This window comes from Vanessa tameamea, chromosome 22 (assembly GCF_037043105.1).
Source record: "Vanessa tameamea isolate UH-Manoa-2023 chromosome 22, ilVanTame1 primary haplotype, whole genome shotgun sequence".
Classification (NCBI taxonomy): domain Eukaryota; kingdom Metazoa; phylum Arthropoda; class Insecta; order Lepidoptera; family Nymphalidae; genus Vanessa; species Vanessa tameamea.
Window position 1 is genome coordinate 8,028,919 of NC_087330.1, and position 106,381 is coordinate 8,135,299.

Consider the following 106,381-nt stretch of genomic DNA (forward strand, 5'->3'; position numbering starts at 1 on the left):
TTGTAATAAAAATATTTGTATGTTAAATATGCCTCTCTTAAGCGCTCTCTGCTCGAGTGAGCAGTGACAGCGTGATTTGTAGTAAAAATGACGAAGCCACATATTTTTCACCTTCAAGCTACTTAAAACATAATGCTTATTAAATAAAAAGGATCTATATAAATGAATTATGACTCCGTTCAGAATTGGCTAATGGCACGTAACGAAAACCAAAATAAACAATCAATTTGATAACATATTCTTGTCTAAACGTGATACCGAACGCAAATTAAAACATTCAAAAATACGAGTATGTATTCATGGTAAACCAGAACACGTATTTAACAATTCCAACTCTAGATTGAGATTCATATTTTGTACATCAATTAATATATTTTTATTTTATTTTTCTCAACTGGTTTTAATCGCTGTGTTATATGAGCATGAGCAAATATGATTCATTTAAGAATAAATCTAAACAAAATGTCTCATTAGTAAATCAGTCATGCCATCAGTACGATAGCTAATAAATTCAATAAAAACCGTTAAAAAACACTCTGAAATATTAGAGAGCCATATGACATTTACTGTAATATTATATATTAATAGCGTAAGCCGATTTTTGTCCCAGTGATTATAGCTGCACATAAAAAATCGGTTATGGTCTCATTTTGAAGAGCTGCAGCCATTGACGTGCAGAAAATTATAAAGAATACTTCATTGCAATTTACTAAATTGTTACTTATTAACAAAGACTTAATTTTAGAGAGCGAAAAATAGTTACTGGCCGATTAGACCTACGGCTGTAAACGAAAAAAAATTAAAAACGTAAACAACATTAAACTAAATTCTTATCGACAAACTCCAATTCTAACTGAACTAATTATACTATTTGAACATTAGAAAAAAAACATTTAAATAAGCTTTTGTTGTCGTTACGGTTTTTGAAGCGGGCAACATTATCAAAATAATAAAACAATGGCGGGAAAATTAAGCGTCTCTTCTAGTTAGGCTGGAACCGGGAACATTGTTTTAACATTATCTTACATTACTGTATCGTTTTACATTCATTGCTTAACTGAACCAATAAAGAATAACTTTATTAATTCATTTTGAGAGTGATACATATAACTCATATGAATACACCGTACTATTAACAATTAATTAACAAATAATAATATCTTTCACTTTCATAATCTTTGCGCCGAATGTACATGAGTGACTTGCAGTTTACTATGAAATGAAATCAAAACAAAACCTGTCATAGATATCGAAATTCCTAAAAAAATATTTTGAATAAACGCGAAGTTCCGCGGGAGATCGACTTGTATTTATTGTTATGAAATTTTAAAGATACACCTATCAAATTTTCGTGTCACCCTACATCGTATTTCAATATTTGACGAGTGGGTTAGGAAGTGAGATCTCACAGAATCATAATATTATTGTTATTAGTAGTCTTATATTCGTAGTATACTAGTTATTGTTCGCTGCTTCGCTCACATTTTATGGCTGGTCGTCCGGTGTTGAGCACAAAACTTCCAAGCAGAATATATTATATACATATATAATTGTATTTGACTAACGCGACTTTGTATTTTAAACGTTGAAAAATAGTAGCTACTGAGATTATGCCGGTTCTTCTCGGTAGAATCTACATTTCTAACCGGTGGTAGCTTCACTTAATATAGTTTGTTAAATGACGATTCAAAAGTGCTTGTAAAAGCCTACTTGAATAAAGTATATTTTGATTTTGATTTCTTGCTTCCAAATTTTATTAAATTTAGTTCTGTCGTTTAGCCTTGAAAGATCAACAAGGAGACAGACCGACAGTATTTCTTTTGCATTAATAATATTAGTATATACTAGTCATATTAGGGCTGAACCACTTCGATTATTTATTTGCTATGGTTTCAATTCGAAATCAGACAAAGCTCTTTTAGTAACAGCCCTGAAAGAAAGCACGTAAATATTTTTTAATCTTGCATCTAATCTCATATCATTTTCATTGAACAGAGGAGTATGAACCTGTGCTGTGGACACATGTGCTTGTGCATATATCTTACGATGGTCTACACTGATTATGTTCGGCCGTCGCTGCCGTAATCCGTTAAGGAGGACATTATAAATATATCTGCTCTAGTCTCTGTAAAATTAATCTTATTACACAATAACGCTGACAATGTCCGCTATTGTCTTGTTATATTCTTGTATTTTTGTGTATCTCGTAATGAAGACCATTCCCTTGCAATTTAGTGCAATTTTGTTATATAACTATTTATCTGTTAAATAGAAACATTAAATTAAGTTAGTTAGGTATAACAGCAGACATCACGGTAGCATGGCAAAGCGAACCTGTACCGTTAGTTTTTAGTTGGTGTTCCGATTAATCTCATATACCTACTTCGTGTTAGTCGCGTTTATCCATCGAGAATAAGATATAGCCGCAGCACTCTTGGTAATTGTCGGTTAATATTTACAATATTGTTCTGTTTTTTTTTTTATGATATCGTTAGGCGGACGAGCAAATTGGCCACTTGATGGTAAGTGGTCACCACAGCCCATAGACAATGGCGTTGTAAGAAATATTAACCATTCCTTACATCACCAATGCGCCACCAACCTTGGGAACTGAGATGTTACGTCTCTTGTGCCTGTAGTTACACTGGCTCACCCACCCTTCAAACAATACTGAGTATTGCTGTTTGGCGGTAGAATATCTAATCAGTAAATAAATAAAGATGAGTGGATGATACCTACCCAGACGGGCTTGCACGAAGCCCTACTACCAAATTCTGTATAATGTAACAAGGGTATTTTAAATATAATTAATGTACAGATCTATTCCAAAGCAAATATAATCAAAATTATATTTTGATTGCTGTTTATAATCGTGTCACGCACACTTAAACATCTTGTAACCACTAACATCACTCCCACTAATGCAAGTAAATAGTTTGAAGTGGGAGGGAGCGCCTTCGTGAGTGAATAGACGTATAAGGTATTACTATATTTAATACCTCGATAAATAATTTCCTTGATTAGATCCGTTTGCGGGCTTTGTTAGGTCATCATTATTTAACCAACACAATTTATAGTACAAGGTATTGTACTAGAAATATTGTATTATTTGTTATTATGACAAACAGAGAATCTGTATTCAATTTTCTTTAGATCAGAGACTTTTGAGAGAGAGAGAGAATTCAGAGAGTTTTTTTTTTTAAATATTTTTATTCTTGTTAACTGTATTGGTTTCACTATATAACATATTGCTCATTACAATTATTCAAAAATAAATAAATATCAAAAGAAAATATTTCAAAAATAGTATATATTTTTTGTTTGTAATTATACATATTTTAGTTATATCAAATAAAGATAAAGAAATGAGTCACAAAATATTACCATCAGCTTATGTACTATAATTTCAGTTATAACAGGTTTTGCTAGGCAATAGGATATTAAAATGTTTTATTAATAGACTAACGGTAAAAAATCGAAAGTTTGTTTTGGTAATTTTCGTACAAAAATTAAATGCGTTTTTTGCGAACTATTATGACTTTTTGCAATGGTTTTTATGCGGTTACTTGAGTATTTCTGAAGTTTCGTTGACATATAAAATTTAACCGTTTAACAATAAAATAAATTGAATATGTTTAACCGTACTACTCGTATAATTTGATAAAATATTTTAGCGAGGTAACGTTTAAAACAACATCCAGCTTGGTAGTAAGGCTTTATCTAAGTTTGTTCAAGTAAATCCACTTATAATATTTTTTCCACTATAAATGTTCTAGTAGTTCTAGCTAGAGTGATCTTACATCCCAAAAACTCTTAGCAGCTGGACTAGCACACGCCTTTTTTTTTTTAATCTGTTCTCAAAACTCAAACCGGAAGTAACTATACCTAACTAGCGAATCAGATTCAAGAATAGAATTAATTAGAAAGAGAAAGATATATATTTCATGTTACTATTATACAATTAATTACGAACTGCTTAAGATTAGGAGAATTGAAACGAATCTTTTCACTCGTTTCGTTTCTAAAAAGACAGTACACTTAAAATATTTTATATCCCTTAAAGTATAGAACCATTTGGAAATTATTTCTTTACCACGATATAACAATTATATCAGAACTTGTAGTTTTGGTAAAATATTTCATTCAATCGACTTCTGATATTGTATACACTCACAATGGACCCATTGTGGTAGTAATTACAACGTAATTTCAATGAGGCTCTACAAACTAGAGACTATTGAACAAATGTAAATTAACCTATATTTTTTATAAAATTATTATATTCAGATCAAAACTTATCTTAGCACATTTTATGATCTAATCATAGCAATAATAAAAATGAATTCTTTAGGTTTGTAATTATTATTATTAATAATTATTACAAACATAAAAATAACAATAAACATAATAATATCTTGACTTAGCTCACGAGGTTGTCGACATGTGGGATGTGGATACAGCAGTTATTGTGCCGATAGTCGTTTCAGCGAATGGCCTAATGGCCAAGAGCCTCGACCAACACCTTAAGAGGCTCTCGTTAGGCAGCTGGGTCAAGGGCCTGATGCAGAAGGCAGTACTCCTCGGTACGGCGCGGTTTGTGAGGAAGTTCCTCTCTCTCTGGGGCCCTGACCACCGGTGGCTTGGACCCTGTTCCCGCCACTCGTTGGCCTCTGTATTTTATATTTTTAAATATATTTTATATATTTTGTATTTTATATTTAAAAATGTATTATACATGAGTGAGAATAAATAAAGATAATAATAATAATAATTACGTATTAATATTTAACAGGCTGGGAAGACCTGGGTGGTTTGATATTATTTTAACTATTACAAAACAAATTTTAAATCTTTATTCAATAAAGAAGCGTTGTTTTGTAATAATAAAAAATCTCCTCTGAAAAAATACCTCAATCTTCCAGCTAAAGGCACTCAGCGGCGATATTTTTTTTCAAATATATTATCATTTAGGTTTAAAGAATTTATTTCTCATAAAAACATAAAGTTCACTTAGAATGAGATACAATCAATATTCTATAATAGGATGTGACAATATTTATACCTCTTGAACGCTTAATGTTTGATGACCTCCGTAGTTGAGTAGGGTGTACACCGGTTTTCATGGGTACGCCACTCCGAGGTCCCGGGTTCGATTCCCGGCCGAGTCGATGTAGAAAAAGTTCATTAATTTTGCTTTAGCTACTTACATTGGGATCAGAGTAATGTATGTGATGTCCAATATTTATTTATTTATTTATTTAAAATATATATAAAAAAAAACATTTGTAAACAACGCTTCATTAAAACTTTGATTTAATTGTATATACGTATTCTTTTAATTTTGATTTAAAAATATTCATGCTGTCCGCACCTTTAATATGATTATTTAAGTTATTATATACAGCTGCACTCCCTCAAACAGTATGGTTTTTTTACCCGACTTTGTACGTACACTAGTTAGCCTCAATTTATCCCTATTTCTTTTTAAAAAAAGTATATATATATTTCTAATACATTCCGAGTGTTTCCAGAGACGATTGTATCATTCCCAAATTTATGAATGTGCAAGTCTTATAGACTTGGTTGTTAGGTTGATTGTAGGGTTGTTAATTTTTTGGAAAACCGACTTTCCCTCCATCGACGATAGACCTTAATAATAGTTTTTTCAAACTACTACTAGAACTACTAGAACTATAAACTAATTATTATAATTAATAATTGCTTAGCTCCAATGTTTTATTGGTATTTGAACTGGAATTTATCAATGCTTCTGTTCTTTTATTGACAGGCAAATATGACATAATGGTCAGTACTTAAGAGCCGAGATGGCCCAGTGGTTATAACGCGTACTTCTTAACTGATGATTGCGGGTTCAAACCTAGACAAGCACCACTGTAATCATGTGCTTAATTTGCGCTTATAATTCATCTCGTGCTCGGCGATGAAGGAAACCTGCATGTGTCTAATTTCAACGAAATTCTGCCACGTGTAATTCCACCAAAACGCATTGGAGCAGTGAGGTGGAATGCTTCTAACCTTCTCCTCAAAAGGAGAGGAGGCCTTAGCCGTGAAGTGTGAAATTACAGGCTCAGTAATTCACGTAGCTGTCAGTCTTTATGTCACAGGTTCGTATGATTATAGCATCAAGAACCATTAAATTAAGAATTAAATTGAATGATTATAGCACTAATTATACTTAAACAAGATGACTCAATAATACAAGACATAAATCTTCTATTGCGGGTTCTTTTAATTATTCTCATGCTCGGCGGTAAAAGAAAATATCGTGAGAAAATTTACATACAAATATACATGGTTCGAATGAAAATCTGCCGTATGAATATTCAACTCACTTCACTACTAAATCAAAAAAATAGTGTTCATTTTCTTGTCTTAGCTGGGCAGATTCCAAGTGAGATACATCACATAGATGACACATTTCTTGTGCCTGTACTTTCACTGGCTCAATGAAGGTCGGTAATGGAATCCTTCCATTAATAAGTAGTAAGTCCATTGAGCTTGTGTTTTAGTATCTGCTAGTTATCTCTACATAGTATAAAACAATGTCGCTTCCCGCTGTCTACTGTACTGTACGCTTAGATCTTTTAGAGCCCCCGCAGACCCCCGACTTTATTTATTTTTGACTGACTGACTTTATTATTAAGAACCGGATGTATAAGTCTGTAATTGTTGTTGTGGCGATGTGACTTATTCGATCAAAGTTAATATCGAAGATTCCGCAATAATTGATTGAGAATTGGGCGACGCCATTTTGCAAAACACTCGCCGCGGTCGACCATTCGCTGTCAAAGCTCGGAGCGAAGTGAACTAACGGCTTAGTCGGCCGACTGAAAAATCGTCGTGTGCGCGTGTGGTACGGAACCAATACTGATTATACAGTTTGCCGATAGTTTAGTTTAAATTGAATCGGGAAGCCATTCAAACTTGTTTATCGACCGATACCAAATCGTCGTAGTGTGCGCACTTGCTTACATCTGCATACTGATTAAGCAAACGACTAAACTATCGGCCGATAAGAAGTCGGAGGTCTGCGGGGGCTCTTAAGCTACACAACGGACTTTATCAAGTAGAAGGTTAACATGCATATTATAGTAGAGAGAAACGTCAACTTTCCAACAAAGAATAAGGACTTATCCTGTTACGTTTGTCCTTCAATCTAAAAGTTATATATAGAACCTCATTGTACATATGTGTAGCCGGGACGGGTAGCTAGTAAACTATCAATTATGAATGAAATATATTTTTTCCAAGAAAACATATGTTTGTGTCTTGACATTTAATATAAGAAGTTCACGCGGTTTTTAAGTCGAATTTATTTTATTTTAGAATTCAAATTTCGCCACAGTTTCACATATTAAGGATAGAAGGTTGTATTTGTATGTTTCTATGTACCCATATCATTAAAAAAAAGAGTATTTTAATTACAGTACTTAATAGTATAAATATTTTCTTTATTTTTAAAGTTGTATTTAATATTGCATTGATTAATGTACGATATTTATGAAAAAATGAATCAGATTCTCGATTTTATTACCTCTCCGATTTAGTAGCTTTATTTATCCCGACCGGGCAATTGGTTCGCCTAGTGGTAAGTGGTCACCACTGCCCATATACCTTGGAGTTGAAAGAAATATTAACCAGTAACCATTCCTTACATTGTCAATGCCACCAACCTTGGGATCTAAGATATTATGTCCCTTGTGCCGGTAGTTGCACTAGCTCACCCTTCCAACTGGAACACGACAATACTAAAACATTGTTAGTTGGTGATACCTACCCAGACGGATCTGCTCAAAGTCTTACCACCAAGTATAACTAGTTTAACGTTTAAATTATTTAGTACTTGTAGCGAGCTGCCCGGCTTCGCATGGGTGCTAATACTAAATATGCCACAGAATGTCTTTATACTTCACATACACTTCGCAGCTTTTTCAGTAAATTCAGGGTCATATTGATCTAGTTTAAGTTACTTAATTGGATAAGGATTAATGTCGTATTGCTGGAAATCGCTTCCTAAATAAGTCATCATTTCTCGTAAAAGGTGAAGGATAAAAAATGGTTATAGTGGTATATCCCTAAGAGATAGACATATAACATCGCAGACTTTTTGTAGAACTTTTTAATGTGCACAATTACATTATGTTGATCTATCTCGTAGGGGTCAGTCTGTCAGTTGCAATGTAAGCGCAAAAATGTGTTTATTTACGACATCACGTTAGAAACCTCTAAAATTATCAGTGTTTCTCTACTATATTATACATGTAAACCTTCCTCTTGAATCATTTTATCTCCTAAAAAAACCGCATCAAAATTTGCTGCGCTGTTTTAAAGATCAAAGCATACATAGGAACAGACAGACAGCAGGAAGCATTCTCTTATACTTACTATGTAACGATTCAATATCGAAGAGCTTTAAAGAGATTACATAAGGTTTATTTTGATATGGATTTAATGTGTAATGTCACAACTAACGAAATAAAACTCGTGTCCGTTTAATGCTATTTCGTAAATGACAGGGCTATTCTCGTCGGTATTGTTTAGAAATCGCTGAATTAGCGGAGAAGCGATAATTTGTAATGCTATTGAATAAGATGCTATCGTTCTAAACGGACTTACGAAATGTTGCTATCAATTTATCTAGCCTTAATTTTTATTGAGAAAATGTTGAATTTTTTTCGTTTGACATATTATTGTATTAAAAAAAAAATTCAGATCTTTTTTATGTGTAGTAAACCTAGTAATATTTGATGTTAAATGTCAGCATACCCTCATAGCCATTGACGTAATATTCTTTTTTTTCAGTTTCCAGAACGAGTAAATACAGGCACAAAGCTGTCTTAGCTTCCAAGGCTGTTGGCGCATTGGCAATGAAACTGATGGTGATTTTCCTACTGCGCCAATATCTATGGATATTGGCCTATTAGATCCATTTCCCAGTCTACTTACCTATTTTACCTACCTTAAGTAGGTAGGTTTTCAAATACAAAAAAAAGGTCACTAATGTTTCATAAAATTAAACTTACCGTTATCGTCTTAATATAACAGAAAATAACTTATCAAAATAATCACAACATGGGAATTTAAAATTCTCAAACTAAATCAACAATAATAATGATGGAATTTCGATAACTTCATAACCAAACTAAAGTTGCAGTAGTTTAAGTAATATTGAGAGTTGAAGACGATATTTACAGAAAAAATAAGAGAGTTTCAAACTAAAACCTCCAAAAAGCGCTGCACTACATAACACTGTATAAGTTTTATGTATATTGCCTTAGCAGTTTTATTCAGTAAGGCATAGATTTTTTTACTACAGGGTGTTATTTCGTTATTAAAATATCGAATATTTTAAAACTGGTACAATTTCAAACTAGTGAAAAAACTTTGCAGATGCATGTAACGACTCGAGGATTAGTTGAGGCTTTAAAGTAGGACACACAAACGCACACATAAAATAAAAAAGTAAATAAACTTTGAATAGTTCATTATAATCTTAATACTCCTTTTGGGTAGCGGTATATTAAACTCAACTTATGGTATATTACACTGGCGTAACTCTAAAGATCAGGTATATAAACTGTTTTAATTCTCTAAGATGAGATTCTTGCCAGTACTTCTCAGAAGAATAATTTATACATTTTCATACATACAGTAGCCATTATATGTAACTACTATTACAGTTTATATATCCTGTAACAAAGCATTTTAAAATGTGTATTTAAATAAAAAAATATGTTCAAACGAACGGAGTCAGTTTTATGAATTTACACATAACAATATTCTAATCAAATAGACACGGAATACATATGCAACTGCTGCATATACTTAAAGCAACAAATAGATCACAAATATTATCATAAAATCAAAATTAAAATTGTAATAACAATTAATTATAATTTCATAAATTAGGTCAAAGTTTATTGGTATACGATTATATTATTGATGAGATTCTAATTTTCATATTTATGACCGAAAAATATTTAAAAAAAAAAGATTTGCTGTTTAAAATGTCAATGTCGTTTTGAGATGCTCTTTGTTGAGTTTGATTTGCTTTTAACTACTTAGTATAAATTACGTTTGAGGCCATATATGATACGGCCAATTTCGAAAGTGCTGAAACGATTTCAATTCGTTGATCACCGAATAAATAATAAATATCTCTCTTGATACTCGGGAACTGCTCAGAGTTTTTGATTCTATGGGATGCTGAGAAGTTTCGTCCAGTTTTCGGGTATATTTTTTTGTTGTAAAATTGTACACATGTTTGTTTCCTTGGCCGAGTTCCAGAATAGAAACTTAAAACCAGTGGTAAACCATTTACGCCTTTCAGGAATGCCCCTGGATTGTCTGCACCTTGGAGCTTTGACATATTATTTAAATATTTTTTTTACATTAGCAGCTAATAAGAGAGATGCTAGGAGAGATGGCCATCTCTCCCTTTGAGGAGAAGGTTTGGAGCATATTCCACCACGCTGCTCCAATGCGGGTTGGTGGAATACACATGTGGCAGAATTTCGTTGAAATTAGACACATGCAGGTTTCCTCATGATGTGTTCTTTCACCGCCGGGCACGAGATGAATTATAAACACAAAATAAACACATGAAAATTCAGTGGTGCCTGCCTGGGTTTGAACCCGAAATCTTCGGTTACTGACTAACATTCAGAATTTTCTTAACAGAAAGATCACAAACATTTTTTGTTATTTTTAATTGAACCCAGTAATTCGGGATCTGTATCTTATGACGTAGCAACTAAACCATCGAGGCAGTCATCCTAAATAAAATAATTGTTATATATTTAACTAAAATATTGACCGTCCCAGGATTAACACGGGTGCAATTTATTATTAAAAAATATACATATAATTTATAACACAGCAGGAATAATGTTGTTTTCAACGAGTGAAAAAAAATTAGAACTGAATTAATACGTCCGAAGATTTACTCCTACATACAAACAATCAAACATTACCAATTCATAATATTAGTAAGGATAAGTTCTTTATATATTATTTCTGAGCGTTTTTTGCTAAAATCTTCTAAGTAGCTGATAATAACCAACTTACCCAAAGACCTTGGCCATTAAATCTTTGTTGTTATAAGTGATGTAAATTAACCGATATCCTATTTCTATTCGTGTATCATAATCTCAACTCGCATCAAACAACGAGTACGGTTAGAATGATACGTATGTCAAATTAGATAAATTAAATATCGAATTCCTTATCAATATGTCGGGAGTACATTGTAAAATCTACTGTAATTTTCATTATTATAATAATAACATTTAAAGTAAGTTTCGTTTGATTTGTTGACATAAATTTACTTTAAGTTTTAGAGTTGTATTCAGAGCTGTCTCAAACTATGCTGGGGCCCTTGGGCACACATGAATTTGGGGCCCTTTTGGTAGATATTTATTACCATGTACAAATAATTTGCTTATGGTCAGGCCTCAAGTATAGTTTCAAATAGACGTTGCGGTAATTTTTGTAAATTCGTAGGAATCTGATTGGTTGTACAATCTTATGGCTATTTTATAGTATATCTATTTATATAATGAAGAACACGTCTTTCTACTTTTAATAGCAACTGTCGTCAATAGCCTTTTTTGGTAAATACATATGTTAGTTATTTCTTACAAATTTATCACTTACGAAAATTTACATAGCAGTCAACGTGAGCACAAACGTGTGAAGGAAATTAGTGGTTCTTCGGGGCCCTCTCAGGATGGGGGCCCTGGGCACATGCCCCATGTGCCCTACGGTAAAGACGGTAATGTATGTATTAGACATTATCGTAATTTAAAAACATATAATTTTTTGAGGAATGGAGTTCTTTTACGCGGTTTACAGTCGAGTGAACGCAAATCGTCGCGTTCTGGGACAAAAGATAGAATATACTACTATATATATTAGCATTATACTACCCCCAGGCGTCCTTTCCCTCTTCTTTTTCTCTTTCAATTGTAAACGATTTTATATAACATTATATAAACTTCTTTTATTGTTTTAAGTCACATGGGATTCAAAAAATTAAAGCGAGGACCGTCGTTGACAAGGTATTATGGCCAACTGACCGGTATCACACAAAGTTCATCGTGTATCGATAACCTAAAATAGCTGATATAAAACCTCAAAAAACACAATTAAAATTATTTTTGTCATATTTTTTTTTTAATTCAATTATTATTAAATTTAGGCGGACTGGATCGCGATTTTGCCTTAACTAGGTATAATGTGGTTACATCCGCGATTAATTAATTATACAGTCTCATAGGTTAGTCATACTACATCTCAAACATAGAAAATACTGTAACATAAAATGTGAATAGGTATACTTTTTTTTGTCGACGGTGTGTTGAATGCCTCACGTCTAATACCGGAAACTTTCAATTAATATGAGATTCAATTAATTGAATACCTTCATGTATATTATATACTTATTAGGAGTTTTATTAAGTACACCAGATCAGGATGGATTTGGTGTTAAAATCTCATAGACTTTTGCACAGCGAGAAGTATCAATTATAGTTATATATTTTTGTTTTATATTCATCTTACCTTTCCTAATTTTAAGGTAATAAATAAAGTTTTATATATATTTTTTAACATTACATTAGCTCACACAACCCCTTCCGGGCGAATTTTTCTCCTTAAAGGTAAGCAGTTTTTAATCTAATTACTCCTATTTCTAACTCGTGCATTGTTACATTAAAAATTATTTTAATAATTTTAACTTTTTTTTTTTAATTATATAAAACGTCACAAAAGTGTCAATTCGCTAAAATCCGTGCCGTTAACCCATTTCCCACTTCCCTTATGTCGGTATTGCTAGCCCAATACATCATTTTGGCATTTTCTTTGAATTTAAATAATAAAATAAATTACATTTATTTTATCAGTGCAGTGAAATAATTATTACAATTATATTTTATTATCTAATTCGTTTGTTGTATTTGTTGGAAGTCATTTTGCATCGTTTCAGATTAATTTAATAGCTGTCATCCAATAAAGGGTTAGTATTTGTTTGAAAATGTCGGAAATTTATTATGACAAATTTATTTTGCCTTATAATTGGCTTTTATAATAAAATAATTATTCTATAATTATTTCTTTGATTTAAATATGGATATAATTCCCATTTAATTTTCGTGGTGACACTGGCCACACTCCCGCAATCTTTCAAAGTTTCAATAATTTTCGATTTCGTTCTTTTTGCATTTTTACATCTTCGGTTTAACACCGAATTCAAACTTCAAATTCGATATATTGAATATATCGGTGAGTTACCTTTATAGTTGAGTTTCTTAATTTGTGATTGATTATTACTTCAGTGCTTTAACAGCATATATCTTTTCAGAATGTATTTATAATGGAGTTTTAAAGTTTGATAAAAACTTTATACAACATATTTCTACCGACTTTAATAAATTGTAAGTCTTTAATTCTTGTTTTTGCTTAAATGCGTTGGTTTGCAATTCAGAAAGTCGTAGTCATGTTTAATTTGTGATTTACAGTGATTTTTGACCCATTTGAAAGTTTCTCAGGAGTTGAAATCGTCATTTAAAGTAAGCAGGACTTTGAACCTCCAAAAGGTAATTTACTGCTTACATCCCTCGTTAAAGGTATTTATCTCTTGGAAATAATCCTTGATTATTGAACCTGTATATTTCGTATTGCAGGAGGTTTTTTTTTACCCACCACATGGATTTGAATATTAAGTGTGGACGGCTGCAGTTTCCTGGTTGAGTGTGTCCAGATAGCTGCTGGTGCAACTCCAAGGATGGCATGCCTGTTCCCTTAGATATAAACAATATCCACGTGTAGCTGGAAATTTGGTGATTTAATTAATTATATTATATTACACTTTAATTTTTTATACAAACTGAGTTACACCGGCCTGGCGAACGGTGTACTAAATAATTAAATATACAATCTTTAAATCGTCAGTGGCGCCTAAATTTTAATATTTAATAAGATAAATTATAATGCATTAAATTTTCAAACATTCCTTTTATCCCAAGTGACCCACGCTGAGTCTAGCTGGCATATTTTTTTTAAATTATCTATAGTACAAAAGCTGTAACTAAACTTATTGTAAGATTTATAAATTTTGGTTTCTACAATTAAATAGTTATATAACAAAACAGTTTTCTTTAAATCCATACCCACATTAAAAAGGTAACAGCATCTATGACGAGAAATGAGCTATTAATAATTTTATTGACTCAAAATACTCTCGTATTCCTGATTGTACGTTAATTGTAATTCATGTTTTTCATATATTTTTATTAATAATATTCTAAATATCCCAGGGCCGCCATCTTTTTTTTAATGTGATTGTAAGAATTGTAACGAAACTAAACCGTTCTCACTTGTTCTCATTGTAGGTTAATTGTAACGTGATATTAATCATAAGCGAGATGAGATTCTTTGTTAATTAATTTATATTACTTCCTATTATAAAGGCCAAAAAGCGCCGACGCCGCGTATATGATTCGGCTTCATGTAATACTAACTAAAACTTCATGTTTCACAATGCCTCTTCAAAACATTGGACTACTACTGGAAACGACTTATCTGCTTAAATATTTACGAATTTTGATGGCGATCGGTTGAATCGTATAGAAGTTTATTTGTTCCTAGCACTCGAGCCCAAATAAAATGAATATTGAATATGTATTATGGGTTGAACTCAAACGGTAACGTAATCTATTAATGTTAGATTTATCCATTTATAAATATAAGTGTGCTTAAAATAAAACCATTCTAAATAATTATTAATTTTTTGTGATCTCAATATGTAATATATTATAATATAACAAACAATTATAATAATAATTAAATTAATGGTTATTTAATGAAAGCAGATTTTATTTCATATTTTAAAATTAACACCGATTTTTATATTTATATCGTAATTTAAATATAAAAACTTTTCGTTCATTCATGGTCAATATTAAAAAAAAATGCTATACCAAATTTAAAAAGATTAATGAACATAAGGACAAGGACGCTAATAATTCTCAAATAAAAAAAAAATTAAATGTCAAAACGTATTTCTAGGAAAGTAAAAGTTTCAGCCTATGACACATTGAGTACATTTAACTACTCTTTCGTAAACGGTCCGTCTCAATAACCAGTTCTCATCGCTACTTCGACCATTTTGTGATAAACATCTTATTATGTCATTACCATGAGAATTATTAAATCATCTTGAAACTTGTTTAAAAAAATATGTTACAATAGTGAACATATATAATATATGAACATATATATATATTAAGTATATTGTTTGGCTAAATGATCATTAAACAATTTGTGTAAAATAGTTTTTGTCCTAATGAGTTCTGTGTGGCAATTGTTTTAAGAACCAATGACAAAATTCAAACAGCATTGAAAGTTGGAAGATTTTGAACGATTTTAAAAATAAAACGTTTGAAATGCTGCTGGAAAATATGCAATAACATCGGACTATTGAACTCAATCTAAATGAAAGAAATATACACTAAGGGTACGGACGATGTGCCTGTCAATATATTAGTAGCTAAATGGTCGGCAGTACTAGTCATACGTAATCTCGGACCCTCCTTAAAATTTCTCTAAAATATTCTTCATGTTCAAATGTATTCCAATTGTCATGATGTTCATATTACAACAAATATGAAAATAGACGAATGTATTACACTATATCAAAGTAACAGCCAGTAAATTTCCCACTGTTGGGTTAAGGCTCTCTAAGTCTCCCTTTTGAGGAGAAGGTTTTTGAGCTTAATCCACCACGCTGCTCCAATGTGGGTTGGTATACATATGTATCTGAATATCTTTGAAATTAGACCCTTGCAGATTTCCTCGAAATGTTTCACTTCACCGCTGAACACGAGATTAATTATAAACACAAGCTTAGCATATGGGAATTTAGTATGGCTTGCGAAACCCGCAATCATCGGTTAAGATGCAAGCGTTCTAACAACTAGACGACCTTCGTGGTTGAGTAGTGTGTACACCGGTTTTAATGGGTATGCCGCTCCGAGGTACCTGGTTCGATTCCCGGCCCAGTCGATGTAGAAAAAGTTCATTAGTTTTCTATGTTGTCTTGGGTCTGGGTGTTTGTGGTACCGTCATTGCTCCTGATTTTCCATAAAACAAGTGCTTTAGCTACTTACATTGGGATCAGAGTAATGTATGTGATGTTATCCAACATTTATTTATTTATTAAAAAAAAAAAGTGGGTAATCTCGGCTCAATATGAGTATGATGATATGAATAAACAAACACTGTTTAGTTTTGGTGTATGTTTGTAAGAATTCAGACAGACGGAAATTCCTTACAATGTGTTTGATGTATCGCTAGCATGTGATATAGACTAAAGGTCGTGAAAATCTTAGTAGAGTCGAGTTCGAAGCTCTTTTTATTCGATTTATGTGTTATCTATATCAATGGGATATGATAAGGATCAAACACAAACTAAAAAAAAAATTAACACTTATGTACAAAAGGTTTTTATAAAATTAGTGAATTTATATTGATAGCACCTTGGGAGTTAAACTATTTCTTGCTGGCTATTTCTTTTTCATATTGAGTATATCTTAACAATCATAAATTGATAAAAAAACCCATTGATTGATATGACTCCTTGATTCACAGGTCAGGGTATTTTCATTTCCGATACGGTTGGGCTTAATTTGATAATAAGTATATTATAATAAGGTTAAGCTTTTAAATTAAATAAAGGAATTTGATTTGATTTATCTATTCTTTATTTATTTATTTATTTAGAACTACCAAAAAAAGATACAATAATTCGTGTACAGCAGTAATTTTTAGTAATACATTTCAATTGTTCTTTTACTTACAGGTAATTACAACATGCAATTTGTTATAGGTAATCATCGACTAACAGAGTTACATTAATAAAAATAATAGATATTAAATTGCGTAAAAAAACAAAAAAATCATGTTTACAAAATATAGGATTTTTCTTAATTTATGTAAAAATTAAAAATTTTTTTTTTAAAGGAGTAGATACTATCATGCAAGATGTCTAGTTCATTGATACTAGTCGATAAATCGTTATACGTCCTATGATTTTAATTTCTAATATTGCGACTAAATATAGTAACATAACCTATTAATGTCTCCCTGCTGGAGTAAGGTCTCTTCTCTTTTTAAGGAGAACATTTGAAACTTTTATATTCCACCACGCTGTCACCTTAACATCTGCCACGTGACATTTTCGTGAATGAACAGAAATTAAGAACATTAAAAGTCAGTAGCGTTTGCCTGGATTTGAACCCGAAATGATTAGTTAAGATTCAAGCGTTGTAACAAAATTAAAACTTTATACAATAATCATAGTTTAATACAGCTAAACCATCCAGCGGAATTTGTAGGTACCTTTTACCCTTGGTCATGCCATAACTTAGAAACGACTTAACTGAATTTATTCATTTATTTTTTATACTTTTTATTAATTTGTAGACGGTTCTTACGAAAAGAAAATTTTCAGAAAACTTATAATTTCTGATTCAATTGATGCAGAAGGTGTTCTTACGAAAGGTAAATTTTCAGTGAATAGTTAAGGGAAATGTTTAAATTGAGTGTTTAATTTAGCAGTTCATCGCGACAGATGTAGACACCAAAGATGAAAGATTTTTGTTAGTTTTAAGTTAAAGAGGAAATGCGATTCGTAAATTTGTATGAATTGGAATCGCCCTACGAAGTCTACTTACCTACCAACTTCAATAAAACATGAATACTATTACAATATCGTTGTGTATAATACAACTGTTTATTTTAACGTTTATAACTTTACAAACGATGTACAATAAATATTAATTGGTAAAATAGTTGTTAAAATTAATTAGTTATTTTCATGTTTTCACCATTACCTTTGGATATAAAAATCAAGGCCTACAATCTTGATACTGTTGGAATAAATAACCAAAATTAATAATTGTATTGTAGATTTAAAATGTATCCTTAATTAATATACGTTAGTTCGTTTCGTTGATTATACACTTACAATTTATTCAAATTATTTTTCGTTACGTAAAAATTCTTGATTTTTATATTAAAATTAGTAATACTAATAAAACTGTTGGTAGTTCACCTTTATTTTAATAAAAACTATTTTTATTATTATATTACAGATTAAATCGTTTTATAGGTGACGATTTAAATAGACAAATCATTTTTTTTTTACAATTTGTTTATATCAAAGTCAAGTGAGGCAGAGCGATTGACTAGGTTCGATTATAAAATATATATTTTATGATCGAATTAATCTTCAGTAAGTAGGGCATTTAGCATGCCTGTCGGAGTACCACCCATTCATTATGTATTCAACCACTAAGCACCAATACTTTACAAGGGTAAGGGAGCTGGTGTAACTCTAGGCACAAGGGACATAACATTTTACCTCCCAAGGTTGGTCTATTGTCGATCATAACCACATACCATAAATTAGCCCATAAGCCCGTCCAATAACCATTACTATAAAAAAAAAAACTATAAAGCATAGTTTAGTAACAGTTAGCATAGTTTAGTGAGCTTAATTAAAGAGAACTATTTTTATATTGATAGGGTCAATATAAAAATAGTTCTTTTAATTCTAGTTATTTTAATAAAATTATCATAGCATAACAATGTAATTAATATTTATATTAAAATAAGACGTTTTACATAAAAACAGAAGCTGATTCTTGATAATCTAATAATATAATTAAAATTTATTTGTAACATTTGAATATATCGGTCAATAATTATTAAATCAAGGTTCAATGACTGACATATTTAGCATAGCTTTGTATATTTGTAAACAAGAAGGTGATGTTATTCGATAATTAATTAATCGTCTATAATAAAAAATTTATTAAAATTGACTTCAGTTAACGAATTAAAAAATATTTATTTATATAAATCTGAACATACTATAATTAATCATTTATCACGAACCGAAATAAGGAATGGTTGGAATACTCTAAACTGCTAGACTGCCGCCAACACACAAACAACTAGTACCGTCTTCCGGTTTAAGGATTAATTGAGCAAGAGTACAGGCATAAGGGTTAAAATGATCTCCCTCTTAAAATAGTAGTTAAGTTATCAGGGTAACTTCTGAAAAATATTGACTGGATTTGAAATGTGTAGGACTGAACCTGACTAAGGACCTGCAGTCCTTTTTTTAATTTAATATTGATAGGCAGACTGGCAAACGGGTCACCTGATGGTATGTTACCCATATACACTGACACTGTAAAAATATGCACCATCCTTTACATCAATGCGCTATTAACCTTGGGGAATAAAATTTTATGTCCTTGTGCCTGTAGTTACACTGGCTCACTCATCATCCAAACCAGAACACAATAATACTAAGTATTGCTATATGTGAAGGAGGATAGGTAATGAGTGACGCGAATTAAAATACTAGAAAACACGGAAAACAAAAGAACAGAGTTACCGTGTATACATACCTTTACAATTCGCAATGTGATAATACACAGTTACGTTTTAGTTATTACTATGATAATTATAAGTCATGTGTTTAGTCTATGAAATATATTTAGGACACGGGGTTGGACTTAACACGTGTGTGAACACAATCTTTTGTTTGTATTGCACAATCAATCCTTTGTACCAATAATATAGAGTTAGGAACTTATGGATCAAAGGTTGTGGGTTCAAATTAGGTCAAGAAGGAAAAGTTCAAGGTGGAAATAAAATGCAACATTTCTATATGTAACGTTTTAAATGTTAAAAAGTTTCGTTTCTGTCGTAAGGGTAGAAGGGAGATTGTCTCTCGATATGTCACGTTTGGTTGACAGATGAAAATGAGACGAAAATATACGATAAAATAACTGTGAACCGCACTATTCGCTATTCTAAATTCAAATAACAAAGAACCGCGCTGTTTATTAGTGTAACGATCAAATTTAAGTTCGAATTCTAAATTCAAATTAATACCATACATATTTCTATAATATGTTTTTATTATTAATATTCATAATTTACAACAGCAGCTATATAATCTGTGCTGCGTTTTTATTAAAAAAAAAAAACTCCTCGGTTTCTTCTGGGTCTCTATGTTTTGATGCTTCTATTAAATATATTAAGAGGTTGTATCATAATCTATTTATTCTGTGAGCAAGTAGCTTTACATGATTTTATTAATATAAATCTACCAGTTAGGAATGAGGATGAGATGTTGATGCCCAGCATTTAACCATTTTTTAAATGAAATACATCGTAAACTATAAATCTTCATGATATGTCATGTTTGGAAATCAACGAATACGAAATTTAAATCACATACAGCGCAATAATAATATGTACATATATATTTACGTTTATTTAATAATTGAATAAATTTATTTTTAAAGATTTTACAAGCTTAAAATGTCGAAATAATATATATATATATATTTTAAGGTAATTATAATCGCTTCAAAAGTTTTAATATCGATTAGCTGAATTAATCTTTTTTTATGTTATTTATCAAAGTTTTAGTTACCAAAGCGAATCAAATATTATCATTGAATTTAACCATTTACCTATTACTAGATAAAATTTAACGACCTCAATATGAATTACATGATATTACTTTTATAATAATAAACATTTTCTAAATATTAGATAAATTCTTAAATATAGGTAGAATTAATATTGTAAAGTAAAAAAAATATTGGTTAATATAAATTTTACTGAAAAAAATTATCTTACCTATACTAATATTATAAATGTGAATGATTCTCTGTCCGTCTGTTGCACTTCCACGGCCAAACCACAGAATCAAATTCAATGAAGTTAGTTATGAAATAAACTTGACCGTCAAGGGCAACCATCCCCTTAAACGCGCTCAAAGCCTTCTAACTTCAGTTAATATATGTCCTATACATACTTAAGTATAATTCAACAGCATATTCGTAGTTTCATAACTTTAGTTTTGCCCTTTTATAATTAACGTGAGAAACTTAAAGGATGCTGACCGCCAGCTGAGTCTATTCCTTATATTTAAGAATATATTCGGATACGTGAACGTCACGACGTTTTACTTCACCGCCGAACGCGAGATGAATTGTTAATACGAATTTCAGATTCAGAATTCGCAGTATCACTATTTAGGAAACCATGCACTGCCTGAATCATCAAGTCTGTCTCTAACATTAGATTTAAGAAACTATTAGCAATACACATCCAATGGCTCGTTGGCGTAATTATTTTAATTGAGATTTATGAAGTTCTAACCTTTTATGGTTTCAAAATTAATCCAGATGAAAGAACTTTGAAATCGATTTCAAAAGCCCATGTAAAGTTTAAGCGTCTATTGTTTTTTTTTTATTTTGAAAGTAAAGGTGCGATACAATTCGGCCGAAATATTTGGATCTCGAAAATACAAATTAATTCGCAAATACGTTTACTCGGTGGTAGGACTTTTACAACCCATGCATGTTTCCACCAATCAGCAATACTTAGTATTATTGAGTTCCGATTTGAAAGGTGCAAGGGACTTCAAATCTTAGTGCCCAAAATTGGTGGCGCATTGGTGATGTAAGGAATGGTTAATATTTTTACAGCGCCATTGTCTATCATGGTAACTACTTACCACCATTTGACCATTTGCGTTTGCCTAAAAAAAAGCCTTTTCTGTCCACGCATATAGAAATAAAAACGAAAGAAGACCCATGGAACCACAACTTCAAAAATGTTATCTGGGACAGTTACATACTTATAGTCGGATATTTTGAAGAAAAAAACTGCCAGGATATCAGAAGCGGACAGATATACAATCATAACAAAATTGTTTAGATTATTTTATTGTATTCAGAGTATTGTATTCAGAGTTTGATCTAAACTATATAGTTTAGATCAAACTCTGAATACAATAATGTATATACATAGTCATACTTAAATCCTGTTATATATAACTTGACCTTAAATTTACTATAACTAATCAGAAGACACGCTTTTGCTTTCAATAATTTAATTAATATTCTATTGTTTCCAAAAAAAACTACAATAATATGTAAAAAAAAAAAAACAGTTCGATGGATTCCAAAAGGATCCCAATTGTTTAGCGATCAATGATGTCAGTGGTGTGAGGCTATATAAGAGCTTTCTCTAGCGATGCGCGCGAGTCTCCCGACTCAGCCGCAGAACGCACTCTGACCCCGGCGCACGCGCACAACGAGACGTAATATATTGAACTTGTGTTTGTGTGGTGTCGTGATTATTTTTCTTGTGTGCAGGGTGAGTTAAATTTTTTTTTTTTTTTTTTTAATATTGTATCTTTTATTACGATTATTTTTGATGTAAGTAATGATATTTTTGTTTAAAAAACTGTTTGATAATTTAAATATACATCGATTAAAAAATAGTTACAGTATTATTTGAGTTCTGACATATTCTTCATGTCGCAAAATTTAATTTCTACTTATATATTATATTAACTTACATATACTTAGTTTAACTTATAAGTTAAACTAAGATCTCACGTATATGCATTACTTAAACTTTCGATACTTAATGTAGTAACTTCAGGATTTACGTCGATATAAAATAAATTAACATATTGTAAATTTAATTACAATAGTTATAGCGTATTTAACTCATTAGTATTCAAGTAAAATAACAAGTTTTTCAAATAAAATTACACCGAAGATTTCCGTATTGGAAAAGACATCAACGCGATACTATCGTCGAGTTATCATTAAAATAAAATGATTATTTATATGAATACCGACTTAACGGGTAATATTAGTAGGTAATGTTAAAATTAATTAAATAATTTATTAATAAAATATATCTAAATATTTTTATAAAAAAAATCACGCAAAAACAATGTATACGAAATATATTAAAACAGTTATAAGATTACTATGAACTTAGAACATAAACTAGGACATTTGCGTTAAATGTTAAAGCTTTAGTCGTTTAGTATTCAACATATTGTAGAGTCGATGACAGTTAAAGGTTGAATAGTAGGATGCGCAAGCGCATGTAATGCTAGGGGCACACTATCGTAATACATAATGTTATAATAAAAGACAAAATTACAAACTAATTTGTGATATTATTATATAAAACAAAATTTTATTAATTTACAAAAATACTTATTATTATTCAATTTACACAACCGTCCTCCTTTTTTTATAAGAATAATTTATATATTTATATTTAAAAAATATAATAAATTAGTTCATTACATATATTATTTGTAAGTGTAAAAAAAAATTGATATATAATATAAAACGTATATAACAATAATGATTTATATCTCATCAATAAAAATAATCCTTATCTACATTTATAACATTCGTGTAGTTAAGTCCTTATATGGAAGCATTTGTTCAGTCATTATGTATAGATCTTATGCCAGCTGCATCGCTCATTGTCTCATTTAAGTTTTCCGATTCGATTTTATGTGATCGTAATAATGATATAATGTTTGTTTATTTCTATAACTGCAAATTATATTTCTATGCAATGAAAACATATTTAATTTAATATCTTGCTACTTTTTATAAGTAACTATTAGGAGGAAATAATTGACTTATATGGTACGGTCCGTCAACCTGCCTAACTTTTGAATATGTTTGAGTATCAAACACACAAACAATCTCATTTATTTAATTTAATAATAGAACCTTATTGCAAACCTTCTCGATCCATATAATGGTTGTAATAAAAAATAATTTACGAACTAATACATGGAAAATTAATATAAATAAATGTTCTACGCAGTAAATTATGTCAAATAATAAATTATAATGAGGTTATGTAATTAATTTTTATAAATTGTGAATTCGAGAACTGTTTATAATCCAATATGATATTTGCTTTGTCAATAAATAACAGTGAACATATTTTGACCCGCGCTGTGCCCTTTGAGACTCCAAACCCATTCTCTAAACATTCCATTGAATACTAATAACCCGTTTTTAGAAACTACTCGTAATTTAATTTACGAAAAATATTTTCGTAATCACAAAGATTTTCATTTAAATCTATCTTCAGTCTATTGTTTTGTTTTTAAATTTATGAGCAACATTTTCGAATTTCACACCAAATATAAGTTGACGTAATGCCTTCTGGGGGTTTATACGACATAGAATTTGTTCAATGCGAATTGACTAGAAATTATAAAAAAAAAATCTGAAGTAATAAAACACAAACCGTTAGACAAATATCAGATTTCGATGGAGATCAAATTAAAAGCAGCAATTTTTCACTGCGTCACTGCGTTTACGGGTAAACTAAAATAAAAGTCATCTACAGAAGAGATGATATTTGATTTATTATAGTTTAGTATGTCAACTAAATATCAGATCATTTCTTTTAAAAAATTTCACTTGAACATATCAAAATATGACGTGAAGTGAAAATACATAATTATGCAAATGAGTTTTGAATGCTTAGAAACACAATTTGCTTTAATTAGGCTAAAATATTTAAATAAATTTATTTTTGAATGTAATGTACCTCGTGATGTTACTATATTGCTTTCTTTGATTCCGTCAAGTGTTATTACAGTAGTTTTATCTTATTTGAGATACATATATTATAAGAATAAGTAAATGAAATAATTATTATAGATGTATGTATGGTAATCACTATTAATGTTACAACAATGTTACAACTAAACAATATTAATGTTGTTTACACCTTTAAAGACGTATCACTTTGTATGTTACCCTAGTCAGATATTAATTTTAAGTGCTTAGTGATATGTTGATGGTGTAACTTTTCCAATAAATAAATAAATAAAAATAAAAAAAAATTCACTGTATAGGATGTCACTGATCCCAGAGAATTTACGTTTATAATTAATTCATCTCGTGCAGCTAAGAAAATCTGTCACATAACATACGCTTCAAACATTTTCCTCCGATTGAGCGAAGGTCAGTTGTACTTTCTCCAGGGTAACTTTGACATACAAAAATATATGTCACTTATTATTATTATTAAAGATTGGTCGCAACAGACTTAACACCTAAGTCGCCAAATGTGATATATTTTCATTATTACTCGAAGTTATTTTAAGCTTTATATGCCATTATGTGGTATTGTGTCATTTACTAAAAATCGTAACATCACAATGATCTTATGAATTTGAATTGTATTGAATTCCACGATAAGTTTTTATTAGAGAAGTCGTAGTAAACATCTTTATATATCATACTAGTATTTTTTTAGTTGTGAGTCAACATCGCAAAATGTATGAAACATTTAAAAAATATATATTTAAAAAAAGAATCTGTTTAAAAATATCGAATCAATTCAGACTCCGCAAAACAATTTTATCAAATACAATAAATAGTTGTTTCGAGTTATTAATTTAATTTAATTTATTAATTGAATGTCATTGTTCATATGATCCAATAACAATTCTTAAGAGACTACGAAGGTTATGTTATAAGCAACAGTGAAAACAAGTTTATTTCACGGTGAATATCAATCACAAGCCTGCTATGAAGAGAGACCACCGTATAAGTGGTCAGCCCATTTACTTCTCATAGCAAATATTTTTTCATTCAAACGATTAATTTCATTTGGAATAAAATAATCTATTAATTCAATACGCACATTTAATATAACCTCGTGATTTGAATACTCTCACGAACAGTGTTCTAAATTATCAGCGGCGCCTTTATATTAATTTTAAATAAAATAAATTATTCTGATTTACATAAATTGTCGTTTCAAACGATATTTTATCCCAAGTGACCCACGCTGTGTCTAGTTGGCATATTTAAACTTACGGACACTTAAACAAATAGTATGGATTGATCCACAAATTATAATATATTGTAAAAGTATATATTTGTACCGTTTGCGTCTGAAACACTTCTCTCTCTCAGCCGAATGACGTCCACTGCTGGACATAGGCCTCCCCCAAAGATCGCCACAATGACCGGTCTCGAGCAGTCCGCAACCAGCGGCTTCCCGCGACCTTAAATAATGATAAACGTAAAACGTATAAAATCAATCATAATATTCATCGCAGGTGGCTACACAAAAATTACTATGTTACTAATAAAATAATTATATATATGGATTGTTAGAAAACATCAATATAAATGGTATATTTATGCAATGGTTGCGATCAACCAATTATATTAACCCATCTTTAAGGATTTAAGTGGTAATTCAATTAACGCAGTCACGTTAATGGTTTGTAGAGGTCAAAAGTTAGAAGCGAAAAGCCGACTTAGTAACCACTAGCAACACTTTAAAAATATTTTAACGACTTTGACATATAAAATCTTCATTGTGATAAGGTCGTATGTCTAATGTTATAATGGATCACTTATATATTAGTACATAAATAACAAATAACCCTGTCAAAATCAGTTGAGTAAAAAAAAATTGTTCGTGTTTAGTATGAGAATCTTTAAAACATACCCAATAAGGTCATTAATATAGTTTATACATCTACTAATATTATAAATGCGAAAGTAACGGTGTCTGTCTGTCTGTTTGTTCACGGGCAAACTACTAAACCAAAAATAAAATTTAGAATGAAGCAAGCTTGAACTCCGAGGAAGCATAAATACTACTTTTATGGGTAACACGCGAAGCGACGCGAGCGAAACCGCGGGCAACAACTATTATTTTATACCTAACAAACAAGTAAATATTGAGACATCTCATTATCATCCTCAGATCTCCTCAATGATACAGAAGTATCGATACGAAAAATAGGAGTAGGTTAAAATCGTTTTTATAGATTTGTATACGTGCCGACTTTGTTAATTACCAGTAAAGGTAATTATACTTAATATACGACCAATAAAACTCCTTCAAGGATTACCACTGGCACACCACAATCCGGCTGAGTGAAGAAGTTGACAATGTAAAAATAATAAAAGAGTTCAATTAAAATTAGTATAATCATCGAAAATTCTATTTTTTTTTTTGTGATAAATAAGAAAAACATGCAATCAAAAATAATGGAGATCCAAACAATCAAGAGAAAAATTAAGGCACGGTTAAAGTACATAAAAGTTTAGGATTTAAATTAAAAAAAAAAATTATACAGTTTGTCCCAAAATTCAACGAAAATTTATAACCAGGATAAATCCCATTTTTTGAGTACTCATAAAACAATAAAATATGTGTGTGATTATTTTAGATTTAGATTTTTTCGTACAGCCGTCAGTATCGTGAATTTGAATTCATTTCATCGAATTTCAAATCAGAATGAATGTAAAGGACACTTAAAAAATTTCATCTTTTGTAAACATCCTTTTTGCAGAAATACTTATATTGTGCTACATTTTAATGGATTTGCAAATATTCCTATTTTGGGACAACTGTATATATGTTTATAATGAAACAGTGTAATAATAAAAAATATATTCTATATAGGTATATACTTATAAAATAATGTAATATGTAACATTATAATGATTTGAATGCAACCTTGAAGACATCCAAAACTAGTAAACAGGAGAATATTATAAGAACATATAAATATTTAAATTAAGAATTAATGCATAGACTTCGCATAAAAATATAACCCAAATTAAGTTAGTTAGATTTATAAGAATATATATTTATGGTTTTGTCCACTGCATTAATGTCAGAGGTCGGACAGCGAAAGCGATGTTACGTGCGGGTTACGCAACCAGACATCGGTAACGTCTCACAATGCACAGACGGGTCACTGGGTGAAGCTGTCAGGTGACCGTTAGATGTGTATAATTCGTTAAAATTCATCTATAGATTTCAAATGGTTGCGTATTTGGTAAAAACTTCGTATGAATAACTATTTAATTTTTTCCGTACTAGTAAATGAGGAGACATTTGTTTTGTAACTGTAAAAAAAATATTAAACTAAAACATACAAACTTATATTAGAGGATGCAGTGCGTTTTGTATAATGTATTTATATTTGTAGCTTCGCTTCGCAGTTTCATCTGTTTCACCTGCTTAAAATTTATACTGATATTATATTACAATAAGATCTAGTTTTACTACAATCGTCTATCCTTCGACAAATACTAAGTACGAATATAAATAAATTTGGTTTGAAAAAGAAAATCGTTTGTTTAATTAAGTGTTATTAATAAAAAATCGTTAATAAAAACAAAATATATTTATTGGTTAAACAGATGGTTAATTGTTTACAGCTCTACTTATAAATGTGTAGGGGTTTGTGAAACAAATCTCTGTCTTCTTCTTTCTAATGTTAAAACTATGATGAAAGAAAGAGTAAAATAATTATTTAAAAGAACCCTACATCAACAACATTTATATATAACTCTGTACTATTCTATTATTCTATACACATTATGTAGAAGAAAACGCATCTTGATAAGGAACCGGCTTGAGTGTTTCTCGCCATCTCTTTTCAGCTTAGGGGTATTTTACTTGGTGGTAGGGCTTTGTGCAAGCCCGTCCGGGTATGTATCACCCCATCATCAGATATTCTACCGCTAAACAATAGTACTCATTATTGTTGTGTTCCGGTTTAAAGTGTCAGTGAGCCAGTGTAACTACAGTCACAAAGGACATAACATTTCCTAAGGTTGGTGGCGCATTGCGATGTAAGGAATGGTTAATATTTCTTCCAGCGCCATTGTCTATGGGCGGTGGTGACTATTGCCATCAGGTGGCCCATACGCTCGTCCGCCAATATATGCCATAAAAAAAATCCTGAACTGTCAATGATGACAATATCTAAGCAAGTATTTCTATATTAAATAAATATTTTGTTTTGATTTTCTTTATTAACTGAACTAGCTTCCGCTCATGGCTCCGTCCGTGACTTATTGAGAAATATGTTAAGTCAAATCTGTCCAGCCGTTCTAGCGTGATTGGATAACAATCATACAAAGTTTTCCATTTATAATTATAAAGATTCAATAGTAGTTATCGTAAAATAATGCTGCTTGTATTCTATTAGCGACTATTAAACGAACGGATATATAAACATTCATCTGGTCCAGGTACGAGTAAATGTCAAGTTCAGTAGGATTCAGTTTTTGTATCATTTTTAATTAACAGGTTTAGAGGTAAAGATGAGTAGTATTTTTTTTTTAATTTGAAACGTATCCTTGTCTATAAAATAACGTATTTACTGAAGGTTATGGATACTTCGATGAATAATAAAAATGTTATTTTAATATATTTGAAGTCGTATCATTATTAAAATAATATTCAATTGATTTACGCAGTAGAGTATTATTAATATACCACTAATAATTATCGTGGGCAGAATTCAGAATAACCATGTTCAAATAAATTATTTAAAAAAAATGTTTGACATATCAATTCTAATAAATTAAGTGAGCCTTTTGTCATTGGTATATACTGCCTGATATGAAGACTCCTTTTTCTACAATCCTTGTATAGTGCGACACAACCATATATAAAATATTTTATCCATTACTTTTACTCATATTTCAAACACAAACACAACAACACAAAGAGTTGATGTTGATTTATAGAAAAACTTTTGAACGAGTGTATGCTACACACACAGATACATTCGAAACATGACCTTAGTAGGTACCTTAGGTAATAAAGACTATTTGGTTAATTTTGATACAATCTATACGAATTTTAAAAATTGATAAAGTATCAAGAACATTTGTATAGAAATAGATAGTCTTGAACTTTGAAAATTATTACATAATAATATTTTATAGATATTCGGTTATGAAGTGTTACATCGTTGTAAGCATGAGTTTTATTACATAAGGAGTAGTCTTAACACTATCCTCAGACGTTACGTTCCATACTTTTTATTTGTAGAAAATATATCGTATTATTACTCGCCTATTAGATTCATAGTGTACAGACAAACATATTTCTAAAACCATAAAACCGAATGAATGTTTCAAACCTTTATTACGAAAGAATTTCGCTCATCACCAACAATTTACAGTGATTATATTCGTATTTAAAAGCAAAAAGACGAAACATAAACACTTCATTCAAACAGGCTTATAGGAAACACCTTTAAATTATATCATTATACAAACGAAAAACTGTCAATCGTTCGACTGTAGGTTCTACCGGAAAACCGAATATTAATTTGGACCGTGTTTTTTTTAACATATATAACACAGTTTTAATTTAAATCCTGTCCTAATATAATTTACTAAAAATTAAAGTACAGTTACTAAGAATAATAAGAATATTTATGAGCCACACTTAATAGCACAATTTATACAGGATATTTTGCATATAAAAGTGAACAATGTTAAAAAACTATATAGTGAACTAAAAATCTTTGATATAAAACAGGGCCATTATGTCCGTTTTCGTTACATATTTCCGTAATGCCGTAATACTATAGCGTGTAATTAGTCCCCCGAAAATATACACTGACCTGAGACATTGCGAATAATATATTTACTCATCGATAGTACAAAACAAATCGAATGTCTAGTGAGCGGCGTTGGGGAACTGTGCAAGTGGGTCGTCTTCCGTGAGAATTTACGGAACAATGTCTGATAACATCCAAAGTCGGTTAACTCTGTATTTCCAGAATGTTGAAAACATTTGTTTGAACCTTTTCGTTAGGTCACTCAATCTTACAATACAACATTTATTATATTATGTAATGTATAAATGTATAATAATAATATATACAGTTATTGGCCTGGTTATAATTTCTCTAACATATTCTCCATGTTCAAATGTAATCCAAGTATCAGGGCGATCGGTTGTACAGCATAAAAGTGTATGTACTATATATACGTGTTACAAGACATATATAAATAGGTGAATGACTTGAAGGTGTGAAAAATATATATTAACACGACATGCTTAACTTTCATCTCTGTCGAATGTCTAAAAACTCGAAGAGATATCATTATTACAGATGAAACAAATTATAAATCCAGCCTACTTAATAGTAATTATTTATAAAGCGAATGATATTTATAACGTAGGCGGAATTTTTAGTTTTATATATAAAACCTCAGCGTTAAAAAAAATTTAAAAGACGTAGTTATTTGTCATACAGACATATAAAGATAATAGAATAATCATTTAAATTTTTTTTTTAATATTTTAAATGAGGAAAATATAAAACTTATATAAGGAAGTGTATGGTTCTATTACATAAAAAAAAACTTGATAGATGGTTTACAGCTTTGAAGCCGGACTTTGGCAGATTAAAACTATATGATTCTTAAATTATTTAATTACATGTAACTTCTTCAATTATGCAAGTCTCGCTTACAAACTTATACGGTAGGGTTGGCGTTTTGAGATTTATTAACCGACGATTTATTTCTTATTTTATATAATATTTTATAAAAATCTGCCATTCTTACAGGTCAATTTTTCTATTAATAGATTCTTCGTTTTGTAAATTTTAATCGTATAAAAATCGAACATTTCGAAATCGACATCCCTACAAAACAATTGACATTTAAATAAATTTGACCAATCCATCACGCTGCAAAGCGCTCGCAAATTAGACGAGATAAGAAGTGTTATTTTTCACTCTAAATAACTGGAATGAAGCAACATCTATTATTTACAAATTAGAAATAATTCCCACGCTTATAAACTGACTGTTTACTGTGGTTCATTCAAAATAAGCTTTGTAAAAAGATTTTAAACTTTCGAATTTATCGAATGCAATTATAAAATTACGTTTTGTGAATGTGAATCTGCGTCTCATACTTAAATATATATACCTAATATTTTTATTATTGACATAAAAAAGTATATCATAGAACATAAGGCTTTGAAATTTTTAGCCCAGGCCTCATGCCTGCCTCATAAGCTAGCCACAAAAACGTGACACCAAGTTTTCCTCACAACCAGTAACAGTTACCACATACGACCCTGTATACTGATTACAGACTGATCTTTAACGAAAACACTATTTGTAATTGCATAATATCGCAGCATCCTTCAAATAGTTATTAAAATCCTATTAACTCACCGACAAAGCATTGTATATTAATATGTATTAGTGAAAGAATCACGAATAATTAGGTACCGGTCATATTTCACTGTCCATGTTATTACATATTGTAACAGATCTTAGTTTAGAGAGGCTGAAAGTGGCATCTAAACACATTTCAAACGATAAAATGAATGAATATACCTATTGACCTGAAATAATAATTAGTTCAACCTATTTTAGTCATTATTTCGTCTACTTTATCGTAATAATAATACTCTGAAAGTCACAAATTGAATTCCACGCATCAGTTTCGGGTACAGCTAGAATGTATAGTTTTTAAATACGGTTAATTTTTCAAAAATAATGTTATATTGCTTACAAATATTGAGTTCATTAAAAACAAAATATTATCAACAATATTGATTATTATTTTTAGGTGAATTAAAAAGTGACCGTGCAGTTTTATTATTTTTTAATTTATCAGCGTGTGTCACTTCTAATAGAGTATGTGTTCTACACAACTACGTAAGAAATTCCGGTCAAATGTCACCATTAAATTAAAAGTAATTACAGTACCTTTTGATTGTAATACATCGAAAAGGTATAATTTATTAAGGAATCGATATTGAGACTCGGTGACGAAATCGATTGCTCGATTATGTGTAATATCGAACTCGTCTTCACTTAAGCGACGGTAACCGTATGCCATTTATAGTTGGAATTTTTTAAACACCTGTCATCATAATGTTTGCCTTAACTTATAACGTGTCATATTTCACAACATTTAAGAACTTGAAATAATTATTTAACATATTTTTGGTAAAGCGAAATTACGCCCACGTATATAATTCGTAATTCGTATTTTGTAATACAATAAAACTATAAATATACATATATTGTTTACATATATAATTATCTTTTACCTATATCACCTAATTTTTGGGAAAAGGCAATTACTGAGTGTCATATAGATTGTTCTCGAATCTACATTACAAACCAAAACCAATACGAAAAGTACTTAAATCAAGTTAATATTGATTCAATTTGACTTTTTAAATATACTATAACAAATAATCAGTATTAGAAAATTTATTTATATTCAAATATAGAAATTAGTCAAAATAATGACGGTACTAATTCGAACTGACAATGCGTCAATAAACAACATTATCACAATTCGGTTGATCAATTGGAAATTTAATCGGTTGTCAATCGATAACATCAATTATATGCTTGTCCGTACATTCTCAACCATATTAATCATCAATGTTTTACTTGTCGAATTCAGTTAAATTACATCGTTTTGTCAATGTTTCGTACGAGTACTCGTCTCTGTTTTCATAATCGATTTCACAACTAATATACTAAAAAATAATCGTTTTGTTCTAAATTTGAAATATAATTTTTAGTATTTATTCTATTAGTGTTTAGGACTGTTTAAAACCACGTGCTATTTGTCATTTTCTCATAATAACTCTTCTATACCGATATTATAATGAGGTATAATTTGTTTGTTTGTATGTAGCGGATATCTCCTGAACAAATAGTTCAATTTGCAAAAAATGTTCACTGGTAGAAAACTTCATGATTCTTGAGGATTGTATGGTATAGGATTTAAATTAAATGAAATATTTAATACCAAACATGTAAACGATAAATGAATTAAATTATTTTATTATATTTGAATAATGTCGGTGTTTATTTCGTATGCTATGAAATCTTTATTTATTATACCATTAATCTATGTTTGATTTTTAAATGGAAGTTTTATTAAATTATGCAACAAATATATTATTTAAAATATATTTATATTTTTTTAGTAATGTAGTAATATTACAAATCCATAATATTCTTTTACTAATTTACTTATGTCAATGAAATGTTTAAAAATGACAAAATAAATTTTAATATTTGCATAATTATGGTTTAATGCTGAATGCCTCTTAACTGAAAAGCGTAAGCATGAAGGCTACTTGCCCTGGGCTGACGCTCGTAAAAACAAAGCCTTGGATGTCCAGGCAAAGAAGAAAACATAAAACGCAGCTACTAAATCCTGTAACAAAGCGATAAGAAAAGCTCGTTTTGACCACATTGGCCGTATAGGGGGAAGTTAGCTTCTTTTCCCTCAGGGAGCAAAGCTTTCTGGAGCCTCGCCAAGTCGGTTGAGAAAAACTTCTGTCGCTCTTCGTTGCCTCCTCTGCACAAACCTGACGGATCCCTGGCCCACAGCGCTCAGGAGAAGGCTAATTTATTTGCTAATCTCTTCGAAGAGTATTCTCGTCTGGACAGCAACGGTAAATGTCCACCTCAGTTACCTCCGTATGGCCCTAAAATGAGCGCCGTTAAAATCCACCAAAAAGAGGTACTTAAATGTTTGCTGAACCTGGATGTTAATAAGGACAGTGATCCTGATGCCATTCCAGCAGTGGTACTGAAGTGTTGCGCACCCGAGTTGTCTCCTGTTCTGACTTGTCTATACCAACTCTCTCTAGAAACTGGTAAAGTTCCGAGATCCTGGAAGCTTGCTAATGTTCAGCCTATTCCCTAAAAAGGAAGCCGTGCAGACCCAGCCAATTACAGACCTATCGCGATCACCTCTATAATCTGTAAGATTATGGATCGTATTTTAAATAATCGTCTCCTGACATATCTTGAAGCAAACGAGCTCCTTAGTGATAACCAATATGGTTTTCGCAGGGGACGCTCCACCGGAGATATGCTAATATATACCACCCACCTTTGGAGCGAGGCCTTGGAGGGTCACGGTGAAGCAATAGCCGTTTAATTAGACATCTGAAAGGCCTTTGACCGTCCCGTTCAACCCTTCCAAAACACAGGCGTGTCTTTTCTCCGCGAAAAAGAGTAGCTTCGATTTAACACCCACTTTCGAAAGTGTATCCTTACCGATTATTAATCATCTAGGGCTTCTAGGTATTACCATCACCTCTAACCTCAACTTTGGCCAACAAATTGAGTCTATGGCACAAGCGGCGTCCAAGAAATTATCAATTCTTTTAAAGGTTCGGCGGTACTTCAGCTCTGAACAGCTGCTTAATCTTTACACTGCCCAAGTTCGATCCCGCATGGAGCACTGCAGTCATCTCTTGGACGGTGCAACCAAATATCATCTGGAAGCTTTGGACTCAGTTGACCGAAGAGCCCGTAGGTTAATTAACAACGAAAAGCTCTCAAATAGCAGACTACACACCCTTGAGCATCGTCGTCGAGTTGCCAGCTTATCGGTTTTTTATAGGATACACTTCGGAGAGTGCTCGAAGGCTCTTTTCGAACTGGTTGAGCCATCTCCATTCCTTTATCGGACTACTAGGCGCAGGCAAAAGTTTCATCCATACGTTGTTGACAAACCCAAAATTCGAACTAAACGGTTTGACAGCTCGTTTTTGGTGAGAGTCGCCAAAGTTTGGAACGACCTGTCTTGGTCTATTTTTCCTGATGAGTTGAACTCTGGAGCCTTTAAGAGTAGAGTGAACAGGTTGCTTTTAGATGGGGGTGCACCACCTTCGTCTTCATCTACACTTTCCATCAGGTGACAGAATCTCATTAATATCGATGGTATCCATTTAAATTTACTCGAATACATTTATTTTACTCTAATCGATTCTATATATACGGAAGTTTAAATAGTAATTTTACTACTTTTTGGTCTTTACTATGTCTATCTGTCGCTCTTTTTCGGTTAAATCATTAGACCGAATTTGATGAAATTGTTTGTGAAGCTAGCTCGAAGTCGAAGAAAGGACATTGTTTATATTTTTATGGTTAACACTTGACGCCCAACCACAAAAAAAACGAGCGATACCGCGTACGAAAACTAGTACTAAATAAATATTAACATCGCTTCGTTTAAATCCCATAAGGAACGCAGTACATATATTTTATAAGTAATATATATATATACTGTTGTTATTCTACAGATTCTTATGTATTTCATACATTATTCAAGTATTTGTGCAGGCCACGAGCCAAGGAAGTCAGACGTTACGGCCGGTTACTGTTGCCACGAGACGTCAAAACAAACTAAGCGATTCGTCTCACACGTATCCGTTCAAAAGCGAAAGTGTCGTAACACACGTGTAGCTGTTTGTCCGCCCTCACTACACATATAAAAAAGATTTTCGATTTTCATTTCATTTTTTTCATTTATTTCATTTATTTTTTATTTGTATATAAATTAAAGGATCAACATTTTGGGTGATAGCCCTATGTATAGGTCACGTGTGAATTATTCGTGTCGCAATGTGTACCTATTTATAATTCATCTCGTGCAAAAAAAAAACATCAAATAAATACAAATCAATATATACTTTATTCAAGTCGGCTCTTACAAGCACTTTTGAATCGTCATTTAACAAACTATTTAATGTAAAGCTACCACCGGTTCGGAATGTAGATTCTACCGAGAAGAACCGGCAAGAAAGTCAGTAGTTACTCTTTTTCAATATCTAAAAATACAGTCATGTTAGTTAAATACAATTGTATTATGTATATATGTATGTTATGTCTCCTATGCCCTTATCCCATATGTATATATATTATAAGGGCAGGAGGATGATGATTAATAAATATTAAGCCGGGTTTTTAGTATTGCCTAACTAAAAAACTATATATTAGACTTATATCAATAGATGCAACGCGTTTCAAAGAAGGTTTTAATATAATACAATAAATGACTGACAACGCCTGCCGACGTTTCTGCTAGACAATATAGCGGTATTATTTTCAATGAGTGCCGCGGATGTGCTTATCATCCGCTAAATCAACGAAAACCTTTAAGATGTCTTACGTAAAACACGCCCACCCAAAGTTACTACGGATCACGTCACTAGATAAACATTAAATGTCAAACTCGATGTGTAAATATATAGTGAGGTGAACGTTGTAGTCGTGAGTGAAAATGTATATAATATCGTTGTTATATACGTAATGTGTATCTATATACCCCGTTGGTCCAGCGGTTAGATACTGGACTTTGAAATTGAGGGAACAGAGTTATTTCGAATAGGCCGAGCCAATAAGATATACAATATTGTTTTATATTTACTAAAGATAATTATATTATATACTCAAATTAATTGATTTAGCATGAACAGAAAAATACCAAGTACTAAAAGATTGTTATTTAAATTTTTAAACGCATATCGGTCTAATCAACGGTAATATATTTTATTTGTGAGTTATTTTTGTAAAATATTTTGAGAATATTAATTCGTAGTTTAATAATAAGTTTTTTATAAAATGTTTAAAAAATATGTTCCTGATATGTAACGATAAAGAGTCGATAAACAAACGAACAACGTATCAAGGGGCAGTTAAGTGTTGCCAAATAATAATCCACCGATGGACTTAATATCACACTAAACAGTATACGGATCTTAGTAAAGTATCCATTGTGAATTTGCGAATAAAGCGGTCATATAATTTCTTCCGTCTCATCCATGTTTCCTTTCACCGCTGATCACGATTTTAATTATGAATAGAAACGCAAATTGTCAATCATATAATATTCTATATTATATATATATCTAGGTTGCTATATATCTATCTTTATCTATAGATAAGCTTTTGTTTCAAAATGGTTTCAACACATTACTAAGTAAAGCATCATGTGTGTGAGGCACACATAATTGTTGAATAATAAAATAAAAGTATGTATATACGAGTTCGAAATACTAAATTGAACTATATATTATACATAATTATATACTAAAAATTATTTACATACTTTTATATATATTAATTTACTTACGATTGCCAAATTGTTTTACGAAAATAAAATGAGAAATTCCTTAACGTACAATAACAGTGTTCTCCCCATCGTTCTTAGGTACCCAATTTATATGTTAAGGCGGTGAAAATTTAAGCCTCCATGTAGGCTTTCAGATTGCCCACTTAAGCTAAATAGCAGATCTATTTATGACGTTTCACTTTTTTAACTTAAAATTGTCTTTTGTTGTTAGCAATTTATGTCCAAATAAAGATTTATAATGAATACTATAAAAGTAATCTTCAATGTAACTAAACGTAACTTATAATGAACTTTAAAGTTCGTAAGGTAACTTTGATGACGTCATCAAGAATAGACGAAGAGTTGAAACTTACTCGTACGTCTTTAAATAAAAGCGTAAATAAGGATAAAAAAAGCAATTAAAACACCATCATATAAAATCAATCAAATGATATTACTTCATTAATCATACTGAGATTACAAAAAGCGTTTAAAATTTCATAATGGATATATCAGAAGCAAGCAATAGGTCAAATCCATAAAGTCTTATAATACAAGCGTTGAAAATCCGCCATTAAAATTTAATGACTATTGTTATCTTGAACAGTAATTATGAACGCACATATGTTACACAATGTGTTAAACAGAAAATCGTATATCTTCAAAATGGAATAAGAAAACATGCCAAATATGTTATATTATTCTATAAAGTGGGCTGACTTAAGATCTAATTACATTTTTTTTGTTAGATTCAATGTAGACACGGGATAGTTCGATTTTCTTTTCTTAGTATTTAGATAAGAATTCTTTCTTAGAAATCTCTATAAATATATTTTTAATGTTATAACATTTTGCTATGAAAACACGTATATGTTTTTGTATTAAAATATTTCTATAAATTTCTCAAATGAAAGTGAAGTTCGAATTGAAAACTTCGTTTAACCTCAGCTCGGAACCTAATTGCCGTGACTTATAACTTTCTCCTGTAATTAATGCTATTTCTATTGCTTATCTTATAATGTTGAATTTTTAAACACCACTTGCAATATTTTAATAATTTTACCAATAATTATTTTACAAAATACAGCTTATGTAACCTACCACAATATATAACATATTAATTGTCGCCTGTGGCTTTGCTTGTTAGTCATTAAAAAGGAGCTTTTGTCCTATCTCGGAGTTAAGCCTGCTTCATACCAATTTTTTTTTTAAATCGGCTTAATCGTTTGATCGTGAAAAAGCACTAGACAGACAGTAAAAGTTCATTTCGTTTTTATAATAATAGTATATACGTATATCAACAAATATGTCTTCATATAAATAAAGACTATCAAATTATTGGAATGTCCTTCAACCGTTACTGTATTTTTATAACAAATCAAATCAAAATCCTTTATCAAATATAGAAGTACATACACTTTATGATAAAGTTATAAGTGCGTCTACTTGAATACTATTTAAATTCAGTTGTAAATATTTTGATTGTACAAACATTTTACTATGATCACGATCCTCTAGGATTGGCATACAAAAATGTAATATGAGCACTTGAACGACGCAAGATGTAATAACATAGTTGTTTTATTTGCAAACTAATTAACCTTTTAACAAATGGACATTACGCGATGTCAACTATATGCTATACTTGAACGTAAATTTATCGATCTTCTATTTATATTATGTGCATATTTATGTTCGGATGACAAAATAGTTGTTAACAAAAATGAATGAATATTTAATTCGATTCGGTACGAATGTTTATTTTTAAATGTTTGTTCTGTTTAATTCGAATGCGTTTGGTTTTTTTTTTTATTCGCTTTGACAAAGGTCAAAATATATTCGTCTATTTCTGTTTCGATTCCAATCTCACGGGTATACAGAGCATTTAAACAAAAAAATAAATATAAAAATGTTATCTGTATATAACAAGATGTAACGATAGCTTGTTGAATAATTTTGTCTTCGCTATTGTCAAGGAGACTAGACGAATCTGCAAGACATGCCACGCTAAAACTAGAGATGCGTCTGAGAATTTCTTACAGAAAAAAACATCCATCTGGCCTGATCCAGGGTCTGACGTCACGGCACTAGGATCTAAATCCTAAAAACCTAATACCAGACCAACAAGATGATTGACATTAAAATAGTCGCGCCCTTCAATCGATCTTCCCATAGCGACGCCTTCAGAAACCCAATCTTCCTAATGAACAACAAATTTCGTGACTAGAAAACTCTAGGAGTTGCATATTTACCCTTGGCATAGTATACCTAGACAAGAGATATACGTCATTACGATGCATTCCATCAAAAATCTGATACGCAATCTGTCATCTCAGTACGTGTACTGACTTCTGTTAGTTTGCACAATGTTTGCATAAATTAATTTGTTTAACGCATCTGTTCATTTGCGTGTACCGCTTAGTTACAAAATACCCTCTAAATATATGTCGATAGATGTTAATTTATTATTTCATGTCAACGCTTTTAAGGACGTTTTGTCAAAATCACGATATCATACTTTGTTTAGGACGCTCTTACAACGATTGTTGAATTATATTTTAAAATTTGGAAACCGCCGAAACTCAGTAACTCTGTTACAAGATGATACATGTGATGTTCAGTGTACCTTCGTTTATCTTATATTTTCAGATTTGCAATTTCTCTAACATATTTTGGGTGGTTTTCGATGTTGTGTTTGCATGTGTCTAATTTCAACGAAATTCTGCCACATATGTATTCCACGAAACCGCATTGGAGCAGCGTGGTGGAATATGCCCAAACCTTCTCCTCAAAAGGAGAGAAGGCCTTAGCCCAGCAGTGGGAAATTTGCTGTTAATGTTAATGTTATTCATTTATTCTGCTGCATTAGCTTAAGCCGCTTCAGGTTAACCTTCCGAACCCAGTACAGAATACTTTCGGTTACCTTTTGTTTCCAAATAACTGACAAAATCGTGTGCGATTCGGAAACTTCGAATTTATTTTATTGTCATCTCATTTGTTTTCATCACACACAATAGGCTTTATAAAAACTATATACAAATATATATGCCGATTAGTTATTCTTGTACATCCCGGTACGTATCTATCTTAGATTATTAATTAAAGTTAATTAATTTTCTCAAACATTAAGTGATATTAATATGATTACACAAATTTCACATAAAGAAATTTAAATGAAACCTTGAAATTATTGTACTGGTACATTTTTGCTTTATTTATGGTTTCTTTGTTTAACAAATCATTATTAAACATTCGTTTTTGAGATACGAATAACGAGCCGTTTAATTTTTTACATCACAGACATGCGTATGACTTTTGACAATTCTACCATTAGTAAACAAAACGAATCCTTTCTTCAAAACGGTAATCGGACATTGATTCATTTGGAAGAAATAACATTGATTTAAACGAAATTGTGATGACTTTAAGTAGGCATCAAAAATGCCATTCTGTAAGAATTCACTCTGTATCCCACGCGTGTAATGTTTACAACCGATCAACGGTGATACGCCATTTTGATACGTGTATCCTATAGATTTTATAATTATTATAGTTAATATCGCTTATGACCTTCTGACATTTCACGCTAGTCTTCTACGTTGAGTTTGAAGCTTCTTCTTACAATATAGTTCTTATTATATTGATTTGCATTTTTTTTTTCCGAAAATAAGTCACTACGATACATTTTAAAATGACTTTAATATCAAACGATTAAGATATATTTTCTTGGAACTTATAAACTACTTAGTGGTTGATATTTTAACGCACATTTAATTCAAAAAACATGCTTATATAATTAAAAACGAATTCAACCACGGTCAAGAATATCGCTTCAACAAAAGTAACGTCCTCAAATTCTTGACCTTATAAATACCAATCTAAGTCCGTTTAACATAATAAAAAAAAACAAAGTTACCTTGACAATAAACGATGAGACGAATTTTATCATGATTTTATTAATGTGCTAAGAATAAATAACATTAGTGTGGTCGTGAAATAGTACACGTTTATGTCAATAATGTGTTTTAAAATATTATTTTTAATATTAAATTTATTAATTTGTTTCTACGCATCAATCGAACACAACTGTATTAATTTGAATTCTGAACGTGTTATATCTTACTTTTAATTGTGTCAAATATTGTCTCGTCAATATCATATAAGACTAAAATTACACGAAGGAGACTGTTCATTATTCCAAATAATATTTAATATATTATTCGTTAATACTATGTAATATTGTAATATAATCAACTATGTCGAAACACACTAAAATTAAAACGTTGCTTTGTACCATTGACGCTTTAGGATTTAAAGTGGTCCAGTGTAATTACAAGCACAAGGGACATAAAAACTGGATTCCATGGCTAGTGGCATAATGAATGTACAAATCTCAGATATACAGCTTAAATTAAATGAAAATATTTATATTACCTGTTGACTAAGTTCAATGTCATGGATAGCTCCTGTCGTAAATAAATAGTTCTAATGCGTTCCTACCATTAAACTTTAGATAAATTACAGGTAAAATTGTCAATTTTTCTCGCTACGGAACATCAAAAAAGCAGTGCTGCATTTTTGTATATTGCATTTTAGTAACTAGTTTTTTAATAACCTCTATAACACGAGACGAAAGTTGCAAAAATATCGATTAAAAAAATAACATTTCTTATTTCTAACACAATCGTAATCAATTCTAAGTATATATTTATTTGAAAATATTGTTTAAAGTCAATGTGAGGAAGCTTTACAGTAATTTAAAATAAATTTATGACGTATTCTGTCGACATAACCTTAAAATAGGGAATATCCTTAAGCAAGTTTCAGATCAAACTGTGTCAAGTTTAAAGCGTAAGAAATAAATCGTACCCTACATGTGGATAAACGGATATTCGACCTGAACTTTTGTATTATTGATTTTACTTTTAAAATCGTAATAAGCAACAAACACACAAAAGAGGCAACTATTCGAAATTAGAATACCTTTTAAAATAAGATATTCCTAACAAAAAATACGATAAAACAAAAAACAATATACTCATTATTATTATATTTAAAATTAGAATGTTATTAAATCATGTCAAAGTTAAAAAAAAACATTGCGATACAGGCATTTTTTTTTTATTTAATGGTTACAGATAAATAAAGGTTACGTCATTCTGATCGATGTCAATGAAAGCGAAATCTTCTTAGATACGTCTCGATCGAGACAAACAGTCGATCACAAGAGAAAGCACGTACTCATTGTGGGAAATAGGTTTAAGTTTATTGCGATATGTGTATAAAGGTGACGATTGCACAATTTTCTTTCTATTTGAATTAAATGTAATATATTATAAAATTTTCTGACACTAGATATACAATTATATACATATTTATAATTTAATTTATATGTGACAATTATTATTTAATAATTCATAATAATAATTATGATTAGACCTTTTTTATGACAACACGGACCCAACAGCAAAAGGGCACACAGAAAGGTCACTGTGGTCTATCGTAATTAACTTCATTGAAAAAGCCCCACAAGATCCTGCAATTTTATTTAAACTAGATTCCGTGGTCTAATTTATAAAATTAGTAATGCTATTTACAAATCTATAAAAGAAAGTCAACACAATAAAATAATAGAACAATACAAACCAATAATCATAAATCACAGACAAAAAAATATTACAAGATGTCGCCAAGCCTTTATTATCTGTGCCGTTATGTCACACGCTTACAATAGTGATAATATTGCATAATCTGTGAATGAATGGGCTGACAGATGCTTACTAAGATCGATAGTCGATCTAAGATTTGAATGTGATTTTACATTAATTTTATTATGTATTACATGAAATATTTTCTATTGCTACATAACAAAAAAACTGTAAGGATTTTTTTTTTTCTCATAACATTTTAAACCGTCTTTAAACTGAATATTAGTTCTATAACTCTTTTCGTATTTTGTCATTTTAATTGTTTTTAGAATACCTGCTCATTGTTTTTATGATATATGAAAGTGATTGCCCATTGAAATCTGCAGCACCAAGGGTCTTGCAAATGCGATGCCGGCCTTTAAGAAATATGTACGCTCTTGATGGTTTCCAAATCGTATCGGTTCCTAAAAACCGCCGGCTAAAGCTAGTTCCATAGAGTGGTTGTGCGAGGCCGAAAATGCCTTAAAAATCGCGCTTTTGTGGATTTTCGGACATCTATGATACTATATTAACAAATTTTATCCTTTATTTTACTACATGGTCAGGAATATTACATATTATTAAAAATAATAAAATTAACAATGACATAAACTGATTGTCTCTGATAAGTATTTGACAGCGCGCCAGAAGGCAAAGTTAGTGTTGGGTCTAAGTTAGAAGACTCTCTAATCAGTATATAAAGTAAATAGTTACTATTTAAGCAAGACTAAAAACTGAATAATGATAATTAAACATACATTAAGATCACAAACTTCCGTCTCTCACTACACACTCGTATATTACACGTGTTCTCTGAAATAGAAGACATTCTAACGGATCGAGACATTCTTCGCGAAAGAAAAACTCACTAGAGCTGAACTTCTTATAAATCAGTACATTATTTGTAAAACTAGAGACTGTTAGTAGTTTTTTTAGCTTCGTAGGCATAAATACAAAAACGTTTTAATAAAACCCTCTAGAAATTTAATTAAAAACGTGTTTATTATGAAATAGGTATACATCTATATTTGGTATGTTAAATAATTATCATCAAAACCCACATATCTATAGTAACCTCAATTTTATTAGTTATTGATTCGTTTGAGATGTAAGTGACCTCTGACCTTATTCTGTTATGGTATTTTTTTATAAACATATAATATTTCATCAAGCAATTTTAGCGAATACCATAAAAACTAATTCGCTTTTAAACATATTTGATAAATAACAGGCGATAAAAGAGATCCTGGTCTTGACTTTTTTTAATCTGTGCATAAAATTATTTTCACTCGACAACATACTGTGCCAGACGTTTGTCATCTGTATATATATATTTTTTTTTTTCCCGCTCATTAGAAATTATAGTCACTAGAAAACCCGTAATTGGTTGGGTTTTGTTAACATATTTAAATTTTAAATTATTTATGTCATGTTGTATTCTTTTAACTGGCAACAGATATTATTTTAAGGATAAAAATAACGTTCGATTGTTGTATTTAAAAAATGAATATTAAAATGTATATTTATTTAAAAATAAAAGCATCCGATTTGCTTAATGATAATTTTACATTTTTAAATCAATGCTATCATTTATATACTAAAGATAAAAATTGAAAAAGTCGACTCTATATTTTCGGCCTTTGTCATTTACATAAAAAAATAAATAGTATATGTAACTGAATAAACAAGCCACGCCCACATCCGTGTATCATTAGACAATTATTATCAAATGAAAACATTAGTGTCATAAATTTCGCATATGTCAAGGTTGCCGACCACTAGCGACCTGTTTTGATATTTTACATTAATTAAATAAAAAATGGTTTTCGGCTAGTTATACCTACTATTTTCAAGGATTTTTATTTGATTTTTTATATTAAATACGATATTGATTCAATTTGCATATACATCTGTCATTAAGTTTATAAACATATATATTTGATGACCACAGTAGAAAATAGTTAAGTTTATTTAATTGACAGTTCGTTAGTTGGATTTTTTTTTTTTTTAGAATTGTGAAATTATCACAAAAAGCACCCAAAAATATATTCAATGTTTTTATTTCAAAAAAGAAAAAACTAATTATTTTTTACTGTTTCTGAAAAAATTGTAAAATTAGGAATTTTAAGCACACTAAGCTCAAGTAGTTTTACCTTTACTTTGGGTATTAGGTATCAGGTATTAGGTATCAGTATTAGGTATCATATGGCTAAATTGTAATTATCTTATCATTTAGTCAGGACGTTAACATCGTTTAGTCTTCACGGTGCTTAATATACGCAAGACTCCCCGAAGAGATGAAGTGTATACTACTTTTTTCGGGGTTACCCAGGCACACTAGGTGCCGGTGGGTCGCACACTCTCAGCTTGATGCGGGGGAAAAGCGTAAATTGCATTTTTCCAGCGAGATAAAAGCGGACGTTAAACGATAGTAATCATAATAAAATTTTAGATAAGATTAATGTAATGATATTATAAAACCGATAACAGTTTTACAAGAAAATGAAAACCATTAAATCACTTTGTAGATTGAAATCTACATTAATCTATTAACTAATAAAAAATGGAAACAAATTTAAACCTAATAAAATATTATAGACATTAAAATAAACTATCAACTTTATAATAATGACGTATTATTAATTACTTACAAAAGTAACGTTGCTTAACACAAGTAAAACGCTAAGCGGATTTTGATGGAACTTTGTAAGAATTCAAACGACTTACTTAACTGTAATCTATTCTGTCGTACCTCATTCTAAAATTGTACCTTGTTGTTATGCGATGAGTTTCGACTTTCCTCTTACAGAATACCTCTACAGTTCAAATCAATCAAAATATATAAATCAATAAGATATATAATGACAATATACATGCCGTTTATTTTATTTTTTTAATTTGGTTTAATCGATTGATTTAATGAAATTAATTTGCAATTAGAACGGAATTAAACATTAAAATCAAGTCAAACGATTGTAGATGTAATATAAAACTTTTTTTGAAATATTAATAAATACCTTTGGGAATTCTATACAATTCACAACTCTACGTGAATAATTATTTCTTTAAACTGTGATCGATGTTTCGAAATAAATCCGTTTACGGTTTTTAGCGGTTCTGTGAGAAGACGTCTCCATTGTCCCAGTGTTACTGAAATGACACCCACAGTGTTACACAACGGTGCGGCCATTGTCTTAATTTACCGCAATATTTTAAATTCACCCTTGAATATTTCATGATACATCTTAATATTACGGATAAACTGTGGGAACGGTAACTCTGATCGAAATTTATACAGATCTAAATTTTACGCGCGTCTTCGCCCGCTTATTTTGTCAGATACATATAGTACGCTATATCAGGTAAGATTTTACTTCCACGATCATAGAACTGTCCTAGATTCAAATCCTTGATCAAATGTTAGGTTAGGTTAGGTTAGGATGTCTCTTCATTTGCGTGACATTTCTCATTTATATACTAACCATTTAACCAATGAGGTGCTTATAATAAGTTTATTCTAGGGTTATAATATAGTAAGCTCTTAAAGGGGAAATACGATAATCTGCATCTTAAAGTCCAAACAAAGCAAAAAGAGCGGAGATGGCCCAGTGGTTAGAACGCGTGCATCTTAACCGATAAATTCGGGTTCGGGTTCTCGTGCTCGGCGGTAAAGGAAAACTTCGTGAGGAAACCTGCATGTGTCTAATTTCAACGAAATTCTGCTACATGTGTATTCCACCAAAGCGCATTGGAGCAGCGTGGTGGAATATGCTCCAAACCTTCTCCTCAAAGGGAGAGGAGGCCTTAGCCCAACAGTGGGAAATTTACAAGCTGCTAATGTAAAGCAATACGTATTTAATTAAAAATCTTCAATATAATGGTCGACCTTGGAATATATTGAATAAATGTGATGAGCAAGAATATGAAGTACAGGGATTTTGTAATGAAACATCGTGAGAACAAAAGATTATTGAGTAAGACATTAGAAACTTACATACATTATCGTAAACATATCGTTGCGAAGCGTTTAATATGCTTAAAATTATTCATGGATACTTCAAATGTATTTATTAAATATTTATGTTTCGAGTTTCAAAAATATCTCTAATGTACTAAGAGGTATTACTAAAATTTTAGTTAATATTCACTACCACTTCTATGCATTTTTAGTTTCATTCGTAATTAAGTATCCGATACGACCACACCTCTGATATGATGATAAGTATTAAGGAAAAAAAAAACACGCAAGGTTTCTGGCCGTAGTCATAGTAGGGTATGGCTTGTTCCACCACATTGATCTATATATTACTTAATGGAAGAGTTTTGTGCAAGTTCGTCTGGGCACCCATTCATGAGATATTCAACCGCCGAACAGCAAAAATTAGTATTGTTGAGTTCAGCTTTGAAAGACGAATAAGCTAGGGACATTAAGGACATCTTAGCTCCCAAGGTTGGTGGCGCATTGGCGATGTAAGGAATGCTGAACATATCTTACAGCACCAATGTCTATGGCCAACAAGTTACACTTACCATCAGGTGGCCCATTTGCTCGTCTACCTTCCTATACTATAAAAAAAACAATACGCACACATACTATACACATGTGGCACAATATGAACCGACGTGGACGATGGTTTTTTTTATTTACCTCCAAGCATGAGATGAAAAAATACAAATTAATTATAATATTTTATTGAATTTGAACCGACAGCCTCAATAAGTATCCTCATATAGTATATGCAAATTTACGCTTGTCACGTCGAAATCGAGTCACGTCATACCATGTCACGTCAATAGACTACACCCAAAGCAGTTGAAACTGTGAAGCGTAGCTTATTAAATACTAAAAAGTTTTTTGGAAACGCGGTGGATCTTCCGTTGTTCCAGAGCCTGGGGCTCATAACCGGGGCAACTGCTCTGGCGATTCCACGATAGAGATTCCAACGAGTTAACAATTTAAATATATTTAGGCAATCAAATTATAATTATATTACTAATTACTATTTTATAAATTACTGATGAAAGAGTGAACATTTTATTGACAAACCTGACTGACAGAAATTAAAACGTTTAAATTAATTTGTAAATTAGGTCCTCTGTTGCTAAAGGGCCTCCATTCCTTTGGGGCCCCGGGCCCTTCAGACCTTTAAATCTGGGTTAGAATCGTATGTGTATTCGTTTAGCAATTCCTTCAGATAAGAATTACAAAAGCATCTCCTCATTCACTAGTATATATTTTTAAATGAACTGCGATTATCTTATATTTAAGATAACATCAGAAACGAATGCACGTTTTTAGCATACTCACATAAAAGGTCCCGGTCGCACGGCAAAGGTTATGTTCATCAAATTTCGATATTATGATAGCTTATTTAATATTATACAAATTGATTTTGACGGGATTAGTTAATCTTTTATGAATACTTCTTTGATTATATCTAATTTTCAGTTTACTAATGGTCGAGATGTTTTGAACCGATTACTTTAAAACTCTGAAACGTATAAACATAACTAGTATTTATGTTTATACGTTACAAATTTAAATTTTAAGAATGCTTGGTAACAACATATGATTTTATCTATAAATTTTATTTAGAAGGTGATTAGTAAAAAAATGCTGTCTCTTTCTATCTCTTGTCAAATCAATAATATCAGAAAGAGACAAATAATTGTGTAACTCGATGAAAAAACATGTCTTCCAGTAGACGTATATAATTTGATACGTCTGACATTTCAACTTTATAATAAGCAACTTTAACATTGTTACCCTCTCGGTAAATGAGCTGGTATCTGACGATCAACGCAAGCCCCGCACGCGCTCATTGGTCAAATCAAATAGCGCGCGTTCCCGATTTCCTGTTACATATTTCCGTCCCTTTTCATGATATGAAACCCACTCCCACATATTGCAGGACAGTCAAATAAAAGAGGCTACACATAAAAAAAAAATGTTTGTCCAATTCTTCTAATGGCCAACAATAATGTTTAATTTTTATTGGCAATTTAAATTAACAACATATTTTTACAGTCAGACAAAATTTATAATTTCCTAAGGTACAGACGCAGCTCAATGCTTGTAAAGCCACCAGAAACAGTATTATATATTTTATAAATGATTACAATCATTAATCTTAACATTTGAACTCGACCACATTACTATTATATGAACTTTACAAAGCTTACGATGTGTTCTTTGATAATATTTAGAATGTGAACCTCACGCTGAGGCTTAAATATAATTATATACATTTCATTTGTTTCAGAAACATATATTTGTCCAAGGTAACATTTCATAAGGCGTAGTGATTACGAAGATTTTATTATTATTTCAACATTTCGCACCGTTTTATCGTGAAGTTTAAGAAGGAATATATTTATATAAAATTCTGATATTCCAATATTTAAATTTAGAACGCTTATAGTACGCGTCAATTTCTTGTACAAGGTAATAAGTATAAAGCCAAATAGAACACATGGGTAACAAAGAAGGTTCTAATACTATTTGACGTCGTTCATTTCGTATATAAATATAAATAGATACATTTAAAGTAAATATAGAGATTTTTTTATAAGACGTAATTGTATCTATACAAAACTATACAAACTTCATGAAATGCTATACTAATGTAGTAATTACTATTTCGCAAACGCCCTTATAATATGGGCTTTGTGGTTTATCGCTAAGTATTATTAACTATTTGCAACAACAGTTCTTAAGGCGTGTGATGAGTTCACTGAACGTAATGATACAATATTTGTAAATCCATCACCGTATTTATCAGATCAGCCATTTTTGTGAATTATTTAAATTTCGATGTTCGATCGGAATGATTCAATCAAAATTTGTCCTTTGAGTAAATCGTAAAGAATCAATTTTTCAATTACGATGTTTTGCTCAAACATTACCACAATAAACGAGTGACTTTTAGTATGCCAAACTTATATTCATATATTTGTACGTAGGAGTACATTGTTTTTGCCTTATTATAAATTCATTTATATTTAAGTACCTACCAAGATTCTTTCTTACACTTTCTAATGTTTTAGTAGAAAATGTTTTTGACGGAGTCTTTTTGTACCATATAAGTATTTAGGTATATTTTGTTTTGTATAATAAAGTGTTAAATAAATAAATACATAAATCATTTTCTAATAAAGGCTCATGACAGTATTTCACGTGTAAAATATGGATTAATATTATAGTACATGAAGTGTATCAAAACGCAAAGTACCTGTTTTGATACACTAATGGTTGAACTTTACATGAGTTTCACATGTGACGTTGACCCGAATACCTAAAAGGTCAACACATTCAGATCCACAGATTAAATAATTATTATGTCAAATTAAATTAAAAGAAAATTACCGCTTAGTCAATAAGATACCGGCTGAATGGATAATTAATTTTATTATGCAATTATGAACCGACTTTAGTAATGCTATTTCGTATTAACTTTAAGTTCTAAGGATCAAAATGTATATGTATGTGATATTTTTACATAGAGTATGAATTCCACAATATTGTTTTTTTTTTTTTTTATTTATTTGATGAAGGCGAAAGATCAAATGAACTGCCTAGTGAAAAGTCATCATTGCCCATAAATATAAGCACCGAATGTTGCTTTATCACCTGTATATTGTAACGTATCTGTAAATTGTATGCAGTCATATCGTGAAAATGGACGGAAGTGTGTAACAGGCAGCCGGATAAGCGCGCGTTATTTTATTTGACCAATGAACGCGCGTGGTTCTATCACTACCCGGGAGACTATAATATGAATGCTGCTTTATAATAACGTAACGGAGATACGTCAGATTCTACGAATGTCATAGGTTAGCGGAGCATATAGGCCACCTGATGGTAAGTGGTCACTACCGCCCATAGACAATGACGCTGTAAGAAATATTAACCATTTATTACATTGCCATGCGCCACCAACCTGGGGAACTAAGATATTATGTCCCTCATGCCTGTAGTTACACTGGCTGAATATCGCTGCTTGGCGGTATTATATAAAATGAGTAACTCCACTAAGTCAATACAAAAGTTTGTAAAATTATATTATACGTAATACATGAATAAACATGTATTAAACAAATGAATAAGGATATTATTGGATAATCTTTTATAATCGGTATTCTTAATGTATATCTATTTATAAGATTATTAATAATAATAAACCAGTAAGTTGATTGTATGTAAATACATTTATTTGTGATTGTAAGTTACAAAAATAACAACAACGTAAACAAGTAACTTCGATTGTATACAATACATTATTTATTATTAAATAAATATCTATTATTAAGGAATGATAATTCAAATATACCCGTCTGTCTTTATGTACATATGTTCGAATAGACACTCACTCAAATATTTGTATATTAATTCAATTCACGAACAGACAGATTGATTCTTTATAATATATTTATCTATAATTTTGTAAGACATTTGCAGATATAATATTACATGATTAAGTAAACCGATCATCGTTCCTTGACACAGTCATACATACATTTTGCATAATATCTCATGCTTTTTTTTTTTTATGGCATTGGTTGGCGGACGAGCATATAGGCCACCTGATGGTAAGTGGTCACTACCACCCATAGACAAAGGCGCTGTAAGAAATATTAACCATTCCTTACATCACCTATGCGCCACCAACCTTGGGAACTAAGATGTTATGTCCCTTGTGCCTGTGAATACACTGGCTCACTCACCCTTCTAACCGGAACACAACAATACAGTGTACTGTTATTTGGCGGTAGAATATCTGATGAGTGGGTGGTACCTACCCAGACGGGCTTGCACAAAGCCCTACCACCAAGTAAAATTGCTTTATAAAGAACGGGACAACATTAATATGGTTCATGTGTCCCTCAAAACGACATGTACTCGTTTGTTTATCGTTTAATTTCAATGTTATTTTATTTTTATCAACTGTGAAAGAAAGTTTCATTGCATTAATTTTTTTTTTTTTAATAATATTTTTAGAAATGTTTCCTTTGTCACTTAATTTTTTTGTCTTATTACTTATTTTATCTTACTAAATTAAAATGTTTTTTTTTATTCAATTCTATATGAATTTTTCTAAACAGTACTTGTATCCGATCGCGTCTTTGCCTTTGTATGAAGCGGAATGTGTTAAGTACTCTATGTTTAGGTACAACCGTATAATCGTAACAAAGGGTAAGTACTGAGTTTGTTGCCGGTTCTTCTCTATACTGGTACAATAGGTAGAATCTACTTTCCGAACCGGTGGTAGCTTTACATTTAACTCACACTGTAATGTATTGATTCAAAAGTGCTTTTATGAGCCTACATGAACAAAGAATATATTGATTTTGAGTTAGAAAAAAAAAACTTACTTTTGCATATATAACTTTAATTAGGGTTTATAATCGACTATAATTATTATCATCTGATACTAAATTTTTTCTGAGCAAAATGTTATTTAAGCGAGACAAATATCTATTAATGGAATATTGTTATAATCGAAACTGTTTATTTTTTTTTTTTATGTGATTATTACGTTTTTATTCATTTTACAAAATATGATCCGGCAGTCTCAACTGCATAAGGAAATGTATTATTATAATCTTTGATGACTGTACAATTGTACATACATATATTTATATAAACTGCTTAATGAATCTAATGTTTAAATAATAAGGCTGTATATCACGAGGTTCTAGGTATATGATCTACTATGGTGACTCCACCCACTAATCAGATATTCTACCGCCAAAGAGTAGTACTCAGTATTGTTGTTTTCCGGCTAAAGGGGGGTGAGTCAGTGTAACTACAAGTTAGTTTCCAAGGTTGGTGAAGCAATGGCGATGTAAGGAATGGTTAATATTACAGTGCCTTTGTTTATGGGCGGTGGTGACCACAAACCATCAGGTGGAACATTGAATTGAATTGAATCATAAAAATAAAAAAGTACAAATCACAGTTAGAGTAGAGTTAAAAAAGTTGTAACATCCTCTAAACCTATCCTGTTGAACGAGGATTATTCCAATATACTGCTCTATTGCAGGTTGGTGGACTGCAATGATCTGATGAAACCCTCATACACTGCGAATACACAAAATTCGATTAGAGTGGTGGAATCTCTAAAAAATCAAGATAATATTGCTTTAGTCAGCATTGCATTAACTAGCCGGTACTTTTATTTATAAAATAATGATTGTCGTTACAAAATAATGATCGGGATGAGTCAAGAGAGTCCTTAATTATGCGTCTGATATGCGGACGTCAGAAACTGAGTTGTAATTTAATTCTTGCACAACTCTAAGGGCAATGAGCACAAATTTGTTCAACAAGAAGTTAATGGCCCTGGCATATAAAGTACTTGGTTCATAGTTTTGTTAACGTAATTTGGTTTTGATAATTTGTAATTATGTTTATTATTGTATGCAGGTTTTGTTTTGTGGTTAGAGTGCGTGCTTCTTAACCGATGATTGCGGGTTCAAGCCCAGAAGCACCATTGAATTGTGCTTAATTATTGTTTACTATAATTCATCTCGTGCGAATGGTGAAAGAAAAATAATCGTGAGGAAACCTACCTAATATTAACCAGAAGGCTTCGACATACATATTTATGCGTAATTTTGCATCAATAGTAAAATACAGCTTGTGGTTTTTTAATATAAATTGTTTTTATTTAAATAACAACTAAAATTCCGAAAAGATTTTTTTTATAAACAAAAATAAAACTTTAAAAAATATTATCATATATAATCGTTTATGTTAATTTTTATGTTAAAATAATTATTAAACTTCTTACAAATTATATTCTATAAAAATACATATATATTTCAATATATTTAATATTTACAATATCGTGAATTCAATAAAAATATACGTACTATTTCAGATCGTATGCGCAGAAAATCTTACTCACGCAAAAGTCGTGAAACTAAAATAAACCCAAGATTAGGGTCCAGGTTAACCACCACTGTTTCGAACTGTAGATTTTATAACGCAACACACGATTATTTAAGAATTTTTATTCGAATAGACGTAATGAAAACATAATTATACATAAGTGTGTTTGTATGCGATGTTGCGACATTCTCATAAATAACATTTTATTCTGCATAATTACAATATGCGTAAGAAAATTCTTTGCGAGATTGGAATTTTTTGTATGAATCACATTCAACTCTTATATTAAAATTACACGCATTTTGTTACTAGCACCTGGTTAATGTCATCATCCTCATCATATTTGGGGTCGGCGCAGCGTGTCTTTTTCTTCCATACTTCTCTGTCTGACGTCATCTCACAAGTAACATTATTTCCAGCTGTATCATTTTCATACCTGGTTATTTTATACAAGTCAAATCGAAATCCTTTAATTCGTTTAATATAGAAGCATTACACTAACTTATTGATAGTCAAATTAAACACTGCCACCGCTTCGGAAAAGAAAATACCCTGAACTGAAAAGAAAAGGGGAAAGAAAGTTAGAATTACAATTTAAACGTATCGTTCGTAACTACAGGTACACGAAACATAACATTTTAGTTTCCAAGGCGCAGTGGCGATATAAGGAATGATTAATATTTCTTACAGCGCCATTGTCTATGGTCGATGGTGGTCACCATCAATCAGGTGGCCCACTCGCTCGTCCGCGAACCTATATCATAAAAATAAAAAGTTGTCGAATTGTAGACAAAAGAAAAACCTGAAAACGAATAGAAAACCTTTCGTAGTTTCAAAGTCACATATTTGTCACGTAAAAACTTATACTACGGTTATTCGTTACTCAAAAACGATAGTTTGAACAACAATTCGTTGAATATAACAGGTTTTAATGAACCGTATGAACGTAATTTTTTATCTAAACGAAATTATATAAAGTTATCATTGGTTTAGAACCGAGATTGATCTGAGAACAGGCATCAATCATAAGTTACTATTTTCCTAGATTAAATAATATACTGTTAGTTATATGTTAGTTAACTGTTAGTTAATGGCTGGTTTAACTACATTTATTGTGATATCTTTGTGAAGCGACAGAAAGGTTTTTTTGTGCAATACTGAGTAACTACTGAAATATTTATATTACTTTGTAACGTCGTTTTAATTGATTAATGAACACATAACATTTGCATAGTGTGTAACTCTTCAGCTTTTAAGCTTGGATTATAATAGTTATGACGTAACTCTGCTAACAAATTTTTAACGATTTATACGCAAACGGCCCATACTTGTATACAATGGCATATTTAAAAGACCAATAGAGCTATGGAAGTCATCTTAATTCAATCGGTATCACTCGCCCCCTCGCCCGAAGACGCTGATAAAACACACAAAGCAAGGACGAAAAATTGTGAACAACGTCTAGTCTTAAAAACATGTCTATACTAATATTACAGAGAAGTAAAATTTGTATGAAGTGGGTAATCCCGGAAACTAAAGATCCAATTCCAAAAATTTCGCTGATAGAATGCTACATTGTTCCTAAGCGCTAAAGGGGTATAAATTATATTTATATCATATAATTTTGTTTATTAAATTGCACTCGTGCGAAGCCAGAGCATGTTACTAGTTATTTATAATAAAGATCACGGATACACAAGCAACGACCCTCAGATACACGATCCTAAGATTAATCATTCACGGTAAGATATTAATTATGAATATTTTACGAGAAGGTCCAGTGATTGAATACGTTAATCTTAGCCGAAGATATCGGGTTCGATCCCTCTGAATTTTCTTATGTTTTATTTGTATTGATAAAATTACTTTTGTAATAGGTGATGAAGGAAAATTTCTTGTTTTATTTTTTATTTTAGTAGCAAAGACCCATTTTAAGAAATTATAAATATTCTTTTTAACCTCCAATTAGCTTAAAGCTTTGCTAGGAATGGGGACGACTATACATATATACAGCCCAGAGGGTTAAGATTAAACCTGCGACTTATTAAATCGCCAAACGGCCCGTAAACCATTGGGCTATTTACGCTTCTTACCTTAATATATTCATTTTTCATGTATACCATAAAGGTTAACACAAGTGTTAGTTATGTATTTTTTTCGAAATGAGGTGTTACTGCACTTTAAGTTCTATACCGCTTAACCGGTATAATCGATGAATTATTATAATTTATCAACCATAAGTACGATTATATACGATTTTGTTTAATACAAATGTTACCAGTGATAAAAATCGAATATTCAACAGACAATTAATTTAAAACGATAAAGTTTCGATTTAAAAAAGTTAAGATGTATATGGTTGTTGTTGCAATCGAAATTATATAATATTCTGAGCTGATTCTCAATGTGGACCAGTCAGACCGGTCAGAAGGGTTTACGATGAGCCTCGGATGAGCATGTCACTTTGACCATGACACACAAACTCTTAAGCATGTAGTACCCGATCTTACAAAAAAATCATCTTCATTCAGCTTTAGTTAGGTAATAACATTTCGGCCAATGTCAGATTGTAAAAAAAAAAAAAATTTCGAAACACGACCATTATGGAAGCGAGGGAATTATGATATTTTTTACGCTGTCCGTATTGTGTTAACGTAACGATCTTTAATCTGCTTTCGGCGAACATTAATAAGGTTCGGTGTATTGTATGAATTTTATGGTGAAGTTTAACATTGACATCGTTTCGGAATCTTTACGACTTGCTTGATCTTCGTTCTGTATCAAGGATCGTATTGTATTATTAGTATGTGTTTAGTCATAATGTACGAATCTATGAACTGTTAATTTGATGGTGCAAATATCTTAAAACATTATTATATAAGAAGAGAAAATACCATTGTAATTATTGAAATTTAAGCTTATCTTAAATAAATATATAAATAACAGCGTAACTTTTCATTATATTCTTGTCGGTAGACCTTTGTGTCGCACGTGACATTGGCAAAATAATCTGCGCCCTCTTGGCACAAATAAAAGCCAAAACAAAAAAATAAAATAAATATACCTTAAAAGTTAAGAGGATTCAAAGTAAAAATTTAGACCTTCCTAAAGTTAATATTTTCGCTCATTAGATTATTTTCCTTTCCACTGATCATATACACGAACAAAACAACAACATAAATAATATTAGATTACATTGACTTCGTAATAAAAAATATTAGTTTCCAAATCCAACCATATACTTTAATTTTCATGTACACATCATTCAATTTCAACTCGTAAATATATGCAGATGTCTAGATATCGAGATAAGCAATATGTATCTTAAAACGGTCATCTTAAAGTGTAAATTACATCGAGCTTAGATATGATACTTACGTTAAAATAACCCTTGAACTTTGATAAATGGCACCGAAACTATTATCATCACATACGTTTCGTTGGGATCGACCTTTTCACAATTATTATTAATGTTATTAAAACTCTATCTGAGCTCAGTTTAACATTTGACATACATGTTCGGAAATCTAACATAATATCATTCTGTTTCCATAAATGACGATTACTTCATAATGAAATAGCATTTACATATATTTAGTATGTATCTCTAATAATAAATGAGATGAGATAATAAACTACTAAACTAATATACTTTATAATTATGCACATGTATTTTGATATATATTATATTTTTATTTGTGTATTATTGGGATGTAGTTATGTGTAGTTTATTGTTATATATTAGTATAAATATTCTTATATTATAGTCCTTATCTGCTCTCTCTATCTACTTCTGCGTTGACCTGTTTTCGTTCTAAGCTTCTATCACCGAAGGTTGTCCGTGTGAGATCGCTATAGACAATAAAACCGCCTTTTCGCACCATTTATATCAATTTTTTCTTGTTTCCCTTATGTATTCATGTGTTGTGCAATGAAGTATTTTAAATAAATAAATACATAAAACCTAAACCAGAATATGGATCTCGTTTCTAAGAAAGTTTAAGTATATAACGATTTAACCTGTGTGAACTTGAAAACTATGTATACAATTATTATGGAACATAGAACATATATAGGTAGAACATAACATAATGATAGGGTGGTACCCAGACAGGTCGTCAAGAGATAATTATGATGGGTCCCATACGATAGTACTAGGTGTGTATCGGATTGGACCGCATTTGAATCATCTGTACATCAAATGGGGAGAGATATGGGGGTGCGAACATATGGTGAGCTAAGGACAGACAATTTAGAATATATAAAAATAACTATAAAAATTAGTTATTATTTATTTATCTCTTGGCGAACCGTTTGGGTATCACCACATTACAAGTTCTACCCCCAAACAGCAATACTCAGTATTGTGGTATTCCGGTTTGAAGGGTGAGTGAGTTTAACAACAGGCACGGTTGGCTACGCGTTGGCGATGAAAGGATTAAAACAAAAAAATGATGATGCTGTAAAAAAAAATTATACACGTATATCATATTGTACATGACAAGTTAAGCAACAAAAGGTAATTTAAAAGTCCCTACGCTGTTGCATGAAATACTTTATATTTGCATTGTATACACGTAAGTAAAAAAAACTTGGGAACATGATCTTACGACAATCACAATCAATTATACTGTTCTCTATAAGTCAATCAAATGATCAATTGTTTCGTTATATATTAATATAAACAGTCCGTTACCCATTGCTCGACTAAATTGGAAAGCCTTTTGAGGACGTTTTGGAGTTCGTTTACATTTTGTCTTAATGTGGATTGATGGATCCATAAATGGCTGATTTTCATGACATGTAGGATTACATTTGGTGTTTCTTTTTTCGTCGTCGAATACGAGATGTAAAACTGATACTTAACAGGTTGCACTCGCAACCTTTGGTCCAGATTCATCTGCACTCTTCTCTTGTGGATGTAACATTGCCTGACGGTAAACATTACAGGATGTTACTTAGTAGTATTCTAATAGAAATTGAAAAGAGTAACTACTCAGTATATCAGCTTTTCTCGGTAGAATTTACATTCCAAATTGGTAGTAGTTTTACATCTAATGAATTCCTATAAAATTACGATACAGAAGTAAGCATCAATAGCGCAATAGTTTACGGGTAACATAGCGATGTAAAAAGTCAAAGGATCGATCCTGATCCCTTGGTTTGTTGTCGTCCCACTCCTAACACAAGTGATAACCTTTAAAGGAGGGGTGAACAGGAATACTAGTAATTCCTTAATTAATTTGGAGCATTGCTAATATTCTTTAAAAAAGAAGTGCTTGTACAATCATACTTAAATAAATCTGATTTTGAATCTTATTCAATGATTTGAGGGCATACCCCAATAACAGGGCGTCTATTTTTAAATCTTCTTATATCTTATGAGGCTTGTAATTGTTATTTAAGTTAGTAAATACACAATATACATACATATATAACTATATAATTATAAGCTTCACGCATGTAGTTCAATTACATAATAAAGGAAACATATGTTTATGTTTTGATTTTGAATATATCCGTGTCGAAAAATGCGGAAACATAGAAGACCGTGTTCCTCTGACCTCACGAATAGATCGATTATGGTTTACGTGATTTGCCAATCAAATTATCATCCTCGATTTTATTCACGACTATGGAATTTGTTAGTCAGATAAACTCAAACAAATTAAAGAACAATGTGTTCTATATTCAAGATATAAATAAACAAACTATTTTAAAAGTAAAGTTTAAATTTTATATACATCTTTATGTTTTTTTTTTAATATTTTAAAAAATAGAACAGCCAAATCTTAATTCAAAATCATTTGGTCGCCAGAAAATGATATAAAAATACATTCTAATTACGGTCTACTTACTTACACAAGGCAACACAAGTAGCCACAACTCTTATGTTGAAGACTATAATAATAGTATCTATACCACGCGATACGGTTTGAACCGGATACTTATGTTCCATTATGTAAGGAGGAGGCTTATTAATATAAATATATCAAGAACCTGACTACAAAAAACACCTGTCAAAGACATTGGTCTTACGTAACAGCCCTTAAGTTAAACATCATTACATTGACCTGTTGGGTAACAAAAAAAAAAAACATTTTACTAAAGCTGGGTCTACATTGGAATATTTTTAAGTATCGCATCGAGACATGGAATTTTATTGTGCTTGACTAAAGTTCATTCTCAAATTAGCCATATCGAGTTCAAACATCATATACCAAATTTCTAAAGTTCTCAAGATACTAGAAAGTATAGTGACGTATAGTAACTTACTTAATGGTCGAGAAAATACTAATTAAAAATACGGCCTCACATTTTATAATACACCTGTATTCAATTATTAGCCGGGTGATTTAAAGATACCGTTCGTATTGAAAAATAGCATATAATGTATCTAATGCAATCATATCCACGCTTATTAAGACTAACAGTCTAACAATAGACTGGCGTGTAAAATCCATTTAATGGAATGATGCGTAGCACAAATCGTTTTGTTATTTCATTGTTTGATATACAGTATCAAAATATAGGGGGACCATGATATAATGGACAAACAAACAAACTAACGATTACGATAAACGTAGGCGATGTAACGCAACGCGGACGATACGTCGCGTCGGAATATTAAATGTGCAACCTGCCTTATGTTGCTGAATCGTGACAAATCTTGCCAAACATTACGAAATAAGCTTAACATCTTCTATTATATGCAGATGCCACTTGACACTAATATGTCGAATAGCATCGCGGTATAGATCTATACACTCACGAAGGTGCGCCCCTCTACCTTAAATTATATTATTATAGACGAGTATTTGTGTGAGTAAGTGACGCTTTGGAATATATCTTAGTGTGCGTGAGAAGACTAAGAGTAATGACAGAAAAAAAATACAAATTAAATTACATGTATCAAAAAAAATAACTTTGGCTTTAAAGCGATTTCATCCTGCTGACGTTTATTTTGTAAAACCGTTTATGCAATATTGGAAGTTTTAATTTATCCAAACTTTGTCATCCACTGTCGTCTCATAAGTAACACAAAGTGTGGCTTCGGTCAATGACATTTTATCTAAAGGTGCGTTTTCTTGCAAAATGAGCGTCGTAATGTCTGGCAGCGATAATCTTTACACAGAATTATATCTTTCTCTACAAAGGATTTAATTACAAATATTCGTTTACTCGTAACGAGCAGTGACCACTGAGAACTACTCTTACTTATTACAATAAAATAAATATCACTGGATACCATATGCAACCTTGAAAATGATATTAACTTTAACAAAACCTCATTTTGTCATATATTAGTGACACAAGCCGGGCACTGCATGGGTGCGATTTATACGGTACCATGCGTTCTGCAAGGGATTTTATGGAGCTCCGTATCTGTAACCGAAACTATCGGGTATCCGAATCTATTCGTAAAAGATAAAAGATAATTTTGTTTCTGCATACACATCTTTACGTATTTATATTAACTATATCTAATATATTATTCGTATAGGTTTCTACATTATGTTTGAATTGTGACGATTCGTAATATAAAATTATTAATGCAATACAAAAACTTATTAATTATTTTGACATTTGTAATTAGAAATTTATTTAAATATCTATGATTATGGCAATTTTTTAAGATATTATTATTTCTATTTAATTAATTACCGTCATTAAAATGTATTCAATTAATATTATGATTTAATTCTTCATTTCCAGGGCCCCATGAAGCGGCTGTCATGCACATAGCGACACTGATTGCACTCGTGCAGGTTTGTATCCCATTACCACAATTTAATTTAACATTATAGTAAATTAATATACGATGACGTAATTTCATACACGTTCACATCAAAGTTTAAATGAATATTATTTACATTTCATAGTATCTAAATAATATTCACCTAGAATTCATTCATCTAGAATATTAGTTACATCTTATAGTACGTGATCACCTTTTTTTATATTTAACTTTTGGAACTAAGATGTTATGTCTGTGCCTGTAGTTACACTGGGCCGCTCACCCTTCCAACCGGAACACAACAATACCAATGATTCGTGTATATGTTGATGTTAGATTATATAAGCTGTTAACTACTTAAGAAGTGAACATTATTCAACTGGTCGATCAATTCAAAGATCGATGGTATATTATTATGTAACAACATGCTTGATGATATCACCCAATGCAACATAACCTACACCATAAATCTCCCAATTTATTCAACGTGTTGAAACTTAATGTAAATCCCATAAGCTTCGGTCATTGGGACACATGGTGCAACTTTAACTATATTTTCTAATCATTGAAAATTAAACCTTACTATGAAAAAAAAAAATAATGATTTTCCAAAACACATTGGCAATCTTTCGAAAAACAGTTTATACTTTATGAAATGTATATTTATATTTTGTACTAATATTATAAATGTGAAAGTACCTGCCTAACTCTTCACGCTTAATACCGCTGAGCCGATATAGATGAAATTTAGGTGTGGCGATAGTCCCGGGGGAGGGACATAGGGTACTCCTTTTGCCTCCAACCAACTCCTAAAATGTGAGCGAATTAAACTGGCGGCGTTCAAAATAAGAATTCAGAAGCATTTGAATGCTTAAAGAGCTGCTGTTTATGAAACAATATAACGCTTATATTTCTCAACTCAAAATAGCTGTAATCAGGCGAAATAATGCGTGAGAAGAAAAAAAACGCATTGTGTTCACAACTAACAATAATCTTATAGATAAATTGATAGCAACGTAGCCGACTTTACATAAATAAATCTCATAACTGTGTCGGTATTAGGTACACATGTAATTTTAATTTTATGGAGATTAATTGATAGTATTCTTAATTATAATAATTGGACGGTTTGAGAGCTATTGGGACATGTGAACGAGATTAGTTTTGTTCTGAGAAAAACACATGAGGTCACTTACGTGGTGTGGTTTTGTGCAAGCATGTCTAAGTGGGTACTATCCATCAGATATTCTACCGCCAAACAGCAATACACAGTCGTGGTCCGCTTTGAAGGGTGAGTGAGCTAGTACAATTACATAACATATTAGTTTCCAACGTTGGTGAGGCATTGATCATGTAATGGTTAATATTTTGCTTAAGGCACCAATGTCCATAGGCCGTGGTGATCACTTACCATACGGTGGTCCACTTGCCGCTTCGCCTACTATTTATAAAAAGAAGAAAGAAAAGAGGAAAGAAATTACCGCAAATCAACTGACCAGAATAGCATAATATTATCATTATTTCATAATATTGTATTCTTTATTTATCTTTCATTGATCTTTTCATTATTATCAAGACGAAAGTTAACCCAGTCAATCAAATATAAAGAATAATAGATAGACGTGTTGTTTTCAATGGCTAAACTGGCGTTGAGGTGTCCATGTTGAGTAAAAATTATAAAATACATCGCCTTCGAATAAGATATTCAAATTTAACTACTTCCGCATTTTAATCGTACTCGTAAAGAATACTTTTACTAAGGTCGTCTTGCCGATTAATATATACCATCAGTCTATTATTTTTCTTGCTTCTATGATCTAGACTTTTTCATTAAACTAAAGATGTAACAAATCTTTTTAGTTTTTTTGAAGTCATATTCGGATTCTAAGTTTGAACGTTGACTTCGGAATGCACGTAAAGCCGATGATTTTACCATTTATTGGGAACTCTATCTGATCGTATTAAAATACGGTCCTATTTGATTATGAGATTGGCACTGAGCGATACATTATCTCAATCGGATTTAGCTATTGGTCAGGATGACGTCACAGTTGCTTTCCTTTTTTTGTCATGACTACCACAATCTCCCATGTCAAAATATAATATGAAGAGATGCTCCAAAATGTGTGACTCTATTTTTTATAATATAATTTCCAAAAGTTGAAATAACAAATTGAAACAAATGAAGGTTGTGCTTAAATCAAACATAATGTTTCGACAATTCTCTTCAGTTTAGTTAACCTAGATGATCGTCTGACATCTAATTCATTCTACTTACTCAATTTTCATGTATTTTTTTACTTAAGTAACTAAAATACAATATATATTAAAATTGTAATAGTCTTTATATTTTAGTTTGTAATTTAATGATAATTATATTATTATCTAAATACAATACAAATGTAAATTACAGTTGATTATCTCATAGCACAGCCAAAACTAAGTCTAGAAAGCTGATATTTGGAACATAGGTATATTTTATAAAGTAATCGTCCTCTAAGAAATGTTTGTTGGAAATTAGAACGTTATTTATCGGAGGATTTGACACGAATTTCAAGTCGATCGACAGCTGTTTAATTAATATTAATGAATTGTATATATTATTTATTAATAATTTTTTTCCGCTGTAGCTGTCGCTCGCTACAGCTGTTTCAGATGTCGGAACGCTCACCGCAGCCGAGCTGAACCTTGAGCTGGCTGGAGATGGTTTATCACCATTTTTCGAAGATTCAAGTGGTGAAACTGGAGTCAATTTCGTGAGGGGTTCAAGAGCTGCAGATTCACCGCTGTCACCAGATATTGACGTACAATGTTTAGCAGATTATATTCAAGTCACGGTTGAATTCTCTGACATATACGATGGAATAATTTACAGCAAGGGCTTCCTGAACGATCCCAAATGCAAGTGAGTAATTTCGATGATAATAAATAACATGTGATACTAAAATTGTAGATTTTTATAGTCTAGAGGATCATTGATATCCGCTGGCATTCGAAATTTGAATTTAACTGAAATATTAAAAAAATATGAAAAAAAAGAAAATTGCTCGTACGCTATCCCGCGATTTAGTAAAATCATATTTAAAATTTAATCAATAAATCACAATTGTAATCTTTGTTTATAATAAAAAAAACATGCCAAACTTCATTCTAATCAAGATTATAATACTTTCTCCAGATACGTATCTTCCGGAGGCAGTCAATCTCGGTACTCTTTCCGAGTGCCATTGAATGGCTGTGGAAGCCGACCACTTTGCAATGCTTGCGGCACCATCGACAACGTCCTCGTGTTCCAAGGAGATGAATTAGTGCAAGGATCTTATGATTTCGCTAGAAAGGTATGAAAAGTAATAACATTAAATATTCTAATATTGGATACTGCTGGGCAAAGACAAAAAAAAATCCTCCACGATCCTCTAATGTCGATTGTTTGATAAATATGTAGGAGATTTTCATCAACACATATACATACGACGACGACATGCGACTTTTATCGTCGTAACCCTTGTTAAGCACGAGACGACACTAAGATCACGGGTGCTATTATGATCTGAAATCCTGCAAGATTTTTGGTTGGGCTTATTACTATAGAGTTTAATACCTTATTATAACCTCCATACTAAATTTACTAATTCCAAAAGTAATCTGTCTGTTGCTCTTGTACGACTAAACCATAGAACTGATATGCATGAAATTTGATACGTAAAAAGTTTTAAAACTCAAAAAAGGATATAGCCCACTTTTATTTGAGGCCTCCAAAAGGGAACAATTGGGCACGAAGGATTGATAAGGCATGTACTCAGCTAGTAAGTAATAAATGTGTTGGTAAATGCAAATTTTGATCTTAAATATGTCTTAGGTATCATGTGCTGGAACTGCTCTAGAAGTTTCGACTGGTGTCAAAAAGGAACAATCACATGTACTAAAGCTAAAGCCTTTTATGGTTGACATGCTCGATGTAGTGGCAGTACAAGGACCGGCCGGTGGTGTAGAATGTTGGATGGATATTCAGAAAGGAGTTTTCCCTCAAGTAAGTTTTAATTTTAAAATGATTCGATCCGAAAACCGAAACTTTATTTGAATCTTATTTACGCTACGTTATTTAACAACATTTTACTCATAAGAATGTAATTTTTTTTTAGACAACTCCGTTGGAAAATTCGATTAAAATCGGCGAATACCTCACCATTCTTATTTATTTGAAAGATATCAGAAATCAATTTAATCTTAAAATTCACGATTGTTGGGCTTATGATAATGAAAATTATGATAGTTCGAAGACAAATAAAATTCAATTGACTGACAAAGATGGTTGCCCCAAGTAAGTATAATATTTTTAAAAGTTATGCACCTAAAACAAAACTTTGATTAACTTCGTCCTGTCTTTTATGGATGTCATTGATTTAATTTTTTTATTATAATTATAGTGAAATAATAAGCTAATGATAATCGTAATTATAATGACAGTGTAAGTTTATCACAAATATCTCAATTACAAAATATATTCCGTATGACATAACGTCAAATTGTGTAGTTTTTAGAAATTAAATATTGTGCTAAATTACAAAATAATCATAATATTTAAACTGGACTTGTTATTACATACATACATAAAAACAGTTTAATATACATAAGCATAATCTAGTAAAATTACGTTTTGCTTTGTGAGCCAATTAGAGTTGTCCAGATTTTTTTGATAACGCTCCTTCAACTGTAGTTTTTTCGATATACTTTAATAAACTTACATATTATCAGAGCCCACGGATTATTTACCATATAGTTCGTTGACGAAATTTGTCAAAACGAACATACATAAAATTCAGAAATATTTATTATTACACAGAAAACTTACCTGTTGCAATTTTCTAAAATATTTGTGTCATTTTAAATGTATGTATGTAAAACTCATATGTACATTATTTTATTTTGAATTAAAGGAAAAAGAAATTCATCGACTCATGGCAAAAATCTACAAATACTGGAAAATCTGGTGCAACATTGATTGCTTACACCAAAATAAGTGCTTTCCGTTTTCCGGAAACTGATCAAGTCTATCTGACTTGTAACGTTGAGGTGAGTTACAAATTTCAATTTCAAATAAACGCTTTATTATTTTACACATATTTAGTTAATTTTTATTTCACTAAAACTCGGCAAAGCTAATCAGCATTATTTATTTCAGCTATGCACAAGCAACTGTGATGCAAGCTGTAATGGAATTATAAAGGAAATAACAACTGTTATACCAGACACGAAATGTTATCCAGGATCTACTGACCCTCTTTGTTCAAGACCAACAACTTCTGCACAGCCAAACTGTTTCCCTGGCAACAATGACCCACGTTGCCCTAAGCTGATAACTCCTCCACCACCTAACTGCTTCCCTGGCACCAATGACCCACGTTGCCCAAAACCAACAACAACTGCTCCTCCAAGATGCTTCCCTGGCAGCAACGATCCCCGTTGCCCTAAACCAACTACAGCTACACTTAATTGTTACCCCGGTAATACAGATCCTCGTTGCCCAAGGCCTACTACACCTGAGGCACCAAGGTGCTTCCCTGGCAGTACAGACCCGCGTTGCCCAAAACCAACATCACCTGCACCACCCACATGCTTCCCAGGAAGTACTGATCCACGTTGTCCAAGTCCTACAACTACTTTACCTCCAAAACCATTATGTTATCCTGGATCACCAGACCCAACATGCCCACAAACCCCTAAGCCAACATCTCTCACACCACCTACTTATTTACCTCCATCCACGGAAATACCGAAATGCTATCCGGGCTCGACAGACGCTCGTTGTCCAAAACCAACAACTCCCGCTCCCCCAAATTGCTTCCCTGGAAACAGTGATCCCCGATGTCCGAAACCAACAACACAAGCACCACCTAACTGCTACCCTGGAAATACTGACCCACGTTGCCCAAGGCCTACGACACCTGAGGCACCGAGATGTTTCCCTGGTAGCACAGATTCACGTTGTCCTAAGCCAACAACTCAAGTTCCACCAAAATGCTTCCCTGGCAGTAGTGATCCCCGTTGTTCCAAACCAACTAAACAAGCACCACCGAACTGCTTCCCAGGCAACACAGATCCACGTTGCCCTAAACCTACAACACCTGAAGCACCGAGATGTTACCCTGGAAGTACAAACACTCGTTGTCCTAAACCAACAACTCCTGCTCCTCCGAGGTGTTTCCCTGGCAGTAGCGATCCTCGTTGCCCTAAACCAACTGCACCTACTCCTCCGAACTGCTACCCCGGTAATACAGACCCACGTTGCCCAAAGCCTACAACGCCTGAGGCCCCAAGGTGTTTCCCTGGTAGCACAGATGCACGTTGCCCTCAACCCACTACACCTGAAGCGCCCAGATGTTTCCCTGGTAGTACAGATGCTCGCTGCCCCAAACCTACAACACCTGCTGCACCGAGGTGCTATCCTGGCAGTACTGATCCGCGTTGTCCAAAACCTACAACTCCTTCACCTACCAAACCAGTCTGTTATCCTGGGTCACCCGACCCGAAGTGCCCACAGCCTCCTAGGCCTACTACTCTAACACCACCTACTTACTTACCCCCATCCACAGAAATACCTAAATGCTATCCGGGCTCGACAGACGCTCGTTGTCCTAAACCAACAACTCCTGCTCCTCCGAAATGTTTCCCTGGTAGCAGTGATCCTCGATGCCCTAAGCCTACAACACCAGCACCACCTAACTGCTACCCAGGAAATACTGATTCACGCTGCCCTAAGCCAACAACACCTGAAGCGCCAAGATGTTTCCCTGGAAGCACAGACGCTCGTTGTCCTAAACCGACAACTCCTGCACCTCCAAGATGCTTCCCTGGTAGCAGTGATCCTAGATGCCCTAAGCCAACAACACCTGCACCACCTAACTGCTATCCTGGAAACACAGATCCCCGTTGCCCTAAGCCTACAACACCTGCACCACCTAACTGCTATCCTGGAAACACAGATGCACGTTGTCCTAAGCCCACAACACCTGAAGCACCGAGATGTTTCCCTGGAAGCACAGACGCTCGTTGTCCTAAACCGACAACTCCTGCACCTCCAAGATGCTTCCCTGGTAGCAGTGATCCTAGATGCCCTAAGCCAACAAAACCTGCACCACCTAACTGCTATCCTGGAAACACAGATCCCCGTTGCCCTAAGCCCACAACACCTGAAGCACCGAGATGTTTCCCCGGAAGTACAGACGTTCGTTGTCCTCAACCAACAACTCCAGCACCTCCAAGATGCTTCCCTGGTAGCAGCGATCCTAGGTGCCCCAAGCCAACAACACCTGCACCACCTAACTGCTATCCTGGAAACACAGATCCACGTTGTCCTAAGCCCACAACACCTGAAGCACCGAGATGTTTCCCTGGAAGTACAGACGCTCGTTGTCCTCAACCAACAACTCCAGCACCTCCAAGATGCTTCCCTGGTAGCAGCGATCCTAGGTGCCCCAAGCCAACAACACCTGCACCACCTAACTGCTATCCTGGAAACACAGATCCACGTTGTCCTAAGCCCACAACACCTGAAGCACCGAGATGTTTCCCTGGAAGTACAGACGCTCGTTGTCCTAAACCAACGACTCCAGCACCTCCAAGATGCTTCCCTGGTAGCAGTGATCCTAGATGCCCTAAGCCAACAACACCTGCACCACCTAACTGCTATCCTGGAAACACAGATCCACGCTGCCCCAAACCTACAACACCTGCTGCACCGAGGTGCTATCCTGGCAGTACTGATCCGCGTTGTCCAAAACCTACAACTCCTTCACCTACCAAACCAGTCTGTTATCCTGGGTCACCCGACCCGAAGTGCCCACAGCCTCCTAGGCCTACTACTCTAACACCACCTACTTACTTGCCCCCATCCACAGAAATACCTAAATGCTATCCGGGCTCGACAGACTCTCGTTGTCCTAAACCAACAACTCCTGCTCCTCCGAGATGTTTCCCTGGTAGCAGTGATCCTCGATGCCCTAAGCCTACAACACCAGCACCACCTAACTGCTACCCAGGAAACACTGATTCACGCTGCCCTAAGCCCACAACCCCTGAAGCACCGAGATGTTTCCCTGGAAGTACAGATGCTCGTTGTCCTAAACCAACAACTCCTGCACCTCCGAAATGCTATCCTGGTAGTAGTGATCCTCGCTGTCCTAAACCTACGACACCTGAAGCTCCAAGATGTTTCCCTGGTAGCAGTGATCCTCGATGCCCTAAGCCAACAACACCAGCACCACCTAACTGCTTCCCAGGAAACACAGATCCACGTTGCCCTAAGCCCACAACACCTGAAGCGCCAAGATGCTACCCTGGAAGCACAGACGCTCGTTGTCCTAAACCGACAACTCCTGCACCTCCAAGATGCTTCCCTGGTAGCAGTGATCCTAGATGCCCTAAGCCAACATCACCTGCACCACCTAACTGCTATCCTGGAAACACAGATCCCCGTTGCCCTAAGCCCACAACACCTGGAGCACCGAGATGTTTCCCCGGGAGTACAGACGCTCGTTGTCCTCAACCAACAACTCCAGCACCTCCAAGATGCTTCCCTGGTAGCAGCGATCCTAGGTGCCCCAAGCCAACAACACCTGCACCACCTAACTGCTATCCTGGAAACACAGATCCACGTTGTCCTAAGCCCACAACACCTGAAGCACCGAGATGTTTCCCTGGAAGTACAGACGCTCGTTGTCCTAAACCAACGACTCCAGCACCTCCAAGATGCTTCCCTGGTAGCAGCGATCCTAGATGCCCTAAGCCAACAACACCTGCACCACCTAACTGCTATCCTGGAAACACAGATCCACGCTGCCCCAAACCTACAACACCTGCTGCACCAAGGTGCTATCCTGGCAGTACTGATCCGCGTTGTCCAAAACCTACAACTCCTTCACCTACCAAACCAGTCTGTTATCCTGGGTCACCCGACCCGAAGTGCCCACAGCCTCCTAGGCCTACTACTCTAACACCACCTACTTACTTGCCCCCATCCACAGAAATACCTAAATGCTATCCGGGCTCGACAGACTCTCGTTGTCCTAAACCAACAACTCCTGCTCCTCCGAGATGTTTCCCTGGTAGCAGTGATCCTCGATGCCCTAAGCCTACAACACCAGCACCACCTAACTGCTACCCAGGAAACACTGATTCACGCTGCCCTAAGCCCACAACACCTGAAGCGCCGAGATGTTTCCCTGGAAGTACAGATGCTCGTTGTCCTAAACCAACAACTCCTGCACCTCCGAGATGCTTCCCTGGTAGCAGCGATCCTAGGTGCCCCAAGCCAACAACACCTGCACCACCTAACTGCTATCCTGGAAACACAGATCCACGTTGTCCTAAGCCCACAACACCTGAAGCACCGAGATGTTTCCCTGGAAGTACAGATGCTCGTTGTCCTAAACCAACGACTCCAGCACCTCCAAGATGCTTCCCTGGTAGCAGCGATCCTAGATGCCCTAAGCCAACAACACCTGCACCACCTAACTGCTATCCTGGAAACACAGATCCACGCTGCCCCAAACCTACAACACCTGCTGCACCAAGGTGCTATCCTGGCAGTACTGATCCGCGTTGTCCAAAACCTACAACTCCTTCACCTACCAAACCAGTCTGTTATCCTGGGTCACCCGACCCGAAGTGCCCACAGCCTCCTAGGCCTACTACTCTAACACCACCTACTTACTTGCCCCCATCCACAGAAATACCTAAATGCTATCCGGGCTCGACAGACTCTCGTTGTCCTAAACCCACAACTCCTGCTCCTCCGAGATGTTTCCCTGGAAGCAGCGACCCTCGATGCCCTAAGCCTACAACACCAGCACCACCTAACTGCTACCCAGGAAACACTGATTCACGCTGCCCTAAGCCCACAACACCTGAAGCGCCGAGATGTTTCCCTGGAAGTACAGATGCTCGTTGTCCTAAACCAACAACTCCTGCACCTCCGAGATGCTTCCCTGGTAGTAATGATCCTCGCTGCCCTAAACCTACGACACCTGAAGCTCCAAGATGTTTCCCTGGTAGCAGCGATCCTCGATGCCCTAAGCCAACAACACCAGCACCACCTAACTGCTACCCAGGAAACACAGATCCACGTTGCCCTAAGCCCACAACACCTGAAGCGCCAAGATGCTACCCTGGAAGCACAGACGCTCGTTGTCCTAAACCGACAACCCCAGCACCTCCAAGATGCTTCCCTGGTAGCAGTGATCCTCGATGCCCTAAGCCAACAACACCAGCACCACCTAACTGCTTCCCAGGAAACACAGATCCACGTTGCCCTAAGCCGACAACACCTGAAGCGCCAAGATGTTTCCCTGGAAGCACAGACGCTCGTTGTCCTAAGCCGACAACTCCTGCACCTCCAAGATGCTTTCCTGGTAGCAGTGATCCTAGATGCCCTAAGCCAACAACACCTGCACCACCTAACTGCTATCCTGGAAACACAGATCCACGCTGCCCCAAACCTACAACACCTGCTGCACCAAGGTGCTATCCTGGCAGTACTGATCCGCGTTGTCCAAAACCTACAACTCCTTCACCTACCAAACCAGTCTGTTATCCTGGGTCACCCGACCCGAAGTGCCCACAGCCTCCTAGGCCTACTACTCTAACACCACCTACTTACTTGCCCCCATCCACAGAAATCCCTAAATGCTATCCGGGCTCGACAGATGCTCGTTGTCCTCAACCAACAACTCCTGCTCCTCCGAGATGTTTCCCTGGAAGCAGCGACCCTCGATGCCCTAAGCCTACAACACCAGCACCACCTAACTGCTACCCAGGAAGCACTGATTCACGCTGCCCTAAGCCAACAACACCTGAAGCGCCGAGATGTTTCCCTGGAAGTACAGATGCTCGTTGTCCTAAACCAACAACTCCTGCACCTCCGAGATGCTTCCCTGGTAGTAATGATCCTCGCTGCCCTAAACCTACGACACCTGAAGCTCCAAGATGTTTCCCTGGTAGCAGCGATCCTCGATGCCCTAAGCCAACAACACCAGCACCACCTAACTGCTACCCAGGAAACACAGATCCACGTTGCCCTAAGCCCACAACACCTGAAGCGCCAAGATGCTACCCTGGAAGCACAGACGCTCGTTGTCCTAAACCGACAACCCCAGCACCTCCAAGATGCTTCCCTGGTAGCAGCGATCCTAGATGCCCTAAGCCAACAACACCTGCACCACCTAACTGCTATCCTGGAAACACAGATCCACGTTGTCCTAAACCCACAACACCTGAAGCACCGAGATGTTTCCCTGGAAGTACAGATGCTCGTTGTCCTAAACCAACAACTCCTGCACCTCCGAGATGCTTCCCTGGTAGTAATGATCCTCGCTGCCCTAAACCTACGACACCTGAAGCTCCAAGATGTTTCCCTGGTAGCAGCGATCCTAGATGCCCTAAGCCAACAACACCTGCACCACCTAACTGCTATCCTGGAAACACAGATCCACGTTGTCCTAAACCCACAACACCTGAAGCACCGAGATGTTTCCCTGGAAGTACAGATGCTCGTTGTCCTAAACCAACAACTCCTGCACCTCCAAGATGCTTCCCTGGTAGCAGCGATCCTAGATGCCCTAAGCCAACAACACCTGCACCACCTAACTGCTATCCTGGAAACACAGATCCACGCTGCCCCAAACCTACAACACCTGCTGCACCAAGGTGCTATCCTGGCAGTACTGATCCGCGTTGTCCAAAACCTACAACTCCTTCACCTACCAAACCAGTCTGTTATCCTGGGTCACCCGACCCGAAGTGCCCACAGCCTCCTAGGCCTACTACTCTAACACCACCTACTTACTTGCCCCCATCCACAGAAATACCTAAATGCTATCCAGGCTCGACAGATGCTCGTTGTCCTCAACCAACAACTCCTGCTCCTCCGAGATGTTTCCCTGGAAGCAGCGACCCTCGATGCCCTAAGCCTACAACACCAGCACCACCTAACTGCTACCCAGGAAACACTGATTCACGCTGCCCTAAGCCCACAACACCTGAAGCACCGAGATGTTTCCCTGGAAGTACAGATGCTCGTTGTCCTAAACCAACAACTCCTGCACCTCCGAGATGCTTCCCTGGTAGTAATGATCCTCGCTGCCCTAAACCTACGACACCTGAAGCTCCAAGATGTTTCCCTGGTAGTAGCGATCCTCGATGCCCTAAGCCAACAACACCAGCACCACCTAACTGCTACCCAGGAAACACTGATTCACGCTGCCCTAAGCCCACAACACCTGAAGCACCGAGATGTTTCCCTGGAAGTACAGATGCTCGTTGTCCTAAACCAACAACTCCTGCACCTCCGAGATGCTTCCCTGGTAGTAATGATCCTCGCTGCCCTAAACCTACGACACCTGAAGCTCCAAGATGTTTCCCTGGCAGCAGCGATCCTCGATGCCCTAAGCCAACAACACCAGCACCACCTAACTGCTACCCAGGAAACACAGATCCACGTTGCCCTAAGCCTACAACACCTGAAGCGCCAAGATGCTACCCTGGAAGCACAGACGCTCGTTGTCCTAAACCGACAACCCCAGCACCTCCAAGATGCTTCCCTGGTAGCAGTGATCCTAGATGCCCTAAGGCAACAACACCCGCACCACCTAACTGCTATCCTGGAAACACAGATCCACGCTGCCCCAAACCTACAACACCTGCTGCACCAAGGTGCTATCCTGGCAGTACTGATCCGCGTTGTCCAAAACCTACAACTCCTTCACCTACCAAACCAGTCTGTTATCCTGGCTCACCCGACCCGAAGTGCCCACAGCCTCCTAGGCCTACTACTCAAACACCACCTACTTACTTGCCCCCATCCACAGAAATACCTAAATGCTATCCGGGCTCGACAGACGCTCGTTGTCCTAAACCAACAACTCCTGCTCCTCCGAGATGTTTCCCTGGTAGCAGTGATCCTCGATGCCCTAAGCCTACAACACCAGCACCACCTAACTGCTACCCAGGAAATACTGATTCACGCTGCCCTAAGCCAACAACACCTGAAGCTCCCAGATGTTACCCCGGTAGTAGTGACCCTCGCTGCCCTAAGCCTACTACACCTGAAGCTCCCAGATGTTACCCCGGTAGTAGTGACCCCCGCTGCCCTAAGCCTACTACACCTGAAGCTCCCAGATGTTACCCTGGTAGTAGTGACCCTCGCTGCCCTAAGCCTACTACACCTGAAGCTCCCAGATGTTACCCCGGTAGTAGTGACCCTCGCTGCCCTAAGCCTACTACACCTGAAGCTCCCAGATGTTACCCCGGTAGTAGTGACCCTCGCTGCCCTAAGCCTACTACACCTGAAGCTCCCAGATGTTACCCCGGTAGTAGTGATCCTCGCTGCCCTAAGCCTACGACACTTGAAGCCCCGAGATGTTTCCCTGGTAGTACAGACGCTCGTTGTCCTAAACCAACAACTCCTGCTCCTCCGAGATGTTACCCCGGAAGTAGTGACCCTCGCTGCCCTAAACCAACCACACCTGAAGCTCCCAGATGCTATCCCGGTAGCACTGATCCTCGCTGTCCTCAACCAACTAAAAAGCCCTCAACACCAAGTTCATGTTATCCTGGTTCTAAAGACCCCAAATGTCCGCAACCATTCGCACCTAGTAGTACAAACCCACCTTCGACGTACCTGCCACCATTTCCTCTAGCAAATGAAGTAAAATCTCCGCGCGTGAATAGATTAGCTATAAAAAGCTTCGATTATTACGATTCACAGGCTGAAATAGGTGAGTTATTGGTGACATCAAATTCAATTTAACGCAAAACTCGTCTCTTTATATCGTTTAATATGATTTATCTTTTTCAGATAACTTTGATTCCTCACGAACGAAACCAAAAACAAGAAATGTTAGGGACGTAAGCAAATCCTTTTACGACGAATTTCCGAGATCCTTAGAGTACTCAGCAATTGTAGGGTCTGTCATGTTTGTAATTTTATCATTAGGTGTAACTCTTTTTATATATAAGAACAAGGCGAGCCTTAAACGAAAAGAAAATGTAGCAATTATAAATACTCATCCTTGCTAAAACGATACGTTTACTTTTAAAATGTAACACAATTTTTTAAATGTCAAAAACTGACGCGTTTTTATAAAACCAATCGATTTTATATGTTATGATATTCACTGCCTTTTAAGCTTTTTATATGTTATTCGGGCATATTATATGTTGCCTTTTTTATTATAAAGGTGCCATAGGTTGATAAATTTTGACTATATTTTAGCTTTGTAAATCTTGATTATGAACATAATTACCTATATTACTAGTCAAAATACATAATGACCATTATTTTAATGTCGATATATTGCATGTATTTTATTTCCTATATATTTTTTTATACTTATACTCATTTGTGATATTTGTAAATATATAACAATATTATGTTGTGGCCATCCGTTTATAGTTAAGGTAATAATACACTTTATATTATCTCTGTGAACTGTCATTGTGTGTTGTGTTATTAATAATATTTTATAATTTTAACAATAGAAAAATTACACAATGCAGAATGTACGGAAATAGATGTTTTTGATAAAATACTAAATGTTAGTAGATTGTATATTGAGTCAATCTAAGTAAAACATTCTATGAATGTGTAAAAACTGTTTTATTTCATTATACCCTTAGATTTATAAAATAAAAAGTTTTCAATTAAAAAAAAAGGTTTAATTCAACGCCCAGTTGGAACAAAGTTGCTTTCGATGTATATTATATATTTAAATAACATATGGTGTAATAAAGCAACAATGTTCGAGAATGATTTAATAACAGAAAAAAAAAATCTTACTAAAAATTGTCTGAATTAAAACAATAAAAATTAAATTAAATAATTAAACAAAAGAAAAGATATAGAGAGAACGGAAAGTGGGGTAGGGGAAGTCGGGAGGGGCAGAACGCTTTTTCCGTATTGATTTTAAAGTAAAAAGTATTGTTTTAAAATTAACATACATTTAGAATTCATAAGTAGAAAATATTAAAAAATAATAACAATCACCTTACACTTTATTAAATCAATTAATATCAAAAAACTCAACCTAATATTCTCATTTAACTGAAATTGTATATAACCTTAATACTAAAATAAAAGACCAATAAAATCAAAATATACTTTATTCAAGTGGGCTTATATATCGATAAAATAATAATAATTAATCCTCAAAGGAGATTGATCACTTTGTATGAGTGGTTTGGCTTGAAGTGGACACTCACTAAGAATAAAATCTTATTTCACCCGGACGAAGTCGGGAGCTAATATACATATACCTATATTTTTATCTAAACCTCCAGTCAAAAACAAAATACAATCATAATTTTATATCGATTTAATATTAATATTTAAAGTACGAGTAATAACTTCTGTAGTTACAAATTTATTAAAAATAAATTATTTTATATTTAATATTACATACTATTATCAGAATATATGGTTCTTTAAAATATATCAACCAACACAAGGTACTCTAAATTCATTTTTTTTATTTAATTAATTCTCTAAATATTATAAAAAATAATAAATTGAATATACACGCGCGTAACTTTTTATTACTTAACATGTTTAACTATGTTATTGCTATTAGATTTTGCAAGGCGTTTCAAAGATACTTATTTAATCCTCTCATTTTGTTGGCGTACTTATATAAATTTATATTATTTTAATAATAATCGATTTATTAACTCATTGCTATTAACTTTTATGATAATGTTTTACATGTGTTAAATATAAATAATACACAGGAATTAAGTAAAAAAAATATCTAATTTATTTCATAACTTTAATTAGTATGATAAAAAAGTTGCTATATTTACTTCAAAGGCGTTTAGTTTAAGAAATTCTTTATATGATTAAGTCTGAATTTACAAGAATAGGCAAATATTGCATTCAAATCCACCTGACTATATGAATACAAAAATAAAATTATGTAATGATTTTTTTACAAAATGTTCTTTAATAATATTGTAATACATATTCCAGATAAACAATATCGATCAAACCATCAATTGAACAACAGAAATTAATTTAAATACAACGCAGTACGAATTTCTTAAAAGATTTCGCTTAAGATCACAGAGATATATTACATAGAGAATTTTACTATTTATATTAACAGACTGCTATACTCATTGCTAAAAACTGTAGACGTATTCTGTAAGAAGAAACTCGAACGTCACCGCAGAACTACGAAATAACCAAACGTGATACGCAACATTGACCATAATCATTATAAAACTTGTAAGAAACACGTATCAAAATGGCGTATCACCGTAAATCGGTTATCAATATTTCACGAGTGTATTACGTTGCGGATTCCTGCAAAATAGCACTATAGTAATTGGGCTGAGAATTAATAAGTTATTAGAAAAGTACTTTTACGTCTTAAAGTGAAACATACATAAAAAAATGATATGCATATGCTATATAACAACTATGAATAACATATGTACATATATATTTAATACGCAGATGTTCACCGGTCGATCAATTTTATCCGAATGGGACCGTTTGGCGTGTACATGGGATGTACGTGATATTCAAGCGGCTCGTGATGATACTCCATTTTAAATGAATTCACCATCTGTAAAGTATATCATATTTTATATTATTAATAAAATAACTATATGAATTGAAAATATTATAATACATTGTTACAGTTGAAACACTTGGACATCGGAGTAGTGCAAAAACCTTCATTAAAACTGTAATTGTGGCTTATTGCTTTCACTGGTGATAGGAGGACAGGTTCAATATTTTCCGATTATTTAAAGAGTTGGAATTGCGAAAGAAAAAACCGAAACTACGTTTGCTCAATTAATATCTATCAATCAACCTCCATCAAATAAAATCCCTTAATTTACAAAATTTATAACATTTCTTTATATCGTCAAATTTTAAAACAATTAGAAGTAACAGAAATATATGAGAAAAGTATCCTCTGTTTACGTAATATTTCGCTTTTGACTCCTAAACTATCTATCACAAGATTTATTTGTTGGCATCAGGAAATCCATTTATACAACAGCAAGAGAACCTTCTGCTTACTTTTTTAAATATATTTTTTATAACATTACAAACCGCACGCTTATTCCAATACCGTCACTAAACGAAATTTAAGAAAATTTATATTTTAACACCATCTAGTTGCTGAGAGCGGAATTTACATTTTGCTTCGATTCTTGTGTCTTAATTCGCAGCCGTTGATCAAGAAAGCAATAGTTGCGGATCGACACTAAACGAACTCCTCTCCTCCGTCTATTCCTACAACGACAGTACACAGATAAGTACGTGTCGTTGTTTATAAAATACAATTATTTTGTATGTTAAACCGTCATTTTAAGTTTACTGTCAGCTTTCGACTCTCATGCTTCGAGAATCTTAGGATTGACACAAGTAATAAAACGTCATTTTTTGTTTAAGGTCAGTTTTTTTGTTTAGGGTCAGTTTTCTGTTACCATTAATTAAATATTGTTCGTATACTGCGATTACAAAAGTGTCACTGTTTGCTTTATGTCGCTTTTCAAATTATGAAAAACATTTTGTGTTATAAAATTATCTGCAATTCATTTTTCATTTTGTTTAATGACGTTGAGTTGTCCCAAATTATGAAATATTTAATTAACTTGGATTTCTGTAACTTTGGTTTTGCCTCTTCCTATGTGCAAAACTGATGTTATATTCTGTTACAAGTCCAAGTTGAATGGGTACTTCACAGCTTGCGATCGCGCAAGATATCAATGTTAATGTTTCGTTTGGAGTGAAATTGGCGGACTTCGAGGAGCTAATGATATAGGCTCATTTATTATATTGTATTTGGAAAATAAATCGGAATCTATACATGATATACAAAACCTAGAAATAGTAGTTTATTCTGACAACTATTTTGGTCAGGCGAAAAATCAAAACATGTTTTTGATGTACGAGTATATGCATGCTGTCAGTAACATTCATATTAAGAGTATAACTAATTAGTTTTTAATAAATGGGCATCCTCAAAATTAAAACTACAATGACAGCTCGGTCTTAAAATAAGTTTAAAAATTCGTGAATACCTCGCCGAACTATTTACCTGAACAATACATGACCCTTATACAAACAGCGAGAAGAGAGATTTGGCCAGAGTCTGGTAGTAAATTGAATAAAAATAAATAATGTGCACAGTTCGATTATCGGATATATAGATAATAGACTTTGACAAAGAACTTGACGGCAAACTTAACGTCTATCACAAAAACTCTTATACTCAAAACGATTAATAGCTGCTTTGTCCAGAATGATCATCACGCTTACGGGCGTTCCAGAAGCAGGTATAATTTCGACCTTCAAAAGCTGTATAAGGTCCAGAGTATAGTTGAATGCTCGGAAGAAAAGATATTTAAAATCTCTCATTGATAACAATTTAATCCATTCTTTTATGGAAACGAGTTTTGTAACAGCACTGTTTGAATGAGTAGCATTCAATTTTATAGTTAAGCTGATTGTTTTCGTAATTTCGATATAATCTCATTAAGACTGATTTATTATTAAGATAGTTAAAGTATCTCATAATTACAAAAAATAGTTTTAGTAAAACGAGTTAAATACTAAATAGTGGTACATTAACATTAACAGCTATTAATTGCTTATGTTATAGACTTATCCCATAGAACTCATCTGCTAGCAAAGTTATATGTTTTGTTATTATTATGTTTATTGATTTTTAAGTGCAATTTTATTATAATTTACATAATTTATATATTTTTTTAAATATTTACGGTTTGAATTTTGAATAATTTATACGTATTTTATAAGAAGTAAACCAAGGAGATATTATCCGTGACCACTTTCCACTAGCACACTCGTTTTCGCGGCTTTATTATCGCTAGTCAACCAAACCACAGTATAATGATCGGCTAGATGACAAAAATGAATTATTATTATTTTTGTATTTCCATACACTTATGAGAATAAAATGACACTTTAATTAATATAGAATTTATTTTATAACAGTAAAGCGTCACTATAATTAAAAAAAAATGAATAACTAACGATTAAATAAAAGTACAAAAAATATTTACACCCCCCCCCCCTTCATTAAGAATAATAGTCGTTACAAATTAAAAATACAATATTTCGAGTAAAGTAAATATAATTTTTTTATATCAAATACAGTTTTCTTAAAATCTTTAAATAGCTCTCCTGTAAAATTTACTTTTTTATGATAGTGACTGTATCGGATTAAACGTGCGAAACGACTTTTTACGTAATTGAGAGCTCTCTATCGCCTTATACTCTGTGCGGGAGACGTCGTATTGAACATGGTGAATGTCAATGTCAACCTAACGGTCATTGACCTTGTATATTAATACCTATATTATATATTAACTTACCTTACAAATAACAATTTGCATTTCTAATTCCGCAAATCTTCGTCCGAGGCACATTCGTTTCCCGAAACCGAACGGAAGAGACGCAAACGCGTGATGTTTGTATGTGGAACGTTGTAACCAACGTTCAGGACGAAATTCTGATGCTTTAGAGAAATATTCTTCGCTGTTAGCCATCACATAATGTTGGAATATTACTTGTGTCTGGAAAAAACATGATTATGAAATCAATTTTTGTTACATACGTATATTTTTTTATCGTCTAAGTAGGCGAACGAGCAAATGGGCCACTCGATGGTGACCACCGCTCATAGACAATGGCGCTGTAAGAAATATTAACAATGTCTTACATCACCTACGCCAACCTTGAGCCCGTAGTTACATTAACTCATTATATATATAATATGACTTTAAGACTTTTGTGCAATTAATATACAAAAAGTAGATTATGGTAGATAATTGTTGGAAAAACTGAACAGGCATTGCAACATACGTAAGCTATTTTATCAAATAAAATTTAAATTAACTTTCCTGAATAAAGATTAATATCTTTGTAATTTTTGTCCGGTTCCTTTATTAAGCATATGGTAACCGGACATTTAGCAAGCGAGACAATTTTTTACTTACACCTTTAGGTATATTGTAGCCACAGATAATCGTGTCTTTGGTCAACTGTCGGCCATTACCAATGACAACTGGATACATTCTGTAATATAAAAATTGAATTACAAAATAACATACATAATAATAACATAATCAGCCTGTAAATTTCCCACTGCTGGACTAAGGCCTCCTCTCCCGTTGAGGAGAAGGTATGGAGCATATTCCACCACGCTGCTCCGATGCGAGTTGGTGGAATACACATGTGGCAGAATTTCGTTGAAATTAGACACATGCAGGTTTCCTCACGATGTTTTCCTTCACCGCCGAGCACGAGATGAATTATAAACACAAATTAAGCACATGAAAATTCAGTGGTGCCTGCCTGGGTTTGAACCCGAAATCATCGGTTAAGATGCACGCGTTCTAACCACTGGGCCATCTCGGCTCAGTTACAATTACAAAATGGGACACAAATTTAAAGTTATTAAATTAATATTATTACCTTAGGACTTCCTTAATACAGGCCTTTAAATATGGCATCTGAGCCACATCGCCAGCTCTCAGGGGTCTGCCTTTTAAAACACTTGATATTTCTTTATATAGCTTATCCTGAACGTCTGGCCTTTGTGATAATTGATATAGAGTCGAAGCTACTGCATTTGATGTCTGAAATTCAATAAAAATGTATTCGAAAAATGATTTTGAATAGTTATTTTGTTAGGTGTACAAGTCTACATTTTTGTCAAAAATTTGCACAACAGTGAGACAGTCATACTTTACTTGGTGGTAGGGGTTAGTGCGAACTCGTCAGGGCTACCACCCAAACTACATATTATACCGCCAAACAGCGACACTGTGTGGCTTGCAGGATGAATGAGCTCCTGTAACTACTTATACTCGTTACGGAGCGAATATCTATGGGTATCGGTGACCGCTTTCCACCAGGTGCCCCATTTGTCCACCTGTTCACCTAAACTTATAAATAAATGGTAATTTTAAGATTATACTAAGCTAGCGACCCGACCGGCTTCGCACGTGTGCATTGCTGAACTAAATACAGACTGTCTTACAACTTTCACAGCTTTTTTGTCATTAGACAATACAAGCCGCTATGTTCAAGTATTTTTAATCTGTAATATCTTCCCTAATAGATAGATATCATAACATCGCGGACTTTTTGGAAGACATTTTTAAGGTGTACAATACTGTAGTACATTGTTTTGATCTATCTTGTAGGGTACAGCTAGCGTTTGCAATGTAAGCGCAAAAAAATGTTTTTATTTACGACATCACTTTAGAAACCTCTAAAATGACATCAGTGTTTCTCTACTATATTGTGCATGTATAGACCTTCCTCTTGAATCAATCTATCTATTAAAAAAATGCATCAAAATCCGTTGTGTAATTCAAGAGAACTAAACACAGTGATAGACAGCGGTAAGCGACTTTGTTTTATACTATGTAATGATGTAAAGCTGAATTCCCATCACAGATTTGGAATATGAATTCTACTAATATGAATCAACAAGAAGTTAATCCATCAAATGGCAATTAATAACACAATATCCAGCCAAGATAGCCCAAAGGCCCAAGTGAATTAATCAAACAAGGACCATTACCACTGAATTTATTAAATTCATGTGTTTTATCTGTGTGCTCGGAGGTCCAAGTAAATATCCTGAAAAAAATTTGGATTTATTCGAACAAAATCCACCTCAAGTGTAACAACCAATCTGCAATCGAGCAGCGTGGTGGAATAAGCTGCAAACTACATTCCATAGACCAGAAATAAGGATTAACATTCTGTAATTTTACTTTTTAAATACCGCTACTAAGAATTTTGTTGAATATTCATCAATAATGTTTCCATACGTACCGTGTCAATACCCACTAGGAACATATCGAGTGCTGTCACAGCTGCAACTCTTGGTCCAGCAGCAGCCACTAAATCTTGTAAGAGTGATTTGCTATCATTGTCTCTACATTCTTGCAACGCTCGCTCTACGTGCGATAGTGTAACACTGCCAATGTATTTATAGTGTTAAACAAATTATTGATGATTAGATTATGGTTAGAGTCATTGATGAGTTAAAACTATTAAAGGATAAGCTGTACAATACAAAAGCACATTTAGAAGTATATGGTTTCTGGAAACTTCAGCGATACTTCTAAACTTATTTCTATAATAAATTATATATACTTTAATTAACTATTGATCAACTATAGACAGAATTTTGTAAATTTAGCAATTCATTTAAATAAGTTGGAATGTTAGTCTGTAAATATTAAATACTGTAGAGACAAGCCGTATGTGATTAGGAATTTAACTAAAGTTACATTCTAAGTTCAGGTTTGTAGACATTTTTACAATTTATCCTATCATAAATACTAATATAATCCAAAAGATAATTACCATGTTTGTTAATTAATTGCTAATATTCCAAAAACTCTTTACGAATACTACTAATGATCTGACCGAACTATCAGTCTCGACAAACAAATTACCTCAGTATAGTGTCCAAAGCGGCAACATATTTCTTGAACATTGTGGTCGGATATATTCTCCACCACGGAGCCCGCAATTCCAATTCTCCAACGCAAAGAAAGAATGTGTTGACAGCATCTATTAAACGCTGACTTTCTGAACCTTCGCGTGACTCAAAACATCCCAGCCTCGTATCTAATGCTATTAATCCTAAAGCTGAAATAATATTACTTTCATTATATAAAAATGAATAATAAGATCTAAGTAATTACATTATATATGTTTTTTTTTTTGTACTTACTGACATCAATTCTGTAATTGAAATGGTGGAAAAGAGTAACCACTTAGCTTGTTTGGCGTGTTTAATCAGTTCGATCTACTTTCTGAACCGGTGATACTTTTACATTTAATTCATGTGACATGATGATTCAAAAATTTGAATAAAGAATATATTGATTTGATTCGATTTACAAAATAAATTATTTCTGTTTTTTGGAAATTTAATCGACTTACATTCCAGGGACCATTTGTGAACTTCATTTAGGAAATCGCTTGGCGTTTCTGATTCACTATTTCTTATTTCTCGCACCCTGAAAATTTATAAATTTAAGCCTAAAAAGTTTCAATTTTAATCACTTGTATCAGAATCGTTGATATTTTTTGTTATCATATCATAATTAAGGAATTGTGACTATTGATTGAATGAATATGATTTTCCAAATGATAACTAAAATAACTTAAGAGTACTCAATGTAAGTCCAAAAATAATTCTAAAACATATAACATCCAATTTTATCTTGCACTTTTTTGAGGCAGGCTCATAATTTTTTGCCCAAAGAACCTGAATTATGATCCAAAAGAGAAATTCTGCTAGTAGTCTCGTCGCATTATCAAACAGTTATACGTACAGACACTAATCTAAATTTTTGTATTCTTGATAATCGTATTCACCTGTTAACAAAAGCATCTGCTACTTCTCCGACCTGTTCAGTATACTGCGCTGCAGCACCAGTACTTAAGGCCACTCGAGAGACTTTTGTTCTGAATGCAGCCCAGGAATCACCGTGTCTGTTGAATTTAAATTCAAAATCATAAATTATTCATTTCATTACCAAATCTTAATTATTATAAGTTTGAAAATTATATCACAAACCTATCATTCCAGTTTTATATAAATATACTTGACGGGCCACTATGTTTTGAGAGTGTCAAGAAACGAAAAAAAGTAATAATGACATGTTTGACAGTAAAATCGGATATAGTGCGGTTGGACGTTTCTTCACTCTGACGCAACTTCAGGCTCTTTTGTGTAATGCTTTTGCATTTGTCGTAAGCAAGACGTGCCTGGTGGAGCGTCGTTACTTTATTATAATATCAAAAGTGCTGATTGTATTACTGTTAAACTGTAAAACCTTCAAACACGTGGTTTTAATTCTCCTCGCCCGCCTACCCACGATCGCTCGGCAGCCACAGATGGATACAGAAAATAATGATAATGGCAATGTGTCGTTATACTTAAAACTTGGAATGTAGAATCCCTATTCACTAATTCTCATAGCCTGATGAGGTGACTATATACGATACGACCAAAAAATATATCAAGTACAGGACATAATTTTTGAGCCACGGGCGTGCTAATTCTGCACTGCTGTATTTGATTTACCTAACTTTTACTAAATCAACCAGGGCTTAGTACAGTCCAGATTTTCAGTAATTTCATTCTTATAATACCTATCACAAGACCACAAAGCTATCAGTAGAAAAATTGTTCTTAACTCATAATATAAAATCCATTTTTGATATTGTGGTATACTGTTTTTTGTATATATCTGCGATGAATATATTATTATTTGTTTAAAATATACACGAACTTACACGGCAATAACTCCAGCACAATGTTTTTCAGCTCCGAAGAAATCTTTCCTCAACTCATGTTTGTAGTAATTTAACGACGGCATCGAAGGTCTGAAATTAAATTAAACCTACAATTAGACCAATGAGTCATTTGGAAATTACACTGAATAGGAACTAAATGAATTAAGAAACCATCCAGCGAAAGTCAGCTAACTAATATTTCTACCTGTGGGGAGCAGCGTCTTCTCCTCGGAAGACCCTTTCAACTTCTCCAGCATCAAAGACAAAGAGCATGTCTGGTCTTCCCAGTAGTCCGGCCATTTTGACACATTTGCCATATTGCTTTCGTAACGAAAGGCATACTTGATCCACGTGCTCCACTGAATAACCACCTGGAAAAATAGTGCAAAACATAAAAAAAACAGCTTTTAATCAAACAATTTATTGTCACATAATTTGCAATCACTATGTGCAAGCCGAGTAAAACGACAAAAACTCGGGGAATAAAACAGAAATAGACTATCAAATACCAGGCTGCTTGCGGTGTAAATTTCTTATCAGAAAATCCAGTACCATTTGTTCAAAAGACGCTTGAATTCGGGCCCTCGACCATATTAATTGAGCAACTATTCCGAGAAGGCAGATGACAAGTAAACGATGTAACATTTCAAATCGTCATTAACACAGACATACGTTTCTATTATTTTCGTACAGTTTTTAATTACGAATACATACTAGCCGCTTCATACGTCTTAACTAAATTATTTTTTTCTGCTCTACCTCGTTGGGTAGAAACGTATTGACACATTAACCTTATTAACCTCCTTCAACAAACACGCTATATAACTTAAAAAGATCTACTAGCTGGACAGCTTTGTATATTCATATTTTTTTTAATAATAAGTACACCAGAACTTTTCGTAACACTAATGAGTTAACTTAGGTATTAAATAAAACTAGGAGACTAACTGAGAACTAGAAGATCTGTCCATCAGCCGCCCGCGCCTTATCCTCGCGGTCATTTAAAAGAATCAATTACATATTTTTCTATATAGTTTAATACAGAATAAAAATTAAAAATATTAAATAAAAAGTCGCTCCTTCGTGAGTGTAGTTGTGTATATTCTTTACAGTATAGATTAAATTACACAAGTGTATGTTAAATTATATTCGGATTATAAAAAAATTATATAATCCTTATTTTATTCTTGAGAAATCGAGATGAATTACTTTTTATATATAAACAATAAGCCACATTGAATAAGTCAGATGAAAGCGATAATGTGGTCAGACATATGTTATTTACAACATTAGTGTTATATTTATATATAACTTTCACTTAATGACATGAGAAGATAATATACTATAATAAAGATCACGCACATCATATTATTATGAATCGTGATTTAGAAACACGCTAATCTTAACCGAAGATTGCAGACACAAACCGGGGCGTATCACGTAATTTTATAATCTAAATATTTGTGTTTACAATTTATCTCATAACGACGTTGAAGAGAAATATCACGAGAAATCCTGCACGTGTCAGGTGAAGATCTGCAGCGACCGCGTTTAACAACAAATCACCACACGATGTCAAATCAAAGTATACTTTATTCAAGTAGACTTTTCTAACCTCACACTTCAAAACTCACTCAACAAAACTGAGTATTGCTGTTTGCCGGTTTCTCGTTTTTGTACGCGTTACATGCAAACGCATTTCGTTTGTCCAATTAAGTCACACTTAGTACACTCTATTTTGACTTGACTTAATACTCAAACGCACGTAAGGAGTTCAGATTCCTTACATAGTACCATTAACGTACAGTTATCAACGCTGGCACGCGGATTGTATCACATATTTGTTTAAAAACAAAAAACTAACAAGGCACTCGTACGTCATGAAATAGATTTATATAAAGAAAATATTTTACTACATATATAATATATTGACAATGTAATATCAATCGTGAAAATTTTAAATAAAAAACAAAACTATATAACCTAAAGTTCGAAGGAATCAAACAGAAAAAAGAGGTACATTATTTGTTATTAAATAAACCAGCTAAAATATCTATATTTATGTAACTTTTTTAACAACACAAGTACATAGATGAAAAAGCTTGGAGCTTGTTGACTTTCAGGCAGAATGTCCCGTATGTTATATGTATGTATATGTTGAAAGAGGGTATCTACTAAGTTTCTTGCCGGTTCTTCTCGGTCGAATCTAAATTCCGAAACCAAAAGTAAACCAGTATTACTATTTTGATTTTGATTTTTAAGTTTATTTTTAAATACTAATAGTTTTTTAATTGTGAGATTTAAACATATTAATTGAGAAAACGAATTAGCAGAATTTTCGTATACTAGCGAACACCATGCCTATCATATGTAACGTTAAAATAGGGTGTCGGTGTTGACGAGTGAACTGTCAATAAAAAAAATATTTAAATTTCTTTGAGGCAAAAAAAAAAAAAAATCGGTAGAGATGGAAAAGTTTTTAAACTAAACAAATCCTCAAAAGAAAGTGCTCCGGAAGTCAGATAAATTATTTTAACATTACAAATAGATTTACAAAAACAGCAAATCTATGTTCAAAAATATTTTATTAAAAAAAAAATGAAAAAGTAATTTTCTTAGAATATTCTAAATTTAATTGTTAATATAATCGGGCGCCAGGATGTTTACATCCGTTTAAATTAAGCTTAAACAAATATTTACTAAATATAAAAAAAAATTTTAAAGTTCAACCAAAATATTAGAATACATGTCAAGATTCAACTTCAGGTAAAATTATTCAAAATTGACAACTAAGTTACTTAAAGTAACAAACTTAAAGTTACAAACAAGTCAATTTTATCAACTTGATTAAACCAAATGTCTAAATAATTTTAAATTAATTTAAACAGTAAATTCAAATAGTGAAAAAAATATTGTTTCAATAAAATTTGAATAAGGTTTGAATAAGGTTTAAATGCCAAATTTTTTATAAATGTAAATAAATTTCTAATTAAATCTCGCGCGGTTAAGTTTCGGCGAAAATAAATATGTAAAAATTACATACCAATCCAGTAATATAAATTAGTGTGACAAGGTTACTTCATTAAAAGTTTCCAAAAATCCATCTTCAACAAGTAAACTTCAAATTATAAGTATCCCAGACGTAAACTTCTCTTTAAATCTTCAAAATATCCAATGAAATGAAGTTGAAATGTTCCTCGAAGAAAAAAGTTGAAAATATCCAATCGAAGATAATGCCAAAGAAAATAATTCCCGAAAATTATTCAAGAAAATCATCCCAGTAAATAAATGAAGAGATTAATCCATGAAATAATTGAAGAAAATAAATGACGTGAAAATAAATGATATGAAATAATTGAAAAATAATATTGAAAAGCAACGTTGAAAAATAAATGTAAAAGGAGAAATAATTCTGATTAGAATCTATTACAAATTTCGAAATCCTATACCTTTTACTTTAATATTCCAAACAACTTACCCGGTCAATCCCGGTTATTTTTCACAGATAACAAAATGCATCATGGGAAATATTCTAAAAATTCCCTGTAAAGAACCACAATCGTTGTTACGAACACAGTACAATTCGAATAAATTCAAATTTCGAAGAAAGATTCAAAACTTACCACGAGGCGACAAATATCGGAATTAATTTTTATAATCCGACTTGGATTTACTTCCAATTCTTCGAAACAGTACTCACTGTCCATTTAAACGACTATTTTCAACAATATTCAAAGTTTAAAACAAAATAAAAGTTACAAAAACTTCGAAAATAAATTAGCATCACATTTCGACTCAAAAAGCGAAAGGAAAGTGAAGTTTAGACAAATGTCAAAGATCTTCTCAAAGATAATAAATCACAATTAGTTCGGAAATGCATAATGCATAAAAAGTGTATTTTCTATTTTAAATGTCAAAATTAGCGGTAATTTTAAATTATGCGTAAACATAACCTTAGAAATTGTTGTCAAAGTCAATTGACAGGTGACATCCTATATTTTATGTTAGAAATTCAATAATTTTGTTGAATTTACTTTAAAAGAATGTAAACATGTAACGTGCGCCAAAATTACGTTACACATATAAATCGTAAAACCTAATTCGTCCACCTAAAATGTCATGGTTTAATGACAACCTTGTACTGATTCCAGCATTTCGTAATCGTTCATCATCATTATTATGAAAGTTTTTGCATTCAATTTGTATTCAGACCACAGATAATGGCGTTTTGAAAGTCGACGAAATAAGTAGTTAAGTGTAATAGTGTTGTATTATAAATAAAAATATATTTATCATAAACTCTTAGTAGTGCACAATATAGCTGAGTTATTAGCAAATCGCATGAAATACGTAAATCTAAGGTCTGTTCTCCTACTTCCATTGGAATAGGCTGTATATATTTGTGTATACACAACTTTTAGTTTGAAGAAAAAATATAAAAAGAAAATTCTTTGTTTCCGGCTATGAAAGTTGAAATTTCGGCTTTTCTCTACTATAATATCTTGTTAAATTGTATGTAGGTAGTTAAAGTATTTGTAGGCTCGGCGCGTGACCTTGAACTCCTCGCGTGACCTTGATTCGAACCTCGTTAATTAGAAACGAGAATTATCAAAAACTTAAGATATACAGACTGAAAGTATAACTCGACATTGTAGAAAAGTTTTATATATCTGTATCTGATGCTGAGCATTGGGAAAACGTACAAGTCAGCGTTACGTCACGGAAGTTTATTAGTGTTTATACATATGTATGTTTATTGAAACATAGTAATTAATTGTATTTAAATTCGTTAATTCTATGCGAAGAGGCGAACATTATGTTGCTTATGAAACCACTAGTAATATGTTAATACTTTATTCGTCTATTAGCGATACGTTTTTTTACGATTACATATTATTTTAGTAAAATCATATTTCATTAACTTTCTAACGAAGCGGTTTACCATCCCATAAGAAGTTATCACCTCAAAAACTGCCCAAACATTCATATATTCAAATCTTATTAATACTTAAAAAAATATCCGTGTTTTGAAATTCATGCGTTTCTGAGCTATTCGTCCAATTGTGATGCATCTATGGCAAGTTCAGCTAAGTCCCTGGTCCAGAAAAGGCATTCTTTTTTTTTTTTTTTGCCCTATTATAATTTTACATAAACCCTTATTCTAACAGTACTAAGCTGTAAAGGGCAGCCAATCACTACCACATATTTAAAAATAAAGTCCTCTCGCCGCGTCTGTATGCGATAAACTCAAAAACTACCAAACTGATGAATACAGTTTTCAGTAATGGACGATGTAATTAGTGAGACAGTTTGAGGTATATAATTCATTATGATTTTGTATGAATTAGCTGAATTATGATGACTTGAAGTTATCAATAACAATTATACCGACCGATAGATATAGTATACTATGTTTAATGTAAAACCCTTATTCTGTCATTACGAAGCAGGGACGGGTACTTTAATATATATGTTATAAAATAATAAGGGGATTTAATTAAAATCATTTATTAGTGATCGTTTATATTATGAATAAACCTTTACTTATTTTACAATAAACTATTTTATAATTTTTATGTTTAAAGAAAAATTTAAAACCTCCTACAACATATCACAATGGTTTACAGCCTTGATTTATAACATGTCTATAGTAATTCAGTGATATGCTATTTTGAATAGTATATCCATTTATATAGAAGAAATTATACGCAGTTAAATCGGCGCTGAGGATCAATTCTTCTTATTTATATCGGTTACAATACGATCCCGATCAAATACCTAAACTTCAAACGAACCGCAACAGGATCATTGCGTTTGTAGAATTGGAAAACGGTTGAACGGCAACGTTTACGTTTCGTTTCTATCGCGACAAACTAACATTTTATTAGTAGAAACGTTGGTACTTTCATCCGATATATGCAGATTTCCTCAAGATGGTTTTCTTCACCGCGGAACACAAATTGAATAAATATAAATTAAGCACATGAAAAATCAATAGCGCTTGTCTGAACCCGCAATCATCGGTTTCGATTCACACTTTCTAACCACTGGGCCATCTCGGCTTTGCACGCTGTACGTATAACATTTTTACATACGTTACATTTATCGTTTTAAATATTCCATAAACGTAATTGTATGTTTCATATCTTGTCTCTTTAAAATGCAGAAACGGGTTGAACGTCCGCAAAAATATGAGGAATTGTACAGTCATAGTTCAATGACCTTGCGTGATTATATATATTATATAAATAACAACTTACTGCTATATTAACAAGCGACCTAAACAACAAACAAAACCGCTAAATTAAACAGCATCGAATCCCGTGAGGATAAATATTTAAATCAAATCGTCATGTTAGCATTGATTTAAAAATATACTGGGTTTTTCTGTCAATAAATTATTACCAGTTACGGAAGTTGGTTGTGAAATATCGCCGGATTTTTGAAAGGAGATAATGTAAACATGATAATATACGAAATGAAGGTAAATTTGTGTTTGTGCACTCACACATGCATTACAATTTATATAGTAAACTAATCCCTTATTTGCACTCACACTACGATACAGATGGACTTTACAAAAATACACTAATCTTAATAAGCCTAACTAACCGAATTTCGCCCACAATAACTAACGTCAAGAACTAGTTATCTGGGAAAGATATACTACGGTACTCCAGTATGCGTGTAAGCCCAGATGCACTCTCTACTTCCAGATTCAAAATCAAAATATACTTTATTCGAGTAGGTTTTACAAACACTTTTGAATCTTCATTTTACAGGATATTAAAGCTACCATCGGTTCGAAATCTTTCTACCGGGAAGAACCGACAAGAAACTCAGTAGTCTTTCATCATTTGAAATACATAGTGTCAGTTAAATACTATTAAACAGGGTTATTGGTAATTCGAAGTATTCCCGTTAGGAGGTGATAGGGGTGACTATTTGCGATAATTTTAACCCCCAAATGTGTAATGCAAAAGTGAACCATTTTTTTTAATTACCAATAACCCTGTATATATACACATGTGCTACTGAACTTCAAATATATTGTTGACACAACTTATCAACCAATAGAATAAAAAAAATTTCTATAATTACCTATTCGGGACAGATCATGTCTGAATAAAAGATGCCGAGCAGACACCGAGACAGAACAGATTATTTTTATTAGGGATGTGCGTTTTCTATGAACACATTGCACCTTTTTTGTTCACGGAAGTTAATTTACTAATATCATTGTTTTTTTTTTTGTTATTTTTATTATTCTAGTTTTAAATAGGCAAAAGAATTACTTCGTTGGTATATCTTGTATGTCATACATGTGTTTTTACTGAATAATGTTTATCTTAATACTATATCAAATAAAATATATTACATTATATTCACATAGTTTTTGAACTGTAATTACATATTTTGTGAACATCTCAGTCAATGGACTCAGTTATGAATTGAATGTAATCTGATTAATAAATAAACCAATACCGAAACAATAGGAGTTCATTATAATTTTGATCTCACATCTTCATAAAGATCTTTGTCAGTTTGTAACGTTCATTTAAAAAACGCGGTCAATGAACAGGGTTTCATAAAATAAATCAAAAGAGCATTGTTTAAAATAAGATATCCAAGGTTTATCAATATATTCATGGAGAATCTAAATTTCAAGGTTAAATGACCTCTTAGTTTTGAGGTCAATGAGTATTGACCTGATGGAGTTTTGACCTCACGACTTTTTGAATTTATCTTTTAAAGATCAGGTATAAAGTAAGATTGCTTAATCCTAAAAGCAAGCTAGGGTACAAAAATTACATTATATTGTCAGTGCTAAGGAAGAAATGTTAAAACTAAATTGAAAGGTACTTAATAGTATTATTTTGGCGCTTAAGCTTTTCTAACTTAACGATGTTTTATGTTGTGCAGTAAATTATTAAATTTATATAAAATAAATATATAATTAGATTGTAGCCGCTTACCTATATAAGGAATGAATCTCCAAGTGTTCCCCAATAAAGGAAGCGGCTTTGGTCCAGGTACTTCATCCCAGGACTTTACAGCAGGCCCTAAAGATTCCAACACAGAGGCAACAGCATGCGTCGATCTGGATCGTTGGCCCTGAGCAGGACAAGCTGGAGGCCGGGTGGAAAGGTTCCCTAAAGTACATTAATAAATTATTAAATATAAAATAAAAAAAATCATTGCGTCATAAACGTTCCATTCAGAGGTGTCACGTAGAATCATTACACTAAAATTCAATATCGATAAATCCAAATATATAAAATACAAGTATATAATCAAAATACTCTCTATATACAATAAGCACGAATACATACATTATTTATAATACGAATTATTTAGTATATTACACTGTCATCAAAGGTTAATCGTTAATTAAAAAGGAAGGCGACAAATACCTAAATCCCACACTCCAACACACGGTTTATAAAAACTAAAAAAATCTTTAACCTTTAATATCTATGATATGTTTAACAAAACAATTCCTTAACTACAAGTGAAACTTCCATGTGTTTAAAAAACATATTTATATCTGACATAAAAAATTACTTAAGATAAAACGACTTCAAAACATTGCTTATATATATTTTAAATCGTCCTTTTTCTTTTTTTTTAATTTAAACGCAATTATTTACGGATGAATAATGTATTCAATTTGACCATGACCTTAATTAACCGATGATTTCGGGTTCAAACCCAGGCAGGCACCACTGAATTTTCATGTGCTTAATTTGCGTTTATAATTCATCTCGTGCTCGGCGGTGAAGGAAAACATCGTGAGGAAACCTGTATGTGTCTAATTTCAACGAAATTCAGTTACATGTGTATTCCGCCAACCCGCATTGGAGCAGCGTGGTGGAATATGCTCCAAACCTTCTCCTCAAAGGGAGAGGAGGCCTTTAGCCCAGCAGTGAGAAATATACAGGCTGCTAATGCTAATGCTAATGCATGACCTTAATATTACGATTCTGTGCAATAGTATGTATAACAAGAAATCGTAAACGGGTACGTCCTGTCAAGTCGAAATTAAAAAAGACATATATATAACTGAATTTCCACGTCCGTTCCCTCGTTGAACTAATAAATAAGTATAAAGCTTAACTTAGTATTGGTTAAAAGCGATTTTATTTTTCCATTAACATTTCACTAATGTTGTAAGAACAATCACTGATGAAATAAAATAAACTACCTATATCTGAAGTATCAGCCGCTTGTTTCGCGACATTTGAAGTTCCCAGGCTCCGAGCACTGAGGCGCTCGAGGGGCCATTTCACGACGAACGCTCGACGTCTCATTGTAAGCTACTGTAAAAAACAAAATACATGATTCTTATATGCTACCGGTTCAGACTTTACGCCCAAGTGAGGTCAAAGAGGCTGACTGTTTAGAGAGGGAAATAGCATCAGCGTCTTGGAATGAATACAAGATATACATAATTATATTATATTATATGTAGCATAATTTGCTTACGTTCAGATTTATCATAATGTATTATAAACTCTTTCCCCCGCGTACTGAAAAAATATATGTTACGGTAAATAATAATTCTTAAATAAATAATAATTTAAAAGATAAAGTTTGTGTGTTTGTAGATAGGAGGTAATCTCCGAAACTAACAATTCTAAAAAAAAACACTTGTAGTAAGCCTTATTATTACTGGGTAGTAGTAGATTACAAATTATATCAATATGGTGTTAGAATATAAATAAATACATAGAGATCATATATAAACAAACATTGGGAAGGGGCAGAGGATTACACCTTGGCTGGGGTAGACCAGCCTAAAATGACCCTGAGGCCAATAATATTTGGACTTAATTTGGTCTTTTATTACAATGAAAAATGGTTCCAGTCAAACACTTTATATAATAAATAATTCGATAATTTTTTCACACGGCATATAACGATAATTGTTACTTCCTTTATCGAGCTATCCTTCCTGTCTCTATATATCTAAGGGCCCGATGAATTAGGTATTGGGTGCACATTATTTTCTACCTTTCACCATAAAAACTGTATAGTTTTGCATTCTTGTTTGAAAGATAAGGGAGCCAGTGTAAATTTACCAGTACAAGATCCGAATGGCTAATAAATGCTCCGTACATTGACGCCTTAACTATGACTGGTAGTGACCACTTACAAAGACCTTATGACACTTGAAGGAGAGCGTATACAATAAATGTTATCAGTTCTCCTAAATACTATATCTAATAGCGGTGGTGACCAGGTACAACCAAGTCAATATATCACTTAAACGTCAGATGAAAAACGTAATGAAACTCGAGTGCAATCAAAAATTGCGTTAAGTGCACATTGTAATGATCTTCGCGTATTATTAAGGTAGCAATCGCATCCTGTACTCGACGCTCGCATCGCGTTCATAATGTTTTACCTTCAACTAAAGCTGCTATTAAAGTTCCATCGTTGTGTAATTTTAAAGAAATAGATAGCGTTTAATTTAGCTATATCCATACTTATATTATAAATGCGAAAGTAACTCTGTCTGTCTGTTGCTCTTTCACGGCCAAACCACTGATTCGAATTTGATGAAATATGGTATACAAGATGCTTGAAATCCAGGAAAGGACGTAGACTACTACTGCCTAGTATCTGACGACCAACCCTTGAGAAGCGATTGAAGCCGCGAGCGACAACTAGTTTAATATAAACATATATTGGTGTATTTAAATAAATAAATAAATATAAATATTGGACAACATCATATACATTACTCTGATCCCAATATAAGTAGCTAAAGCACTTGTATTATGGAATATCAGAAGTAACGACGGTAGAACAAACACCCAGAACAAATACAACATAGAAAACTAATGAACTTTGTCTACATCGACTCGGCCGGGAATCGAACCCGGGACCTCGGAGTGGCGTACCCATGAAAACCGGTGTACACACTACTCGACCACGAAAGTCATGTATGTTTTTGAGATTAATAGACAGAGATTTGACATCGTTCGAACGGCCACCACGAAGGTTATGTACAACATATATTCATACTGGTACTTTTTGATGGAATCGATTTTACATTCCAACACGCGCAGGGCCGCGTTATAACAACACTTCCCGCAAACCCGACCCATTTTGCAGACGGCCATCGCACAGTTTTACAGTGTAAGGATCCCGCATAACCGTCTCGAAATCAAATTCCAGACAGTACAGAAAACCTAAACTAAGTATATGTTTTTGATACGGGATTTTAGAGGTACGCAATTTTGATGACTAAAAAATTATAATCATTGTAGTCAACATGTATCCGCTTTCTAATATTACGAGAACGTAAACTCGTTCTTCCTTCGAGTTTCACGTTATGCAGAATAACTCCAATATTTAAATTATCGTGAAAGTGAAATGTTAGTTAAATGGTAACAGTACAAGGATAAATAATTTTGCACGAAGTACCAAGAGTCTTGTCAATAAGTACATAACATAACATAACATAATCAGCCTGTAAATTTCCCACTGCTGGGCTAAGGCCTCCTCTCCCGTAGAGGAGAAGGTATGGAGCATATTCCACCACGCTGCTCCAATGCGGGTTTGTGGAATGCACATGTGGCAGAATTTCGTTGAAATTAGACACATGCAGGTTTCCTCACGATGTTTTCCTTCACCGCCGAGCACGAGATGAATTATAAACACAAATTAAGCACATGTAGTAAGTGGTGCATGCCTGGGTTTGAACCCGAAATCATCGGTTAAGATGCACGCGTTCTAACCACTGGGCCATCTCGGCTCCAATACATATAAATCTTGTTACATAAAAATAATATTTTAATCGTAAATGGTGAAATGATTAACCGGTTCCTAATCCGGAGGGCCGACATTACAAAACCGCTCCGCTAGAAATTAGTCATATGAGAGCTGATAAATGTAAATCATTCCTAACCAATGCCCGACGCAATTTAAGATAAACCATGATAAATGGGATGACGGTTAACGACATTTAATAGAATTCTTACAAATCGCAATATTATATAAATGTAAATATATAAGCGAACATTTATACTTAAACGAAAATAGCCAGTAAATGTCCCATTGCTGCCTGCTGTCCCATGAAGGTGAAAAGAAGGAACGAAAACTAAAATAAAAGTCAATTAAATAAAGTCAGATATATTATAAAATAGATTTTATTACTTTATTGATAAAAAATCTTGTATATGCGTGTTGTATATTGTCGGTTACATATTAAATACTTCCTTAGTTTTACTTGTTATTCTCTATACATAGAACACAATTTTCCGCAGTCGATTACTTTATAGTTTTCACTGTAAATTTTAACCGAGATGTTCCAGCGGTTAGAACGCTGCATATTTACAGCTTTCTGGTTCTAACCTGAACCACAGAATAACGTCTAGTAATAGTTTATAATGATTATATTATATTTTAAGAAGGTTTGCTTTACATAACTGACACGGATTAGTGTAAATATGATTTTTCATAATTCCATCTTTAGCACACTAGAAGGGTTAAGTTTATCAGGAACTACCCTCGAGGTATAAACTATTCAATAGAAAATAAACATTAAAATCTATTTACAAAAGGAAAATTAGTTGCTTTTGATGTTGCTATTTGAATTAAATATTTATTTTGATGGACTGACATTGGTTCCCTGGAACCGAGGACGGACCCTAGTGTGGGATGCTACATGCATCGACACGCTGACCCCGTCTTGTATTCCAGAAACAATATCAAGAGTCGGAGCCGCTGCTGAAAAGGCTGAAGCGAATAAATGATCCAAATATTCGTCTTATTCTAAATTATGTTTTTGTTCTATTTACAGTTGAAACCTTGAAGTAGTAGTGCAAAAACCTTTATTAAAAGTATAACACCTCGCCTTATTGCCTCCACTGTTGACAGGAGGGCTGGTTCACTTTTTGCCAAGAGTATCGAAATTGCTATTAAACGGGGAAATACTGCTAGCATTCTTGCCACAATTTATACAGTAACTATTATAAAAAACAAGTGAATTCAAATATGTCAATTTGAAGTTTCAGTTGTCAACAAAATGTAAACAATTTTCGGTAGTTCAGGCGCAGGACCAACGGCTCCAACTTCTAGACTCAGGGGTGCCATTAAGAGTTTTACTATAGGAAAACCCTATAACTTTCTATCAGGCTGACCTGAGATCCGCTGCCATATATTTAGCCACTAGACCAAGATATACCAAATATAAAACAAATATCTGTCACATCCCTCTTAGTTACTCAACACGTTACATCATTAATGCACGGACTATTTAGGTTGGTGTACCAATATTGATTTATGAGTTAAATATTTAAACTTCGAACATAAGAAAATGAGCCAAGTGTACGTTCGTTTGGTTTAAGGTTTTTTATTGACAAAGATATCGCGTTACAATCGTGACGTAACGCTAACTTGCGCGTTTTCACAATACTCAGTATCCATGTCCATATCAAGTTATACTTTCACAGTCTTATATCTCACGTTTTTAATAATTCTCGTTTCTCATTAGCGAGATTCGAATTTCAAGGTCACACGCTGAGCTTACAAATATTGCTACATAAAATATAAAAAGATCGTAAACCGATTTGGGTGTAGATCTCGATTCTACAATGTGTAGTCTTGCTAAAATATTAAAATTGTTTTGAAAAATTTGATATAATTTTATTTTTACTTAACAAAAACAACCTAGTTGTGACTTCTATAGCTGAAAAATGCGTTTAACCCTAAGCTTCTGTCTGTTCTTCTACCCAAGTTTGTCTACGTCTCGGCTAGAAGACCTACCCATCTACCTAGCTAGACGTCAGGGGTTCGTATTAAGGATATTTTTCTATATCAAAATCGACTCAGCCGAAACCTATAAGTCTTAAAAGAATTAATCAGTAATCTACGATCCTATAATTAGAGATTTTTTAAAAAAATATCGTTATACTGGTGACTCACCAGCTTCGCAAGGGTGGAATTAATTAATGAAGAAAATTATATGATGTCCATAATATTTATGGACTCAGGAATAATATAGCTTTCTTCTGGTGAAAAAACTTTTATAATTGGATCATTAGTTCTGAAGATACATACAAACAAACAAACAAACAAACAAACAAACAAACAAACAAATATCTATGTATAATATAAGTACACATGTAATGTAAGGAATGGCTAATATATCTTACAGCGCCATTGTCTATGGGTGGGTGGTGACCACTTACCATCAGGTCTATATACTCGTCCGCCAACCTATGCCATAAAAAGAACAATAAGTAACTTGTGAAATATTGCAAAACGGCTTTTATTGACTTTGACATTGTATATTTATTATAGTCAAAATCGCATAACACTGTCTGACATTACACGAACGTTATCTGCGGTGAATTTCGAGTTTGCTCTCACGAGCTGCACGGACAGACAAAGCTACTTTCACATTCATAACACTATCGTTACACCAAATCGCATTCCCGTTCACTTTATCAAATAAATAGATCGGAAAACAGTTAATAATATAAATAATAAATAAATATTGGACAACATCACATACATTACTCTGATCCCAATGTAAGTAGCTAAAGCACTTGTGTTATGGAAAATCAGAAGTAACGACGGTACCACAAACACCCAGACCCAAGACTTTTTCTACATCGACTCGGCCGGGAATCGAACCCGAGACCTCGGAGTGGCGTACCCATGAAAACCGGTGTACACACTACTCGACCACGGAGGTCGTCAAAGTATCGATTATATTTTGCTATGAAACTTTTTAAGAATTTGGAATAAATACCATTATTTTCAAAAACGAAAAACAAAATCCCAACTTTTTTCAGTAGGTGTCTTTATCTAACAGTAGCTATTAAATTAAATGTAAAGGTACCACCAGCGAAGAAAATAGATTTTACCGTGAAGTACCGGCATGAATCTAAGTAGTTACTCTTTAACATCTATTTACATACATATGTTATTTAAATACAATTAAATTATTTATATTTAAAACTATTTCTGTACAAAAATCAACGACTGCTAACATCACGAATTTTATAGTCTATATTCTAGTGATTTAGTGTGTAACAGACCTTATTTTTTTATTTATTTTTAAATGTGATTTAAAATTATTAAACGGGTGAAGTTAAAAATAACTATGGATACTTAGAGCCCATACACGCGCGATTTGTACGCGCGTTTTTGATACGCGACAGCTGCACACAAACACAAGCACACAAAAACAGCAGCACACCGTGCTCATTATTACAATAACGAAAACCGTGCCCCGAGAAGGTTGTATTGACTTTGTGAATCAATAAACTAGATTCTATTCAATCGTAGTGTTTATACAATTCGGTTTATCCATAAAAAACAACAATTATCTAAATATCTCTATATCATTACGAATTTATTATACATTGTGGTTTAGATTTACACAAGTCGTCTTTAAACTATACAAGTGTAGGTATCACCGGATATTATACCGCCAAACAGCAAAATTATTAGTTGCGATCCGGTTTGAACCGTGACTGAGTCAATGTACTACAGGCACAAGGGACATAACACCTGAATTCCCAAGGTTGATAGCGATGTGAGAAATGATTAATATTTCTTATAACGTCAATGTCTATGTGCGGTACTTAGCGTCCGCGTAATATATCATAAAAATAAATATACTTTGTTGTAAAGATATCGTAACGCAACTGGTAATAATAATAGGTATGATTAATCGTCGTATATTAAAAACAAACTCGTTTCAATTCAATGTCGTTTAATATATTAAGCCATGGGCTTACGAAATTATATTAAGAGTCGCCCTACCTTGACAATTGTTTGCATACGTTTCTGGTAATAAGTACTATGATTCTATGTTGATATTAGATGATATTTGCTCACTTAAGGAATATTAAGTGAGCCTACCAAACTTGTTATTAAGTATTAGATGGGGAGGTCGAATGGAATCTAATTGGCCAGTTGAAGACATCTGCGGTTATCTTTGGTTAAAATGCTTGCACTACACTGAGTTTTTTAGCGTTTTAACAAATACGTTAAATTTTGAAAGCGGAAACATGCCCCCTCTCGGACTGTGCCTATGTATACTATTTATTTAAATAAATAAAAAAAACCTCTAACCAATTTGTATCTCTTGTTTACTTTGCTTTACTTTAATTGATAAAAAGAGTTCTAATTACATTACCTATTCACACTCCTCGACATCCGAACAAATTAGGATTGTACACACGTACACGCTGAATACATAATACAAAGACGTGGTGCAAATTATTTACATAAACAAATATAAGCCTCATTATTTAAATAAAAAACAAATACACATCAAATTGTGCCCTTATTAATAAACATGTAGTTAACATGCACTGTTTTGGGAATAAATGTAATAAAAATAATTTATTACTCCGATGTTTTATTAATATTATATATTCAAAAGTAACTCTGTTTGTCAGTCTGGTAAGCTTTCACGGCTAAGCCGCAGAACCTATTTTGATGAACTTAGATATGAAACAACCTTAAAGACCATGGAAAGACATATAATTTTTTATAAGTAAAACCACCGACCGCCCCGGGCAATAACGCATGGGCGAAGTTGTGGTTCATTCTAAATAAAATCATTTTTGCTGATTTTTTGTAAACAATTATAGTACAGGACTTTCAGCTTCCAACTGCGCAAAGTCAATGAATCACTGCTGGGACAATGCAGGCTCTATTATAAAAATACGTAGATTTACTTTAAGTTTACCGATTTATAAGTTTAAACCAAATCAAAATCAAATCAAAATACTCTTTATTGTACACCAGTAAACACATCGTTTAGTCACGTTCAAGAAAGATGTACAAGAGGCGGCCTTATCGCTAAACAGCGATCTCTTCCAGGCAACCTTAGGGTAGAGCAAAGAAACAGATATAGAAAGAGGTAGGGGTGTACAAGGCAGATATAAACAAAATATATAAACCATATTCTAAAAATATATATAAAAGAGACGCATTATTTAATAAAAGTAAAGAGTACCTCGTAAGTCCCTTATCGGTTTAGTAGAATCTACATTACGAGCATGAAATATATTTCGTAACAAAATAAAAATAAAACTAATATGAAGTTTTGTAAAGTAACAAAAAAAGCAATATTTTAGGTACGATTTTGATATAAGGTACCTCATTAGCCCTTGTGATAAATTACTAAGAAAATGTACGATAACTTTAAATTTTAAGGCATTAATATACCACGTATACTAAGTTCGCTTATTAAATACAAGAGAAGCCACAATACAATATGTATAAACAGATAGTATTCAATAAAAATCATAGTAAATAAAAAAAAAATATAGTTATTTATATAAAGGGAATTCAAATTAATAATAATATCAAAATTATAAAGTATATAAGCAATTTAAAAAAAAAATACTTTAAAATAAATAAACTATCATTAAAATAAAGTTTGTATAATATATTTATATGAGTTTATTTTATTAAAAAAATTAGCTTTGTATGTATTTATGAGAATTATAATTAAAAAATTTATTGTTATTTACCTTTGGATTCACTTAAATTAAACACATACCACAGCATAAAATAATAAATTTCCTTATTATAGTTTGCAACACACAAATAACAGTTACACACACGAATTATTTTAGGACATAAAAAAAATTGTATTGTGTTAGTATTTCGCACGCCACGGGCGAACTGACTGCGGACGCTCTCCATATATACAACCGCGGTTTGGCTTTCTTGATACGTTTCCATTGCATCATATAATATAATAAAAAAAAATACATTTATTTACGACTGATAAAAAAATTCAACGTTTTTAAAATCAGACCTGTGATTACAGTTAAAATTTAAACATATCTGAAATAGTCTTTTATTTTTTATTTTATACTAGTATTATTTTGCATTTTACACCACGGCTTCGGTCGGGTCACGGGTGCAATTTTTTGGTTGCACATAAATTGAAATCAGTGATCTTTTTTTTTATTATATACCACCGCCGCCGCCCGTATTACATAACATACATAACATAATCAGCCTGTAAATTTCCCACTGCTGGGCTAAGGCCTCCTCTCCCGTTGAGGAGAAGGTATGGAGCATATTCCACCACGCTGCTCCAATGCGGGTTGGTGGAATACACATGTGGCAGAATTTCGTTGAAATTAGACACATGCAGGTTTCCTCACGATGTTTTCCTTCACCGCCGAGCACGAGATGAATTATAAACAAATTAAGCACATATAAATTCAGTGGTGCCTGCCTGGGTTTGAACCCGAAATCATCGGTTAAGATGCACGCGTTCTAACCACTGGGCCATCTCGGCTCTTTTATTACATAGATGCTGTAAAAAATTAACCATTCCCTATATCGCTAATGTGCCACCAGTCAAAATAAAAAACGGGTACAAAATTGATCCAAGATTAACATCAAAAATAGAAAAAAAAATTAACAAAGGCTTAAATTAAAAAAAAAAGTCATTTATCGCTTAATCTATATTTCTTAACGATGTGACTGATGATATCAGAGATTTTTCTTACATCAATAAAAAAAATAAAAGAGCTCTCTTTACACCTCTTCACTAAGCACCAAATTTGATTATTAGCATTTTATTTATAAATGTACAATTGTACATATAGGATAATGTAATAAAAAAATATATATATATTATTCATTACTTTTTTATAAAAAAATTCAGATTATAATGTGAACGCACACACGGAATATAATTTGATACGCCAGCCGCACCGTGGCTCGTTCCCTTTATCGATACCATTTCGTAATGAGACTGAAAGTACTAAGCCAATGTTTCAGCAAACGCGTTATACTTGTAACAATATAAACAATAGTGCGGAGAAAGTGTGAAAATCGATATGGAATAATCGATTATTTTAAAAGTGTGAATATCGATTAATAATATTGACAATTGAAAAGTTTTTTTTAAAAAAAAAAACAATTATTTTTCATTCTGCAATCATACGGAAATATAGTTATAATATAAAATATATAAGTAAGTAAGCCAAACAAACAAATGACGATTCATATATGTTTTTAAAAGCCTACTTTAATAAAGTACATTATAATAATAGTCTGATTAATAATCGTAAGTCGTGAGACTATGGAAACATGTCCAAGGATTTTGAAAGTTACAGTTTTTAAAATCAGAACGGGTGTATATCGCCTCATGTAATTATTCGTAACAAATTGATTTTGTAATAAAATTTTATGACAACGTTCATTTTTTAAAGGCATTTAGATATTAAATAAGAGTTTAATTGAATTCCATACAATATCAAGATTATATTGATGATAAAAAAGCGTGGAGTTAATGCTTGTTTACTTCCAGGCAGGAGATATAACATACATATATAATTGTATATGTATATGTATTTTTAGGTGTTGAAAAAGAGTAACTACTGAGTTTCTTGCCGGTTCTTCTCGGTAGAATCTACATTCCGAAACGGTGGTAGCTTTACTTTAAATAGTTTGTTAAATGACGATTCAAACGTGCTTGTAAAAGCCTACTTTAATAAAGTATATTTTGATTTAATTTGATATCTTACATATTAGGTTAATATATGGAATTAATGGATACGGTTTCTAATTTACTTCACCAGAACACAAGCGTCAGTGTCAAAATGTGATATGTGACATTGACTATAATAATTATAAAATTTATATGACACACGTATCAAAATGGCGTATCACCGTAACACAGATAAAACAAAAAAATAAAACGATATGAATCATGATGACTTGCGTATTTTCAAAACATATAAAAATGTTTATACACAGTACACTGTAAATCTTAATAATTATTTAGAAGGTTGTACTAAATGTGCTTCTGCTGAATATCTCACCAAACGCCCGTGTCTTTTTTCGCATGCTTTTATTCATATATCTTGTAATATCTTTTAAAAGTAGTGGTGGTAGGGCTTCGCATGCCCGTCTGTGTAGGTGGGCCCATTATATATTCTACCCATAAACAGTAATTGATACTCTTGTTTTTCGATTTGAGTGAATCTGTGTAATTTTAGGCACAAGTTAATTAATTTGCCAGTCCGCCTACCTACTGAACATAAA

The 106,381-nt window shown here is 33.0% G+C and overlaps 2 protein-coding genes across 8 annotated transcripts; one reads left to right on the forward strand and one right to left on the reverse strand.

Moving 5' to 3' along the window:
• Positions 1–22,157: 22,157 nt before the first annotated feature.
• LOC113403631 (mucin-2-like) lies at positions 22,158–76,673 on the forward strand. 7 transcript variants are annotated; one of them, XM_064218428.1, is made up of 10 exons: positions 22,158–22,272; positions 61,944–61,996; positions 64,596–64,870; positions 65,144–65,303; positions 65,825–65,995; positions 66,108–66,286; positions 66,903–67,038; positions 67,148–74,360; positions 74,601–75,737; positions 75,818–76,673. In XM_064218428.1, the coding sequence occupies exons 2-10, from the start codon at positions 61,964–61,966 to the stop codon at positions 76,036–76,038; spliced, it is 9,525 nt and encodes a 3,174-aa protein (XP_064074498.1). In that variant the 5' UTR covers positions 22,158–22,272; positions 61,944–61,963; the 3' UTR covers positions 76,039–76,673. The 7 variants fall into 7 exon arrangements, with proteins under 7 accessions (XP_064074498.1, XP_064074501.1, XP_064074502.1 ...); XM_064218431.1 differs by having other exon boundaries at positions 75,006–75,737; XM_064218432.1 differs by having other exon boundaries at positions 75,066–75,737.
• Positions 76,674–78,435: 1,762 nt separating this feature from the next.
• On the reverse strand, positions 78,436–103,983 carry LOC113403632 (probable cytochrome P450 49a1). The gene is made up of 13 exons (XM_064218407.1): positions 103,843–103,983; positions 95,538–95,652; positions 94,309–94,485; positions 86,538–86,703; positions 86,333–86,422; positions 85,409–85,525; positions 84,971–85,047; positions 84,478–84,673; positions 83,849–83,993; positions 82,475–82,638; positions 81,997–82,075; positions 81,373–81,573; positions 78,436–78,584 (listed from the first exon to the last, which is right to left on the reverse strand). Exons 2-13 carry the CDS (start codon positions 95,641–95,643, stop codon positions 78,477–78,479), a joined length of 1,626 nt encoding a protein of 541 aa, XP_064074477.1. The 5' UTR covers positions 95,644–95,652; positions 103,843–103,983; the 3' UTR covers positions 78,436–78,476.
• Positions 103,984–106,381: the final 2,398 nt, after the last annotated feature.

Bases quoted from the DNA above. Each gene is read 5' to 3' on its own strand.
- LOC113403631 (XM_064218425.1), top strand. From the start codon at position 61,964: ATGCACATAGCGACACTGATTGCACTCGTGCAG. The intron at 61,997-64,595 runs GTTTGTATCCCA...TTTCCGCTGTAG, and splicing joins CACTGATTGCACTCGTGCAG to CTGTCGCTCGCTACAGCTGT. The intron at 65,996-66,107 runs GTAAGTTTTAAT...ATTTTTTTTTAG, and splicing joins AGAAAGGAGTTTTCCCTCAA to ACAACTCCGTTGGAAAATTC.
- LOC113403632 (XM_064218407.1), bottom strand. From the start codon at position 95,643: ATGAGACGTCGAGCGTTCGTCGTGAAATGGCCCCTCGAGCGCCTCAGT. The intron at 85,048-85,408 runs GTGAATACGATT...ATAAATTTTCAG, and splicing joins GCAGATGCTTTTGTTAACAG to GGTGCGAGAAATAAGAAATA. The intron at 82,076-82,474 runs GTAATAATATTA...TTTATATTACAG, and splicing joins TGTATTAAGGAAGTCCTAAG to AATGTATCCAGTTGTCATTG.